Source organism: Haliotis rubra, unplaced genomic scaffold (genome assembly GCF_003918875.1).
Source record: "Haliotis rubra isolate DU_JTF1 unplaced genomic scaffold, ASM391887v1 Scf315, whole genome shotgun sequence".
Taxonomy (NCBI): domain Eukaryota; kingdom Metazoa; phylum Mollusca; class Gastropoda; order Lepetellida; family Haliotidae; genus Haliotis; species Haliotis rubra.
The window spans coordinates 301,423-445,601 of NW_025766986.1; the positions used below are offsets into that span (position 1 = coordinate 301,423).

General features: G+C 39.9%; 3 protein-coding genes across 5 annotated transcripts; 1 reads left to right on the plus strand and 2 right to left on the minus strand.

Annotated features, from left to right (window-relative positions):
* Positions 1 to 911: 911 nt before the first annotated feature.
* LOC124283413 (regulator of G-protein signaling 7-like) lies at positions 912 to 111,263 on the minus strand. Of its 3 annotated transcripts, none has more exons than XM_046719468.1 (17): positions 111,087 to 111,263; positions 50,355 to 50,451; positions 45,519 to 45,685; positions 44,515 to 44,566; positions 44,064 to 44,128; positions 43,417 to 43,493; positions 40,804 to 40,885; positions 40,142 to 40,240; positions 37,350 to 37,411; positions 36,404 to 36,517; positions 13,805 to 14,008; positions 13,134 to 13,229; positions 12,699 to 12,827; positions 10,216 to 10,233; positions 3,123 to 3,287; positions 2,053 to 2,091; positions 912 to 1,292 (listed from the first exon to the last, which is right to left on the minus strand). In XM_046719468.1, exons 1-17 carry the CDS (start codon positions 111,153 to 111,155, stop codon positions 1,091 to 1,093), a joined length of 1,737 nt encoding a protein of 578 aa, XP_046575424.1. In that variant the 5' UTR covers positions 111,156 to 111,263; the 3' UTR covers positions 912 to 1,090. The 3 variants fall into 3 exon arrangements, with proteins under 3 accessions (XP_046575424.1, XP_046575423.1, XP_046575425.1); XM_046719467.1 differs by having other exon boundaries at positions 912 to 1,304; XM_046719469.1 differs by lacking the exon at positions 10,216 to 10,233 and having other exon boundaries at positions 912 to 1,304.
* A 2,138-nt stretch (positions 111,264 to 113,401) lies between these two features.
* Positions 113,402 to 122,160, plus strand: LOC124283414 (THO complex subunit 4-like). The gene is made up of 5 exons (XM_046719470.1): positions 113,402 to 113,697; positions 115,525 to 115,698; positions 118,458 to 118,611; positions 120,880 to 120,967; positions 121,963 to 122,160. The coding sequence occupies exons 1-5, from the start codon at positions 113,482 to 113,484 to the stop codon at positions 122,105 to 122,107; spliced, it is 777 nt and encodes a 258-aa protein (XP_046575426.1). The 5' UTR covers positions 113,402 to 113,481; the 3' UTR covers positions 122,108 to 122,160.
* A 12,959-nt stretch (positions 122,161 to 135,119) lies between these two features.
* Positions 135,120 to 139,770, minus strand: LOC124283436. Its single transcript, XM_046719492.1, has 3 exons — positions 139,509 to 139,770; positions 138,214 to 138,416; positions 135,120 to 137,823 (listed from the first exon to the last, which is right to left on the minus strand). Exons 1-3 carry the CDS (start codon positions 139,732 to 139,734, stop codon positions 135,532 to 135,534), a joined length of 2,721 nt encoding a protein of 906 aa, XP_046575448.1. The 5' UTR covers positions 139,735 to 139,770; the 3' UTR covers positions 135,120 to 135,531.
* Positions 139,771 to 144,179: the final 4,409 nt, after the last annotated feature.

Genomic DNA, 144,179 nt, shown 5'->3' on the forward strand with positions numbered 1-144,179 from the left:
ATTGTTTTTTTATGATAACTGACCGGAAATCGAGGCTTCTGGATATTTGGGGTCCGGGTATCCGGGGTCTCACTGTATCTAGCTCCCGAACCACCCTGGGCCAACTCCCAGTATACGATTATGGCACAATAACGGTACTCTAACCACTCAGTGCCATAAACCTCAATGGGAGAAGACCCTTGGAAAGAACCCTTCTGCCTACGCAGCAAATCAACAGCAAATACTTCAAATTACGCAAGTGTCTTAAACTTTAGACTATATTCCAGCTATTGCCTACACTGATCAATAACAGTAAATGTCCTTCCATGATATCGTCCTGCCATGGAACAATGCTCCTATCTTGAATGTCTTGACCATTGCTTCATTTGTTATGAAACATGAATCATTGATAAACATTGTCCGAACATGTCTTCTATAAGTCTAAATAAACAAAACGAACCTGTCTAAAAGACTTCTCAATCATGTAACCATGACGACGCTGTACTGACTGGTGCTACTAGTCTTGTCAACATATTCTTTTTGAACAATGCTTTTTTATTTTGACCAATCACAGGACAAGTAGTCTTTATAAAGTCTTACAATCAACCACAATCTAGTCACATGAGATCTAGGATCCTAGCAATAATAACATATAGAAACAGCATCAGAAAACTTTCAAGAAGGACTTTGTTCTGCAATAGGTATAACACATACAGACAGTGTGCGAAATAGCCACTGGCCCGCTAGCCTGTGGCTAGTAAAAATCCAGTCGGGACAGTAAATCTCCACAGTCACTAGTCTGACTGGCTGGTGATTTTTCATGGGGTCATTTTTTAAATATATCACTCTCTCCGACTTGTTAAGTTATAATACACTTTTAAATCATGCAAGATTATGGCCTGATTAATGATGGCATTTTATCTTTTGTAATATTTTGCTTAGTATATAAATTCAAATTTCGGGCTAGTGAATTATTTTGTGGGCTAGTAACTTTCAGGCATAGTTAGGCTAGCAAAATCTGGAAAGTATTTCGCACACTGCATACATATCTGCGAATAACCTTGACCTTGACAAGCTGAATGCTTTGACTGTGAGGGCCAACACAGCAGGGCTAGATGTATCTATTGCGGACCCTCCCATGGGGCCACGATGTTTGTCTTGCTAGGGACGGCAATCGCCAGACAGGACGAGGGTTCCCCCCTCGAATGCTCGCCGCCCATGTGAAGGGAGAGGTGTTTTGGCACTTCCAACTGCTTGCTCCGCGTGGGCTGTCTAGCAGACCTAGCTCTGACTTCCTGGTAGGGGACGTCTCACTGGAAATATACCTAAAACATCACACATTATGTCAACCAATCAAGAAACCAAGGAAACAGCATGCTTGGACAAAGAAACGGGCAAGCCTACTTGTAACATATTTAATAGTGAGTAGCAAAGGGATATAACTCTATCAAAATCTGCTTGTGATCTAAGTAAATATGTATTACTAGGAAGCTGGTGTAATAATAAAAGCTTGCTTCTATGAGTGTGTTCTTTGAAATAATTAGATTGGATAAAATTGAAAATGCATGCAAACCAGTGTTAAAAATCATAGGGTCACAGCGTCCTTGGGTCTAATGTCATGACACAGTAGTCAAAGAATATAAGGATCACTTGATTCTTTCTTATATACTAAAGAAATTCTGTAATGTACTTTTCTACTCAAATAAGGTTAAGGGCCATACAATTCTTTGACATAATTTGCATGAAATATTACTATAGTTATATGGAAGAATTTGGTGGTCCCCCTTTGAGTTGCATACATCAATGACTCCTAACTATTAACATGAATGTCACAGCAAAGACCCTTGACTTTAAGCATTAATATACTAGGTATTAATTTCACTGCATACAATTAAGCAGGAGGTGTGAAGATGGATTAATCATCCACTATGCACTACTTACATGCTTTTTAAAAAATAGAATGTGAAACCAATGCATAATTAATACAATAGGAGTGCATTCCTGAAGTGTTCGGACAATGTCATGCTACTGACTATTGAATCCATTCCAGCTAAATCTACTAATAGCACTTACCACCTTGAAAGACTGGAATCTGAAGAATTCTGTTCTCTCCTGCAAACAGAATATGTCATGGATAGATCCTTACATTATGTCAGGCAGAGTTGGTTGAATACAAAGGAGAATCAATGAGCACCTTCAGACCAAGTTGATTCCACTTCTGGATTCAAAACATTTGAGTGATTTCTCCGATTAAACCATGTTATGGTTGATGTGGATAATGACATTCTGAATTTCTCTACAATTTGGCATAATTACCTGTAATTTGCATTGACCTTCACTTGCACAAATAAGTTATAAGTTTGCACGGACAATCCCAATTCACTGCACATACTGGAAACAATGTTACTTAATACAGCGGTACCCTGCTTATCTGGACCCCAGATACCTCACCACCTTGCCTATTGCACAATATTCAAATGAAACGAAATATAAATACTGCACAAGACATAATTTCACCTGAATTCCTGTCTTTGGATCCAGACAGTGGGTGAGTGAGTGAGTTCAGTTTTATGCCACTTTTAGCACTATGCCAGCAATATCACGGCAGGGGACACCAGAAATGGGCTTCACACAATTTGTGCCCATGTGGGGGATCGAACCCGGGTCTTCAGCGTGATGAGCGAACACCTGAACCACTAGACTACCCCACCGCCCCAGTTACCAAAAGTGTAAACTACACAAAAAAGACACAATACTGTCAAAGGGATGGGTATCGTATCAGTGTTGAAATGTTTCATGTGCCTCAGTAGGCTGGGAGAGAACTCGTCTTCACAAACCCATGCTTGTCGTAATAGGTGACTCACAGGATTGTGTGGTCCAGCTTGTTGACTTGTTTTATGCATGTCATCATATCTGAACTATGCTATGATGTAAATCACTGGATTGTCTGGTCAGGAATAAAATATTTGGTTTGGTTTAATTTGTTGTTTAATACTTCTTTCAGCAATATTCCACCAATATGATCATGGTCTGTAAATAATCTAGTCTGGACCAGACAATCCAGTGACTGACATCATGAGCACCACCTACCCAAAAGGGATATTTTGTGCAAAATAAAACGAACAGTATCAGCAGTATCTCACCTCATTATGACGGCCTTGTCATCCAGCTCCCGGAGGTTCCCCGTGCTGTATGAGTGCTGTGCCACCGATCCCGCGCCATCCGCGAAGTCACTACCAGCACTGCTTCGTCTCTTTGGCTGGGGGCTGGGGGTGAGAGTCTTCTTACGACTTCCAAAGTTAAAGAACCTGAATACAAGAACCCATATTTAACCAAAAGGCATGGTATTTGGTTGGTTTGTTGTTTAACGCCACACTGAGCAATATTCCATCTATATGGTCTGTAAATAATCGATTCTGGACCAGACAATCCAGTGATCAATGGCTGGATATGCACGTATCAAATTAAATACATCCCAAAAAAGACATTAGAAGATCCTGAGCCATATACATATACAGTGGAATCTGTCAATTGCGGACTGAACAGGGACCGACTAATTTGTCCGGATTTTAAAGCAGTCCATATTGGACAACTTTGTCCGTTACTGTAGATACTGCCACAATGAGTTACCTCCCTTTGTTAAGGACACCCAACAACTTGAATAGTTCTCTTTTGTGTTTTATTTATACAATATCATGTATACTGAAAATGACCTATATACTATCACTGACACATGGCACAAGTTGGGGTGATAGCATAGTGCAGTTATACTGACCATTATGTCTCTACTGAAAAATAATCCACTGAAATAGCACAAACTTCTTAAATACCACAAAAATATATAAATGTACGACAGCTAACAAACGGATCACTGAGACAAGAACAGGCCATATAAACCTGAAGGGTGCTTCTCACTATATATTAAGCATCTCTTCTTTTCCCGGAATAACCGCATTTGAGGTTTTTGTTTGCTCTCAGGTTTTACTTTTTGTAAGTAAGACCTCTTCCCAGGTTTTACTTTTTCCTAACTTTATATGAACATTAACATTCAAATGATATATGAGTGTTTGAAATCAATTGAAAAATATCATCCAAGATCAATTTCAAAGTGCAAATGTTTTCCGAAGCAGGATTAGAACCGCATCTATCAGGTTAATAAGCAGACGCTCCACCTCACAGTTACCGAGCCAATGAAGACATTGGGGTTGAATTATCTATTTATAGTTACTGTCATTAAATTGATTTTACTTGTGCTTCTGTTATTGTTATGTAACTTCATTAAATGATCATCTACATTATAATTATCCATCATTGACAGTTTATATGTCAGGGAAAACACTTCCCCTCGGTTTTGGTAGAGAATGTAAAACCTTGGGAGGAGGGAAATCCCGAGGGGGGCATGTTTTCTCCTATACATACTACACAGCTACTGTGTGGCCAGTCAATCTCTTTACAAAATGATTCTAAGGTAAAGATGCTCGTACTGGGAATATATCGCATTAAGTGAGTGACTGTGTCTATTTGGCTGGATAGCATTTCAGTAACAAACATTTTGTCAGCTTGATGTTGGAGGGAATCCTGAAGGGAGCAGATCCTTGATGTTTACCACATGTGCCGGATGTAGAAGTGATTGAGTGAGTTGGATCTTATGCCGCTTTTAGCAATATTTAAGCAGTATCACCAGAAATGGGCTTTACACACTGTACCCATGTGGGTAATGGAACACAGGTCTTCAGCCTGATGAGCAAACACATTAACAACTGGGCTATGCCAGGATCAGGAAAAATAATCAGGGCGTACCAAAACTTCCTGGCCCGCCCAAGTGACGCAACTCTGCCTAGCTAATTACTAAACCACAAGGACATCCGTGTTCTAAAATTATCTCTATGGAGGACTGTTCAATCATAATTGTAAACATGTTGGTGTGTCTCCCAGTCTTTTCTCAGTGCTGTCTAGAATGATGAATGCATGTTCAACAATGTCAGATTGTATGTCACTGCCTATGTCGGTACTGGTCTGTCTGATCAGTCAGATCAGCAGACAGGTGGTCATGATAGTGCAGCAGTAAATCTGTCTACAGCATGGAATAGTAAGTGAGAGAGTAAGTTTAGTTTTACGCTGCTTTCAGTGATATTCCATCAATATCATGGCGGGGACACCAAAAATGTGCTTCAGACATTGTACCCATGTCGAGAATTGAACCCGAGTTTTCAGCGTGACAAACACTGTAACTACTAGGCTACCCCACTTCAAAAACCCTCTAATTCTTGGTATGAAATCCTTGCCTTATATGGTATATAGAAAGGGTAGTGCCTTACTTGCTCCAGGTGTATCTTGCTTAAGCTGACATGTTTAAAAATGACTCAATTAATCCATCAACTGTTCCTGAACTGTCAAAACCTTGTTACAGGACACATCGTTTGCCTTAAAACATTCCCCACATCAACACAAAATCACATCTTCATTCAGGGTTCGAAATACCCCATATATTAGGGTGCCGAGGCACAGTAAATATTGAAATGGCACGGCTAAAAAATGTTCTCGTGCCCTTTTGACACGCCTAATATTTTAGAGACTTTACTTACATTTAGCCATTTAATCCCCAATTATATTTTCCAAATTGAATAATACCATACATATACACCATCACTTCTAAATGCCATTCAAAGACCTCAAAACTTTCCACTCTCCGAGCACTTTATCCACTACATCACAGAAGTCAGATCATGAAAATAGTTTCACCACCATTGGTCTTCAAAACATTTGTACACGGTTGGAATAACAACCATCAGGATGAGATGTAGTTGTACTTCTCAGCCAACTAATGATCTGCTACAGAGTTGCTATCTCCCTTATTGTGAAGGTCAACAAGCAAATCTTACCCGTCATTGATGAATTTGTTACTATCAGACTTCACTTGAAGCCTCTAATTCTACATATTCTAGATACAAGAGCTACGTCTAACCACTATTTCACCTGGATTCCTTCTCTGAAAAGAAGGAAATAAAGGCATTTCATCTTGTATACATAGTGACTATTCCATGGAGTGAGGTGAGGTGAAATGGGGTTTAACGTCGTGCTTGAGAATATTTCGCTCATATCATGACGTGCAAGCGTGTGTATGTGTATGTGCGGCTGCTTGTACTAGCCCAGACTTAAGCTGGTTTTATAGTGCTAGCCCACTGAGATACCATGCCGCAGTGAAGCATGGATACCCTACTCAGACACATTATACTGACTCCGAGCCGACCAGTCCTTGTTGTACCCATTAATGCCGAACGCCAGGCAGGAACCAACAAGTACCACATTTTAACGTCTTTTGGTATGACGCGGTCGGGGATCGAACCCGCGACCTTCCGCTCTCCGGGCAGACGCTCTAACCACTACACCAAGGAGGTGGTACTATTCCATGGAGTGAGTGAGTGAGAGAGTGAATGGGTTTTAAGTTAGTACAGCTTTATCATGGCACCATGCAAAGCAATCAGACTTATACAAGGAAAGCCACTAGACCAAAGCATCAGTCAGTTAGTGAATAGAGTTTAACCCTGATTTGAACACTGAAGTTATAACACAGCATGCCAATGTGGGTGGAAAACCTAAAATACTGCAGGTCTTAAGATATTTATTACTGGGACATTTACAAGAACATGGAACAGCCTAAAAACATGCTGAGGGCCAATGAGGAATTGGCATCATAGGTTCCTGCTACACCTAAGGGATACAACTCTGAATAGCACTTAGCACCTACTATGACTCTACTATGACTCCACCATCAGTGAAAAATAATTACAATGTAACACTGAGATTAATTTTCCATAACATAGAGCTGAACTCAAAGGGCATACAACATAATGGACATTATTATGCTGGATAACCCAAGCTGCATGTAAGGTGCTAGAAGTTTAATATTCATACGACGTATCCTGCCGGGTACCCATTTTCTGTTTAGTGAACAGAGGCAATTTTGAACAAACTCACTTGCCTAGGTTGGGACCAGATGTGCAACGTGTGCTTCAGTGTGGGGCAGGACAGAAGACTTAGAAACTCTCAGAAGTTAAGCTGCCAAACATGTCGCCCATCCAAGGATTCTCCGTGTTCAGTGTTGCTGAACTTCAACTGATTTGTGACCTATTCTCCTTGTACGAGACCACACACAACCACGTGGAAGTTAATCCTACAAAGCTGATTTTTTTCAAGCACATCTAAAGTATTGGTACTTGAGAACTATTTGCCATGCCTACAGCTTATCAATTCATCACAAGCCACCGAAGAAGTAAAACAAGAACAAATACACAGAGTGGACCACCACAAGAATGTACCACATGCTGTGAGTCTGTGATAGTGTATGAGAATCTTGGCTGTATAATCCCTTGGCATAGATGCTGCCTTGGAGATTTTACTGTTGATTTACTGCTCTTATGAATGGGTGAGAGTGAGTGAGTTTAGTTTTACGCAGCACTTAGCAATAATCCAGCTAAAAGGCGGCGGTCTGTAAATAATCGAGATTGGACCAGACAATCCAGTGATCAACAGCATGAGCATCGATCTACGCAATTGGGAACCAATGACTTGTGTCAACCAAGTCAGCGAGCCTGACCACCTGATCCCGTTAGTCGCCTCATACGACAAGCATGGGTTGCTGAAGATCAATTCTAACCCAGACCTTTACGGGTGAGAAATACAATGTCAGAACATATAATTAATAAGTGAGTGAGTGAGTTTAGTTTTCCATTTCACTCAGCAATTTTCCAGCTATATGGCGGCGGCCTGTAAATAATCAAGTCTGGGCCAGACAATCCACTGATCAACATTATTAGCAATTGGGATATGATGACACGTGTCAACCAAGTCAGCGAGTCTGACCACCTGATCCCGTTAGTCGCCTCTTACGACAAGCATGGGTTACTGAAGATCAATTCTCACCTGGATCTTCACAGGTTTAATTAATAAAAACTCTTTGATAATACAATAACACTTTTTACGAAGTTTACAGCATATAATTAAATAATAATGAGTTTCATAATGATATAGGACCTTCCTGAACACTGACGTACTGAATTTATAATAGGGAACTTTCAAATTAAGTCTTTGGAATGACTTAAACAACAGTCAATTAATGTCCAAGAATATTACCTGATACTGACATTGTATTATCTTAGTAATGGTCATGTAACTACATTCAAGAAAACAATTTGTAAAAACGGCAATAACGTGCAAAAAAATGAAAAGTTCTGTTGTGAGGACAATAATGTAAAGAGAGTGGACAATGACCTCAAGGGTTTAGTGGACCTTACGTGTGAGTGAGTGAGCGAGAATGGTTTACGCCACTCTTAGCAATATTCCAGCAATATCACGACCAGAAATGGGCTTCACACATTGTACCCATGTGGGGAATCAATCCAGGGCCTTTGGCGTGATGAGCGGGCGCTTTAACCACTAGGCTACCCCACCGCCCCAGGAGGGGGACCAGCATCATGTGAGTAAACATGAATGTGAATGGTGAATGATGAATAGGAATAGTGAATAGTGACTTAGTGAAGTGCAGTAGGTTTTGATGTCTTCAAGATAATAGCACTAATAAAGTGAGGTGCATGCAGATCTAGGCATGTGTTTAAGCTGTGTGTGGAATTGTGCAGGCATGTGTCTGTGTGTGTTTTTGTTGAATTGTGTGTAGGCATGTTGTGTGTGTTGAATTGTGTGTAGGCATGTGTGTGTTTAATTGTGTAGGCATGTTGTGTGTAGTGAATTTGTGTATAGGCATGTTGTGTGTTTGTGTGTTGAATTGTGTGTAGGTATGTTGTGTTTGTGTGTTGAAATGTGTGTAGGCATGTGTGTTTGTGTGTGTTGAATTGTGTGTAGGCATGTTGTGTATGTTGAAATGTGTGTAGGCATGTTGTGTATGTTGAAATGTGTGTAGGCATGTTGTGTGTTGGTGTGTTGAAATGTGTGTAGGCATGTTGTGTATGTTGAAATGTGTGTAGGCATGTTGTGTATGTTGAATTGTGTGTAGGCATGTTGTGTGTTTTTGTGTGTTGAATTGTGCGTAGGCATGTTGTGTGTTGAATTGTGTGTAGGCATGTTGTGTCTTTGTGTGTGTGTTGAATTGTGTGTAGGCATGTTGTGTTTGTGTGTGTTGAAATGGGTGTAGGAATGTTGTGTATGTTGAAATGTGTGTAGGCATGTTGTGTGTGTTGAAATGTGTGTAGGCATGTTGTGTGTTTGTGTGTGTTGAAATGTGTGTAGGCATGTTGTGTGTGTTGAAATGTTGGTAGGCATGTTGTGTGTGTTGAAATGTGTGTGGACATGTTGTGTGTGTTGAAATGTGGGTAGGCATGTTGTGTGTGTTGAAATGTGGGTAGGCATGTTGTGTGTGTTGAAATGTGTGTAGACATGTTGTGTGTTTGTTGAAATGTGTGTAGGCATGTTGTGTGTGTTGTGTGTGTTGAATTGTGTGTAGGCATGTGGTTGTATATGTTTCCTGTTTCCAAGCTCTACCTACTGGGCTACAAAATGACAGATATGAATGCAAATGGAGAAAAAACAACTTAATAGTGAAAGTACAAAATTAATGTGGATGTAAATGATGAATGTGAATGGCAAATGTAAATAATAAACATGAACATGAATGCAAATGGAGAATTTAAATATGAATAGTGACTGTGATCATCAATGTAAATGGAGAATATGAATGTGAATAGTTTCTAGGATTATCATGTAATGAAGAATATGAACGTGAATAGTTTCTAGGATTATCAATGTAAATGGAAAATATGAATGTGAATAGTTTATAGGATTATCAATGTAAATGGAGGATATGAATGTGAATAGTTTCTGGTTATCAATGTCAAAGGAGAATATTAAATTAAAAAGTGACTGTGATTATCGATGTAAATGGTGAATATGAATAGTAGGAATCAAAGTGAAGCATGACATTAAAAGACAACCATGATCCCATAACATAAATATGATAAAACCACCTCATGCAGTAAAATATTCTCCATAGCTTTTACATTCTGTGATAATACACATCCAATCTACCCTCACACCCAGCCAAAATGCACTGTCAAATCAAATCATGTCAATGTTTCTAGTCTGTAAAACCAAACATTTCCACAGAAACCAGAGAGACCCAACTGTGGTGTAAACACTGTTCTAGCAGTGAGCCATGTGAAGATAAAACACCAAAAATAACCACTACAGCCATCACCACAAGTACGAGAAACTTGCATTACTTACATGCTACTGCTTAATAGCCTGCTTGAAAAGAGTCAAACTGTAATATTTATACAGAAATAACCAATAAAACAGAACCAATATTGATTGCAAACCTGATGTGCTTCTTGGAATGATGAAAGTATACAAATGCTTATAACATGTGCAAAAATGTTACTTTTGCCACTGCAAGAAGCATAAAATAATGAGTTATGTAATATTGGTAATAGAATTGCAAAACATTCATGACATTTCACAAAAAGTTAATTTAGGACAACAATCTGAAGTGAGGATGACGACTCTCAAGGACATTTCCAGGTTTTGGTGGACCTAAAATACCCCTCCTCTTTACCCATATTCTTCCAGCCACCCCTTACTCCCCTCACCCCAACAACCTAAAATGACCTTGCCCTTACCCATATTCTTCCAGCCACCCCTTACTCCCCTCACCCCCACAACCTAAAATGACCCTCCCCTAACCCATATTCTTCCAGCCACCCCTTACGCCCCTCACCCCCACAACCTAAAATGACCCTCCCTTACCCATATTCTTCCAGCCACCCCTTGCTCCCTTCCCCCCAACCTAAAATGACCCTCCCCTAACCCATATTCTTCCAGCCACCCCTTACTCCCTTCACCCCCACAACCTAAAATGACCCTCCCCTTACCCATATTCTTCCAGCCACCCTTTACTCCCTTCACCCCACAACCTAAAATGACCCTCCCCATACCCATATTCTTCCAGCCATCCCTTACTCCCCAACCTAAAATGACCCTCCCTTACCCATATTCTTCCAGCCATCCCTTACTCCCCTCACCCCACAACCTAAAATGACCCTCCCCTTACCCATATTCTTCCAGCCACCCCTTACTCCCCTCACCCCCACAACCTAAAATGACCTTCCCCATACCCATATTCTTCCAGCCATCCCTTACTCCCCTCAACCTAAAATGACCTCCCCTTCTTCCAGCCACCCCCATCCCAACCTAAAATGACTCCCCCTCCCATATTCTTCCAGCCATCCCTTACTCCCCTCAACCTAAAATGACCTTTACTCATATTCTTCCAGCCACCCCTTACTCCCCTCACCCCACAACCTAAAATGACCTCCCCTTACCCATATTCTTCCAGCCATCCCTTACTCCCCTCACCCCACAACCTAAAATGACCCTCCCTAACCCATATTCTTCCAGCCATCCCTTACTCCCCTCACCCCCACAAACTAAAATGACCCTCCCCTAACCCATATTCTTCCAGCCATCCCTTACTCCCTTCAACCTAAAATGACCTCCCCTTACCCATATTCTTCCAGCCACCCCTTATTCCCCTCACCCCACAACCTAAAATGACCTCCCCTTACCCATATTCTTCCAGCCATCCCTTACTCCCCTCAACCTAAAATGACCCTCCCCTTACCCATATTCTTCCAGCCACCCCTTACTCCCATCACCCCTACAACCTAAAATGACCTCCCCTTACCCATATTCTTCCAGCCACCCCTTACTCCCATCACCCCCACAACCTAAAATGACATTCCCTTACCCATATTCTTCCAGCCACCCCTTCCTCCTCCCAACCTAAAGTGACCTCCCCTTACCATATTCTTCCAGCCACCCCTTCCTCCCCTCACCCCTACAACCTAAAATGACCTTCCCCTTACCCATATTCTTCCAGCCACCCTTCCTCCCCACACCCCTAACAACCTAAAATGACCCTCCCCTTACCCATATTCTTCCAGCCACCCTTACTCCCCTCACCCCACCCTCACCCCTCCACAAATCAAATGGTTCCATACATCAGATCTTAATCTCTCATATCCTATTTGTTTCTGACCAGTTTTACAGAGCACGAACTAACGATACAGTTATACCAGGTAGACTATTGATCATAACGTATCACTTATTCTGAGCAGGTGTCCTAACAAGGAACCAACTGCATTAGCACAGGTGCCCGGTATCACTATGGCTAATATTACCACATAATATAGATTTTTATACTGAAAACTTTCAGTGTGGTCATATCCCAGCCTGAACGGCTACTAGAAAACAAAGCCACTTAATGCCCAGCTCTTCTTTTATCATATATCACTATACATCACTTCCATGATGTCACTCATGCTGTATCTGCCTAATGATTTGCCCAGACATGAAAAGACGTAGAAAGAAAACATACTGAGACTTGAAAAGCAAAAATATCCAGTAAAAGCCTTGTTTCATCTAAATCTTTCTGGACAAAGATAACAGGCATCTGTATTCACATTAAACCTTGATAAATGACAGCAGTATGACTTTGGTTGAGCTTCCATAACCATCATCTGAATGTCAAGAGTGGCAGGAATCTAAACATGTCTTCAGGCAAATAACAGTTCTGTTTTGTTTAATATCATCAGAATGAACTGTAACTGTACCAAAAACTGTCATTGGTCCTTTGATAATTGGTATTTTAATACACAAGACTCTTACAATCCAAGATGGCTGGTAAAAGAATTAAAGGGCAGATAACTCACTTTTTCTTGTTCCCTGGTTGTAGTGCATTAGCCAATAGACTCTTATACTGTTCAGATCGAAGAAAGCGAGCATAGCTGTCTTTCTTCATCAACAGAAAGATATGTTCCTGAGCAGCCTCAAAAGTAAACCTGCAAAAAAATAAGAATCAGAATGATAAAAAATGCCTTACATTATCTGAAGTATTTATCTCTATCATGTGATGACTCAATACCCGAGACCTGATGGTCAGACTACCATGTCATTGTATGCTAAATACACACATTGACGCTAATGATATTAATCACGGGATTGTCTGGTCCAGTCTCAAATATTTTACACAACCAAAAAACATGCATTAACTATCAGTATTTTTCTATACTATTAAATGACTACTAGATCTGGTCATCATTTCGTGCCTTCATACTTCCAGACAATAGTTTGCGCGCATGTCTTACCTGTCTGGCTTTTCCTTCTTTAGGTTCTGCTGGACAATTTCCATTGTTTTACCATCTATATTGATCTCATGAGCTGACCCAGGATTCAAGAATTCACTGAAACATAAAACACCCTGATGAAATTTTTAAGTAAAATCTAAAATACTAATTACAGATTATAATCACAAAGCTTCAAACACAAGTGACCACTATATGATTACACAATGCCATTTAGAAAATGGTCAAATGTAACTTGTGTTATATTTGGGATGACACTTTGTTAATAAAGTTCAAATACGAGTCCTTTTTGGGGTTGAGTCCCATCCAGGATTCGAACCCACACCCTCAGAGTCAGGCACCAAATCGCCAGCACACAAAGTCAGCCGCCTAACCCACTCAATCATCGCGACTTCCACAAAAATGGAAGTCAGACAACTGGTAGTCTAGACTGCGGACTTTGTGTACCCCTCTGATAAGTGTAAATTGGCACGGCTCCCATGGCCGAAAGCTATATGATTACAGAATGCCATTTAGAAAGTGGTGAAATGTAACATAGGTTATATTTATATATTATATACTGACTGAGTGAGTTTGGTTTTACGCCGCTTTTAGCAATAAAATTACTGTGACTATAGAGCAGCAAACATCTGTCTGCTGATCAGCATTTCACTGAAACTAGCTGCAACACGTACTCATAGATCCTGTCAATCATGATGGCAACCCTGGAGAGGGGACAGAACTTGAGGTCTTCGCAAGCCTTCCAGAAGCGGATGTTCTCATGGCTGTATTCCTTCTTGAGGAACTTCTCAAACTCTTCCCGGCCCACATAGTCGGACAGCAACTCGTGAAAACTGTATGCCCACTTCTTCACTCGACGCTCAGTCGGATTTTCGATGCTAAAACAAATTGGAAAGATTCTTAGGATCCATGTAAGAGTTCAGTAACACCTTTTGCTAAAACTAACACCAACAAAGGACTGATAAAGTATGAGTGAGTATGAGTGAGTGAGTGAGGGAGTGGAGTTGGCAACATTGAAGAATTATTTCATTGCTTATGAACTATTTATCCCCTATCTCTGGCATTGAGTCAGCTAGTTATCATCTATCTCTGGCATTGAATCAACTAGTTATCATCTGTCTCTGGCATTGAATCAACTAGTTATCACCTATCTCAGGCATTTAGCCAAATAGACTGAAAATATAACATCTAAACATTATTCTCAAGCAGAAAATTAAGTTTGTAGAACCCTGCTGCCATATTCCCTCCATGTTACTACAACCAGGATACAACTGAGTCAAAACAGAGGTTGACAGCATGAGCACCAAGAGTCTCCATCAGTCACAATGACACACCTAGACACAGAGTCTGACAACCCGATACCCAATTTAGGAAACCTAGTGCCCCATTCCATAACTCTTAGAGGTTCGAAACCCCAAAAAGTTAAAAGCTTATAACAGTGAGTGAGTGAGTGAGTGAGTGAGTGAGTGAGTGAGTGAGTGAGTGAGTGAGTGAGTGAGTGAGTGAGTGAGTGAGTTGGGTTTTAGCAATATTCCAGGAATATCACAGTGGGGAACACCAGAAATGGGCTTCACACATTGTGGCCATGTGGGGAATTGAACCCAGCTCTTCGGCGTGACAAGTGAACACTTTAACCACTAGGCTCCCTATAACAGTTAAAGTGGAAAATTGCTTTGAGTAACATGGTACAACCTAATTTTCTCTGTCAGGCCACTCTGGGACTACTTCATCATTGAAGATGTTAACAGTTTGGGACTAGCAAGTCCAGCATTACTGTCTAGCCGCGACTGGAAACATCAATAGCCTTACAGAAACTGCAGCAAAATGTGCTGAATCATCAACTTATTAAAATATGGCCAATTACCAGAACTAATTGCTCATTGTTCTGTGTCCATAAAGCTTTAAAATTCAATACCGCACCAATAACCAAAACTAGGTACATACAAACTCCAGAAGATAAAAAGGACAAGATACTCTTCTCATTTCCATATTGACAAGCAGTGGAAATAATATATGTGTGTGTGTGCTGTGAACGATTGCAAGTCTGCTTAGACGGAGGACACTTCAGATGAAATTCCAGTATTTACCAGTACCAGGTACCAGTATTTATGAAAAAAGAAGGATTTTTAAATGATTTTAGACTCAGGGACATGGTTGTGACTGTTTCAACTCAGACACACCACATCCATGGTATACATTCCAGATGAAGTATGCATTTCCATTGCAAATACTGACTAGTGTTGGGAATTGGTTGAAATCTCACAATTGATGATTGCTTCATTACCAACGAACAATCATCGAAAAAAATTGGTTAGCGTCATTTTTCAGATTTTCCTATCCAGGTTGTTACAGCAGAAGAGTATAACATGATGCAACTTGTTACTTTAAAGTCATGACTAATATATCATGAACATAAACTTCCAGGAGTCTTAGAGAAATATCCAGTCATGACTTTTCAGTTAGTGAGGTGAGTTTTCTAAGAAACAAACATGTTTTCAGGACCTGACAACTTCTAAGATATGTTCCATTGTCAAGTATTTCAAAGACTAAAACAGTAGTTTCAAAATAGTTTATGTTCGATTATGTGAAAATGTGATCGATTGCTTGGTCGTTTGGTCACTGCGACCAATCTTCGATTATTTCAATTAATCGGAACACCACTAATACTGACTATATAAAAAACACCAAATACTGACTATATAAAAAACACCAAATACGACTATGCTTCATGGCGAGGGATCGGATTAGTGAATTATTTTTTTCTTCAGTTTTGGCCCTGACATACTTAAACTTCATAATTTCGTCCTTTTGTATGGAATGTAAATTCAGTTAATGAAGAATTCATAACGTCAACTTAGTCCTCGACTTACTTGCACTTCATCACCTTTATGCATGATATGTTTGTATTAACTCTTACTGTACTACAGCTACACCTTGCACATTATTTTGCTACTATGAGTCCTGTGTATTTACCTATCTACATCAACGTGCAAAATTTCTGGTTCCTTTGTGGCTTATTTAATGAAGCCATAACTGGTTTAAATCACCCACCCTTTACAACTATTTATGCTGAAATTCATCCTTCATCCTAAAGGTTAAATGAGTGAGTGAGTGAGTTTAGTTATGCGCTGCACTCAGCAATATTCCAGCCATACGGCGGCAGTCTGTAAATAATCCAGTCTGGACCAGACAATACAGTGATCAACAGCATGAGCATTGATCTGCGCAATTGGGAACCGATGACATGTGTCAACCAAGTCAGCGAGCCTGACCACCCGATCCCGTTCGTCGCCTCTTACGACAAGCATGGGTTACTGAAGATCAATATTCTTACCCGGACCTTCATGGGTACCTAAAGGCTAAAGTTCATACAAAGTGAAAGAAGTGATTGCAATTTTGTTTAAAATTTCAATTTTCTAAATACATTTACATGAAGTCAATTTCCAAGTGGTCAAATTCAAAGATTTGTGGAAAACACTTAAATATCCAAATAAAATTGCTGAAATTGGCTTCCAAAATATACCAGTTTGGTGTGTGACTTAAGTTTTAGGAGCAAATGCAACCAAAAATTGGAGTGAGCCGAGACATCGTGCACAACTAAAATAACAATTACTTTCTGTAACTAGTTTTTCAGGACTAGCTGTTTGGGGTTCCATAAACCACATGCTGTCTTTGTAGATAAAAAATTACATCACAAATTATCAGATCACTGGCCCTATTCCATACCATGAATGGATTATCTCCAGAGTAAATGACCAAAGGCATCATCTAAGGTGTTGCTAATTCTTGGCATAAGTTGTGGACATGGTGATCAAAGAGATGGGAATCAGACGGAAACACCCAATGATGTGGAGGATGCATGCAGATTGGACATGTCCAAGAATTAAAACTGTTCAGGGTGATGAAAATGGAAAAATTGTTTTAAACCCCAGAGGCTGACTTTTTCGTTTTGATAACGATTTAATCACTTTTGCTTGATAATGGTATAAGAATCATTAACTAAAAATCACTACATAATATAGTAAAGAAGTTGTCATCCATTAACTAACATATCTTTCTATATTCAGTAATGTTTTCTCATCTTCTTTATGATATATTCATCAAACATTTGCAATTAAACATGCCCTGTAGTATTAAAATCAGCCAAGTTTCTATGGTTACTAGACTATTCCTTTATGAATACATGAGTCATATACCTTGGAAGCGGAAGTAAGAACGGGTTTCAACATTGCCCATGAATAAACTGTATCTGTGTCATGAATCTAATGGTATTTAGTGCAACAACGCACACAAAGCTTGAACCACTTGCTACCATCCTTTACTTTAGAGACAGCAAGACAGATTTTGCTGTATTGTCATCAGATGGGGTATGGTGGACAGTGGCTTATCATTCAAATCAGATCTATTACCCCATTACAATACCTCTCTCCATTGGAGACTGGGGAATCAGACTCAAGCATGATATTACCCCAGGGTGATATTACTTCGGTGTTTTAACATTGCAATTAAGCCAAACATATTCCTCTTCATTGGTTCTGTTATCAAAGAAATACAAGTTACGAAAACAATGCCATAAACTTAGTCACAACTATATCAGTGAATTGGGATATCTTAATTCCAGTTTGTGAATTTTTGACTGACTGTGCTGCAGACTTTTGGCCTTTGAGCCATAGAGCCCAGAGAATTCTGATATTATAAGCATGAAGCTTCTATTTCCTCCTGAGACAAAGGAATGGCATATAATACCCTGGACTTTGGAACACTTTCCTATTCCTGTACTAATATACTCAACTCTAGAGAAACTGACAATATGTCTGGTTCACTTTGTCTAACACTTTCATTTTTCACATTTTGCTGACAATACTGGTCCACTGAAATGATTACTAGTATTTTAATGTCCTTCTGTTTTTGTGGAAATATTATTTCAAGGAGGGCCTTGTTAGGGAAGATACATTTAATTGATAGATATTTGGAAACAGTGACATCATATGGACAGTCAATGAGGTACACATATGTTTGACCTCCACTTAATGCAGTAATTTTAGAAAATACTCTTCTATCATTTCTTGAGTGAGTGAGTTAATATTTAACGTCACAGTATCATTTCTTGACTCAAAATGTGCAGCTGCAGTTTTAAAGAAATGGATTAGGTCTTACAAAGATGTTATGGGTTATTTTCATGTGGAATATATCTCAGGTATGTCAATATTTGAGGTTATCAGTCCTGAAGAGTATATCTTTATCATAAAAATGTAGTTCATCAGCATATTGACCAAATACCTTTGTCAAATGTGATATAAACTGACGAGCAAAAGAAAGTACACAGGTGTAATTGTTGTTGCAATCCCAAATATGCGTTCTAACTAATAAAATTATTGAAAAACATTGATTGTATAGAACGCAACCATCATGTTTCATTTGCCAAAATGCAACCAAAAACATTTGTAAGTGTTTTGCACAAATTTTTGCAAAATTGTGATTATTGTCCCATGCACCAGCACTTTTCTGACAGAGAGTATAAAACCTGTTTGTCGTGAAGACTGAACAATCACTTGACAGAAATCTCACGAGGAAATGCCAAGATTGACGTCGGCTCAACGAGAACAGGCCAAAGGAATGACACAAATGGGTGCTTTCAACAGCGATATTGCAAGGACACTGGGTTGCACAAGACAAACCATAATTCGGCTGTTTAACCATTTCAGTACAACAGGCCAGACATGTGATCGACCCAGAAGTGGACGTTCCAGAGTCACAACACCCCAAGAGGATCGCTATCTGCGGGTTATTCACCTACGCAACTGGATGTTGACGGTGACGTCATCAGCAGCCACATCATTGGGTCATCGCGTAAGCCGATTCACAGTGACAAGACTACCTCGTCCTGCTGGCATGTATGGGCCTACCTACCGCTGCGTGGAATGGCCTTGACCTTCCAGCATCGTAGGAACCGTCTGCAGTGGTCATCACTACATCGCTGTTTATTGTTACAATGTCATTTTGCTGATAAAACACGTGTATTGCAGTGTGCTTCAACATACATTTTCCATTTCATCAAAAGGTTTTGTTATTTTTATCTTATTGGAAGAAACACAACCTGTGTACTTTCTTTTGCGCATCAGTTTATATTTTGCAAAATAAAAAAACCCCAAGGAGTGAGTGGTTTTACACCACTTTTAGTAATATTCCAGCAATATCACGGCAGGGGACACCAGAAATGGGCTTCACACATTGTACCCATGTTGGGAATCGAACCACAGTTATCAGCGTGATTAGTGAACACTTCCCCACCGCCCCAGATATGGTCAGAACAACTTGTGCTGTGACTGCAATATCATGGGCTGGGACAGCAGAAATGGGCTTCACACATTGTAGCCATGTGGGGAATCAAACCCAGGCATTCGGCATGACGAGCAAACGCTTTAACCGCTTGGCTACCCCACCTCCCCCAAAAATATCAAGGACCTAACAGGAGCTACAGACACAGTCCTACATCATTTAAATTCTATCAGACGTGGTCAGAGTAAGTGAGTGAGTGAGTGAGTGAGTGAGTGAGTGAGTGAGTGAGTGAGTGAGAGTGAGTGAGTGAGTGAGTGGCGAGTTAGTGAGAGAGTGAGTTGGGTTTTACGCCGCTTTTAGCAATATTCCAGCAATATCACGGCAGGTGGACACCAGGAATGGTCTTCACACATTGTACCCATGTTGGGAATCGAACCTGGGTCTTCAACGTGATTAGTGAACGCTTTAACCACTAAGCTACCCCACCGCCCCAGATATGGTTAGAACAACTTGTGCTGTGACTGTAGGACCACTGTGAACTGCTGCCAGTACTGAGTACACTTGACAAACATCTCCTTACCTGAGTCGGTACACAACACCAGACATTTCACAGCAAAGTCATCATTCTCACAAACTGTAAATTAAGCTACATCCTTTGTAAGCCTGATCATAACTGCACTTTCGATGGGATTTCATGAAGACTTGGATACAGCTGTATCTCTTGTTATAGGTCCCACATTGGTGTCTACCAGCATGTCGTCCTATAATGCTGTCCTATATCATATTCAGGATATCACAGGTGAGCACTGGAACAAATCTATGGCACTCCGCACACCAGTATCATTATACCAAACTTGATAGAGGTCCCCAATTGGGATCTACCAGCCTGCTGTGTCCGTAACCAGCATGTTCTAGTCAGTACCTGCCATGTACATCCGGGGAGACTTTTCCGACGAATGTAAGGCTCTCCACACAACAACAATATGATTATAACATCACACCAAACTTGAAACAGGTGCCCTGTTGGCGTCTACCAGCATGTTGTGCTAAGGCTCTCCACACAACAACATGCACAAAACATCCAGTCAATGTAGATGGAGGTCTCCTTGGTTGGAATACAAGGTTATTTATATGAACTGCCTGGTGTGTTCTCCTGTACAGGCGTCCTATGTCCTAGATAGTGATTCCTGCCACATGACATCACAGGTGAGTATTTGGATGAAACTAAGGAACTCCACACAGAACAATGCTGTTGTTCCAAGCACACTTGACAGAAGCCCTCACCCCCCGAGGAACACCAACATATGATCCTGTTCCAATGACCAAGACAGTAACATTTAACACACTCCACACAGAACAATGGTGTTATAACTTCCCAGCACACTTGACAGAAGCCTACAACTGGGGACCCCCAACATATGGTCCTGTAACCCTTCCAATGACCAAGACAGTAACATCTAAGGCACTCCACACAAAACCAACATTACTACATCACTCCATCTAATGAAAACTGCTCTTTGAATGTTTAAGCACTGAATGTGGTGGACTTAAAGTTACATCTACATGACATCACAGGAAGGAAATTGGAGGCTCCCCACATCCTGAACTGATAACACATGTTGGTTTCAGCTGGGATCTATCTGACAGCTAACCTTCCTGGTCCATGTCTGGTTTATATACTGATGCCATGAAGTTCCTCCCCACAGGGAAGTCATCAGATCAGCATATGTAGCACTGACTGACGCTGTAAACATACTCAAATTTGTCATATTAACAACAAATATAATTAAAATGAGACCAGGAACTGTGGGAATCTAGACTTGCCACACATTCTAGACTTGCATGAGCTGTATTGGGTATTAGTTTCAGGGTCTGTATGACAGACCAGTGAGTGGGACGTGTGGGAATCTAGACTTGCCACACATTCTAGACTTGCATGAGCTGTATTGGGTCTATTAGTTTCAGGGTCTGTATGACAGACCAGTGAGTGGGACTTGTGGGGCATGTACGGTATCACGATACTGATATAGGTGAACCAGGAAGTGTCTACTTGGTGAGTAGATCTATGTACACATTGTGTATCACTTTACGACAGCTGGTGTCAGGAAACAAGCACAGATAGCAACACTCGCATTCAATAAACATGGGCTTTTCCAGCTGTCCTGTCACTTGGTAACAGCATGGTGGGGGCCTACTGAAGTGGGAGAGGGGTAAAACACCATCAGTACTGACCAGGTCTTCACTTATAGCATGAATAAACACCATCAGTACTGACCAGGTCTTCACTTATAGCATGAATAAACACCATCAGTACTGACCAGGTCTTCACTTATAGCATGAATAAACACAATCAGTACTGACCAGGTCTTCACTTATAGCATGAATAAACACAATCAGTACTGACCAGGTCTACCTTATAGCATGAATAAACACAATCAGTACTGACCACCTTATCTATGAATAAACACTTGATAGGTCATAGCATGAATAAACACAATCAGTACTGACCAGGTCTACCTTATAGCATGAATAACACATCAGTACTGACCAGGTCTATCAGTATAGCATGAATAAACTGACCAGGTCTACCTTATAGCATGAATAAACACAATCAGTACTGACCAGGTCTACACTTATAGCATGAATAAACACAATCAGTACTGACCAGGTCTACCTTATAGCATGAATAAACACAATCAGTACTGACCAGGTCTACCTTATAGCATGAATAAACACAATCAGTACTGACCAGGTCTACCTTATAGCATGAATAAACACAATCAGTACTGACCAGGTCTTCACTTATAGCATGAATAAACACAATCAGTACTGACCAGGTCTACCTTATAGCATGAATAAACACCATTTGTACTGACCAGGTCTACCTTATAGCATGAATAAACACCATTAGTACTGACCAGGTCTACCTTATAGCATGAATAAACACCATTTGTACTGACCAGGTCTACCTTATAGCATGAATAAACACAATCAGTACTGACCAGGTCTACACTTATAGCATGAATAAACACCATTTGTACTGACCAGGTCTTCACTTATAGCATGAATAAACACCATTTGTACTGACCAGGTCTACCTTATAGCATGAATAAACACACATCAGTACTGACCAGGTCTACCTTATAGCATGAATAAACACTATCAGTACTGACCAGGTCTACCTTATAGCATGAATAAACACCATCAGTACTGACCAGGTCTACCTTATAGCATGAATAAACACCATCAGTACTGACCAGGTCTTCACTTATAGCATGAATAAACACCATTTGTACTGACCAGGTCTACCTTATAGCATGAATAAACACCATCAGTACTGACCAGGTCTACCTTATAGCATGAATAAACACTATCAGTACTGACCAGGTCTACCTTATAGCATGAATAAACACCATCAGTACTGACCAGGTCTTCACTTATAGCATGAATAAACACTATCAGTACTGACCAGGTCTACCTTATAGCATGAATAAACACTATCAGTACTGACCAGGTCTACCTTATAGCATGAATAAACAATCACACCAGGTCTACCTTATACTGACACACCAGGTCTTCACTTATAGCATGAATAAACACTATCAGTACTGACCAGGTCTACCTTATAGCATGAATAAACACTATCAGTACTGACCAGGTCTACCTTATAGCATGAATAAACACCATTTGTACTGACCATGTCTACCTTATAGCATGAATAAACACTATCAGTACTGACCAGGTCTTCACTCATAGCATGAATACAATCAGTACTGACCAGGGCAAGGAGATATTGATGGCTACTGACTGTATTGTATCAAATCATTCATTCACATACAGGAGCAGGACAAGGAATAATTTACAAGATATTTTGACACACTCCATTCTTTCCAACAATGAGATACATACTTGACTGTTAGTTTGATTCAGTTGCAAGGGAAATGTACCAGTGTCAAGAAATCACTTACAATGAAACAGCAGGAAGTATTACTAAATTGCCATATTTTTCATTCAAAAATATTCAGTTGACATATAATTCAATATCTGCATGTTGACATTATAATATTAACATAATCTAAATACAGAGATAGTTAATGTATTTTCTATAATTCATGAATATGTTTTCAAATGTTGAAACTTTCAAAACAGAAATACAAGAAAAATGATCTCATCTTCCTGTGCATAATAATTTGTACCTAATAACTTGTGGCCCAGTTTCAAGTCAAACACTGGAGAAAATTGAAAAACTGTTTAAAGCAACACTTACATAGAACATCCACAGCATACTGGGTACATTTTCATATTGGCATCCACCTCAGGGTCTCAATATCCCAACATCAGTTGCCATGAAGACACAACCAGATCAGTTCTTTAATCAATCATGGGTACACTGCCATACAGGTCTTGTCCGAATTCCTGTCTTCTTTTTGAAATTCAAACTCCACAATACAACTGTCACCGAGTCTTTTCACATGGGGTTTCAAGGATTATGATCCTCATAAGGACAGTTGTACTACAGAACAGCTAAATCTTAACCGTTCTGGAGAAAGGAGGTACCAGCACATGCAGGAGAATTTTATGAGTCAAGAAACCCGCACAGACAGCATCTTCAGTGATATGAAATCAGAGTCTTCAGTAACATCATGCTGCATTATATGAAAGAGAATGAGTGGGAAGATACTACTTTCCAATTAGCAAATTAGAAATGATTGTTGTAGACATGTGTTCCAGGAAACTCATCAGCATTGATTAATTAGGTTAATATTCAATCACCTTAACTTTCTCCAGAGAAACAACAGAAAACCTTTTATGGAAGGAGAAAACAATTATAACAGAATTTTATCATCTGAACAATTTGTGACAAAAAACCTATTGAGTCTACAAGCCAAACATGGCATCATTTTCAGTTAAGTGCTATATGGTCTATTGTTACCGTTGCTTACTAAACTAGTAAAAGGAACAGAACATTACCATGCTCTGACTTTGGAACAATTGGCTCAAGTCAAGCTCATGTTCATGTTTCTTGCTTTAATAAATGAAAACCTTTCCTACATAGATTTAATAACAACCTTGAGTATTTTCAATATAAGTCAAATCATACTTTTACATTACACAACTGTGTGGAACAAGACGATGAATCAATGCCAAAAATACATACACACAACTACATCCCGAAATATTCCACTAATGTAAACTGCTTTCTTGCTTTAAATAGTGACAACCTTTCCTACAAAAATTACATAGATTTAATAACAACCTTGAGTATTTTCAATATAAGTCAAATCATACTTTTACATTACACAACTGTGTGGAACAAAGCGATATTTTGTGTGGAACAAGGCGATGAATCAATGCCAAAAATACATACACACAACTACATCCCGAAATATTCCACTAATGTAAACTGCTTTCTTGCTTTAAATAATGACAACCTTTCCTACAAAAATTACATAGATTTAATAACAACCTTGAGTATTTTCAATATAAGTCAAATCATACTTTTACATTACACAACTGTGTGGAACAAAACGATGAATCAATGCCAAATACATGTACACAACTACATCCCGAAATATTCCACTAATGGATACTGTCACAAACTTAATCATCATGAATGATTTTCAGGATAGTTTAAGTGAAGACATGGTATACAATTTCAGAAAAAAATCCTAAAAAATTCCTAATGAACTTTTTTCTGTCAAGTATAGAAACTGCACATACATTATTACATCATGTTCCATTTTGTCTCCGTACATTTTATATTGTCTTTCTACCCAAGAAATCATTTAAGTGACTAGAACCTTGCCATCAAAACATTATTAACAATGACTTATACTCCATAAGAATGTCCAAGATGGTGAACACATGTTCTCCTTTGTACAGACTCCCAACAGTTGACGGCAGATGCTCATCAATCAATAAAATCACTCAGCAGTCAACGACAGAGCTATTTGCAATAAATTTCCCCCTGAAACCTCTTCTTTCAAGTAACTGACGCTGAAAATTACCCATGCTCATGTAAGTGTTAAACAAGTCGCTTCTTGCTCTCACTGGAAGTAATGAAGAAACCTTTTCCCACACTTTTTCGTCATTCCAATCAATGATGACGTCATCAGACCCACCACAATGCGTGACTACAAACTTTCACAAAACTATGAGCTGAGTGCACAAAGACGTGCCAAGCGACAGTTTGCGCAGAAATCAATTGTAATGGTCAATCGTTGTGTATGACAAAAGCAGACAAGAGATAATTTACAAAGACTGCCGCCATCCATCAAAGACCTTATGTGTACTGTCATACCAATCTTATACTCTGAAGATTCCTCTTAAGATTAATTCGTATTGCCGATGTGACGTTAAATATTAACTCACTCACTCACTCACTCAAGATCAATTACATGTCCTCAAGGATCTTGGAACAGGCATATAACAACCCCCAAAGGTGATAGAACATTTACCTTTACAGAAATTTACTTTCAGGAATATAACAACAGTAACCTACCCTCAAGGTTCTCAGTACAGGAGTATGACAGTAACCTACCCTCAAGGTTCTCAGTACAGGAGTATGACAGTAACCTACCCTCAAGGTTCTCAGTACAGGAATATGACAGTAACCTACCCTCAAGGTTCTCAGTACAGGAATATGACAGTAACCTACCCTCAAGGTTCTCAGTACAGGAGTATGACAGTAACCTACCCTCAAGGTTCTCAGTACAGGAGTATGACAGTAACCTACCCTCAAGGTTCTCAGTACAGAAATATGACAGTAACCTACCCTCAAGGTTCTCAGTACAGGAGTATGACAGTAACCTACCCTCAAGGTTCTCAGTACAGGAGTATGACAGTAACCTACCCTCAAGGTTCTCAGTACAGGAGTATGACAGTAACCTACCCTCAAGGTTCTCAGTACAGGAGTATGACAGTAACCTACCCTCAAGGTTCTCAGTACAGGAGTATGACAGTAACCTTCAAGGTTCTCAGTACAGGAGTATGACAGTAACCTACCCTCAAGGTTCTCAGTACAGGAGTATGACAGTAACCTACCCTCAAGGTTCTCAGTACAGGAGTATGACAGTAACCTACCTTCAAGGTTCTCAGTACAGGAATATGACAGTAACCTACCCTCAAGGTTCTCAGTACAAGGTTCTCAGTACAGGAGTGACAGTAACCTACCCTCAAGGTTCTCAGTACAGGAGTATGACAGTAACCTACACTCAAGGTTCTCAGTACAGGAGTATGACAGTAACCTACCCTCAAGGTTCTCAGTACAGGAATATGACAGTTACCTACCCTCAAGGTTCTCGATACAGGAATATGACAGTAACCTACCTTCAAGGTTCTCAGTACAGGAATATGACAGTAACACTCAAGGTTCCGACACTCAAGGTTCTCAGTACAGGAATATGACAGTAACCTACCCTCAAGGTTCTCAGTACAGGAATATGACAGTAACCGACACTCAAGGTTCTCAGTACAGGAATATGACAGTTACCTACCCTCAAGGTTCTCGGTACAGGAATATGACAGTAACCTACCTTCAAGGTTCTCAGTACAGGAGTATGACAGTTACCTACCCTCAAGGTTCTCAGTACAGGAGTATGACAGTAACCTACACTCAAGGTTCTCAGTACAGAAGTATGACAGTAACCTACACTCAAGGTTCTCAGTACAGGAGTATGACAGTAACCTACCTTCAAGGTTCTCAGTACAGGAATATGACAATAACCTTCCCTCAAGGTTCTCAGTACAGGAGTATGACAGTGACAAACCATAATTTTAAGGAAAATGTTTAAAAGACCACTGAAATCACGACAGGACCACCATTTCAAGGAAAGCCTTAGTGTGACCACTATTGGAAGAAACACTTCCATAAGACCACTATTATAAGGAATAACTTTATATAGCACCTAAACTAAAGTTGAAACCAGTTTCTTGGTAGCAAATCATAGGAATCCCTTTTCACCATCTCATACGCAGAGAGAATTTATCCAAGAAATTCCGGTGATTACATCCTCACACTTCCATTGATCGTCCAGGGCTAACATGAAGACACTTGTCATATCCTTACTTCCCAGAACTGAAACACTTGTTGTAACGAACATTTTCACTCCTTTGAAGACACCATTCTCACATATCTTGCTCATCCTGTCTTCAACTGCATCCATTTTGAAGATTTCTAACAGCTATTCTTCTATTAACCGTCAATATTCCAATTAATTAGAAAACATGTGACAGGTCCAAACAGCCATAAATCAATTCTTCTACTTACACAGGTCAAACATTATTGACTTTTGAAAAGACGATTACTAAAATCCTTCCTTCCAATTTCTAATTATTTCCGAACAAAGCCACAACGGCCTGCATCTGATATCCAACTTTATCGTCTTCATCCACCATTGTCAGCTCACCGTTCGGGTACGACGCCCGAGTAGTCATGGTCATGATATATTCGTGTTTCAAGCAACTTAACAATGCATTTCTTCCTATGCAAAGTTTGATCTCACTTATATCAACAAAGGGAGACAGAAAAATGGCCATATCTCTTTATCCACATTACTTCAAGAGTAGCACACTGGGTCAATAAAACAGACAGCGACTCCAATGGCAACCAATCAAAGACAAACTCTTGTTTACCATGGCAACCTGTGTCTGGGTAGCGAATGTTTATACTTTCCTTATATTTACTTAGGTGTGAAAAAAACCTAGATTCTGTTATTTTTGACAACGTGTTCTAACAATGCCGTCACTGGCACTGTGAGACATTAACAAGCTGCATTGATTTAACACTCAATAATCATGTGTCAATACGTCCTTCGGCCCAGATATTAATAGTTCCGGTGAGGTGTTTAGCTTTACTAACTCCTAATTGTTATCTAATAGAATTTTGATAGGATAAGTATCTAACTAAGTAGAATTTTAAGTTGAAATGACTATCTGGGATCACCATGGGGCATCTGACTAGAATCAGGGATACTGAGTATCTAACACAACCTGACCTGACTGAGTTGATCAGTGTGCCTGTATGGTGCCCCACCTGACTGTCTGACTAAGTTGATCAGTGACCACATGGGGCACCACCTGACTATCTGACTTAGATGATCAGTGACTACATGGTGCCCCACCTGACTGAGTTGATCAGTGACCACATGGGGCACCACCTGACTATCTGACTTAGATGATCAGTGACTAAAAGGTGCCCCACCTGACTATCGGACTTAGATGATCAGTGACTACATGGGGCACCACATGACTATCTGACTTAGATGATCAGTGACTACATGGTGCCCCACCTGACTATCTGACTGAGTTGATCAGTGACTAAATGGTGCCCCACCTGTCAATATTTATAAATATCTAGGACTTATGATAACTCCCAAATTGATTTGGACTAGGGCATGTAAAACATTATCTGATCAAGCTAATAAGGCACTTTGGCCGATCAAGTCATTTATAAGATGATATGATATGTCACTCTCAGAAGGATTTTATATTTTTGATAAAAAGATTGTACCAATTCTAACATATGGTGTTGAGATATGGGGTTTTAAAAAGAGAGAAAGTATTGAAATTGTCCATCGAAAATTTTGCAAATTTTTACTTCAGATTAGTTACAGATCATCTAATGCTGTTGCATATGGGGAATGTGGGAGGGCACCCTGAAGCAATGTTTATTATGTCAAATGTATTAAATACTGGCTAAGATTATTAAGAATGCATCAAAGTAGATATCCATATCAATGTTATCCATTTTTATTATCTGTTGAATTCAGGAAACGTCCCACATGGGATCGCCATGTCAGTGATTTGGTATTTTATCTCGGCTTTGGTACTGCTTGGATTTCACAAGATGTCGGTGATACAAAAATGTTTCTATATATGTTTACTGAAAGAATTAACAACTGCTCTATGCAAGAGTGGCATTTGTCCCTAGATGTTCGTTCGCTGTCTTTCTATAAGTCCAATAAATCTCTGTTGACCTGTGAAAAATATTTATCATTGAACATAAGTAATAAGTGCAAGCGTCTGTTCACATTATTTAGATCAGGGTGTAATGCAGTAGGTATCAAATATATTAGAAGAGGTACTGCCTCCTGCAATGATGATATTGTATTATGTAAACACTGTAAAAGTATTGAGGATGAAATCCATATTGTCTATATTTGTAAACGCTATGAGGATATGCGTCGGCGTTATATTCCGAAAACGGTCCATGGATATTATTATTCACTCCGCAGCATATGTACATCATCAGACAATAACATCATAAATAATTTTGTCAAGTTCTTAGAACATGTTTATTCTGATTCTGTTAGTGTTGTTGTATGAAAATGGTAACCAAAATCACTATTGTACCACCTTGTACGATGGGTCGTATGGCCTTTATACAAAATAAACCCTTCTTCTTATTATTACATGCCATTCAAACATGAATATATACCACATCTGCACCATCCATGTACGAAAAATAGTCGAAAAATTATAAATATGCACCAAAACTAAAACCACTTTAGCCCCGCCCACTCGTATGCATATTTATATTTTTAGCGGTCTGCGGTCTGTGGGTGTGACGTCATACCCGAGAGTCCGCTCAGTGTGTTGACATTTCAGAAGTGTATACGCCATCGAGTTGAAAGTGACACGAAGCGCAATATTTTGAATGAAGCATGTTTTGATTATGTATTAGAAACTGACAACTGCACTTCGAGTTTTGATGATCATCCAACTGCGTAAACAACACGGATGTATCGATACACTGCCTGAGAAATTCTATTTGACAAGAGGAAGGGCATAGATTGTTTACTGTCGTTGCGTGGATTTTGTGAACCCTCCACGCATACGGTCATCTGTGTTCGCTACACTTTTCAAGAAGTGCTATGAAAGAGACCTAACCTCTGGCGAAATATGGATACGAATAGGCAAAACTTAAACTTTATAAGGATGCTATATATCGGGTATTCCTTTCGACATTCCAAACAAACACAGAGGCCGAAATGTCAACTTGGGACTGAGACCCAGAGAGTTGCATTCCGGACGCGACGTTGGTTGCAGGTGAGTTTTAAGATGTAGTTGTTTTGGAGCAACATAAACACTCCCGTAGCTAGCTATATAAAGCAATAGTTGATGAACAAGTACGTCATAATTTCCGCTCATGTCCTATTTTCGATCAGAGATATATTTTAACAGGCACTGTCACTGTTACTCAGTAGGGCCAAGTCATCTATTTCCGTGTGTTGCGGTGTGAGTGTGTGTGGAGGGATTAGGATGGGGGTGTGCATGGACAAATGAGAACTTGCAACATATGGGTGCGGTGGTGAGAGAGAGCACATAATTATTAAAATATAATTAAAAATGAGTCACATCAGATAATTATCCACCAGGGACTGGTCCCCTACCATGTTAAAATGGTATGTGAATTTTGTGTGTGTGTGTGTGTGTGTGTGTGTGTGTGTGTGTGTGTGCGTGCGTGTGTGCGTGCGTGCGTGTGTGTGTGCGTGTGTGAGTGTGTGCGTGTGTGCGTGCGTGTGTGCGTGCACATGTGCTTGTGTGTGTTAGGGCATGATTAAAATGTTGACTCTCCTCTTACTCTCTTTAAGGCAATGTACAATAAATAAAATGAAAATGACTGCTCTGCACTGGCATAAAACTTAGGTATTTATGGACCCCTTGTAAAAACATCATGGCAGCTGTATATATAGGTAACTTTTAACCCACTTTCAAAAATGGGAAAACAGGGAAATATGTTCATTCAGGTAATGTATTTCTTTGATGAGTTTTGTTTTTGGCAAATGTAAAAATGGAACTTTAATGCTATTTTTTAGAATGTACATGGCAGCATTTCTCATCAATGAAAACAGCCTAAAACCCTAGAAGTGACGAAGACTGGAGAACCCAAGTGGGCAATCAGCTACCCCATAGGCCTAAACCAAGAGGCCAAGCCAGTGAACAAGAAACCAACACGTGGTAAATATAATTCAGACAATCAATAATCTTTGTTGAACTGGTGCACTGTTCCTATTACTACATATTTTCCCCTAACTAATGAGTCAACACTAAGTCTTGTTTGCAAAGACACTGGTTTTTAATCCTCATATCTTATTTCCCTCTCAGCATTTGTTAAGACAAAAGTACTTACTTTTTAAGTGCAGATTTCAAAGAAAATTATTATTATGGTTGCCAAAACAAAATATACTGAAATTGTGTTACAAAATGTCTCTAATTCAATGTAAAATGTATTCACATGGTATGTGGAATTCCTACTCAGGGCCATTCTCGGGAGAAGAAACATGTTTCTTTCCTACAGACTTGCAGGACACAACAGCCTATTTTTCCTGGATATTCTGCCAGACACTTTCATTCAAAACTAGTAAACAGGAACTGGTGAATTCACTGACATCAAGATATAAAATGAAATCATGTACATGTGTCTAGGGTGTGAACTGAAACCAGTTGTGCCTGAGGTCTATTGTATTCGTCTGTTTGAATTCTGGGACTTGTTCAGATGGTAAATGTTTCCAAATTGCTGTCACCACTGTGTCACATGGTCTTATTGGAGAGTAGTCTTGTTTTCTTAGGCTTTTACAAGTCCATCCAGTTAATTTACACGCAAGCCTTTGCCTTCATGATGTTGGTGTACACATTGTATTCATTATTTTGTCATAAACAGTTTGTATGCAAAATATATTATTTGCTTTAATTTTTGCGTGCTGGTTTCTGGATTTGATCGATGGTCTTTCTTTGGGACTGATCACACTTTACACATTACTACTAGAACACAATGAAGAATTTTCTTTTTCACTAGCTGACAGTTAAAGAGAAAGATAAGGATTTGTCAGTTCTATTTTTGCATGTATATTTATTTATTATATCTATTATCAGCTGTTAAGGAGGTTACAGGTCTCTATCAATTTACATTTTATGTATATTTTGCAGATTTGTATGACTAAGTATCACGACATATAACCTATACTTTACACGTGTAAGGAAATTGAAAATGTAATAAAACTGATGTTTGACACACCATATCAGAGATGATACCAGGGCTGCTACAGCTTTTGAGAAGGGAGGGAGGGGGATGCACACTACTGAGAAAAGGAGGGGTGCACACTTCATTTCCACCCGAGTTTCAAAGATCATTTAACAAACCTTCAGAGCACAAAGGGTGGTGGGGTGGGGTGGGGTGGGGTGCACACACACACACACACACCCCTCCCTTTGGATCCGCCCATGGATGCACCGACTTCTCCGAAAACATACACTAACGAATTTAGGGTACTTCTCTACAATACAGTAGTGAGATGGAACTTATCGACTTCCGTAACGGTAGGCTACGTATTTCATAGAAAAGATTTTCACCATACTAAAACTTTACGGACTTAGCAGAAGACGCATTTTATGAAATAAAGCTGAAAGTTCCTTAATAACCTTCATAAAATCATGAACCTCGAACGTAACTATTTCAGTGTTTACATTCCCATACCGATACCGGAAGACAGGCTCAACATATTGATCGAACATTGCCGTTATCATGATTGCACATTTTACCGTGAAAAATTAATTCAGTATCTAATCAGTTTTCCATGAACATGTGATAGGCAAGTGACTTGCATACCAGTCTGCAGTAGGTCTATTCAAAACATAGTCGGGATCGTCCCACGGCTGTATGTTGTCAACTGGTGGAATCGTCGTCAATATTCCTGTCGGTATTGCCGCTAGAAATACTTTCAAATTGAAAATGTTGCATGTATGTGATATTATCTGTATCTAGTATGCCATCCAATTCCAGGTTTGACTTTGTGGATTGATTTATTTGCTAAACTAGAAGCAGACCTCAGTAAGCGAACAGGCTCTGTACCACTGTATTTTCCGTGTGTTCATGTAGCGACTCTCGGGTATGACGTCACGCGACCACGTGACCAACTACCTCATTATCATGCGTAAGCGTGAAATGCTTTCGAGGGAGGTGCGCTTCAGATTCCTAATACAAGCTGTATAATGAAATATTACCGTTTTTAACTGTATTTTGTGGATATTATATATACCCAGGGGTTCATTAAGAGCTAAACTAAATAATGTGAAGTGACCTTTTTAAAAATCCTTTAACTACTAGGCTACCCATCTGCCCCAAGTTATACTGGAATGTTGAATATGTACATCATAGCAGGGTTAGAAATAAAACTTAAACCCCACAATAAGAAACAAAACGACTGGTTAAAAACTGTACAATGACTTTCTGATTACGTTGTTGCATTACATGTAAGTCTAATATCAGCAAGATTATACCGAAGTGATGAAAGGAAGAGGTGGAGGAGAGGATGGAACACAAGTAGTAACATCTTCATCATTATTGTCATCATCATCATCATCATCATCATTGTCGTCATCATCATCATAATCATTGTCAACATCACCATCATCATCATTATCATAGTCATCAACATCATCATCATCATCATCATCGTCATCAACATCATCATCATCATCATCATTACCATCGTCATCAACATCATCATTATCATAGTCATCAACATCATCGTTGTCATCATCATCGTCATTGTCATCATCATCATCGTCATCAATGTGCACTTTTGCAATAATGGTTACAGGTTATGTGGCATGGGGTTGGATAGGGAGATTATTTAACTTATTTAATGAAGCAATGTTTGTGTGTGTTGCTGCTTGCAACAGTCACACACAGTATACTGACTCTGACAGCAGTGTCCTTTTAGTCCCAGGCAGGGTAACAACAAATACCATCTTTTAACTTCTATTGGTATTCGGGGTAAAGGATCAAACCATCAGCGTTCTGCTCTTTGGGCAGATGTAAGATCATGAAGGCTGCCAAATATTGGTCATGAGTATCATGAAATGTAAGACAAGGGTAGTTACAGCTGCATATGTGATCATGAGCCTGGCTTGATATATCAACATCATCAAACAATGCTCCAGGAAGAGCCCATACAGTGTCAATAAGTGTAGGTTGTGTCTGGAAAGGCATAATGATGCTGGTCAATCACCTCAATGGTGAAGGTGAAGATGAATTGGGTTTAACGTCGCGCTGGAGAATATTTCGCTCATATGACGACGTGTGCATGCGTGTGTATGTGTGGTGTGGCTGCTTGTACTAGCCCAGACTGAAGCTGGTTTTATAGTGCTAGCCCACTGAGATACTATGCCGCAGTGAAGCATGAATACCTCACTCAGACACATTATACTGACTCTGGGCCGACCAGTCCTTGATGTACCCATTAATGCCGAGCGCCAGGCAGGGACCAACAAGTACCATATTTTAACGTCTTTTGGAATATTGCGGCCGGGGATCGAACCCGCGACCTTCCGCTCTCTGGGCGGACGCTCTAACTATAACACCACGGAGGCGGTCCACCTCAATGGTGAAACCAAAAAGTTCTGAAGGCAAGACTGAGCAGGTCAAACATCACAACTGAAAACCTGTGGATCCAAGCATAGCTAAAGCACATCCCTAAATGACGTGTCATCCTCAACAACTTGGCCACTGTGCATCCTACATAACACTGATAATATTTTCTATTGCCCTTAATTACATCAGTGTGTGAGTTGGTTCAATACAGTATTTCTGTTTTATGAATGTGTCAGCTTAATATGAAAGGAGAGACTATTGGCAACCAGGTTTTGGTAAAGCCTATGAGTACTGGTATAGTTTTCACACCATGGATCATAATCATGATGAATCTGGGATTTGCAATGATCATATGATTCTGACAAGGGATGTAACTCTGGACAGGGAGTTGAGGTGCCTTCTGTGCATGTATTTGTGTTTGTACTTTGATGCTTCAATGTCATTTGATTGTGGTCAATAAATAATAAAATGTAAGCGATTGTAAGCAATGTTCAAAGAGATAAGGGTACACTGACATGCCATCAACCAGACTGAAGAGCCTGACCTCATGAAGATCCAGGTTAGAATTGGTCTTCAGCAACCCATGCTTGTCGTAAAAGGTGAGGCGAGGTGAAATTGGGTTTAACATCGTGCTTGAGAATATTTCGCTCATATGACGACGTGCATGCGTGTGTATGTGTATGTGCGGCTGCTTGTACTAGCCCAGACTGAAGCTGGTTTTATAGTGCTAGCCCACTGAGATACCATGCCGCAGTGAAGCATGAATACCCCACTCAAACACATTATACTGACTCCGAGCCGACCAGTCCTTGTTGTACCCATTAATGCCGAGCGCCAGGCAGGGACCAACAAGTACCATATTTTAACGTCTTTTGGTATGACGCGGTCGGAGATCGAACCCGCAACATTCCGGTCTCTCCGGGCGGACAGTCTAACCACTACACCACGGAGGCGGTCCTTGTCGTAAAAGGCGACTAACAATATTGGGTGATCAGACTCACTGACTTGGTTGACACATGTCAAGGAACCTCAAATGCGTAGGTTAATGCTCAAAATGTCAGTTACTGGATTGTCTGCCAGAGACTTGAATATTTACACCATTATATGGACGGAACTACATTTGTTGCCTCTGAAAGGCGTAAAAGTAGCACAGGCTGCTTAAGTGGCATTCAAGTGAAATACATGTATGCGGTCTCACAAAGGTGGGAGTGTTCAACAATATAAAAGGACCAGTGTTATAACCAAGGATCATATGTGACCGAGTTAGGCTGGTTAGAAACAGACATGCTCAATAACTCTAGCATGGCTGGAATAACTGCCAGTCATTTATCTTAACAGATAGATTTGAGAAAACCAAGTCCCTTGGAAACTCCAAAAACATGACAATGATATGTAAGAGGTATTTCAACAATGTACACAATCATGACTGTGTGAGGACTCTTATGCCAACCATCCACATAGCACATTGGCAGACAACCTCAGCAGCTCATTCTTAAAGGGAGATAACTTGGGAAGAGGCATGAGGTGAGGTGAGGTGAAATTGGGTTTAACGTCGTGCTGGAGAATATTTCGCTCTTATGACGACGGAAGAGGCGTGAAAGGAGTACAGTCAACCTACTAGTCATCACAGTGCTCCCAGAATGTGATGTCTTCAGATATCCACGGGTTGGAGGGCAACACCGCAGTCAGGAAACTGTCGTTGTCTTGGTACTGCTCATGTCTCTGGGCGTAGCTGACAACACAAAAACGGCATGAAGTTGAAAGTTTATATTTTCAATGAAATAGTCAGCTCATATCAAATACTTTATAATGATTGACGAACCTCAATAGTATGTTTGAGCCAACGTGTGCTGGAATGTATGATCATCTACAGCTAACCAAACAGATCCACTTGTCATTGTTTTGTTTTCTCAGGTGAGACCAATTTCATGGTATCATACACCAAGGTCAGCAATTCTCCAGCTACATCACAGTGACAAGTTAAGAAACAAATCTGGTTTGTCAACCTAGAGGTTGATAGCATGAGCACCAAGCACACTGATACAATAAGCCAGGTTGTTAATAATAACCATCTGATCCTCACTAGTAGGCTCTTACAACAGGCATTGTGTAATTGTGGCATTGGCCAAGAAACCACACTCGGATCACAATTTAGGAAATCTGTATGTTACAAATATCAAGTATGAGTTTAATACAATCTCATTTATCAACATTCCATGAATACCATAGCAGAGACTGCCAGAATTATATTTCAGACATTGAAACCAGGTCTTACAAAACTTAACACTAACAGTTTTAGTCCCCAAGTCCATAATGATTATATATAGCAAAACCTACAAACTCGGCAAATTTCTGTTTGTCATTATCTCACCTGAACTATTGGGAAGTTCGTCAAGGACTATAATATCTAGTGTCAATCTCTATCACGATTCCTCATTCCCCATACCTTGGAAATGACAATAACTACCAGATTCTTCAAAATGGCCTCTGTGACAACCTTATAAGAAATGCAACACAGACTTCCCTGCCAAGCAGCCATGTTTCAGAGACTTGTCTCATCTCACCTCTCAACTGCCTTCAGTGTCTTCATCCTACATCTATTCACTGCATTCCTCAGATATCGAACCTGGAAAAAAAATAATCAATACTGAGTGAAATCCATGTAATCCACCTGTGAAATTGCATTAAATATTCAAAATATATTTTATGCCAAACACAAATCTCATTGGTGAAATAAATCACATCCATGCAGAATCCTTTGGCTTATAGAGTCTTAATAAGGTCGATCACTCATTCATAAATCACAGTGATGTACATCATGAACAGATATCCAGCTCCATGCTTGATGGACGTCCTCATAAAGAATGGATGCTGCTGTTTAACCGATACTATCATTAAATATATCTGACGATATGTAAGTTGGCAAAGGTTCTTCATCAACCCAAATCCTACTAAGAATATAAACTTTCACATCAGCACTTAAAGATTATGCTCCACTGAGCTGCAACATTAGATCAGCATTCAGAGTAATTTGTGAAAATGTGACACTATTCCAATGTAAGTAGGTACTTTGTGAATCATTGAATCAAATTTTGTGGAATTACAAATTGGTCTGAATGAAGTCCCTCTTGAAATGTTTCTTCCTTAAATCAGTCCTGCATAGCTATTTCGCCTGAACAATTGCATAATCTTTGAAATTTATACTTCAGCGATGCTTTTTACAATTTTGCTCACCATTGCTCAAAAATGCAACCTTGAAATCAAAGTTTATCTCACACCGGCTAAGGAACCAACAGCTGGATATGACCTATGGTGTGTAACCATGTTTACAAGAGTTTCATGTCAGATTGTAGCTCTATCAGAGTAGTGATACAATACTATAATCAAAAACCAAATATACTAGTCAGACAAAAGCAAAGAATCTTACAGAAAATCCTAACATGATTTTCCATCCCTGTGATTCCTGTTGTTGTTGTTGTTAGGAAAGTATCATTATATCCTAATCAAACTGAGAACCACTACCATCAGCATCTGTTCCCACTACTGTTGAAAGGATATAGATTCCACATTCAATGCAAGAGGGCCCCAATCAGAAAAGTCAAATACTGCCTGCTACTCTCACCACCTGTTGACCTGATATTGATAAGTACACACATGTCTAATGTGTTTGTGTGTACTTATAAATAAATATATTGGTACATCATCTACTGAACTAAAAAAACACCTCTACCAGAACAGCAGTGAGTGAGTGAGTTTAGTTTTATCCGCCTTTAGCAATTTTCCAGCAATATCATGGCGGGGGACACCAGAAATTGGATTCACACACTGTGCCCATGTGGGGAATCAAACTCATGTCTTGGGCGTGATGAGCGAACGCTTTAACCACTAGGCTAACCCACCGCCCATCTCGGCAAAAAGACACTGGTTAATAAGAATGTACAGGATGCATGCCTGCATATTCCCATTCATCCAAACTGCCATCACATTCTAAGGCTCCAAATTGGGTAGAACGATGCTCATGCTGTTGATCACTATGATTGTCAATTATTTACAGATTGCTGACTCAGGTGGTAAACAAACTAGGTAAACCATCATCAGAAGAAGTTCCTGGTTCTTCCAGTTGGTATCTCCATATCACTTCATCTATTCATCATGATCATAAACCCACTCATGGAGTTTGCTCATCTATGTCTTGTGTGACTCAACAAACTATTCATTATTGTCACCTATCATTTCCTTCTGATACATTCTGGCTTTGACCTTGTGTGACCCAACAAACTATCATTCATTATTGTCACCTATCATTTCCTTCTGATACATTCTGGCTTTGACCTTGTGTGACTCAACAAACTATTCATTATTGTCACCTATCATTTCCTTCTGATACATTCTGGCTTTGACCTAAAGACAGAGAATTAGAAGAGAGTGAGTCAGTGAGTTAGATACATTCTGGCTTTGACCTTGTGTGACTCCAACAAACTATTCATTATTGTTTGGTTTTATGTGTGAGTGATTCATTATTGTCACCTATCATTTCCTTCTGATACATTCGCTTTTAGCAATATTCCAACAACATCACGGCAGGGGACACCAGAAATGGGCTTCACACAATGTACCCATGTGGGGATTCGAACCCGGGTCTTCGGCGACATCANTGATGAGCCAACGCTTTAACCACTAGGCTACCCCATCGCCCCGAGAATTAGAAGAACAATATCTATAATTGTGTATGATGCTAAGAATACTACCCCTATTCAGGATAAGTCTCTCCCACCTGCCCAGTTTATCATGCATCAACGATGTACTACATGTATTACTGTAATTTCCACCTTGTGCATGTGTTGAATAGGTTTTGGTGGGAATATCATATCTGCACTCTAACTGGTTGACAGCTGACAGTGAAGAAGGCAGCTGAAAATCTTAATGTCGTGTAGAGTGAGAACAGCCATTATACAGAAATACTGTAATATGATTGAGGTAGTACATTCAAAGGAGTTATCATCAAGCAAACTGTAAGACTGTAATACAAACAATTCAGAGCTAACCTGATCCTGAGCCAACCTGAACAAAATGCAAGAAATGGTCTCAAATGCTCATCATAGTTATCTCCCTTGTATGGCTCTCTGGGCTTGAACTTCACCTTCAGACACTCCCAAACATGATTTACACTTCTATTACAAAAGTATTCAACATGGATGTTGATTAATTGTAAAAACATACTACAGAGCTACACCTCTTATCACGCTGACGATACAAAGTCTGTCTCAAACTAAATTTCCTCAAGTCAGTCATTGCCTGATTTAAGCATACGCACAGACCTGAGAAACATGGCAGTGCATATGGTGAGAAATATTACCCGTTTCTGTAGAAAGTCCTTATTCTTTCTACGGTCCTCCATCTGTCTAATCATGAAGTATCTCTTTGGCCCTTCTTCAATTCCCCTCATCTGTCCAGGCTGCAGAAATGAAATCATCATCATCATCATCATCATCATCATCATGCATAACACGAGGATCATATCTTGATCTGTTGTTGGACAGTATAACAGCTATACATCTACTCTGTCCAGAGGTGTCACTGATTGGATAGGTGTGCAGCTCAAAGTTATCATGATATATGATTAAACGTAACATTATTTATTCCTTATGTGCATTGATAAAACAATTCCTATCTCCACCTACACATAATTAACTTCATGCTAAATCTGAATGAACTACTCTTATAACGAACTTGTTACAACCATAGTTAATGGTTGAAAGTGCAGTAGAATACCTTGAGATTTACGCTGAACAATCTGTAAGCTGAACCATAACATGTCAGTTATTCTGGACTGATTCCATATTTTTCAAAACAAGAATAAAGTCTGGTCACATGATATGCAAACTAGCCTGTGGCTGTGTTTGTATGCTGAGTCAGCACTGTGCTTGAGTGTGTTGTCTGGCAAATAGTTGACAAATACATATAGTATTTACAGGTTTCCAAACAAGTCATATATGTGGCAAAGTTGTCTCCCCTTACCGGTGGCCGGTGTATTCTCCAGAAAGCTCTCTCTTGACTGTCAGTGATGACTTTATCTGTCCTCTTTCTCTCTTTAGCCAATCTGGAATCATAAAATTTAATATGCATGAAAGTTTTATCATGTATGTTAGCTATTCTCCACACCATTAAAACAGAGGAGTGTTGTGTAAACAGAGTTATTTTCTCAACTGTTATTTTCTCGACAGCAATATGCAAGATTTGACAAAATATGATCACTACATACAGTATCAGATTGGATAAAATTCTAGAATCCAGACTGGGAAAGAAGCACTTAAATCTATTCCTCACCCGAATCCCAACATCAAGACAAACAGTTCATTCCTAGAACCGACACTGGACAAACAAAATGGGATCAAGTTCACTCTAAGAATCCCAACAAGGAAACAAGCTTGAGTACTTATGCTATCTTCTGCCATAAGTGTTCGAAGTATGGTTTTCTTCTGTCCTAGAATCCCAACAGGAAGACAAACCTGTGTATCATGGTCAAATTCTATTCTTGATTCTGAACAGGAATACAAATGTGGATAATGTGGTCCTTTAAGAATCCCAGTAAGGAAACAAGCATGTATCAGGATCCTATCACACCCTGGAATCCCGACAGGGAGACTGATATGGATACTTTGGTCCTATTCTACAAAGGAATCCCGACAAGGAGACTGGTATGGGTACTTTGGTCCTATTCTACAAAGGAATCCCGACAGGGAGACTGATATGGATACTTTGGTCCTATTCTACAAAGGAATCCCGACAGGGAGACTGATATGGATACTTTGGTCCTATTCTACAAAGGAATCCCGACAGGAGACTGGTATGGGTACTTTGGTCCTATTCTACAAAGGAATCCCGACAGGGAGACTGGTATGGATACTTTGGTCCTATTCTACAAAGGAATCCCGACAGGGAGACTGGTATGGATACTTTGGTCCTATTCTACAAAGGAATCCCAACAGGGAGACTGGTATGGATACTTTGGTCCCTATTCTACAAAGGAATCCCGACAGGGAGACTGGTATGGATACTTTGGTCCTATTCTACAAAGGAATCCCGACAGGAGACTGGTATGGATACTTTGGTCCTATTCTACAAAGGAATCCCGACAGGGAGACTGGTATGGATACTTTGGTCCTATTCTACAAAGGAATCCCGACAGGGAGACTGGTATGGATACTTTGGTCCTATTCTACAAAGGAATCCCGACAGGGAGACTGGTATGGGTACTTTGGTCCTATTCTACAAAGGAATCCCGACAGGAGACTGGTATGGATACTTTGGTCCTATTCTACAAAGGAATCCCGACAGGGAGACTGGTATGGATACTTTGGTCCTATTCTACAAAGGAATCCCGACAGGGAGACTGGTATGGATACTTTGGTCCTATTCTACAAAGGAATCCCGACAGGGAGACTGATATGGATACTTTGGTCCTATTCTACAAAGGAATCCCGACAGGGAGACTGGTATGGATACTTTGGTCCTATTCTACAAAGGAATCCCGACAGGGAGACTGGTATGGATACTTTGGTCCTATTCTACAAAGGAATCCCGACAGGAGACTGGTATGGATACTTTGGTCCTATTCTACAAAGGAATCCCGACAGGGAGACTGGTATGGATACTTTGGTCCTATTCTACAAAGGAATCCCGACAGGGAGACTGATATGGATACTTTGGTCCTATTCTACAAAGGAATCCCGACAGGGAGACTGGTATGGATACTTTGGTCCTATTCTACAAAGGAATCCCGACAGGGAGACTGATATGGATACTTTGGTCCTATTCTACAAAGGAATCCCGACAGGTGGTATGGATACTTTGGTCCTATTCTACAAAGGAATCCGACAGGGAGACTGGTATGGATACTTTGGTCCTATTCTACAAAGGAACAGGGAGACCGACAGGAGACTGGTATGGATACTTTGGTCCTATTCTACAAAGGAATCCCGACAGGGAGACTGGTATGGATACTTTGGTCCTATTCTACAAAGGAATCCCGACAGGGAGACTGATATGGATACTTTGGTCCTATTCTACAAAGCTACAAAGGAATCCCGACTGGGAGACTGATATGGATACTTTGGTCCTATTCTACAAAGGAATCCCGACAGGGAGACTGGTATGGATACTTTGGTCCTATTCTACAAAGGAATCCCGACAGGAGACTGGTATGGATACTTTGGTCCTATTCTACAAAGGAATCCCGACAGGAGACTGGTATGGATACTTTGGTCCTATTCTACAAAGGAATCCCGACAGGGAGACTGGTATGGATACTTTGGTCCTATTCTACAAAGGAATCCCACAGGGAGACTGGTATGGATACTTTGGTCCTATTCTACAAAGGATTCCCGACAGGGAGACTGGTATGGATACTTTGGTCCTATTCTACAAAGGAATCCCGACAGGGAGACTGGTATGGATACTTTTGTCCTAATCTACAAAGGAATCCCGACAGGGAGACTGGTATGGATACTTCAACTCGGCTCTGCAGGAATCCCAACAGTAAGACTACTAATGTGGATACTACATTACCCCAGGGGTATCAAGAGTCTGCTGACTGTCACCAGGAGTCACAAAGACTAATGTTCTCCTCACCTGACTTGGTCTTGCGCCTGTGTCTGGATTGTGTCCCACTTATCACACAACATTTTTTGCAGCTTGATGTACACATTCTGCAAACAATAACATGAGTTTAGTTTTCTCACACTCACTTAGCACTAACTTTCCAATAATTCCAGTTGTTACTCAGAACTCATCATTTTCCGAACAACATTTTTATATTTCAGCTGTACCAAGATAACGCCCCATTCAAAAACTGTGATTAATCAAGACCATCCATCGGCTCCAAATCTGCAGAAATGACTGTTAAAATTCCTCATCTGAACATGAAATTTCCCAGTATCTCAGAATGTATGAAAATAAAACATTAAGAACATCAAATTTTGAAAAAAGTCACAATGTTTTTACAATTAGTTTACAAAAGGCCCATAGTTTAGAATTCTAAATAAATCCCTGATCAAGTTGAGGACAAAAATCCCATGTGCTGTAACCCTCCTGAGTATACAAGTTTCTTTATTACTATGTACTGAAACAGAAGAACGTTCATATACAGCATATATGATGGCAATCTATCCACAATATAAGTCATATTTTCCCTATTCTTCTTGAAATGTCCTAATTATGAACACATTGTGACATAATTTTTATGTTTTACCTGGAACAGGTGATGACAAATACATTACCTGTTCGTAATCTTCCAAGCCATGTTTCTGTTTATTTCGCATAGATCGCTTGGTCAGATGGATTGCTGGAAAGGAAATGCTACCATAAAAAAAGCTCCATCACGCGGAAAAAGAACATATGCTGCTTCAAACCTACCACTACCACAAGTTATCTTCCTTCCCTTAACCATCATCATGGTCCATCTGTGAAACCAGGGGTTCCAGTAATTGTCAGCTTTTAAAATTTTATTAGAAAAATAAGACTCCTGTGACAAAAGCAATTTACCAAGAGTTATGTCCCTTTGAGAAAACAGAAATATAAAATAATTTCAGCCAGAATGAACAATCATTAAAAAATTGAACATTATTTTATTTCCTCCCAAAAACATGCTTTCGGATATTAAGGTATAAGTGATAGACAAATTAAGCAATGCATATCTTGTTATATACAGACACAATCCAGGTAACTCACCATATGTAATATTGTCAGGTTCTGCATTATGCGAAGCCCAGTAGAAGGGACACTGAAATACAAGGGCAAGGTCAAGGTCAAGGTCAACTCATGGAAGCAATGAATACACATACCAGAATTACTTCATGAATGTTGAAAAATGCTTCAGTGAAAGAAATAAAAAACCTGCTTTAAAGAACCTGCTGGGGTGACAGGGTAGCAGAGTGGTTGAAGCGTACACTTGTCATGCCAAAGACCTTGGTTCAGTTCCCTTCATGGGTACCATGGGTGAAGCTCATTTCTGATGTCGCCTCCTCGTTCCCCAAAGCTTTCACGGTGCTAGAATATTGCCAAGAGCAGCAGAAAAACATACTCACAGTCCCACATAAGAGACGCAAATGTGCATAGGGAAATAGGACCATTGGCCCTTGTTTCACAAAGCGATCTTAGCGCAAAGGTGGTCATTGTTGCACTAGGACCGCTATGTGGACTGGGGCCCAGGACATTTGCTACACAACTGTGAGATAGAAGTGAGTGAGTGAGTGAGCATGGTTTTATGCCGCTTTTAGCAATATTCCAGCAACATTACAGTGGGAGACACCAGAAATGGGCTTCACACATTGTACCTTTGTGGGGAATCGAACTCGGGTCTTCGGCGCGTGTCTAACCACTAGGCTACTTTAACCACTAGACTACCCCACCCCCCTGTGAGACAGAAGGGAAGAATTTGGGAATTTGTCTTTCAAACCAGAGCTGGATTACAATTTCTACATGACAGACAATTCATTAACCGATGTCAATTTGGCCATATGACTTCCTCCAATTCTTTATATCCTGGTTGTGTAAAAAGTATCATCACTATAAGGGATATAGCGCAGATTCCCATTCCTGAAAATAAATACACTCTGGATTTACATCTCGTATTTCATATTTTTTACCTCGATATTCATAATTCAAAAAAAAGAGCGCACGAGGTATTGAACATTAAATCCATAAAAATCCTATATTTCCCCCTTCCTGTATACCTGGAACCTGTAGAGCGAGATGTCCCCCTTGACGACGAGGGTCTTATTGTCTGTGATGGGGAAGAAGTAGCCATATTGACACAGCAGCTGGGCCAGGTGCAGTGCCTCGTTCACGTCGTCCTCACTGATGTTCAGATGGTGCCGCAGCCAGGTGATCAGGTCATAACCTGAAGCAGGGTCGTAAACCACATACTGTATATTATCGTCTATAAGACGACCCCATGGATAAGACGACCCCCAAACTTGACCCTTAAAATCAGTCTCGAAATGGTATGTTTCATGCATAAGTCGATCCCCCGCGATGGGGTCCTAATCGCGGCAAACACAGACCACAGACAACTGGCAGTTACCAATAATTATAACTTTGGTCGAAATTATTCAAAGAATTCACAATCATATATATTGCGTCTGCTCACGGATCGAAACGAAGTGTAGTTGACAGAAAATGCATAATATATGTTGTTTCTCTAAATATCATATTTATTGTAATCTTAATCCCTGCAAATAATACAATGCCCAGCAAAAACAACTTAGAACTTAAAAGGTAAATAATCTTGTCTAGTGATGTTTAATTGCAAATTTGACGTCTCTACTGACAAAGCCGTCTTCTGTTGTTTGTTCACGCGAAGTGATACAATGTTGTTTTCTTAAGTTTGAAGAAAGCGTTACCCATGGATAAGACGACTCCTTTTCTACAGACTGCTTTTTTTGGTCCTCAAAATTCGGATTATAGATGGTAATATACGGTAAGTCACAAGTTCAAGGCCATTGGGGCCATATTAAGGCCTTGTAAAGATCTTTACATGGCCATATCCTCAAGCATCCAATAATATCATGTAGTAATAAAAGCTTACACAAAGGCTGATATTCAGCCCAAAATCATCAGAAAAGCCAGAATTGAAATGACATGAAATTTCTGACTTAGGAGATAAACATCATGTGTTGGCCAATTTCCAGGTGTTTTTGAGTATTTGAAGCACGGGAATTCATTTGGAACCGACGACGTTAGCCAGAGGTTTCAAATGAAATATTCCTGTGCTTCAAATACTCAATAACACCCGGAATTTGGCCAACACATGATCTTTTTCGACATTGTAAACACAAAAGTAAACTATGGGTTTTACTGTCTGCACTCATTGACATCGAGTACGGGTACAGCAGTGAAGTGTCATCAGCTGGCCGTTTCAGCTGGTTCCCATAGTAGCATCTGGAACTGCTCATTTGTGACGTCATTCCGACTTTACGTCACAATATGATTTGAATGACGTCACCACTGCTGACAACGCAACAATACAATTGTGTGAGATATTTGTACGTGTCAATACGCAGTGAATAGTCTTGCAATTTCCGGGAATCGAATACAACGTGTTTGATAATAATAAATTCTATTATGGTTTTGTGCTTGTGCCTTGTATATCAATGACCAGGTTGAGCCAAAAACAAGATTTCGAAAGGGTACATTGAACTGAAATGGGCATTTTTTAGAGGTACTTTGCCTTCTCACATAGGCCAAAATGGCTTTGAGTGTATTTCTTACCAGAATATAATTCGCAGTCCTATGTAACATGCAATTTCATTTTTTATTATTGTAGTAACATTCATATGATTCAAACAGCATGTCCTTTTTGCATCTCTCCAAATTGGCAGAGTACAATATTACAGGTTGCAATATTTGATGTCAGGTAAAACCGTGATAACTGTATCATTTGATGTCAGGTAAAACCTTGATATCTGTAACATTTGATGTGAGTGTTCAGGTAGATGGACCACATACCGGGGAATACTGATGGAATGGTGGAGAGGAATGTTCAGGTAGATATGAGTGTTCAGATAGAGTGTTCAGGTAGATGTGAGTGTTCAGGTAGATGGACCACATACCTGTGAATACTGATGGAATGGTGGAGAGAAATGTTCAGGTAGATTGAGTGTTCAGGTAGATGTGAGTGTTCAGGTAGATGGACCACATACCTGTGAATACTGATGGAATGGTGGAGAGGAATGTTCAGGTGGATGTGAGTGTTCAGGTAGAGTGTTCAGGTAGATGGACCACATACCTGTGATTACTGATGGAATGGTGGAGAGGAATGTTCAGGTAGATGTGAGTGTTCAGGTAGATGTGTTCAGTTGAGATAGAGTGTTCAGCTAGATGGACCACATACCTGTGATTACTGATGGAATGGTGGAGAGGAATGTTCAGGTACCCAGATAGCAAAGGTGTGTTGGGCCAATGTTGGTATATGGTTGGTTGGTTGGCCAACAGTTTGACAACATTGGCCCAACGTTATCTTAATGACTTAAAAGTAACGGTGGCTTTTGACACGTTGGTCCAACAGTGGGCCAACATTTGAAAAACTCTGCCTATTTGCCCTGATCTTACATCTATTTCACAAAGTTGGGCCACCGTTGGCCCAACATTGTGAATAAAAGAGTGAGCACACGGCCATTTATAGCCATGTTTTCTTATAAAGATTTTGATGACAGTTGAAATAATTACACAGACAAAAAGAATGAATCCATTTCCCTGTCTTTCAACTATGATGCAGTGAATTTTACAGCGTTGTTTTCTCCAAACTGAATACCAAACTTGTCATCATTGATAGCTTTACCTGATATTCAAAGAGCAGACGACACTACATTTCTGGAGGCCTTCAACTGGTAAATATGCATTGTTATTTCTGTGATACTGAATTGCGAATATTTGTGAAATAATTGGTTTAAATCATCATTTAGGCTAAAGAAACTGACACATACTGTATTGAAAGGCAATTGATTGAGTAGATAAAAGATTTAATTGACTCTTTTCTTTAGGTAGCCTGTTTTAACCACTTTGATAAAATCTCATTTCATTTTAAATTATTTAAATTTATTATGTTTACTTTATTAACATTATGTGTTTGTCAGTTACACTCCTGTTTCCATATACAACTCTCTCTATTATTCATCTTTACAACCAATAATTGCTAAACATCATCATATCAGATATATGTGTCACAGTTATAGTAGTTACGCGTCATATCCAAATAAAACATTGTTTGAACAGCATTCTAGAACTTGGTGAGTCAAAAATGAAACATACAACTCCATGGATGACAACTTCTTGTTTATTGTATGGAAGCGACGTTTGATGTAGATTCTTACACACGTTATCAAGCTAAAAGTGACTACACCCAAATGATGAGAAGTATATATACATGTACATAGTATGTTTTGTCAAATAAACATATAATTGGGAGGCGGACCAGTTGGGGACTAAGAACAACAAATGGATCTAGTGATGAAACCAATTAACAAAGAAGGGAGGGTAGGGGGTGGAATGTTAGGTTGTAACAACCTGATAGGGTGATTTGATAGAGTCTATAGTTTGATTAGTTCTTCATATCCCAATGGTATGTAGTATCCTTGGTCTCTATTGATCAAAGGTTTGTGGCTGATTTTGATGGCTTCCAAAAGTTTCTTTTGTGAAGTCCTGATTCTTAGTGGATAAGATTTGAATTTGTCAAACCAGCCCCCTAAAACTAAGTTTGGCGTCATCTCAACCCTGATCAAACACGCTAAGAACATGCTCCAGCAGCCATGACCTAGAACATGGCGGAACCACCTACAACATGTCTTCACGATGAGCCTTTATAAACCAGTAATCCACCAACACATAGTCTGTTTGATTTCATTTGAGACCAATGAATTGCTCACTAACACAAAATCTAATAATTGCAACAAAACCAAATTTTGCAGTCACATGAAAACGACAGACCAATGAAGAACTAATCAAACTATAGACTCCATCAAAGCACCCTATCAGCTTGTTGTTACAACTGAATCCCCTTGTTTATTGGCTTCATCACCATTCCATTTGTTGTTCTTAGTCCCCATCTGGCCTCTCCAATAATGTACCAGTTGTTATTCAATTACATGTTGTTGTTAATGTTAATCTGCTAATTGTCAAAACATACTACATATACTTCTCATCATTTGGTTTTAGCTTGATAACAGTGTAAGAATCTACATCGAACGTCACTCTGTGCAATAAACAAGAAGTTTTCAATCATTAAGTTGTATGTTTCAATAAAACATAAGGTCAAATACTATGTCCTTTTACGATAGTTCTCATGTCTAAAAATTATGATATCTGATAGTTTCATGAAATTTTTGGGTTGTTTTTCAGGAGCAGTTCGAAAAACCTGTCAGCTGCTACAGCCAAAAGACCTAAGACAAGAATATTTTCAAGAAATACAATAATGTTCAAATAACAATGAAAAAAAAGAATTAAATAGTTCACTTGATTAACTTGTGTTGTTTATATATGTTTCTGATTGCAGAGGTCAAGAAAGAGCTAAATGTTGAAATACAGTTGTGCCAACATAAGGCCAACTAAATCACATCGTTGGGCCAAGTATGGGCCATGGTTTAGTACAAAGGTCAAGAAAGAGCTAAATGTTGAAACACGGTGGTGCCAACATAAGGCCAACAAAATCACTACGTTGGGCAAACTATGGGCCATGGTTTTGTGTGAATTTTCATTCGTTGACCCAACAATGAGCCAACATGATGGGCCACTGTGGAGCCGATGAGCATATCCAAGTGGGCCCATCGTCAGGTTGACAACCATGGGCCAACCAAACTGGTGATTATGGGCCAACTATGGGCCAACATATCATTGCTATCTGGGTAGATGTGAGTGTTCAGATAGAGTGTTCAGGTAGATGTGAGTGTTCAGGTAGATGGACCACATACCTGTGATTACTGATGGAATGGTGGAGAGGAATGTTCAGGTAGATGTGAGTGTTCAGGTAGATGTGAGTGTTGAGGTAGAGTGGTTCAGCTAGATGGACAACATACCTGTGAATACTGATGGAATGGTGGAGAGGAATGTTTTCTGACACTTGACTGGAACACCGGTTTTGGGGTTCTGCATCTGGAATATCAGTTTCTCCATCTGAAAAAACAAAATGGATACATACAGACTGTGGGGGATAACTGTGTTATACACCACTAGCTGAACCAATGACTGAAGACAGCTGGGGGATGTTGTTTTCTACTGCAGTTGACAGTGCTTCAGTGTTATCTATCAAATACACGAGCACTGTCTCATGAGGGAGTGAGTTAAGTTTTACGCCACTTTTAGCAATATTCAAACAATATTAACAAGTGTATTATACCCTCGAAGCACCTGGTCTTAGTACCACAAAGTGAAGACAGCACTAATATGATCTTAACTCAAATACTGTAACATAGCAACTGAGTTGAGTTTGGTTTTACGCCGCTTTTAGCAATATGCCAACAATATCATGGCAGGGGACACCAGAAATGGGTTTCACATTGTGCCCATGACGGGAATCAAACCCGGTCTTCAGCCTTAACCATAAGGTTACCCCACCGCCCCTACTGTAACATTGACTTAGGAATGTCTTAGTGGAATGTAGTGGTGGTCCCATTAATTGAAATAATTGAAGATTGGTCGCAGTGACTAAACGACCAAGCAATCGATCATGTTTTCTCATAATCAAACACCAACAATTCTAGAAAACTTTTTGCATTAACAATATTTTTCACAAGGTTGGTTTAGTCTGTTACATTTCATGAACACTACAAGCTTGTTCCAATTCATGATTGAATTTATCTTCAAGACCCGAAGAAATTTATGTTCCTAACATGCTAGTCATCCTTTAAAGATGTGATATTTGCAAAAGAACTACATGTTTTTTTCTTATGTTTTTGTGCAAACAAAAATAGCCAGGAAAATTTCATAAATGACGCTAACCAAGTATTTTCGATGATTGATCGGTTGTAATCAACCAATCATCAATTATGAGATTCCCAACACTAGTGGAATGAAAGCCTGCTCCTAGTCTAGTCGGGGCGTTCGCTCATCACGAGGAAGGCCTGGGTTCAATTCCCTACATAGGTACAATGTGTGAAGCCCATTTCTGGTTTTCCTTGCCGTGATATTGCTGGGATTGTGCTACAAGCAGCGTAAAACCCAACTCACTCACTCTTTCTAGTCAAATCATATGACAAGCAAAGTAACTGAGAACCTCAAATACTACTCAAGCAAAGCCTCTAGGACTCCCCTGAATTTTGGACACTCGCATCTGATCTGACACACTGCTGTCTGTAACCAAGCACATATATCAATACAAGGATTAATTGTTCAATAATTGTTTAACCCCACACTCAGCAATATCCCAGAGGTCGGTAGGTAATAGAGCCCAGAATAGACAATTTCTGTGATTGACATCATCAGCATTGATTTACACAACTGGGATAAGATGACATGCATCAACCAAGCCAGCGAGCCAGACTATTCGATCCTGACAGTCACCGCTCGTGAGATGCAGGCTTGTTGAACACCAGGGTGCCGTTGTACAAAAGTACCTTAGCGCTATGACTACCTTAAGTCTATGTTAAGGTATGGGAGTTACAGTCATCCTCAGCGCTATGACTACCTCAAGTCTATGTTAAGGTATGGGAGTTACGGTCACCCTAGCTCTAAGATCGCTTTGTACAACGGCACCCAGTTGTACCCAGATGAACACAGGTGTAGCAAACCCTGCCAAAATCAGACACACTTTTATAGATGCAAGGTATTGGTCGGTAATCTTGTCGCTTTTCAAAAAGCAACAACATTAAGGCTTGGGCTCAGCCCTAAACTAATTTACTTTGTGACATGGTGAAGATACATAGGGTATATTGGCAGTTATGATTCTGTGGGTGAATATCAGGACGATCATAAAGTATGTCAACGTTTCAGTGACAGACTCCCAGTTTACCAGATAGAAAAAACCAATACACTACTAATGGCCTATCAACTTCAAAGGTTACTTTCTAAAGAGCAGAATGGCAGCCATGATTGTTGAGTTAGTGGTCATGTTGGCAACCACTGTGCAATCTGTAATGGATGAGTATGAGCACATTTATGAAATCAATACATAAATAGAATTCTTCTTAACTCTAAGCTTTAGTGTTTAGTTAAACTTTATGAGCAGATTTTGGAATTCTGCCAAGTGAACTGTCTGAGGGATAGGGTGTTACAGGGAGTCAGTCTTCAGTTTGTATTGGGTGTTATAGGGAGTCAGTCTGTAGTTCATATAGAGTGTTATAGGGAGTCAGTCTGTAGTTCATATAGAGTGTTATAGGGAGTCAGTCTGTAGTTTGTACAGGGTGTTAAAGGGAGTCAGTCTGTAGTTTGTACAGGGTGTTATAGGGAGTCAGTCTGCAGGTCATGTAGGGTGTTATAGGGAGTCAGTCTGCAGTTCATACAGGGTGTTGTAGGGAGTCAGTCTGCAGTTCGTACAGGGTGTTATAGGGAGTCAGTCTGCAGTTTGTACAGGGTGTTATAGGGAGTCAGTCTGCAGTTCATACAGGGTGTTGTAGGGAGTCAGTCTGCAGGTCGTGTAGGGTGTTATAGGGAGTCAGTCTGCAGTTTGTACAGGGTGTTACAGGGAATCAGTCTGCAGGTCATGTAGGGTGTTATAGGGGTCAGTCTGCAGTTCATACAGGGTGTTTACAGGGAGTCAGTCTGCAGGTCGTAGGGTGTTATAGGGAGTCAGTCTGCAGTTTGTACAGGGTGTTACAGGGAATCAGTCTGCAGGTCATGTAGGGTGTTATAGGGAGTCAGTCTGCAGTTCATACAGGGTGTTATAGGCAGTCAGTCTGCAGTTCATACAGGGTGTTGTAGGGAGTCAGTCTGCAGTTCATACAGGGTGTTATAGGGAGTCAGTCTGCAGTTCATACAGGGTGTTGTAGGGAGTCAGTCTGCAGTTCATACAGGGTGTTGTAGGGAGTCAGTCTGCAGTTCGTACAGGGTGTTGTAGGGAGTCAGTCTGCAGTTCATACAGGGTGTTATAGGGAGTCAGTCTGCAGTTCATACAGGGTGTTATAGGGAGTCAGTCTGCAGTTCATACAGGGTGTTGTAGGGAGTCAGTCTGCAGGTCGTAGGGTGTTAAAGGGAGTCAGTCTGCATTCCGTACATAGGGTGTTATAGGGAGTCAGTCTGCATTCTGTACAGGGTGTTATAGGAGTCAGTCTGCAGTTCAGTACAGGGTGTTATAGGGAGTCAGTCTGCAGATCGTACAGGGTGTTATAGGGAGTCAGTCTGCAGTTCTGCATACAGGGTGTTATAGGGAGTCAGTCTGCAGGTCGTAGGGTGTGTTAGGGAGTCAGTCTGCAGTTCGTACAGGGTGTTATAGGGAGTCAGTCTGCAGTTCAGTACAGGGTGTTATAGGGAGTCAGTCTGCAGTTCATACAGGGTGTTATAGGGAGTCAGTCTGCAGTTCATACAGGGTGTTATAGGGAGTCAGTCTGCAGTTCGTACAGGGTGTTATAGGGAGTCAGTCTGCAGTTTGTACAGGGTGTTATAGGGAGTCAGTCTGCAGTTCATACAGGGTGTTATAGGGAGTCAGTCTGCAGTTCGTACAGGGTGTTATAGGGAGTCAGTCTGCAGTTCGTACAGGGTGTTATAGGGAGTCAGTCTGCAGTTCATACAGGGTGTTACAGGGAGTCAGTCTGCAGTTCATACAGGGTGTTATAGGGAGTCAGTCTGCAGTTCATACAGGGTGTTACAGGGAGTCAGTCTGCAGTTGGTACAGGGTGTTATAGGGAGTCAGTCTGCAGTTGGTACAGGGTGTTATAGGGAGTCAGTCTGCAGGCCATGTAGGGTGTTACAGGGAGTCAGTCTGCAGTCAACATAGAGTATTACAGGTATTGGGTCTGCAGTCCGTGGTGGGGTTATATGGTCTGATGCTACAAGGAGTGGGTCCTCAGTCAGTACAGGGGTTATACGGGGTGGCTCTGCAGTCAGTATAGTGGATATATGGAGTGGGTCTGCAATCAGTATAGTTATATTGAGTTGGCCTGCAGTCAATGTAGGGTGTTAAAGGGAGTGGGTCTTTAATCAGTTTTGGGTGTTATAGGGAGTGGGTCTTCAATCAGTATTGGGTGTTATAGGGAGTGGGTCTTCAATCAGTATTGGGTATTATAGGGAGTGGGTCTTCAATCAGTATAAGGGTTATAAGGGGTTGGCCTGTGGTCAATGTAGGGTGTTAAAGGGAGTGGGTCTTCAATCAGTATTGGGTGTTATAGGGAGTGGGTCTTCAATCAGTACTGGGTGTTATAGGGAGTGGGTCTTCAATCAGTATTGGGTGTTATAGGGAGTGGGTCTTCAATCAGTATGGGGTGTTATAGGGAGTGGGTCTTCAATCAGTACTGGGTGTTATAGGGAGTGGGTCTTCAATCAGTATGGGGTGTTATAGGGAGTGGGTCTTCAATCAGTATTGGGTGTTATAGGGAGTGGGTCTTCAATCAGTATTGGGTGTTATAGGGAGTGGGTCTTCAATCAGTATTGGGTGTTATAGGGAGTGGGTCTTCAATCAGTATTGGGTGTTATAGGGAGTGGGTCTTCAATCAGTATTGGGTGTTATAGGGAGTGGGTCTTCAATCAGTATTGGGTGTTATAGGGAGTGGGTCTTCAATCAGTGTAAGGGTTTTAAGGGGTTGGGCTGTGGTCATTATAGGGTGTTAAAGGGACTTACGGAGATATCAACTGATACATCCAGAAAAGATGGAACACAAAAACTCTAAATTGAACAACCAATGAATGAAGAAACCAAATGAAGGAATTGACATATCTGCACTGATCACAAAAAGCCACTGACTGAGCTGACATTCAATATGTTACTAGTTCACACCTTAATTGAATATCAAAACAATTTTTTCAGCAAACACTAATGAATTCACTTGAGAAAATCTCTAATCACAACTCCACATAGTTACATAACATTATCATCACATGGAAAATCAATCTGCTGCTCGCTGCGGAGTGGACGTCAAACAGCAGCACCAGGTGCCGTGGTGCTCTTACACTTCCATTAAAATCTCAGCTGGGAGGTACCTTATCGGCCTCTGGTAAAACCCTATAAAAAGCACACCAGCATTCTTCTTGCTCAAGGCAGATGCAATACAAGGAGTTGTTGTCAGTCTCGTGCATGGCGTTGAAGTTTAGTCCACTTCTTCGCGTCACCTTTCAGGATTCTTTAATCTCATTTGTTACCAAATTTGGTATATGCAAGCTCATGTTATGGTTATAATACAATGATAATTCACAAATAATTCTTCAGTTTTATTTGTAAAAAAGGATACATATATTTCACATACATTTCAACATTGAACCTTACACTAAAAGTATCTGTTCATATTACAAATGAATAACATATCAGCTGTTATCTAAACATGCAAACGCTCAAAATATTTGTTAAACTTTGTTGTGAAAGCATTGATAGATAATATTGTTTACAATCATAACCGCCATATTGAATCCATATCCAAAGGGAGATAACTCCCACTGTGTCTATCATGCATGTTCCTCCCCTTTAGGAAACAAAGAGTTTTCTGTTTCATTGTTTGAATCAAAGACAAAGTCTGAATCAATAGCCTGACATTTTTTAGCAATATTCAAAAGCCATAAATCAATTCATCCTTTAGACCACAGACTAAGATAAACAGGCAAAGAGATAATGTTCTTTCTTCCAAACAACAGCGATGTTGTAAACTAGCCCTTACCTTACTCTAAAGAGTCAATAAAGAATTTTATATTACCATATTCCTTAGATCATTAGATGGGGTGAAGGGTTAAAAAGATGAAAATGTACCCTGAAATGGACAGCGTCACCTGTCAAGACTGCAGGACGCTACTATCGCGATTATTGATTGGTTATAATGCAATAACTGTTAATACGTAGCCACATGACCCAACGTAAATACCATGTCTGTAGATGTGATTGGCTTTATATCAATGGGAACCCACTGTTCAATCAACTCACATTGGCACACATCTGTTAAGGAGCATTAGCTAATATTTGTGAGGATCGGTAAAGAATAGAAATCACTTTGGTTCAGTCGCAACATTAGTTGGGTCTGTTACTAAGTCAATACACGATACAGGGAGAGGCAGCAATAAAAATACACTGTAGGTTTAGTAGGACACAGGAACTGCATGGTACATAGGTAAGTGAGTGAGTTGGTTGTGTGTCTTTTTGAGTGAGTGGCAGATACAGATAACTTGACAATGATACAAGAACCTGTATCAAGACGTCGCACCACCTGAATAAAGAGTGAGTGAGTGAGTATGGTTTTATGCCACTTTTAGCAGCATTCCAGCAATATCATGGTGGGGGACACCAGAAATGGGCATTACACATTATACCCATGTGGGGAATCGAACCCGGGTCTTCAGACGCTTTAACCACTAGGCTAACCCGCCGCCCACCTGAATAAAGAAGTTGTTCATCCATAAAGTTTGTGCTTATCTGAGTTGTGTGTTGCTGTATCTCCTTGTCATGTGGGCCAAAAGGTATATCAGCATTTTAGCTTGACTTACAAAAATATTTTAGGCCTGTTTTACGGATCGTGTTTTTTTCAAGAATAAGAAAGTAAATAAAAGTTAATTTTCCCTGCTCTTAAAATAAAATCTTAATGTTTTGGGGGTTTTATTGGTCAAAAATGTAAATTTACAAGAAAAGTGTTTTTTTTAGATTGTGTTTTGCCCCATATACACTTTATAAATTGCCAAAACTAAAATACTTTTAGCATTTATTTATATTTTTTCCCTCCTGCCTTTAGTTTTTTTTAGTAAAAAAATCTGTAAAACAAGAAATAAAATTGGTCTGCCTTATGGTATAATTATTTTATCATACATTTTACAGGTCCTTGCTGGTATTATGAGGCTCATGTAAGGTACTGAAATGGTGTAGTGTAATGTACGTTCAGACAATTACTTCAGAGTCTGATATGAGTCAGTGACTATGTGGACAGTGGTCACGACTGATGAACTAACAGACACAGATTTGTAGACAAGTGAACGCTTTAACCACTAGGCTACCCCACCATTACGCATTCTATTCAGAATACCATAGATAATACTACTTCTGTAAACATAGCAGAAAGCCAAGTTCAGGCAAAAAGACACAAAGTTTTATCACTGACTGTAAACCACATACAAGAGATGGACATAGACAACTATATTCATACTTCTCCATAATGGCACACATATGAAGGTGTTGATAAATTTAACATACTAAAGCCACAAGACTATTGGTTCTGGTTCTGTATTCTGCCTATACCCATTTCGTATACCTAAAAGTCTATATACCACCTTGTATATCGCATACAGGGTATGATACTGTAAACCAACATTACTCATGTTAAGATTCAGTAGAAAAAATTATGTAGGGTTAATTTTTTAATTTTACATAAAATTAATTTTTTAATTTTACATAAAACGGACCAGTGTAAATGAGGCTGTCAAAGTATTGTTGACTTGGTTTTTAGTTTCAGAGACGAGTGAGTGTGAGAGACGAGTGATATTGAAAAGGATGTACGAGTGTTACTCCAACACCTCTGTATGGAATATATGACAATGACATACGCTTCATAATTACACCTCACACCCAGCATGTCAATATTTTATAATGTCTCGAGTGTAACCTTCAATCATGTGTTGGGATTCAAGCATCAGTCAACCTTAAACTTAATTTGCTAGGAATTTCATCATCGCATGTGCAAATAATATTTCTTGTTCATTACCATGATCCAATTATTCCTGTGGAATTGTGTTCGCTTTTTCTGGCATGTCTTTGTATTGCAGAGGGATGTGAATTTGGAGATGCATCTCCAGCTTAATCTGTTAACACTGATCACTAGCTTCCTTCTAAAGGGAGAGAGTTGTCTTGACTTTTAACCACAACTTCTTATGATGAGCAACAACTATTACATAATCCACAATAGTGAGTGAGTGAGTGAGTTTAGTTTTACGCTACACTCAGCAATATTCCAGCTATATGGCGGCGGTCTGTAAATAATCGAGTCTGGAGGTTAGTCGCCTCTTACGACAAGCATGGGTTACTGAAAATCAATATTCTAACCCGGACCTTCACGGGTGGGTATGGTTGTGAGAAACCTATGAACATGATCAGGAAATTTTCCAGGATTCGAAGCCACAATTACAGGATCCTGGTGCGCCCAAGGGACACTACTATACACAGCCTATTTCAGCACCTTAGACAACAGGACATCTGTGCCCCAAAGTGGCCATCCCAGGACAAGAACCCACAGGTGTGCCATTGAGTGCTCATGAATAAGCCATTCTATCAGGACCACCTGAAGGTGTAAAGCTCCACTGACAATCCAGTGATCAACAGCATGAGCATCGATCTGCCCAATTGGGAACCAATGACATGTGTCAACCAAGTCAGCGAGTCTGACCACCCGATCCCGTTAATCGCCTCTTACGACAAGCATGGTTAACTGAAGATCAATTCTAACCCGGATCTTCACAGGTTACACCACAACAGAGGAACTACACATAATAATAAAAATTATAATAATAATGAGTGAATTTGTAACACGCCAAACTCCACACCAGCTAGTTATTTGGGTGAGAGCCTAGACAAAGTGCTTCTTAAATAAAAATGTTTTGAGGAGAGTTTTGAAGGAGAGCAGGCTTGGGGCTGTTTTGAGATCTTCAGGCAAAGAATTCCATAGAACAGCTGATTGGTAGGCAAATGATCTGAATCCAAATCATTTTAGGCACTGTGCACAGAATTTGGGACTGAGATCTGAGAGTTCTTGTTGGATTATACTGGCTTACAAGTTCACACAAATAGGATGGCGCAATACCGTTAAGGCACTGGTATGCGAGGTACAAGAACTTTAAACTCAATTCTAGCTGAGATGGGCAGCCAGTGTAGGGATCGTAGAAGTGGCTGTATATGTGAAAACTTTGGAGCAAGACACACAATTCAGGCTGCAGTATTTTGTATTTTTGTAGCTTTGAAACAGAATATTGTGACACACCACACAGTAGGCTATTGCAATAGTCCAGGCGTGAGAATATCAGTGTTTGAACTAATGCAGCGGCAGCTTCCTGGGATATAAGATGCCTTACTTTGCCGATGTTTCTTAAACGAAAATGGCATTTTCGACATAGCTCTTGTATATGACAATCCATACTCAATGTGGACACCATCAAGACACCCAGATTCTTAACCACAGGTACAAATGGTATACTTTCGTGACACACAGACAGGTGCGTAACACCTACTTTCGTCACCATATAAGCACACCTTCTGTGTTATTTTGATTATCTTACAAACTCAACAACACATCTGTGAGCTACTAATTTTCAGACAGAAAAAAATTTGGCTGCAGACTAGGTAAATCTCCTCTGAAAGCTTTACTATATAACAAAACTTTACTTGCAAGCTTTTTAGGAACGACAATTGCAAGAAGTAAAGCACTTAAAATATTGCAATTGTCAATGGACTTTTAACAAGCTGAAATTGACTGAGTCTGAGTTTTGGTTTTACGCTGCTTTTAGCAATATTCCAGCAACATCACGGCACGGGGACACCAGAAATGGGCTTCACACATTGTACCCATGTGGGGATTTGAACCCGGGTCTTCAGCATGACGAGCCAACGCTTTAACCACTAGGCTACCCCACCGCCCCAGCTGAAATTGAGAAAATTGCATTGATATGCACTCAATTCATTTAAGTTTGAAATCTGAAAACACAACAATAACTGGAAAAAAACATGCTTTCAGCTACTGGGAAGACAAAAACTGATAAACCTGACCATCAATAAACACATGTGAAGCAAATATAATTATCATGTACAGTAAGTACATGTATGAACAATAACATCATTGATAATGACTGCACTTGACAATGGAGTCATGACCGTGACCCAGGCACTTGTGACCGGAACCAGATTAGTGCCTCTGCATGTGTCACCCTTCATGGCATTGTCTGACATAATGTCCCCAGCTTCTCACCATGAGATACCAGGAGTGTTAAACACCATAACGCCATTGTCTACACTGGAATATATTCATTTACACCATGTCTTGATCAATGGCCAGGCCTGTTTAATGTAAAAAAACCTGAATAAACGTATGGGTAGCATGAAAAGATGTATTTATAAAGAAAATCTACAAAAACATTCCTCTATCAGAAATCTCTTGTAATTACGTCAGTTGAGTGAGTGAGTAGGTGAGTGAGAGTGAGTTAGTTGGTTTTACGCCGCTTTTAGCAATATTCCAGCAATATCACAGCAGAGGACACAAAAAATAGGCTTCACACATTGTACCCATGTGGGGGATTGAACCCGGGTCTTCGGTGTGTCGAGCGAACGCTTTACCACTAGGCTACCCCAGAGGACCAGATAAGCTGCGTATCCGGGTAAAATACGCATAGAAAATTTCCAATTACGCATTGAAAAATAATTGTTGCATACCAATTACGCATTTAAAATGTTAGATACGCAAAAAGTTTGAAACAAATGCGTACGGAATATATTTATAAAAATCGCTTGCGTAATGAAAAAGACATCGATTGCTATCAAGTTATTAAATCCTTTCCATTATATTTAACTTGGTTTTGATTAGGTATGACATGAGGCAGAACATACCTGCTTAGTAAACTTACTCAATGACGTAATACTTAGGTGAGTAATACCCAGATAGCAATCGGAAGTTGGCCCAATGTTGGCAAAACCATTGCCAACGTTGGGCCTACGTCTGAATGCTATCTGGGTATGACTGAAATACAAACATATTTGAAAGCAGTGGGTAACGGAAAATGAAATACCCACTCAACATTCATAATACCCACTCCCAAAAATACAGTGGGTACAATACCCACATGAGCTAAATCTTATCTGGAGCTCTGCTACCCCACTGCCCCCAGAGTTTGTTGAATAAACCCAACTATACAATAATACTTGCCAAGGACCAGACATTTAAATAAAGATGACTATCCTAGTGCCCAGCAACGGATATTTAAGATTACTATAACCCAAATAAATGTAAGTAGCGTGTATACAAATATGCATGAAACCAAAATTTCATTTCTTAAAGAATGTTGTTTGATTGAGAAACTTTCAGCTGCATCACACAACCCAATATCCTCATGTCATGGGTTTTCGGACATGTAAGAACATCCATAGTTTTCGCGGTAATTACTTGATCAACTGTAAAACAAGTCATTAATTTATAAAAGACAACTGTATAAAAACACAAGCTATCATCCAAGTTTTCACAATGTCTGGTTGATGCAACATATAATTTGATGATACATGACTGAACCCAGATGCAGCAATACAAAGCCTTACGACATATTAATTAAAGCAGCCTAGAAGGATACATAGGTCAATATTCATTTATATTTTAAAAAGGTATGTATCCCCATGATCCCGAATAGCGAAATCATCAAGAACCAACCCATGGTTGTCCGAATTACACTGCTCTCCTACAACAAATATTGTTACTGATGACCTATAACTGACTGACTGAGTTTTGGTTTTACGCCGCTTTTAGCAATATTCCAGCAACATCACGGCGGGGGACACCAGAAATGGGCTTCACACATTGTGCCCATGTGGGGATTCGAACCCGGGTCTTCGGCGTTACGAGCCAACGCTTTAACCATTAGGCTACCCCACCGCCCCTGATGACCTATAAATAATGAGGGTACTTATGCCGCACAATACTCCACAAAGGGGCATGCTCAAAGCATGCACAAACAACACAACATTATTACTCCAGATAACCAAAGCTGTCTGTTAGACACTAAGAAGGTTCTAGTCACATGAATTATCCCACCGGGTACCCATTTTTCTGCTGGGGAACAGAGGTAATTTTGAACAAACTCACTCGCCTCAGGTGAGACCACATGTATCACATGAGTTTCGATGTGGGGCAGGACTGAAGTCCTAGAAACTCTCAGGAGTCAAGATGCCAAACACCGTCACCCATCCAAGGACTCTCCTCGCTCAATATTGTTTAACCTCAACTGATTTGTGACCTGAGCTCTATGCACAACGAATTCTGATCTAGGGGTCCAATCCACAAAGAATTCGTAGCACTACGTCATTCATAATCCCATGATAAACTACATAGTTACGATAGCTCGTAACGCTATAAACACTTTGTGGATCGGGACCTAGAATCTCTGGGGGATGTAAGAATGTGGCAGATTTTTAAAATTAAAATATACCATGTTTACTGGAGACAACATCGCGATTATCTCTCTAGGATGAGCATTTTAAGGAACAGCTTGAAACTTTGTGTAGATAATGAATAGAACTGACATGACAACAATAGACAATAAAGGGTGAGAGTGACTGGGGTATCGCTTGGCTTGACAAACCTATTACTATTTCAGGGTTAATTAATACATTCCCACATTGCCTGTGCATAATTTAACAAGTAACTAGTGGCATCTTTCTTCAGATTTGCCTAATGGTAAGATAGCATACACAGAGGTGCTATCACTGAAAGATGGCATCCACAGTTCTGTTATGACACTACAATGGCATACATAGCCATGTTATAACACTAAGATTAAAATTATTGGGCTTCCTATCGAAAGTATCGGCAGTTGTTAAGAGCAGCAAATTTCAAAAAAGGCAAACAAAATTTTAAGTGTTCCTACTAACATACTCTTTTCTGAATATTCATCATTACCTTCTGGACGCAGGCTGCATATGCCGACTTTTAGAACAAACAGGGTTCGCCACTCATTTGTTCCAGCTAGTATTAGATGCATTAACAACAAATTCTGTGTATGACTTGTCTTTTAATTGTCCAAATTCTATTCAATATCTATGTTTGTGTACTAAATTGATGTATTTATATCCTGATTATTTCATGATTACCAATTGCAATGTTATGTATGGCTGCTTTATGAATGAAAAACTGGAGAACATATGATGCAAAACAAATTTCCCTTGGGACAATAAAAAATTATCTTATCTATCTTAAGGTGGCATACATTGCTGTTATCACAGTAAATTATCATACACAGTTGTGTAATGCCCAAAATGAGTTACTACACTAAGATGGCATATGTAATTGTGTTATCACAGTAAGATGTCATACACAGCTGTAGAAAGATGTCATACAAGGTTGTGTTAATACACTAAGATGTCATCTATCAATGCTAAGTGTTATCATACTGGGATAATTCAGGGCAGCATTGCTGTGTCACTTGGTTTTTTACCAAAGCAACATTGTAGTGAATAAAATGACCTCTTGCAACAGTATCCAGTAATATCATGGTTTAAGTCAGCTTCATATTTTAGCGACCCGTGAAGATCCGGGGTAGAATAGGTCTTCAGCAACCCATGCTTGCCTCAAAAGGCGACTATGCTTGTCGTAAGAGGCGGCTAATGGGATCGGGTGGTCAGGCTCACTGACTTGGTTGACACATGTCATCGGTTCCCAATTGCGCAGATCGATGCTCATGCTGTTTAACACTGGATTGTCTGGTCCAGACTCGATTATTTACAGACCGCCGCCATATAGCTGGAATATTGCTGAGTGTGGCGTAAAACTAAACTCACTCACTCACTCATATTTTAGCAATACTCCATCAATATCACAATGGGGAATACTAGGGGGTGGGCATTGCAGAGAATTTTCATATTGCGATATATTGCGATGGGAAGGCATATATTGCGATATGTATTGCAACATATTGCAAGAAGTTTTGTTTAACAAAAAACTACTTATAATCGAGTTAATTTAACATCAACACAGTGGTTCAACCCAAAATGCTGACATACTGAAGCCTTTGCAGCAGTATTTGGCATCACAATAAATTGTTCGTTGTTGGGGGTCGCCATTTTACAACAAACCCGGTTATACTGCTCAGCCCTAGGGGATACCAGAAGTTAACTCCACACATTATACTTATGTTGAGAATCAAAACCCAGGTCTTGGACATGACAAGCGAACGCTGTAATCCGAGGGCTACCCTACAACCCCTCCAAGTGAGGCAGGTATTATACATTTACAGCTTTTGTGTAACCCACAATCATCATCCTGGGTATGGTTGTGAGTGAGTGAGTGAGTGAGTGAGTGAGTGAGTGAGTGAGTGAGTGAGTGAGTGAGTGAGTGAGTGAGTGAGTGAGTGAGTGAAGAGTGAGTGAGTGAGTGAGTGAGTGAGTGAGTGAGTGAGTGAGTGAGTGAGTGAGTGAGTGAGTGAGTGAGTGAGTTTAGTTTTACTCCGCACTCAGCAATATTCCAGCTATATGACGGCGGTCTGTAAATAATCGAGTCTGGAGGTTAGTCGCCTCTTATGACAAGCATGGGTTACTGAAGATCAATATTCTAACCCGGACCTTCACGAGTGGGTATGGTTGTGAGAAACCTAGGAACATGATCAGGAAATCCAGGATTCGAAGCCACAATTACAGGCTCCTGGTGCGCCCAAGGGACACAACTATACACAGCCTATTTCAGCACCTTAGACAACAGGACATCTGTGCCCCAAAGTGGCCATCCCAGGACAAGAACCCACAGGTGTGCCATCGAGTGCTCATGAATAAACCATTCTATCAGGACCACCTGAAGGTGTAAAGCTCCACTGATCACAGGCCATCTCACTCACTGCCTCCGAGGCAGGGTGCATTAAGGGAATTGCTTGTCTCCCTGGGACTCAAGAAAATAAAAGTCAACTGATATAGAATATATGTTGTAGAAGTGAATTAGATGAATCGTGAAGAAGAACTGGCCTGTCATGGACTAATTTGTTATGAACAAACAAGCATAGAGATGACATCGTGACTCATCGATGCTGACACTAAATATACAGAATACTTAATGAAACAAAACGGGGTCGAGACAAGAGAGTCAGATGTCTGTTAACACTTGATGTTTCAATACTCATATTACTGTCCAAGTGTCCTTCTCAGTGACATCGGGGCGGTGGGGTAGCCTAGTGGTTAAAGCATTGGCTCGTCACGCCGAAGACCTGGGTTCGAATCCCCACATGGGTACAATGTGTGAAGCCCATTTCTGGTGTCCCCCGCCGTGATGTAGCTGGAATATTGCTAAAAGCGGCGTAAAACCAACCCCAGTCAGTGAGTCTCAGTGACATCAAAGCTTGCAATGTCTTAAACTCTACTGTACGTCTCGATTTCCAAAATGAATATAACACATTCAGTCTGTGCCAGAAACTCTTTGTAAGCCAGGGTCCTGATCCACAAAGCATTCGTAACGTTACAACCTGTCGTAACTCTATAGTTTATCACAGGGTTACGAATGTCGTAGCGCTACAGACGTTTTGTGGATCGGGCCCTGGGCCCTTATTCTCGAAACATTCGTAGCCCTAAGAATTCTTAACTTTTATCGTAGCCCATGTGTTAAGAATGGGCTTAAGAGGTTCGTAGGGCTACGAACGTTTCGAGAATAGCTAGCCTGAAATTGTATTTGGTGATATTTTATGTGCATGTCTTATGTCAGCAAATGGACAAGTATCATTATTTTAGGCGATCAGAAGTTATTTTACTACACTCAGGCTACAGATGTGTGGCTAAGGTTTGTGATTATTGGACATTTTAAAATATTTCTACAAGGGGATGAAGGAAATAGATACACGGGAAATGATGGAAGCTGATGGCGCCAAATGACTTACTTCAGCAAATTGCCGGACACAAAACAATGTATCCGCTACATATTGGCTGCTAAAAATGTGAAGTTGGGACTGGAGCAACCAAATCAAACCCGCAGGTTGGTTGGTTGGTTGGTTCTTGTTGCCGCACTCAGCCATATTCCAGCTATATGACGGCGGTCTGAATAATCGAGTCTGGACCAGATAATCCAGTGATCAACAGCATTAGCATTGATCTAAACAATTGGGAACTGATGACATGTGTCAACCAAGTCAGCGAGCCTGACCACCCAATCCTGTTAATCGCCTCTTACGACAAGCATAGGTTACTGAAGACCAATTCTAACCCGGATCTTCGCAGATGCCCACAGGTATCTTAAAGACAGACTTTGCTTGGGCATTAGGTTTGGTCATTAGGTGCCTATGCCTAGTCTAGATGTTGTAATTAGTGCTGTAAAAGAAGCTGAAACCTTGTCTCCTGGTCAGTAGGTGAGGTCAGGCGAGGTGAAATCGGGTTCAACGTCATGTCCAAGAATAATTCCTGTAAATAGTGATGTGCCAACATTTGTTGTGAGGAAGCTGGTACCAGTCCGGCCAGTTTGGGCAATTTAATAGTGCTAGCCAACTAGATACAGCACAGATACGAAACTCAGGTGCTGACTCTGTGAAGGCAAGTCCATGTTGCTTACATGTGTTGTGACGTACCTGTGCAGATTTTTTGCCAGTTCAATAATGGCTTAAAAGAAAACTTAAAGTTATTAAAGTTTCACACATATATTTGAACCATGGATATTCAGCCCCAAGTCTAGAACTATAAATTTCTTATTACAGCTATTGTCATTAAGGAATTCTGTGACATAAGGGGTGATTGGAGTAGCCAAGTGGGTAAAGCATATGCTTGTCATGCCCAGGTTCGATTCTCCACATGGGTATGATGTGTAAGCCCAGTTCTGGTGTCCCCACTGTGATAATGCTAGAATAAAGCTAAAAGTGGCATGAAACTGATCTCACCCACTCACTGTGACAAAACAGTGATAACATGCATTATATAGGATTTCTGATGACAACCAATAAGGGAGAGGATGCCTTAAAGCTTTAGCATATATTTCTGTATTCATCTGAAATATGTTCAAGTACCTTGAAATTTAAGACTAAAACCTAAAACAACACCCAGAGTAAAACAAAATATTACTTGTATAATATGTCTCATAGACGGATCCAGAGGGGGGGTGCAGGGGTGCGTACCCACCCTTTTGTGCTGAAAGTTTGTTAAATGACCATTGAAACTCGGGTGAAAATGAAGTGTGCACCCCTCCTTTTCTCAATAGTGTGCACCCCCCTTTCTCAAAAAGCTGTATCCGCCCCTGTGTCTGACAAGCAGTTAGAAGTTTTGTATGAATTCAAGATTTTATGCAATTAAACTGACTAAAAGCAAGCATGTTTTCTAATTTAGGATTTGAACTCATGGCCAGCGGATCTGGGTAGCTATAGAATTCAAAATTTGACAGCAAGTTGAATTGTCTAAGGTTGCACTGCTACAAATCAATGGAAAACTGCATCAATTTATTAATGTGCAGTCCATTCGCATCAGCACCCAATTACACTGTTATTCTAGAAACTAATTGATGCTCAATAAGAGGTTTAAAATCACAAAAAATCACCTCTGATTGAAACATGATTTGATATCTGCACCAATCTGAAAGCTAATACTTTTAGACTTTGAAGTCATTTTAATCACTTGATCAGCATTAAATTCCATTTAGGAAAAATTGTGGATTAAGATGACAGACTCGAACAGAAGTCAAGGAAGAGATATGATCTTCGAAGCAGAATCTGTAAATACCTATACAACCTGTTACAGATACAGGAGTGAGTGAGTGAGTGAGTGAGTGAGTGAGAGTGAGTGAGTGAGTGAGTGAGTGAGTGAGTGAGTGAGTGAGTGAGTGAGTGAGTGAGTGAGTGAGTGAGTGAGTGAGTGAGTGAGTGAGTGAGTGAGTGAGTGAGTGAGTGAAGTTTTACACCGCTTTATAGAAGCATTCCAGCAAAATCACTGCAGGGGACACACCAGAAATGGACTTCACACATTGTACCGATGTGAGGAATTGATCCCAGGTATTCGGCGTGATGGGCGAATGCTTTAACCACTAGGCTACTCCAACCGCCCCCCCCAACACACACATGCATTTCAACTCATCATTTACGTCCAAATTGAATCCACCAGACATTCCCACCATGTGAAAATACTGTTCCACCATACATGATCGTCTGACACACAGACCCTGAAACAAGCATATCCAGTACCGCCCATACAAGTCCATAATATCTGTAAAGTCTAGATTACTGCAGTTTCTGAAAATGAAGAAAGTCTTTGGGCTCCTTTCCTTTATATAATATTAAGATAATTCAAAGTGTATTTCAGAATTGGATGTTAGTCTAGTCTATGAGAGCAGCTCTTCTCACAGAGCATCCTTGCATACCACTTTGTCACTGAACACTTATAGATCCCAAACCCCTGTATTTACCACCGATATCTCCAGCACCTACATGGCCCACGTATTAAAATCTTTAAAAGCAAAACCATGCTGACACGAGCAACCAGAATTGACGAAGAAGAACGAAGATACAAACTTATTGACAAACAGTTTGAATGACAACTTCCCTTCTAGATCATAACAAAGGAATCTGCTGTAGGGGCTGTAACAAAGAAACGCACCACACCAAGCCCAGCAGGGTGCATGTGCTTACGAGGAACACATATGATCAGCTCTGCCTGACCAGGGCTCAAAATAAAACAATCGTTCAGAGCGGTCCTTCCGGGAAATCATTAATGATTAATACTACAACCTGGTGGTGTTCCCTACAATATCTATTTCAAGACTGAGACGACTATTTCTATCGCGACTTGACAGTTCTATCAATACCGGTTGGTGATCACTTTTTAACTGGCAGGCCATCTTTTTTCTATTTATCATGCAGCCAATACTACTCCAGAATCAATACAAGGAGCAAAAGCTGCAAATTACATTTTTGCTTCAGGGCACAAAATTGATAAGTTGCAAAATATCAATGCAGTTTGTCTGTTAGTTGAGTAATGTATGGTAATACCTGGAGGTCAGAAAGACGAAAACTTGCGTAATTGTGTTAAACTTACTCCCATCCTACGCTTGGTTCCCCAATATAACACCACAAACCCTCATCCCCACTGCAGCACAAAAGCAGACACGGAGGCCCACTTCCACTTTAATGTCTTCTGCTTCAGACAAATTACGAAATCTCAAGATGGGTCAAGCCTACGATATCTGGGGGGCAGGACTGTACTGTGAGTGTGGAGGAGTGAACGTGGCCCTCATGTCACCCACTGTTTCATCATGTCATATATTTATATATGAATGTTCCACCACTGATGAATATCATCATAAATTCCTCTACAGGAAATTAAATGTTCGGAATAGGTAAGGTATTTATTAGTCTGGACCCTGATCCACGAAGTGTTTGTAGTACTTGGTCAAGTGTAAGCCTGTGATAAACTGTTGTCACAATAGCTTGTAATGCTGTGAACTCTTCGTGGATCGAGACCCTGGTCTGATAAATGTGGAGCTATTTTGGTGGCCGACTGTACCCATCATTCAGTGTTTCTTTAAATTGGGTTAGAGCTCTATCTGATGATCTCAAACGCTTGGAACTTACAAAAAAATACAACTGATTGGTGCTAATCCTAGTCCATGTCCTTGAAAACCCTAAAAGAAATAACTCAGCGTTTCACCAAAATTCTGTGTTCCCTGTAACCTAAAGAAACTAGGCTGGATCAGAGATGGTAACATTCTTCTGTAATTCTTGATAAAATCTTTTAATATGTTTAAATTTGGCTGCACTATTGTATTTTTCTTGGGATATTTCTGTTAGAATTATTCACAGATGAAATAGAGACATCACATCATTCTTAGAAATGGTCACTGTAATTAGGTTTTGTCTCTTTGTGTGTCTGTTTACACCTGGCAATCAAATTGATAAGGGTCAGGCAGGTTCACGTTCTGGATTGGGTGTCATTGTATCGCCACAGCCAGCTCACAAAATAGATCACTGGATTGTCTGGTCGAGACGTGATAATTAACAGACCAGTGACATGTGGCTGGAGTATTGCCGAGTCAGCGTTAAACAAACAACTCAATACATTGAGTGAGAAATCAGTCCACTGCAATGATCTGGGCCTAGATTTTCTAAGCTCTCTTAGCGCTAAGATAGTCATAAGTTAATGTTAATGTGACTATCTTAGCGCTAAGAGAGCTTAGAAAATCTAGGCCCTGGAGTGCTTCTGACTGACATATAGTGATGATGCTATTGTTGATGAGGATGCTATTGTTCCTGCAGTTGATTCAGAGCCTGGAATTAATTGAGAGAGAGTTTATATATTTCGCATAATGGCCTCATGGCCCAGTATACAAAAAATGCATGTTTGTTTGTTTGTTTGTTTGTTTGTGTGCATACAATACATATATATAAGAGTGTCCGCCCAGAGAGCAGAAGGTCGCGGGTTCGATCCCCGACCGCGTCATACCAAAAGACGTTAAAATATGGTACTTGGTGGTCCCTGCCTGGCGCTCGGCATTAATGGGTACAACAAGGACTGGTCGGCTCGGAGTCAGTATAATGTGTCTGAGTGGGGTATTCATGCTTCACTGCGGCATGGTCTCTCAGTGGGCTAGCACTATAAAACCAGCTTAAGTCTGGGCTAGTGCAAGCAGCCGCACATACACATACACACGCATGCACGTCGTCATATGAGCAAAATATTCTCAAGTACGACATAAAACCCAATTTCACCTCACCTCAAGCACGACGTTAAACCCAATTTCACCTCACCTCACCTCACATAAATATAATGCATCAATATATAGCAGTCAGACAGGTAGGTTTCTCTTCAGATAGATTGCTAGGCCTTTAATAACATTCATATTTTTTTAGCATAACAACTGCTTAAACTTTCATACAGACGGATTTATATGATAATACCCAGGAATAAACTGCATCCTACTTGTAAGGTAGTAAGGGCATACTGGAATTAATTGGCCATCATGAAAACAATTATCCTGTAAAACTGACACCTCAGTCATTATACAACATTATAGGGAAATTCTAACATCAACTGTAACATGGTTTAAGTCAAAGAAATCACTAAATGAGTTAATTCTATAAACAGAACAAGTTTGCCACTTTTGACCCCATTGATTCAGCTTCTGGGATCGAACAGATTTTCATGATTTCTCCATTACAATATGATCTGTGATGTCACCAGGTAATATTGCTGGAATAAAACCATCATGCACATTTAACACTGATGAGTTTAGGTTAACGATAAATAGGTGATATTGAATACCATCAAACATGAATAAATTATTTCTCCTAATCTTGAATTATTCCATTTGTTTAACCATAATATCATGTGTTTTGACTGCATACAAACACACCCTAGTGAAATAGGAACTAATTTATAATCATGCAAAAATACACTAAACATGATCAACAATTTATTCATTAATGAGTTATATATTACATATAATTATTAGCGATCAGTATAGTCAAGGTATTGTCAGATGTGTTGATCATATGATCAATTTTAGCCCGTGAGTAAGGATATATCACCAAAAGTATTATACAAGAATGTCCTGTCAAGCTTGTACTATATTCATATTTGTTACCTACTATTTGTGATTTGCATCATATTCGCCTCATAGTTGATTCGTTGCAGCCCCAGTGACTAGGCTAAGACAGGCAACATGAGTTCGTACATAGAGAATACATCACTCGGTCTCATAACATACGAATTATACGAATTGAGTGTCCTTCCTATGGTATCTGACCAAGCGAAAGCGAGGTCAGAAACCATAGGAAGGTCACGAGTTTCGTATAATTCGTATGTTATGAGACAGAGTGTGGTATTTTATTTACTACCCACGTCTTACATGCTTTAAATTGACAAAATAGGTTTTTTTTGTTTTGTTTATGGTTTCAAACCAAAACCGGTTTCATAAAGAGGTTGCGGAAGAATGTTGTTCTGTAGTACACTTTTTGCATGACGTCACACTGTAATGATGTCACTACGCCTTGCTCGTCTGCCCCCTTGGTAACCGACGTCACGATGCATGTCAGTTGTCATCGCCTCGTACAGCCTCCTACATTAAACTACTCCGTAGCACCCCGTTTCTTAGTTTGCAGTTGCTTCACTCGGCTAACATCACTGGTGGAAACTTTGCGTTTATGTTTCTCGATGCATATAATGTCTCAGTTCGACTCCCAATTATACAGCGATACGGCAACGTTCGCAATGTTTACATTCCCACAATGCATTTAAGTGAGTAGAATGAATGAATTCACGTGTTTGTTATGAATGAAAAAGTAGTTCCGTCACAACGTGATCTAATTGAGAGGACATCGGTTATCCAATCAAATCGTTAGAACCTCAGGTCAAGACGTTACGACACAGGTCAATGCGATACGACACTCGTGTGACGTACGAGATTAGTATGCAAACCCATACTTTAACCACGTGGGTAATAAATCAAATTCTGACACCAAGAGCCATATGTATCAACAGCCATGTATACTGGACACAATTTCAAGGAAGTATGAGTGAGTGAGGCAGTTTGGTTGTATGCCACTTTTAGCAATATTCCAGCAATATTACGGCAGGGGACACCAGCAATAGGCTTCACACATTGTACCCATGTGGGGAATCGAACCCAGGTGGAACCAGTCAACGCTCGAACCACCAGGCTACCCCTTACCACCCCATATGTAAAATACAACCTTTGAAGTTAAGGTTTTTGCCAAGATTATATCCACGAGAATAGTGTAAGCCTTATTACAATATCAACTGGTTCTGCTTGAACAAGACAAAAATTATGTTGGTTTTATTCAGTTAAAATTTGTAAAAGTTGTCACAGTGAGAACTCATTCAAAATTATTTTCCTCAAACACTACCAGTCAGTGAATATTACTTTGGATTCTTAAGCATCCTCGGCACAATTTCAGGGTCTTGGGCTCACAGACTAGCAGGAATTTCAAAACTTGTACCCATCGTTTTTTTCCATTTGTAGAAATATATTACAACCCAACAGAGCCGATGACATCTTCTTCCTGCCCATTCTTTTGCATGGTACAATGTTTAGTGTATGGGAATCTTTAATAAATGCAAATTCAATATGCATTAAATGTGAATAATTACTTTTAAGCAAGCATTAACCCAAGTGACATGACGTGAATATCTGGGAAGTAATCACGATGACCACGCTACACGCTGCCAATACCACAGAACACCACTTTCCTTCCATCCGGGATAGCCAATTCCAAGTCTCTGATTGGTTTGTTTGCAATTACCTTTTAGCGGCCAATCATTAGTGTTTATGGATGCCAATGTCTTCAAAGAGATGAAACTCAGCGACACTGTTTCGCTTTAATATTCCAGTGCAACTCAGCATATGAAGAGAACTGGAGTGAAATGGCCGTCTTCTTTTGGCCGAGTGGTAATGAGGTGTTTTGTATTGCAAGTTTCCACAGAATCAGCAGAACTTCGCCTATGGCGGTACAACTGAGCCTTGAATGGAATGGTATGGGATTCCTAAGTTACACTTTCTTCAACAATAATTACACCTCTTATTCCAGTTTAGTTTTTCACAAAGAAAACGTTTTAAATTTTTTTGTAATATAACTTTGTATAAACCAACTTGTAAATGACAATAGGATAACTAGCGTGGACAGTCTTAAATGTCATTCAGTAATTAATCATTTATTTTTGCATATATTTCCTCAGGGACAGGGAGACAATTTCTGTAAAGTTTACTTGAGTTTGTGTGGTTTAACTATCACATCACTTTCAGAATCATTCTAGCAAAATGGTAAATGCATAGTTTTAAAATAGTGTTGCCAAATGTAGAACTGAACCCTTTGGTATCACAAGTGAAATCAACCGCCTCCGTGGTGTAGTGGTTAGAGCGTCCGCCCGGAGAGTGGAAGGTCGCGGGTTCGATCCCCGACCGCATCATACCAAAAGATGTTAAAATTTGGTACTTGTTGGTGCCTGTCTGGCTCTCGGCATTAATGGGTACAATAAGGACTGGTCGGCTCGGAGTCAGTATAATGTGTCTGAGTGGGGTATTCATGCTTCACTGCGGCATGGTATCTCAGTGGGCTAGCACTATAAAACCAGCTTAAGTCTGGGCTAGTACAAGTAGCCGCACATACACATACACACGCTTGCACGTCGTCATATGAGCGAAATATTCTCAAGCACGACGTAAAACCCAATTTCACCTCACCTCACCTCACAAGTGAAATCTTTAGCCATTAAGCCATATTTGCATGTGTGGAATACGACATATGACGATAGAGCTGTCAGTTATAACGCAGTAATCAGTTACTAGTTACTAGGGAATTATACACTCCTTAATGCTCTTGTTTCCTGTCAATAAAATCTGTAACATACACTCTTTATCATGGGAATATGATACAGCCCATATATATAACAGGCTAGTAGACTGACTGACTGAGTTTGGTTTTACGCCGCTTTTAGCAATATTCCAGCAACATCACGGCAGGGGACACCAGAAATGGGCTTCATACATTGTACCCAAGTGGGGATTCGAACCGGGTCTTCGGCATGACGAGCCAATGCTTTAACCACTAGGCTACCCCACTGCCCCCAGGCTAGTAGAGAGGAGTGAGTGAGTGAATGTAGTTTTACGCCGCTTTTAGCAGTATTCCAGCAACATCACGGCGGGGGACACCAGAAATGGGCTTCACACTTTGCACCCATGTGGGGAATCAAACATGGGTTTTTCGGCGTGACGTAGTAGAGAGGAACATGTACTAGTCCTTGGTTAGTAGCCCTCCACAACATTGTCACAGTAATATCTTTCTGGAGACAGACAGGGTCAAGGTCATGATGCAAACAAGTGGTTAATTATTGCAGTGCAAAGAGTGAGTGAGTGAGTGCAGTGAGTGAGTGAGTGAGTGGTGAGTGGGTGGTGAGTGGGTGAGTGAGTGAGTGAGTGGGGTTTTACACCACTTTCAGAAACATTCCATCAATATTCCAGCAACATCATGGCGGGAAACAAATTCACACATTGTACCCAAGTGGAAATCTTTAACCATGATCCCTGGCCTTCGCAAACTCATTAACCATAGGCTACCCCACCATCCACCATCTGACTGTAAGTGTATGTTGACATACAATCATCCCTTCGGCAAACTCATTAACCATAGGCAAACCATCTGACTGTAAGTATGTTGACCATACAATCATCCTGCCCCCACTGCCCCACCATCCACCATCTGACTGTAAGTGTATGTTGACATACAATCATCCCTTCGGCAAACTCATTAACCATAGGCTGCCCCACCATCCACCATCTGACTGTAAGTGTATGTTGACATACAATCATCCCTTCGGCAAACTCATTAACCATAGGCTGCCCCACCATCCACCATCTGACTGTAAGTGTATGTTGACATACAATCATCCCTTCGGCAAACTCATTAACCATAGGCTGCCCCACCATCCACCATCTGACTGTAAGTGTATGTTGACATACAATCATCCCTTCGACAAACTCATTAACCATAGGCTGCCCCACCATCCACCATCTGACTGTAAGTGTATGTTGACATACAATCATCCCTTCGGCAAACTCATTAACCATAGACTGTAAGTGTATGTTGACTGCCCCACCATCCACCATCTGACTGTAAGTGTATGTTGACATACAATCATCCCTTCGGCAAACTCATTAACCATAGGCTACCCCACCATCCACCATCTGACTGTAAGTGTATGTTGACATACAATCATCCCTTCGGCAAACTCATTAACCATAGGCTGCCCCACCATCCACCATCTGACTGTAAGTGTATGTTGACATACAATCATCCCTTCGGCAAACTCATTAACCATAGGCTTAACTACCCCACCATCCACCTCATCCATGGCTGCCCCACTGTAAGTGTATGTTGACATACAATCATCCCTTCGGCAAACTCATTAACCATAGGCTGCCCCACCATCCACCATCTGACTGTAAGTGTATGTTGACATACAATCATCCATATCATCCTTGTTGCAACCATCTGACCTTCTTCCAACTCAGCTCTTGCAACAAGCTCCAGGTATTGGATTATCTGCCCTTCAACACTCAAGGAATGAGGGATCATAATGCTGGACATGATGATTTACTGGAAACCATCATGCATCTTGAATACTTCTGAGCACAGCACAAACAATAAAACCACCTCCATGGTGTAGTGGTTAGAGCGACCGCCCGGAGAGCGGAAGGTCACGTTCGACTCCCGACCACGTCATACCAAAAGACGTTAAAATATGGTACTTGTTGGTCCCTGCCTGGCGCTCAGCATTAATGGGTACAACAAGGACTGGTCGGCTCGGAGTCAGTATAATGTGTCTGAGTGGGGTATTCATGCTTCACTGCGGCATGGTATCTCAATGGGCTAGCACTATAAAACCAGCTTCAGTCTGGGCTAGTACAAGCAGCCGCACATACACACACACACACATGCACGTCGTCATATGAGCGAAATATTCTCAAGCACGACGTTAAACCCAATTTCACCTCACCTCACAAACAATAAACAAACAATATTAGACCTCTGAACATGTTATTGACTTGGGCAAGTAAACTAGTCTTAATTTCTGATGCTATTCAGGATATGCATGTAGAAAGGAATGTTATCGTGGATGAATCAGCCTGACACAGACTTCAACACTGACCCGGAAACTGGCTACAGTCTGACATGTTTGGGAGCTTTGTAAAGCAGACTTGAAACAAGATGCTTCTGATAAACAAAAGCACTGTGAGAAAGGGAAGGGAATCGAGCATGCTTTCAAACCTTTCAAAAACAAAAACTTTGGTTACAGTTTTTTCAAACTGTTTAAGCTGACTTTAACAACGATGAACTGAGGATGAAAAAGTCTGTTTCTTGTTGATGTTCAATCACAGTTTGGGAATGAAGACGAAAAAGGGAATTGGATGTCTCTTTTTTTAAGAGAGTGTATTCCTGTCTAATTAGGATTGCACCTCTGAGACGGAGCTGACGCGTCCATGCAGTCAGTTTGGAATGTATCCATCGAGAATCAGAAGGGCAGTTGTGTGGAAGATAGAAGTATCCATAGGGTGACAGAAAACTCAAACTGTTTTTTCACAACTTGGTCCCTAAGAAACCATCATCACCCAAACTTGAAATTTGAATACAAAACAAAGAAAGATTAAAAGCAGTGGTGTTTCAACCAGCTGATTTGAAAAATGTGAAAAGTGAATAAACCTAAACTCATTTAATGATGATATTAATATAATCATACTTTTTATGATTCTACAATTAAAAAATCCTGAAATTAATCTCAAAAGCTTAAAAACAAATAAAATTATGACGAACCCCTACTGCATCCACCTTTACTTCTTTTAACATTTGAGAGAAACCTCACCAAAATATCTGAATGAAATATTTGAACCAATGATCACAGGTTTTAGGTTTGCCAGGGGCACAGCAAAAAGCAGCAACTTAGATCGTTAGGGAAACTCTGCCTCCAAGAACCTTTGGAACATCAACTGTACAGAAACTATACAATACAAGCCTTGTTTACATATAATATGAACACGCCGTGATATTGCTGGAATATTGCTAAAAGCGACATAAAACCAAACTCTGTCAGTCAGTGTAATATGAACATGGATTATCGATGGATTATCATCATTTACAACAGTGAGATCACATAATATTGACAACTGCATTATAAACAATGAACCATCTGAAATATGGCAGCTATACTGAAACTGTCACCAAAATCTTATGCTTAATAAGCATAAAAACAACATATGCTGTTTGACTAGTAGTTTCAGTTTCAGACAGACAGACAGACAGACAATTTATTTCAAGTATTCAAGGCCATGGCCCATATTACAAAAGGGTTTTAACAAGTGTATTCATGCTGGTCATATTACAGGTATCTTGTCACCGGATGAGATAAAACAGCTCTCGTAAAATAACAGAGATGCTACACTAAACTATCAAACAATATTTCAGCATATATATTAAGATCTAATTACAATTTGTTGTATTTCTTATCCTAAAGACTTTATATAAAAACCTTGCCAAACTTAATATTACATTTTTATCAGTACTTGACATAATTCTAACAAAATTGTCCATAGAAGGGCTATTTCTTATGCTATGATGAAGACATTCTCTTCTTTCGGCTTCATAATGCTAACAGATCATCAAGACATGAAATTCATCTTCAACAAGAAATAATGTTTATCCAGATTTATACACATTACTGTATACCGACTTTTGTAATATACTTAAAATGGGAAATTAGCTGAAACTGTCAAATACTCTATACAACTAATGATATATTATGTACATCCACTATATTATCATCCATGTGATATGTATCTAATGCTATCTTTTCACTTGTTTGAAACTGTCAAATACCCTATACACAACTGACATTTGGTATATTTATGTTTACATCCAGCAATACTATATTATCATCCATGTGATATGTATCTATTGCTATCTTTTCACTTGTTTTGAAACTGACTACCCCACCGCCCCTACCCTATACAAACATCGATATACTATGTACATCATTGCAAGTCAAGATAATAGGTACAACATTCTATGATTTGTAAAACACTTCTAAGTGTCATCTGCTGTACATTATCATACCTGTAGAAACTTCATACATCAAACTCAAAATCTCACTAAAATATATACCACCATGCCCCCAAAATGATGTTATCCAGATTTATACACATAACTGTATACCTACTTTTGTAATATATGAAAATGGGAAATAAAAGACTTAAATTAAAAAAAAAAAAAATAAAAATAAATAATTTTTTACTATGACAATATAAGCAAAATCTTTCACTAGCAGTTAAATTTCAATGCCTTCCTGTTTCAATTGCAAGCCTGAAATTATTACACCTGAATTTACAGATAACAGTTCTTAAATGTTGTGGAATGTCAGTTGAAAGATAAGACTCAACATGTAACATAGTTTTAAATTGACAATAAGTTTGACACTTGTATAAGTTTCGGATCCCAATTTTTCCCATTCCTATTTAAACTGCTAACACAAGCCGTTTTGGACTGAGACCAGCTTACATCATCTGCTTTGCCGAGCGGCCATTTTCTCATGCAGCTCAACACTACAGTAGAACAGGAATATAGATTTTGTTGGCTTGATTCTATTACCTGAATCATTACAGATATACCCAGGCATTAACAGAGGTAGACAATTGTGCTCATTGTGGGAGTGATCTTGATTGATGTTTCTGTAAACCCTGGCTTGCGCTAACGAAACAATGAAAGGACAAATACCTGTGTATCTGTGTTAACTGCTGTAAAATATGAGATCCTGTTAGCAGAAACGGCAATGGTTTATAACAGCCACTAGTTCGTTAATATGGGGTAGTGAAAGTCTGCAGGATAAGTCGGCAGGATAAGTCGGCAGGTGATGAAGTGGAACCAGGAGTGGAACCAGGAGTGTTTAAGGGGGGAATGAATTTGAAAATCAAGTGTATGTGTGTGTGTGTACATTTTGAATTCTTAGTGAGTGAGTTAGTTTTATGCCGCACCCATGACGGGGACAAACCCAGAAATGAACTTCACACATTTTACTCATGTGGGAATCAAACCCAGGTAATGGAACAGAAATGTTCACATTGTACATTTGGAGTGAGTGAGTTTAGTTTTACCACACTCAGCAGCAATATTCCAGCAATATCAATGAATATTCCAGCAATATCACGACGGGGACACCAGAAATGGACTTCACACATTGTACTCTTGTGGGGAATCAAACCCAGGTAATGGAATTACTAGGAGTGAGTGAGTGAGTGAGTTTAGTTTTCACGATGGGGACACTCAGCAGCAATATTCCAGCAATATCAATGACGGGGACACCAGAAATGGACTTCACACATTGTACTCATGTGGGGAATCAAACCCAGGTAATGGAATTACTAGGAGTGAGTGAGTGAGTGAGTTTAGTTTTACGCCATACTCAGCAGCAATATTCCAGCAATATCACGATGGGGACACACATTTTACTCCTGAAATGAACTTCACACATTGTACTCATGTGGGGAATCAAACCCAGGTAATGGAATTACTAGGAGTGAGTGAGTGAGTGAGTGAGTTTGAGTTTCTTTTGTGGGGAATCAAACCAGGTACTGGAATTCGCAGCAATATTCCAGCAATATCACTAATATCACATGGGGACAACAGAAATGAACTTCACACATTGTACTCTTGTGGGGAATCAAACCCAGGTAATGGAATTACTACTAGGAGTGAGTGAGTGGCAGTGAGTTTAGTTTTACTCTTTGCAAACATGGACTCAGCAGCAATATTCCAGTAATATCAATGATGGGGAACAACAGAAATGAACTTCACACATTGTACTCTTGTGGGGAATCAAACCCAGGTAATGGAATTACTAGGAGTTGAGTGAGTGAGTGAGTTTAGTTTTTACGCCATACTCAGCAGCAATATTCCAGTGTATCAATGATGGGGACAACAGAAATGAACTTCACACATTGTACTCTTGTGGGGAATCAAACCCAGGTAATGGAATTACTAGGAGTGAGTGAGTGAGTTTAGTTTACTCGGCAGCAATTTATACCACACTCGGCAGCAATATTCCAGCTATATGGCGACAGTCTTTGAATTCTTAACTTCAGGTTGGGGTTGAATCATACAAGATAGGCATGCTTGTATGGATGAATTCATCCTTATTTCAGTAACACGTACCACATTCCGGTTTATTATAGGGATCCATGTATGACTAATTTTTCAGCTGGACCGGATGACCCACTGGATCTGATGTGGATCTGTTAAAACCAATTAACATAGTCTCTTCTGCTATATATGCTCTGATGTCAAATGACAGAAGTTTCATACTGACTATAACAGATATTAATTTTGTCTGGTCAGGTTTCTTGTTTGTTATTGAACACCACACTCAGTAATGTACCTGATATCAGATGGTAGCCAGGATAACGAAGTCCGGACCTGACAATCCAGTGATTGATATAATCCATACAATCCACATCATCAGGGAAAGCTGACACTATATAAGCCAAGCCTCACCAGCCTCGTTTTAACTCGGGCGGTGGGGTAGCCTCGTGGTTAAAGCTGCTCGTCAGTCACGCCGAAAACCCGGGTTCGATTCCCCACATTGGGTACAATGTGTGAAGCCCATTCCTGGTGTCCCCTGCCGTGATATTGCTGGAATATTGCTAAAAGCGGCGTTAAACCCAACTCACTCACTCACTCATTCATTTTAAGTCAGCAAGAGACTGGGAGATATGAAAATATTGCTTCTAATGAAATATTTTGTTTATTTTGTAAATCAAAAGGTGTTAATGTTGTTGAAGATGAGTGGCATATTTTGTATATGTGAATGTTTTTTCTGATGTTCGTGATAAATATATTGATATGAAATATTTTAGTCAGCCTCCTACAATAAACAACTTTATAAATACTATGCAATCTACCAATGCTAATGTGATTAAGAATGTTAGTCTATTGTTATATAATGTACAAATTAGAATTAACAGCAGAGTTTGTTTATAACTAGCTCCATGTTTACCATGTATGTGATGTGTGACCATGAATCTGTCTGTATTATGGGCCAGTGGCCTTTTACTGAATAAAACTGTCTGTCTGTCCAAGCCTCGCCACCTCATAAAAGGAATGATCTTGCACCAAATGTATAGGCTGCTTTTCTGATCTAAATTCCACAAGGAGATAAAGGCATTTCACCAAGACAATCTGTGATCTAATTAGCAGATCCTGATAGGTAAGGGATACAACTCTGGGAATCAAAACGCAAAGCCTTATATCTTTGTACAGCGGGGAAACCTCAGTGACTCAGTTATCGGATGAATTTAATTGACACATTCCAGATACAGATGATGAACACTGCCACATGTTTGCATTTAATTCCAATATCCATGTTCAAAACCGTCAGTCTCAGTAACGCATGACCTTCCAATCATTTCACACAAAATGTACTGGAGCATATACAAGTCATTAATGAGTCTGACAAAATATCATATTGCAGTTTTATTTCTTAACAAAATCATTATTCCAGTTAACATAAGATAAAAGCATTTGTATTTGTCCATGACATGTTGATATTACAGGCTGAACTGATTCCATGAAAGAATCTGAAGAATTTCAGGCTTTCACAACAACAAATGTATGGTGTTGGCAAACCAAGGGTAAGAAAGTGAGTGAGTGAAGGACAAGTAGTCAGTGAGTGAGAGTGTGAGTGAGTGAGGAGTCCAGTGAATGAGTGAGTGAGTGAGTGAGTGAGTAGGTGGAGTGAGGTGAGGTGAGTGAGTGAGTGAGTGAGTGAGTGAGTGAGTGAGTGAGTGAGCGAGCGAGCATGGTTTTACACTGCTTTTAGCAATATTCCAGCAGTATCACGGCACCAGAAATGGGCTTCACACATTGTCCCAATGTGGGAAATCGAACCCGGGTCTTCAGCGTGAAGAACAAATGCTTTTATCACTAGGCTACCCCACCGCCCCTACAGATCCTGTGAATAGACAATACCATTTAGAAAGTAATCAAGTGTAACATATGTCATATTTGACATTACAGTTTTTCAGAATGTACAGAATCTTCAAATTAACTTCTGCCTCTTGTACCGCTAATTGAAGTACATCCTCAATTACACAGGGAAGTCCATCCCATCCTACGGCGGTAAATATGCTGGATCTATTTGTCACAAAACCTTCATTTTGGACTAACTAAAATATTGTGTTCAACTTTTCAGTTAATGGCTGACCCATGAAGATCCAGGTTAGAACTGGTCCTCAGCGACTAATGGTATTTGCTGGCCAGAATCACTGAGTCAGTTCATTTACGTACTCATGTACCAATTGCATTAACAGAACAACACCGAACATGTACACCAGGTTGGCCCCCATCAGTAACAATGCCTCAGACCACTGGGCCCACTCCAGTCCACTCGTAGAGAGGAATGCTCACGTTGCAAATATAAATGAATGCTTACATTGCAAATATAAATACAGACATCAGCAGCTATTTCATACAACACAGAAACGTGACACCTTGAACTGACATATTCAGCTTCACACTACATGTTACTGTTCACTGCACAAACCTTAAAAGTACAATTACAGGTACTGTAGCTCACCTCATTATTGTTCGTTTACAACAAAGGTTCGTGGTGTATTTTGTAGATTTCCATTTTCCCCCCAAAATAATTAATGTCAGATTCTGAAATTTACTTAATCTTTTAAAAGAAAACCTATGTATTTTGTCACCAAATTTTTTAACTACCTTTTCTATAAAACATTTTTATGAATGATCTTTGGAAGAGAATTATTGGGACATTATCAGTAGAAGTGAAAACATTTGCAGTATGTTTCAATTAATTATTCCCAATGTTTGCCTGACAGGTTAAAATCACATACTGCATATTAGCGCCAGGGACATTTAAGAAAGTTTTCATATGAGGGCAAAAGTTATTACCACATAGAGATGGTCAAAGATGGTCAGAGATGGTCAGAGATGGTGCAGGTGTGCTAAAACTTTGTTCAAATGTCAGTGAAACTAAACTAGTCAGAGTAACACACCTGTCAATGTGTATAAGTATTCTCATTTTAAAGGCAGGCAGGATAGCCTTGAGGTTAAAGTGCTTGCTTGTCATGATAAAGACCTGGGTTCAATTCCCACATGGTTACAGTGTGTGAAGTTCATTTCTGGAGTCATCTCTTGTAATATTGCTGGAGTATTACTAAAAGCGGCATAAAACCAAACTCACTCACTCACTCCTTCTTCACTGTTTTCGGTAAGTTAATATGTAATGTACACAAGAAACCATGGAGTGTCAAAATTTAAGGTTTTAGTTGGAGCACTTACAAAGATAACTTGTAGACAGGCCTAGAGATAGGATGGGATAAACTTATTGGAGTAGGGTGCTTAATATGGCAAATACGATAAAAACCACAAATACTTGGCTCACTGGTACTAGTACAGTCCCTTTTGTGCTGTAAAATCACCATTTTTAACATGGACTTTTCAGGATTGTGGATATCTGGAGACAAGATTGCTTCTTGGAACATGGTTGTGATGAGCATAAAGTAGCACTTCTTTCCAAGAGTGATGAAACAACTTTCCCTGACATGGGAAAAACAGGTGGTCAATATGGAGTGTATCTACCGGTATATATGTCTGGTACAGTCAGAATATCAAAGATTCACCAAATCAAGGTAGCTCAGCTGTAGAGCAATTTCTTTATATCACGATTTATTTACAAATATTCTCCATGTAATTACACCTTCGTGATGAGCATACTGATAACTGTAACACTTGAGAACATGACACAACTAGTGAGTGAGTGAGTTTATTTTAAGCTGCTTTTAGCAATATTCCAGCAATATCATGGAGGGGACACCAGAAATGGGCTTCACACATTGTACTCATGTGGGGGATCGAACCTGGGTCTTCAGTGTGACGAGCGAACGCTTTAACCACTGGCTACCCCACTGCCCCAATAACTTGTGAGTTGAGGTGAGCTAAGATGAATTCCTAATGGAAAACACACTGGCAACATCTGGCTACTACTGATCATAAAATAATGTACAAACAAGCTGTCACAAACTCAATTACAATGCTATATTGAAAAAATATCATGACAAAAGAATGAATGTCATCTTATTGTTCATAAATAGGATCTATGAGAACATATTCTCACAAATGGCCCTCAACCCTCACTTGCCTTGCAACAAAACCACATGCTCGATAAACAGTGTTGTAATTACGCGACTTTCATAATTGTGCTGTTCGGTACCTACCACCAATCTATTGATTTCTTAATGGATTACATGAGTACTAACAATCAACACATCTAACCAAGCTTTGTTGGATCAGTGCTCAGTACAGGTTACTATGGTCCAATGAATGATTTCATGAAGGCTATCAGTCTTTTCTCTGTAGTTGTATTGGTGAAGTGATGTAAGAGGTGGACAAGCTTGTGTTTGACTGCTGATATTCCAGCAATATCATGGAGGGGGGACACCAGAAATGGGCTTCACACATTGTACTCATGTGGGGATCGAACCTGGGTCTTCAGTGTGACGAAATGACGCTTTAACCACTGGCTACCCCACTGCCCCAATAACTTGTGAGTTGAGGTGAGCTAAGATGAATTCCTAATGGTAAATGGAAAACACACTGGCAACATCTGGCTACTACTGATCATAAAATAATGTACAAACAAGCTGTCACAAACTCAATTACAATGCTATATTGAAAAAATATCATGACAAAAGAATGAATGTCATCTTATTGTTCATAAATAGGATCTATGAGAACATATTCTCACAAATGGCCCTCAACCCTCACTTGCCTTGCAACAAAACCACATGCTCGATAAACAGTGTTGTAATTACTCGACTTTCATAATTGTGCTGTTCGGTACCTACCACCAATCTATTGATTTCTTAATGGATTACATGAGTACTAACAATCAACACATCTAACCAACAACTGCCATGCTTTGTTGGATCAGTGCTCAGTACAGGTTACTATGGTCCAATGAATGATTTCATATGAAGGCTATCAGTCTTTTCTCTGTACTTAACATACTGTTGCAAGATGTGGTGAAGTGATGTGAGTGGACAAGGGGGCTTGTGTTTGACTGACTGAGTTTGGTTTTACGCCGCTTTTAGCAATATTCCAGCAACATCAAGGCAGGGGGACACCAGAAATGGGCTTCATACATTGTACCCATGTGGGGATTCTGTGTGGCAAGGCAACGCTTTAACCACTATGCTACCCCACCGAGCCCTTGTGTTTGAGATTGTTGCAGTGCATGTGTATGTGTGCAGTGTGTATGTGCAGTGTGTGTGTGTGTGTGTGTGTGTGTGTGTGTGTGTGTGTGTGTGTGTGTGTGTGTGTGTGTGTGTGAGAACCAGGCGTGGGGAAACAATAATATTATTTTTCAACGTCCAAAAGTCTGCCCACTGCAAGTACCCATCTTGTGCTTCTCAAATGTTTTTGACTCATTAAGCCCAGCCTTGCTTTAAAAAATGATACATGGGTAATGAGTGAGTAAGTTGAGTTTTACTCCGCTTTTAGCAATATTCCAGCAATATCACGGCGGGGAACACCAGAAATGGGCTTCACACATTGTATCCATGTGGGGAATTGAACCTGGGTCTTCGGCGATGAGCGAACGGTTTAACCTTTAGGCTATCCCACCCCCTAAATGGGTAATGAAATAATATCACAGGTACATGACCACATTCTGTAAACAACCCAGCCTGGACCAGACAATCCAATGACTGATATCCTGATCATCAGTCTATGATTGGCATTTGACATGCATGAACCCAATCAGCAAGCCTGACCACCCCATCCTGCTACTTGCCTCTTAAAACAAGAATTCATTGCTGTGTACCAATTCTGTCAAGGTCATCACAGGATGGTAAAATATGTATAGTCTCAAGCAAAAAGTACATTTTGTTTTGTGTTGAACAACCTTCAGTATGTTTAGGGCTCCATGTAGTTATCTGTGGTTATATATGAAAACATTCTATTGTCAGTGTTACAAATTTAAAAATTCACCCTGAAGCCTGTGTCTCAGAACGGCATGAAATTAGCAAATCATATATGAACTTGGTCAATAATGTGGTGGAATTTTGAAGCGATTGAATGAACACAGATGCACCAGCAGCTATGTAGGGCTGCGGCAGCAGCTGGCGGAGACGAGATTTCCCCTAGTGTACATCGCATGGATGATACAGTTCATACAAAAACAACGCTATCATGGTAGTACATTTCAATACAATACCTGGATGCTGCGTCATTATGCCTGCATCTGTGCTGGACTTGTCAAGAGTAACAAATGTTAACTAATATAAGCATGATGTGACATGGTAGATGATAAACGTGAAACGTCCTGTCAAGCTGTATTCAGAAACAGTTGCTGGGACAACTTGTACAATAATATTTCAATACTGTAAGTGATTCAGTATGCTACAGAAACAAAATGTTTGAGAAAATTACTTTTAAAAAAGTGATAATTTTCATTAACACCCCCCCCCATTTTTGTTTGCTTTAGTCCTGTAAGTTTGACTAATGATGTGGTTTTGCTTCTGTTTACTTTTATAGCCCCATTGCATTCTCCATTGTATTCTGTATTGGGCTTGTCATGGTTACTGTATTGGACTTGTCATTGGAATTGTTATCATATTCTGCATTAGACCTGTCATTGTATTCTGTATTGGACTTGTCATTGTATTCGGTATTGGACTTGTCATTGTATTCGGTATTGGACTTGTCATTTTATTTGGTATTGGACTTGTCATTCAATTGGACTTGTCATTGTATTTGGTATTGGACTTGTCATTGTATTTGGTATTGGACTTGTCATTCAATTGGATTTGTCATTCAATTGCATAGTACATCATTTTGCCAGTACACCCCTCAATATCACATCCAAGTTTTACCAAAATCTCTTGGACATTCAGGACGACAGTATAACCAATAAATCCAGTAAATAAGTAAACATCCATGTTTATAGACAAGGCCTTGTTTATTGCAGATAGTGACATTTGGATGTAGATTCTCAGTGTTACCAGTCTGGAGTAAACATCTACAGCGAAACATGGCAATACATAGTAAACCATAAGTTGTTATCCTTAAACTTGTATGTTTTCTTACACCAACTTCTAGAAAGCCAGTCAAACAGTAGTCACATATTTAGGTATGTACAAGGATATTGTAACCACAATGTCAAGATATATCTCTAATGGTGTGTCAGATCCTGACAAACTGTGGCTCGTTTAGACCTTGGACAAAGGAAATATGAAAACTACATGTGTCATTCATATGACTAAGCTGTGGGAAGTGAACACAACACAGCACTTCCTGATTAATAATATACGCCACACACAATGTCAACAAAATACAACAACCATTTTTGAAATAGCCAGAAACAAAAGAACCGTTTGGGGAATAGTGCATGAAAGTATGGTTAATATTCCATCTTAAGCAATATTCAAACAATATCACTCTGACACTAGAAATTGGATTTCCACATTACACCAAGCTGGGAATCAAACCTAGTCCTGTAGAGCGACAAGCAAATGCTTTAACCACCCATCTACCAAAAGCTAAATTTTGCTAGCAGCCTGCCCATTCATTCTCTTTACATCCATGGCGGTGTGGTAGACTAGTAGTTAAAGCATTTGCTTGTCACGCTGAAGACCCGGTTCAATTTCTCACATGGGTACAATGTGTGAAGCCCATTTCCAGTGTCCCCTGCTGTGATATTGTTGGAATATTGCTAAAAGTGGCGTAAAACCACTCACTCACTCTTTACATCTGTCAGAACAAACAAACAACAACACCCAAAAGAACAGAACATATAGTTTTGGGAACTGGTGAAATGTATGAAATCTGTGCAATTGAAATTAGACATCATCATCATCATCATCATCATCATCATCATCATCATCATCATCATCATCATCGTCAGCAGCAGCAGCAGCAACAGAAATATGGTGTATGATGAAAATGTATCATGGTGATGAGAAACAAATAACAATGTTCCATAGATTTAGTTCCCCATACCTCTACAGGTCAGCTCATGGGTCATATATATTACTTCCCCCTTCATATGAATACTGCCTTACGGTATTTACCACACATAATTGTCTGTTCCATGGCTCGGCTCGACCTGGACAGGTGATGGGGAGTGAGGGATGGACAATGGGAGGCTGGATGAAACCTCATTTGATCAGTCTGTGACTTTAGCCACTTGTCCACAAAACAAGTCCATAAAAATTCTGTTCGGTCTGAGCTGTGAATACTCCATATGAAGGAGCTAAAATATAATGGAAATGACGGTCAGAGCCATTTTCAGGCCATTTGACTCCCATGATGTGGCACAGATTGTGAGAACAGGGACGTTTAGGTCTGACATACATCCCAACTGTATGACAGCGACAGTTGAACTGTAATCTTCAGCATAAATTTTCCATTTATTATGAATAATATCATGGCCCCTGGGATGCAGTCAAACTAAAAGAGTGTCCCTCGAGATGCAGTTACAGACGTTATGTAAATACCAGACTGAGATTCATGACTGAGGTTTGGCTCATCACAAAGCTCAGGGCCCTTGCCCTCTTTACACGCTCTGGGATTTCTCCCAGGCTGCTGGCGCGAACCCACCAAGAACTTTTCTGAGAATGTGCGGCCTTCTTATGCTTTACAGAATAAAAGTAGTGTGCAGCAGAGAGGGTTCAGGTGATCTCACACAGTCAGACTGGTAATGCTCATTATCAGCTCAGGGCCCTTGCATCCTCAGGACTTATTATCATTATTATTATTTAACTTCAACATGACGTCAGCACTGGGCTCCAAATATTGGGAACGGAACTCAGGTCCATGATGTCATGAGCTGATACTCTTTCCACAAGGCTAATCTATGATCAGTACGATGACATATTGACATTGCAATCGAACCTCATTTTAGCTACTCTTTACAACATGGGATACAAGAGACATGTTCTGACTTGAATCCCATCAGGGACAAGCAGTGTCCCAGATAGCATTCAGACGTTGGCCCAACATTGGCAATGGTTTTGCCAACATTACCAACGTTGGGCCAACGTCCGAATGCTACCTGGGGTTACTGTTCACACATTTGCCCTGAATCCCATCAGGGACAACAAGCAGTGTTACTGTTCACATGTCTGCCCTGAACCCGTCAGGGACAACAAGCAGTGTTACTGTTCACACGTCTGCCCTGAACCCCTCAGGGACAAGCAGTGTTACTGTTCACATATCTGCCCTGAACCCCTCAGGGACAACAAGCAGAGTTACTAGTCACACATTTGCCCTGAATCCCATCAGGGACAACAAGCAGTGTTACTGTTCACACGTTTGCCCTGAATCCCATCAGGGACAACAAGCAGTGTTACTGTTCACACGTTTGCCCTGAATCCCATCAGGGACAAGCAGTGTTACTGTTCACACGTCTGCCCTGAACCCTGTTCACATGCTCAGGTACAACAAGCAGTGTTACTGTTCACATGTTTACCCTGAACCCATCAGGGACAACAAGCAGTGTTACTGTTCACATGTTTGCCCTGAACCCATCAGGGACAACAAGCAGTGTTACTGTTCACATGTTTACCCTGAATCCCATCAGGGACAACAAGCAGTGTTACTGTTCACATCGTCTTGCCCTGAATCCCAAATACAGGGACAACAAGCAGTGTTACTGTTCACACGTTTGCCCTGAATCCCAACAGGGACAACAAGCAGTGTTACTGTTCACCCACGTGTTGCCCTGAATCCCATCAGGGACAACAAGCAGTGTTACTGTTCACAATCGCGTTACTGCCCTGAATCCCATCAGGGACAACAAGCAGTGTTACTGTTCACATCACCATCAGGGACAAGTTGTGCCCTGAATCCCATCAGGGACAACAAGCAGTGTTACTGTTCACACGTCTGCCCTGAATCCCATCAGGGACAACAAGCAGTGTTACTGTTCACACGTTTCCCACATTTGCCCTGAATCCCATCAGGGACAACAAGCAGTGTTACTGTTCACACGTCTGCCCTGAATCCCATCAGGGACAACAAGCAGTGTTACTGTTCACACGTTTGCCCTGAATCCCATCAGGGACAAGCAGTGTTACTGTTCACACGTCTGCCCTGAATCCCATCAGGGACAACAAGCAGTGTTACTGTTCACACGTTTGCCCTGAATCCCATCAGGGACAACAAGCAGTGTTACTGTTCACACGTTTGCCCTGAATCCCATCAGGGACAACAAGCTGTTTACTGTTCACCAAGCACGTTTGCCCTGAATCCCATCAGGGACAACAAGCAGTGTTACTGTTCACACGTTTGCCCTGAATCCCATCAGGGACAACAAGCAGTGTTACTGTTCACATGTTTGCCCTGAACCCATCAGGGACAACAAGCAGTGTTACTGTTCACATGTTTGCCCTGAATCCCATCAGGGACAACAAGCAGTGTTACTGTTCACACGTTTGCCCTGAATCCCATCAGGGACAACAAGCAGTGTTACTGTTCACATGTTTGCCCTGAACCCATCAGGGACAACAAGCAGTGTTACTGTTCACATGTTTACCCTGAATCCCATCAGGGACAACAAGCAGTGTTACTGTTCACACGTCTGCCCTGAATCCCAACAGGGACAACAAGCAGTGTTACTGTTCACATGTTAACATGTCTGCCCTGAATCCCATCAGGAACAACAAGCAGTGTTACTGTTCACACGTCTGCCCTGAATCATAATTGAGAACATCCAACAACATCGTTACAGTTCTTACCCCTGATAACTGAAAAGGAAGCTCTGAGGATCACAGCTAAATCCTATAACACGATTAATTCAACATGTTCAAAGAAAGGGTATTGATCTTGTGTGATAAATTCTCAAATCAGTTCATATTTCAATCTTAAAATATATTTCAAATCCTCAAAATAACGCAGCAGAGTGTTAGAAATCTTAAATTTCAAGCTCTTGGCTGTTACATAAATTTTATCGGCGTGTTTGCCACCTTTTTTGTTGTGAAAAACGGGATGAAGCAACATGCCACTTAAATCATTAATTATTGACCAGAGCTTTACAAATTACGCATGCAGCACAAGACGCCATAAGAAGCAACCACAAGCCAACCCTAGGCCCCAAACATCGCAGTCCTGTGTTTAATAGATTCAACCTAGACCCACAAATCTATCACTTGCTCATAGATGTTTTAAAACTGGCTACATATTATACCCTGGGAACGAATTCATCAAAATTTCTAAATCTATCCTGCAGTAAGGCTACGCAATGCGATCAATCGGGCAAAGAGGTCCTGTGATATATTCCAACCACTGATGTCCTCTAACAAACCCAGCCACTCGATCAATGCCCACAGAAATAATTAACCACAGCTGGTCTAATTAGAATATGCATAGTCCGTCATTTTGCCAAAAAGTCATCCAGGAATGCATAAAATGAATATTTTCACCTACGTTCAACTCCATCAGCAAAGGAAGCGTTTTGACCAACATGATCCTTTCAGTACATGTTCTCTCTAGAAAAGCAGGAATAAGATAAGATGACTTGGAATATTGTATCGGTTTGCTGACCTATGTCTGTAGGCCCCTCCAGGATTTTTACTTCAAACCTGAAGATGGTAATTTGCGCCTGAAGTGGCTATTTTGGAAAGTCAAATTGTTTGAGGTGATGGCGGAAAAATGTATGAACCGTCTGTTAAGTTACTTTGTCATCACATCTAGTGTTCAGTGCGATTTAAATTTTCCTGTTTCTGCCCGGCTGAGAGACCGTTTTGAAAACCGCTGAAACTCAATATCGGACATCTTTGACAGTGTGGCGATAAATATGTGCATAAACTATTAGAAAACTCACTCGTGACTTGTTTTCATTTTCAATGGCCATTTTGAAACTTTCTGATATTCAATATCTGCCAATGCGATGAATATGTGCATTAAATTCCATCAGTGGAGACTTGTGACATATGTTTCAATCAATGACTTGGTGTACAACAGTTTGATCAGAGGATGAACTATTACTGTCAGTCAATATGTATCCTTCACCACAATACGCACAATGCACTAGAGAGATTAAAATTGTACATTTCCTACAAAACTGACTGACTGTGATAAAAAATGTCTTACAGGTTGTCAAATTTAGTAATGATGTTGTAGAATTACCTGTAAAACGGTGATAAAAATCATAAAAATGTCTTAATGCTTTGTGGTTCTTGCACAATCGCTGTTATCCACTAAAACAAAGCATGGGGTTTAGTTATATTTCATTCTATCTAAATAAGTTAGTTTTAATGCTACAGTAGTTTTCCTGTTACAATACATCACGTCAGCTTAATGTGGGAGTGAAGCCCAAAATGATGCAGGTCACAGACGTTTAACACTTCGGGAGTGAGTGAGTTAGGTTTTAAGCCACTTTTAGCAATATTCCAGCCATATCACAGCAGGGCACACCAGAAATGGGCTCCACACATTATACCCATGTGGGGAATCAAACCCGGGTCTTCGGCGTGACCAGCTAATGCTTTAACCATTAGGCTACCCCACCGGCCCCCCACTTTGAGGAAGCCACAAACAGGTATAGTGAATCGGAATTTGAACCAATTGTTTCTGGTGTGTTCAAAGGCAAAACAAACTGTACTGCTTTACACAACTGGGCTACGCGCGACCCCATTTCAATCTGAGGTCAAATAATATAATCCCATACATTAATATTAAAATCTACTTGAAATGTTGCCAAGTTCAGGCTAGAAAAATCAAAGAGTTTTGGCACAGGCTGTAAACAGGAGGGATAAAATATGAAACCTAATAAAGGGTTGTTCTTGAAAGTCCAAACAGCTCTGAAAGCAAGACTGCCTTACAACTCAGTCTGCCACAAGATTGTGTGCAAAGCAACCTCCCATCCCACAACGACAGATGTTCAATAGACTCGGAGGTGAGGATTCATAAATAAGTAACACCTACATGATTGCAGCGTGAGGGACCGTAGTGTTGTAATATGCATGGCACAATGGTGGTCAGACATCACACACAAAACGAAAATCCCAAAATATACCCTTGATTTGTCAGTATGTGTTCGATAGCGTCTGAGTGATCGAGGATCGAAACTAACATCGGTGTGTGTTGTGCAAATATTCCAAGGCAATGTACTTTTTCCTTTCAATTTATTTAATAAGTGCTGCAGTTAGGCACTGCAGATGACAGTCAGTAAATAATCATGTTTGGACCAGACAATCCAGTTATTGGCATCATCAGTATCGATCAATTCAATTGGGATTTGATGACAAACATCAACAAGTTAGAAAAGTGAAATGTTCAAACAGTTAACACAGGGAAAGAAACCTTTCATAATTTCCCACAAGGCCACAGGACCAGTGAGTGGACAATAATTAGTGGTCCTGTCTGTACTTCACTGGTCCAAAATAACATTCTTAGATTTACTTAACTACCAATACAAAATTCACAGGCCACCAGGACCACTGCAAACTTATCATTTAGTGGTCCTGATGAATTATTACTAGCCAGGACCAGCGTAAATTTCCCAAACTGTTAACATCTGATGAATATATTGGGAGCTCAGGAACGCATTTCACAAAGCAATAATAAGCCTTAAGATGAGCATAAATATTTCTTTAGGATTTCATCATGACAATCAATATACGCATTTCATACACATACACGTTTAACTTGCTTGTTCAGAAGTATTTACATACGTGCAACACATATCACATCCCATACCCAATTCCTCATGGTGACTAAAACTGTGTGAGGTATCAACAAATATCAAACGTCACTATCAATCACTGTCTTCATAAACAATCACAAAAACATATAAAGTCCATAACAGTCCCACAAAATGGTTAGCAATCTACTTGAAATAATTATATTTTTTGCCTACATTTTTTTAAAATCCATTATCCTTTTTGTGACTGCCACTGATCACAGACATTGTGAGATAAATTCATTCCTTACTCACATCCTCGTACCTATTACGCCTTAATTATTCTTAATTAAAGTTTAAAATAGTCGTGGCCAGTGATATAGTGGCAGTATTTGTGCAAGCAGTGGCCATTTACGTCTCTGTTCACCACTTCAAGCTATTGAAGCAACAGACTAAGGTAATTGAGTGATGAATTATAAACGTGATTGCTATTGTCAGTCAAGCCTATTGATTCCCTTGCAAGTTTTCAGTCTCTATCTTCCACTGGCAAATAGGAATTTGTCCCACTCCATAGATTTTTAGCAGGAAAAGAAAAAAAGATGGCAGTCCTTGCACCCGAAGGATTCATGACAGCAGGCCCTCCGCTGAGTCCTTCCTGTGACGTGGTTGCTCTACATTTAAGAAACCTTCCATCACTTTAGTTTCCATGTGAACACCTTTACAATGTCAAGATAAGATCTGTATTTGTACACAGTTAACTAACATGGAACTTGACATAGGCTCTTACATCATAGTTGTTTTATCTGAGGGTCTTTCTTACTGATCTATCTGGATAGTCCTATCCAAGGGTCCACCATTGTAGTCTTATCTATGGGTCCACCATTGTAGTCTTATCTATGGGTCCAGCCATTGTAGTCTTATCTAAGGTCCTTCCATTGTTCAGTGTCTATCTTATCTAGGGTGGATCTATTATGGTAGATCTTTAACTTAACTAAGGCCTGGCATGGACATCTTATCTATGATACTTCTTCAGTGTTTAAGTGTTCTAAGATCTATTATGGTAGTCTTAACTAAGGCCTGGCATGGACGTCTTATCTATGATACTTCTTCAGTGTTTAAGTGTTCTAAGATCTATTATGGTAGTCTTAACTAAGGCCTGGCATGGACGTCTTATCTATGATACTTCTTCAGTGTTTAAGTGTTCTAAGATCTATTATGGTAGTCTTAACTAAGGCCTGGCATGGACGTCTTATCTATGATACTTCTTCAGTGTTTAAGTGTTCTAAGATCTATCATGGTAGTCTTAACTAAGGCCTGGCATGGACGTCTTATCTATGATACTTCTTCAGTGTTTAAGTGTTCTAAGATCTATTATGGTAGTCTTAACTAAGGCCTGGCATGGACGTCTTTTCTATGATACTTCTTCAGTGTTTAAGTGTTCTAAGATCTATCATGGTAGTCTTAACTAAGGCCTGGCATGGACGTCTTGTCTATGATACTTCTTCAGTGTTTAAGTGTTCTAAGATCTATCATGGTAGTCTTAACTAAGGCCTGGCATGGACGTCTTATCTATGATACTTCTTCAGTGTTTAAGTGTTCTAAGATCTATTATGACGTAGTCTTAACTAAGGCCTGGTCATGGGCGGACGTCTTGTCTATGATACTTCTTCAGTGTTTAAGTGTTCTAAGATCTATCATGATAGTCTTAACTAAGGCCTGGCATGGACGTCTTGTCTATGATACTTCTTCAGTGTTTAAGTGTTCTAAGATCTATCATGATAGTCTTAACTAAGGCCTGGCATGGACGTCTTGTCTATGATACTTCTTCAGTGTTTAAGTGTTCTAAGATCTATCATGATAGTCTTAACTAAGGCCTGGCATGGACGTCTTGTCTATGATACTTCTTCAGTGTTTAAGTGTTCTAAGATCTATCATGATAGTCTTAACTAAGGCCTGGCATGGACGTCTTGTCTATGATACTTCTTCAGTGTTTAAGTGTTCTAAGATCTATCATGGTAGTCTTAACTAAGGCCTGGCATGGACGTCTTATCTATGATACTTCTTCAGTGTTTAAGTGTTAGTCTTAAGATGGACCTATCATGGTGTTTAATAGATCTCATGGTAGTCTTAACTAAGGCCTGGCATGGACGTCTTATCTATGATACTTCTTCAGTGTTTAAGTGTTCTAAGATCTATCATGATAGTCTTAACTAAGGCCTGGCATGGACGTCTTATCTATGATACTTCTTCAGTGTTTAAGTGTTCTAAGATCTATCATGGTAGTCTTAACTAAGGCCTGGCATGGACGTCTTGATCTATGATACTTCTTCAGTGTTTAAGTGTTCTAAGATCTATTATGAAGTAGTCTTAACTAAGGCCTGGCATGGACGTCTTGTCTATGATACTTCTTCAGTGTTTAAGTGTTCTAAGATCTATCATGATAGTCTTAACTAAGGCCTGGCATGGACGTCTTGTCTATGATACTTCTTCAGTGTTTAAGTGTTCTAAGATCTATCATGATAGTCTTAACAAAGGCCTGGCATGATAGGGTTCACCATACTAGTCATAGCCAGGTGCTGTTGTACAAAGCGATTTTAGTGCTAAAGTGACTATAACTCCCATACCTTAACATAGACTTAAGTAGTCTTTGCGCTAAGATTGTTTTGTACAAGTCCACCCTAGGGTCCATCATGGTGATCTTAACTAGGATCGATCATGATAATCTCACACTGGATTCATCTCACTTATCTAGGGTCCATCATGCTGGTCTTATCCCGTGTTCATCATGTTAGTCTTATATAGGGTCCAACACAACAATCTTATGTAGGGGACCGCCTCCGTGGTATAGTGGTTAGAGCGTCCGCCCAGAGAGCGAAAGGTTGCGGGTTTGATCCCCGACCGAGTGATACCAAAAGACGTTAAAATATGGTACTTGTTGGTCCCTGCCTGGCTCTCAGCATTAATGGGTACAACAAGGACTGGTCGGTTCGAGTCAGTATAATGTGTCTGAGTGGGCTATTCATGCTTCACTGAGGCATGGTATCTCAGTGGGCTAGCACTATAAAACCAGCTTCAGTCTGGGCTAGTACAAACAGCCGCACATACACATACACACGCATGCACGTCGTCATATGAGCGAAATATTCTCAAGTACGCCGTTAAACCCAATTTCACCTCACCTCACCATCTTATGTAGGGTTCATTGTGGTAGTTTTTAAAGAGTCATGGTAGCTTTACCTCTAGCAACATCAATAAGGGGTCTGTTTTGGAAGTTTGCCAGACAATATACATATACAGTGCCACCTCCATCATTAATGAGGTGAATATGTTTCTCAAACACACCAGATATACTATCACAGAATATACACATCTTAATGTTGATGACTCTCAGACTACTCACATTTTCTCTGAACATGTTAACTCTAAAACTAAATACCTGTGGGCACTATCAAATCAATGTTGGATTCTCCAAGCTTGTGCTGAACTGTGGCAATATGATGTAACCGTTCCCATGGTGTAAGGAATCATACAGGAACAGAGATGGGGAAAACCCATGATGTATATGGCACCACAAGTGAGTGAGTGAGTTTGGTTTTACGCCGCACTCAGCAATACTCCAGCTATATGGCAGCAGTCTGTAATCGAGCCTGGAGGACCAGACAATCCAGTGATCAACATCATGAGCATCAATCTGCGCAATTGGGAACCAATGACATGTGTCAACCAAGTCAGCGAGCCTGACCACCCGATTAGTCGCCTCTTTCATACGACAAGCATGGGCTACTGAAGGCCAATATTCTAACCTGGACCTTCATGAGTCTGTGGCACCACAAAGGTCTGATAACCTTCACGTATAAGATCACCATTTTGTAGTCATCAAGAATATAAATAAGAGTATTGACTGATATGACCGGGTTTGCCATGACTTAGCATGGCAGTGTACCGGTAGGTATTGAATGAAACATGATGTGATGTAAATACCTTGTGGAGAGGTGAGCTGAAATGGGATGTATCTTGGCATTCAATAATATTTCACACTGGACTTGTATACCAATGTGCTTGGGTGTGTGGAGTGTGTCTATATCTCCAGTGTTTTAGAGCGACTGAATGTCCTTTTCTGTCAGTTGGTATATCAGTTTATTGAGGTTCATTCTTTCCACGATATGTATCACAATATTATTTTGTAATGCTCTGTATATCAAGCAGTTTCAAACAATAATTTTTATAATGTGTTTAGTGTCATGAATTCTCTAAACACCTTCAAAATGTTTCTGCAAAATGCTCATCTATGAAGATAAGAAGTAAATTCTCCGTCATGTGAATGTGCATGCGCATTCCTACGTTTCTGCCAACAGCAGCTGTCAACTGTCACTGTGTGTCCAACTGAGTGTATGTCTGTCCATGTCAGTGTGTGTCTGTCTGTGTCTGTCCATGTCAATGTGTCTCTGTCCATGTCAATGTGTGTCTGATTGTCACTGTGTGTGTGTCTCTCTCTCTCTCTGTGTCTGTCACTCTGTGTGGGGGGATGGGGGGTGTCTGTCTCTCTGTCCAGCTGAGTGTGCATCTGTCCAGGTCAATGTGTGTCTGAGTGTCTGACTTTCACTCTGTGTGTGTGTGTGCGTGCACACACGTGTGCATCTATGTGTCTGTCCAACTGAGTGTGTGTCTGTCTGCCTTTTTGTGTGAGTGTCTCTATGTGTGTGTGTCACTATCTTACTATCTGTGTCTGTGTGTCTCACCGAGTGTCTGGCTGGCTGTTTGTCTGTCTTTGGGCTTGTCATGTCAAGGAAGAATGTTGACAAGTATGAGCCCAGATCCATCCATCATCACAGGAGATGAAGCCTACCCCCAGGCTACAGGATAATGATGTTATTAGGTACATACACCATCCCAGGCTGTACCAAAAACAACATTACCCCAGAAAATCTTAAATCTCTGCAGACTTCTGTTTAACTTTGATAAAATTAACTGCAAGATGTTCATTAAAAGTGTAACTTTCATGAAAGATAACACTTGATAGCTGGCTGAAGAAGATAGGCACAACCCTTGAAATAACATGTAATACACTCAAAAATCAGCATGCACTAGGATGGGCTGCTATCTACAGATTAGATATGTACTTCCTAGAACCATGGTAATGATGATAATATCCTGACAAAACTAAAAATACAAACAAAAAACACTGACCCTATTCACTTGACAGTACTCTGCATATTGCAGTGGCAGTGGGGTAGCCTAGTGGTTAAAGTGTTGGTTCATAACGCTGAAGACCCAGGTTCGATTCCCCACAAGGGTACAAGATGGTCACTCTTCTGACACACATGAAGTTACAGGTTCCAGTGACATTTTGGGGAATCAGAATCTAAATTTTAAAGTACTGGCAAAGGAGGTGGTACTTCAACTGCTAGTTGTTTCAACGCATCATAATTTCCTGTGACATACACAAGTACAAATTCAGGACAAACAATTTCATGTTTGAGTATTTAGATTTATGGACTTCTTTAAAATGAAAAGAATATCTGTAGTTTGGTGACTGGCTCAATTTGAGCTGAAGATGTTTTTTATAGCCCAATTAACCTGGAATTGATGATGGATTAAAGAAGAATTTTCATAGATGAATCGAGATACCATCTAGATTTCAGAGACTGCCCAAGTCTTTATGTAGACAAGAAGAAAGATTTCAAGACACCAATGTATTACCAGTAATGGCCGCTATGGACGGGGTTCGATCATGACTCATTTAACGATCAGTAGAGCATGAAGAACTATTCACCATGTCCTACAGCTGTGAGGTGAGGTGAGGTGAGGTGAGGTGAGGTGAGGTGAGGTGAGGTGAATTGGGTTATACGCTGTGCTTGAGAATATTTCGCTCATATGACGACGTACATGCGTGTATGTGTATGTGCGGCTGCTTGTACTAGCCCAGACTTAAGTTGATTTTATAGTGCTAGCCCACTGAGATACCATGCCGCAGTAAAGCATGAATACCCAACTCAGACACATTATACTGACTCCGAGCCGTCCAGTCCTTGTTGTACCCATTCATGCCGAGCGCCAGGCAGGCACCAACAAGTACCATATTTTAACGTTAACCACTTTTAGCAATATTCCAGCAATATCAAACACTGTACCCATGTGGAGAATCGAACCCGGGTCTTCTGCGTAGAGCGAACGTTTTAACCATGAGACTACCCCACCCCCTCTGTCTGTAACAACCAAACCTCAAACCTATCAAACCACTGTGGAACTGGGGAGCAGATCGCCTTCTACAATACTAGAATCCTGCAGTAAGTCAGCAAGGTCCTTACTGAAGGACCGCCTCCGTGGTGTAGTGGTTAGAGCGTCCGCCCGGAGAGCGGAAGGTCGCGGGTTCGATCCCCGCTACATCATACCAAAAGACGTTAAAGTGTGGTACTTGTTGGTGCCTGCCTGCAGCTCGGCATTAATGGGTACAACAAGGACTGGTCGTCTCGGAGTAAGTATAATGTGTCTGAGTGGGGTATTCATGCTTAACTGAGGCGTGGTATCTCATTGAGCTAGCATTATAAAACCAGCTTAAGTCTGGGCTAGTACAAGCAGCCACACATACACATACACGCGCATGCATGACGTCATATGACTGAAATATTCTGAAGTAAACCCCATTAAACCCCATTTCACCTCACCTAACCTCACCTCACAGAAGACTGGAAACTGCTTCCTTTGGCAACAATCCAGACACATATTGGGAACATTAGACTATTGCTTAGTCTCTGAATATATATAATTTTGATGGCAACAAACAAGCCCATTTATATTGAAAAGGAGCCCCAGGGAGACCAGAGATTCAGAACCTGAGGAAATCTAGACTTGCTTTATTTAGGGCTTGGCAGTAGGGGAAATAATGTGGTTCAGGGACTGTGGGACAGACTATGGGAACATGGGATGACTGAACCAGACTTTGATTGCATCTATTGGATCGCATATGTACTACTGAAAGCTGTTCTGTATGACATGAATACATGTAATCTTTTGACATTTCAGGTTTGGTGAGACACCCTCATTTTCATGGGTGATTTAAATGATTTCAGGTCTTATGCTGTTTTGGGCATCTTGTGGCCATGACTTTGGTTCAACATATCTGTTCATACAATACTGTCTTTGCTATTTCAACAGAATCATTGCACGCCATCTCACGTACTACCAGGGGCAGAGGGGTAGCCTAGTGGTTAAAGCGTTGGCTCGTCACGCCGAAGACCCGGGTTCGAATCCCCACATGGGCACATTGTGTGAAGCCCATTCCTGGTGTCCCCCGCCGTGATATTGCTGGAATATTGCTCAAAGCGGCGTAAAACCATACTCACTCACTACCATTTGAAGTGGTGATCCTTAGCAGACTTTGAATAGTATAGATTTCCTTCTTGAGCATTGAAGCAAAGATTTAATTATGTGTGACTGGTTTTCAAATAACCATGAAAATCAATAATGTTGTTTAGGCCTGACTTGTGTTTTCCTGCTTTACAGATCTTTAAGAGAAACATACCTCTTTGTTGGTAGGGAAAAAATGCAATTCATTTTTATTCATACTGGATGACTCACCTAAATCATTGGTTAACAAAGGAACACAGCCGTTGCACTAAGCAAAGTAAACATATTGAAACAAGTAGGAACATCCCACCAATGAATGAGTGAGTGAGTTTGATTTTACATCGCTTTTACCAATAATCCAGCAATATCACACTGGGTCACCAGAAATGGGCTTCACACATTGTACCCATGTTGGGAATCGAACCTGGGTGTTTGGCATGACGAGCGAACGCTTTAACCACTAGGCTACCCTACCACCCCTCCCATCTATGAGGAATCACAAGTTTTGTTAGTTCTAATCATTGACCCAGTTGACCAGAGTAACAGACGCATCTGACTCAGTACCGTAGGTAAGCCGAATTTTGAAGACCGAAAAAAGCAGCCTGTAGAAGGGGTACCGCTTATCTACGGGTAACACTTTCGTCAAACTTTTTTTCTGGTGTACTAAATATAGCCCCAATGTTTAACTTGACTCAAGCAACGGAATGGTGTCTGGAGTCGCAGATTTATTTGACTGAGAACTAAACATAGCAACAATGTTGAAAGTCCCTAGAACCAAATACTACAGAAGCACACCTCAAAGGCCCCCATTAATTTCAAACACCAATTAATATCTTTATAATATAATAATCTGGATGAAAATAGACATAAGCAATCAGAGAGTAAATGACGCCATAGAGACAGAAGAGTGATGTGCAGAGTCTGGGCCCAATTCATGACAAGTCACTCGTCTCCCTCTCACGTATATATTTTGGGGAGGGATGTACGTCACAGCGAAGACCATTATATCTAACGATCTATCAAACACAGAGTCTGATGACAAAAGGAAACATTTTACTACAAATCGTACAATCAGCAAATTAATTAGTGTTTGTTTAATGCATGAGAGGGGGATAAATTGTCACGTACGACACATGTTTCATCATGAGATCGACGTGAGTGATACTGGCCCCAGTCCTCGGATATTCTCTATGAATATTTACAGCCGCAAAAGCACTTTGTAAAACATATATGTAAATAAGTACCTACAGTGGCTTCCTAAATACATTCATAAAGATAAAACGTCTTACCAAGAATATACATCAACTATTGCGTGCCTGCAAGAATAAATTCATATGCATGCTATTGTCTTGTAGAAGACAGAACAAAGCAGGACATTTTTATGGTGAAATATAGACTTGACAAGTAGATGCTGACAACATGGAACTGTTTGTAGAGTGAGTGAGTGAGTGAGTGAGTGAGTGAGTGAGTGAGTGAGTGAGTGAGTGAGTCAAGTCATGAATTTGTGTCTATATGTTCAGATTGCTACTACCATCATTTGATTCGTATATCAAGTGAAGAAAGTGTTAGAAGTGTTTTTCAGTAACCCATGTTTATTGTAAGATGTGACAAAAGGAACTGACTGGTCCAGCTCGTCATCTTTTTTTATGTATTTATCATATACCAATCATGTAGATCCATGCTTGTGATGTCAATCACAGGATTGTCTGGTCCAGATTCAATTTTCAGACTTATATCACATAGATGGAATATTGCATGGTGTCAAACAAACAAAAAGAACAATCACAGCTGAGCTCTGACCATGTCACTTATGTTAAGAATTTTAAACTTTCAACATTAATAATTTGTATGAAAAAGCAATCAGTTAATGATTAATCATGAATGTGGGTTGAAAATTTACACTCAGAGCATTCATTCAGTGTGTATCCTATGAATAATATGTATGAACCACTTTATTGTATTTTTTGGCAAGATAACACAACTCTCAAAATACACTAAAATTGCAATAGGTATGCAAACCTTAACTATTATTACACTGATTTAAATCAACTGCATACAGAGTTTAGGATCAATGCCTTGGTTGAAAACTAAAGCCAGGTGAAACTGCAATTGATTAACATAAACAGCATCAACTCTAATCTGTCCTTGCAGTATGTCACTACCCATCAGTATAATATTCATCATCATCATCATTATCATCATCATCATCATCACTCACCACCATCATCATCATCATCATACCACCAACATCATCATCATCATCATCATCATCACTACCACCAAACATCATCATCATCATCATCATCATCACTACCACCAACATCATCATTACACCACCATCAACATCATCATCACTACCACCAACATCATCATCACTACCATCATCATCATCATCATCATCACTACCACCAACATCATCATCATCATCACTCCACCGGCATCATCATCATCATCACTACCACCAACATCATCATCAACACCATCATCATCATCATCTCACTACCACCAAACATCATCATCACTACCACCATCATCATCATCATCACTGCCACATCATCATCATCATCATCACTACTACCACCATCATCATCACCACCAACATCATCATCATCATCACTACCACCACCAACATCATCATCATCATCAACATCATCATCACTACCACAAACATCATCATCATCATTACTACCACCAACATCATCATCATCACCACTACCACCAACATCATCATCACTACCACCAACATCATCATCACTACCACCAACATCATCATCATCATCATCACTACACCAACATCATCATCATCATCATCACTACCACAAACATCATCATCATCATCATCACCATGATCATCATCACTAGCACCACCAACATCATCATCCTGCATCTACCCAAACATATCTACACAAATGCTGTCTACTGGATATCGCCATGTATAGTGCGATCTCACATACATGCCCTCAGAATCAATGCTAATTTATCCATAAAGTATCTTGATTTCCGATCAGTCGATCCAAATGCATTCCAGTTGTCATCTTCAACTCGATGGGAAGTATATAACCTAGGTTATTTAGATGTAGGTGTTTACATCCACCTCAGGTAGGCAGTACCTGCTGGTTATTACCTATCAGAGTTGTTTCATCTCAGTATTCAAGGCTACAGTTAATCTCAACCTAGTTCCAGATAACCAACAACTGTAACTTGTGTGTATTACAGTAAAAGCAAAATGCTGTCAAAAATGCTTTTTTAATGGACAACTTCCACCTTTTTGGAAAGATATGCAAGATGCTTTGAGCTGGACACAGCATTGATAGATATTTCTCTGGCACCATTACAATTCAGGTCTCTGGCAACCCCAGTTTGGCGACATGGTTTTTCATCATACCACTACCAGTTGTGTTGAACATGCTCATGCCATCGTCCACTGGGTTTTGTTTAAATGCACTTTAAGCTTGAATGTAAGAATCTACTTCGAAATGTCACTGATACAATAAACAAGAAGTTGTTATCCATTAAGTCGTAAGCTTCGTTGTACACTCATTTGTCTGGCTCAGATTTCATTATTTACAGCTGGAAAATTGCTAAATAGGGCTGGCTAGAAAAATTGATAACAAAAAATATCATTCATGGGAGGAATCATTAATACTATCAATACGAAATCTGTGTCATCAAAAATATCTTACATAAGCTATTGTGAGGAAATAAAGTCTAAACTGACACACACACAATACACAAAGTTACGTCTTTATTCTTCTTTCTAATATTATGTACTGATTGAAGTTTTTGTCAATAATCTATGTACACATCTGCAACTACTCACAGTGACATGAAATATGTTGATTTCTTCAAACCCTATTATATATTTTTGCTCAAAGTTGTGTCAATAATCAATAAATATTTAGTTAACAATTATCTACCTCTGTGATGTATACTGAAAGCTAGACTTACTGCTGAACGAAGGATGAAACAACACCAATCCAAAATACCATTGCAGGAGAGACAGATAATGCTTATTACTATAGATACAACATACTTAATATATTTCAAGTCTCAGCGTGTAAAGATTTCAAGAAAAGGCAAACTGTTTATTAACACAAAGCCATTATTGTCATATGTTGAAAAGCCTTCATTTCCGATAATAAATGAAGCATCCATGTCAGCAATATCTTAATTAGAATGAAAGTGATATACCGGTAATATATGCGCGCATATTCATTCAACAGAAGCTAAGTTAACTATGGAATGGTCCAATACCCATACCATGGCAACATATTTCCTTTTTCGCTGTTTCCATGTAAATGAATTGTCCTGTATCCAGGTTAGAATTGATCTTCAACAACCCATACTTGTTTAAAGAGGTGACTAACAGAATTGAGTGATCCGGCTCTCTGGCATGATTGATGCACGTCATCGTATCCCAATTGCGTAGATCGATGCTCATGATGTCGACCACGGGTTTGTCTGGTCCAGACTTGATTATTTACAGACCATAGTCAGATAGGGCCTAAACAAATATGTTGTGGTTCCTATTACCCGACAAATCCTTGAATTCTGGTGCCGGCCCTAGTTTTTTTAAGAGGTATGAATAAAATAAGCTTTCAGATACCATTGTTTTTGCCCGGCACCAATGGACATCGGTCATTCTGATAGAAAAAGTCGACATGATGGCTGTAAGCTTGATTGAATAAACAGTTATACATTGATAAATGTGTTATTAGTTTGAATATTTGCTACTACCACCAAGATCTGCACCCGAGGCGGCTCCACTCAGGCTCGCGCCCCAAGCGATAAATGTGTTATTGGTTATTAGCAACCATCCAATCCCTACTCTTACTAACTTTTAGTGAAAGGTGGTTTGCTGTTTGCTATGTGATGGCAGCCTGAATAAGATCAAGTCCCAACCAGACAATCCATTCATGTTGTGAACAATGATCATCCTTGCCAAATGATGCAAAACATTTCTAAGAGATCAAGTGATTGTGAAAAAAGTCAAGTTCAAAGTGAAAAGGTGAAGTAAAAAAGAGGAAATGGTAAACCTGGCTAATAAAGTAGACAGCAGTCGAAATACAGATCATCATCACCATGATCAAACAGGAAACAGTAAACTTGTAAACTTAGCTAAAGGTAGTATAGCATAAAGTAGACAGCAGTAAACTTGGCTCATACAGTAGATCAAATACATCACCATGATCAAACAGGAAAAGGTAAACTTGGCTCATAAAGTAGACAGCAGTGCAAATACAGATCACCATCACCATGATCAAACAGGAAACGGTAAACTTGGCTCATAAAGTAGACAGCAGTGCAAATACAGATCACCATCACCATGATCGAACAGGAAAAGGTAAACTTGGCTCATAAAGTAGACAGCAGTGCAAATACAGATCACCATCACCATGATCAAACAGGAAACAGTAAACTGGGTTCATAAAATATACCACCTGTCAAGGTCCGGGTTAGAATATTGATCTTCAGTAACCCATGCTTGTCGTAAGAGGCGACGAACGGGATTGGGTGGTCAGGTTCGCTGACTTGGTTGACACATGTCATCATATCCAAATTGCGCAGATCGGTGCTCATGCTGTTGATCACTGGATTGTCTGGTCCAGACTCGATTATTTACAGACTGACGCCACGTGGCTGGAATATTGTTGAGTGCGGCGTAAAACTAAACTCACTCACTCATAAAGTACACAGAAGTGCAAATACAGATCATCATCACCATGATCAAACAGGAAACAGTAAACTGGGTTTTATATAGTACACAGCAGAGCAAATATAGATCATCAATAGCATGATCAAACACGATAATGTAAAGTGAGTTCATTGTTATTGAATAACAAGAATTCTCCATCGATATTCAATTTACACTTCACACTAAGTATTGCTGATGTAAAATCCGCCAGTGTAGTTACGAAGCCAGTGTGTCAGTCATGTTTAAGGTCACTGTAGATACAGGTATATCTCTTAAGTACCTGGGTACATTGTGATACTCTGAAATGTACCTGAGTAATCAAAAAGCTAGACTGGGCATTAACTCCCAAGTGCCTGTTTATATCTGTCAGATTCATTGTTAATGATGGTCTATTGGCAACCAAATCAAGCTGCCTTGTGGGCCAATTAATCTGGGATCTTAACAAGGGCAGGCGCGACATTAGCCACAAGGCCAAAGCCAGAGTCCAGTACAACAGCCTCTGGCACAATGGAAGCATCTTTTGTCTCGTAATGTTTTCCTCACAAGTCAAGTGTATGAAAGGACTCTTGTCAAATAGTGAAACAGATACAGTGAATAGGCAAAATTCATTCTCAGCTATATTTGGCCACATCAAACAATAAAATTTAATATTTCTAAATCTTTGGTAAAGACATGTCACATAACAATGCGATGGTTCTGAAATCATATTACTATAAATATCTGTGTTACTTGTGTCTCTGTCTTTTCCACTAAATAAATACTTTGTAAAGGTGAAATATATATATGATGATTAGTATTTAGAACAGGTCCGACTATCAATATCTATATATCATACAGATCGATAATAGTTAACTAATTATTGAGTGATTATCAATAAATGTTAGAGAAGAAAATCAAAAACCCTTGAGGGTGAACTCTCCTATCCAGGGCCTAGATTTTTGAAGCTTTCTTAGCTCTAAGATACTAGTAGTAGTAAGTGCTATATATTAACTTACAACTATCTTAGCGCTAAGAGAGCTTCGAAAATCTAGGCCCTTGAGTCTTTGAACGGCATTTAGAAGTGATACACATAAAAGCGAGAGTGTATGGATGTCAACTTCTTTATTTTGAGGGACACGACGTTTAGGAGTATATTATTACTCCTTCATCAAGTGAATGAAATACTAGGAAACAGACTCACACACACACGCACACAAGCATGCATGCATGCATGCATGCACACACACGCGCACACACACACACAAAACAACAGTGATAAGAGATAAGTTATAACACAATCACAACAACTAAAATTAGTGGCCCCCTTGAGTTTGTTATAACCTTAGTTTACTGCATTAAGGTTCTGTATATTTAAAAACAAATTACTAAATTACTCATCATCATCATATTTGGAAATATCCCTTTGGAAATATCCTTCTGGTTAAAATATCATCATCATCATCATCATTTTGGAAATATCCTTCTGGTTAAACTATTATCATCCCCATCAATGAAAATGTCATCATCATCATATTTGGAAATATCCCTTCTGGTTAAAATAGCATCATCTTCATCATCATTTTGGAAATATCCTTCTGGTTAAAATATTATCATCCATCATCATCATATTTGGAAATATCCTTCTAATGAAAATGTCATCATCATCATATTTGGAAATATCCTTCTGGTTAAAATATTATCATCCCCATCTTCATCATCATCATCCCATCCCTCATCATCATCATCATCATCATATTTGGAAATATCCCTTCTAATGAAAATGTCATCATCACCATCATATTTGCAATATCCCTTCTGGTTAAAATATCATCATCATCATCATCTTCATCATCATCATCATAATATTTGGAAATATCCCTTCTGGTTAAAATGTACAAATATAACAGAAGTCATGACTGCGATCGCTATAACAAGATGTTGGCAGTGACTGGTTCACCTGTGAGTATTGGTTGCCAGCCAGTCAATGTTGTCCCAGCAACATGAAGGCAATATATCCTATAGATGTTCAGAGGCTGTAAACACTGAATGCTTCCGAAACCACTAAGGTTTGACCTGAAACCCTGATGATCACATCATTTGAGGTTCTTCATCATCATTTTTTTTGTTATATCTTGACTTTCTACATGATGCACACTGAATTTGGTGCCAAACAGATTGTAGACAGGTAAGCAACTAATGGACAGAATAAAGGTCCTACAGGGTATCCTTATCTAAAGATGCCCAGAGCATGTGCAGCAACCCCAGTGTTCATCCTTATCTGACAAAGATTTCGCCAATGGTCAGACAGAAGTTTGTGCAGTGTCTGACTGTATATTTCACAATGACTTTGACTCATGTGACACTTGTTTGCTGTTTATAAATCTTATGTTTGTTAATAATTTCAATGTCAATTATAAGAAATATTAAATCTGAAATGTGTGTTTAATTTTATTCCATGGGTCCTGACTTTTCAATGGGTCAGACATGTCTGAAACTTACAGGATCCAATGTCCTGTGACTTTGAAACACCATTATGCTAGATAAAGAAAACTGATCGAGTGGTCAGGCACTGACTTTGTAATGCATGTCACTGAATCCTAATTATGTAGATTCATGTTCATGATTTCAATCACTGGATTGTCTGGTCCAGACTCGATTACTTACAGACCATTGTCATATAGCTGGAAAATTGCTGAGTGCAGCATTAAACCAGAAACTAACAAAGACATGCTTTAAGTCATTAGAGCTGTCATGGTTATAATAAGTCTGTGACATTGTAGTCCAGTCACATTTTGTTCTGTCCTGTGAGAGTAGCTAAAAAAAAGGCCATATGGTGTAAAAATCTTCTAAAAATTATGCTAAGAGCCAAGTTCGGGCTTGTGGCTCAAAAGGTTTGGACACACACTGTAACAAACATCTCTTAATTTCATATCAACACTGGAAAATCAATGTAAAAGTCATTTACAACATGTCAAACATCAAAACTCTTTAAATATACTGAAAAACATCTTTTCTAAGCATGCTTGAACAAGAAGAGTTGGAGATGGTTCAACTTTGAGCCCGCATATCTATATTAATTTGTGCAGGTTCCAATTTTGATACAAGAACATCATTACGAGACCAATCAAACATGCTATAACATATGCAGCTTAAAATGACATGTCATATGGAATTCCCTGGTGCTTCTTATAAGAAACCGAAAATTTAAGATATTTGAATATTAATTTTTTTAACTATAAAGAAAACATTAAATCACCATCATAATTCATTGTTTCTGGACTAAGATGTCACTAACAAAATATATCCTGGAACCGTTTTCTGACTCACCATAGACTAATAAATGCATGTAGTTTTAACATCCTATGACATTGACAGTGTTATTGGGACTGCTGGTGTTAGCCAATGTCCCCCTTGCTCATCACATAATGGATAAAAACTCACACATTCACCATGAAACTAAAAATAATGTTCAGAAATAATGTTTTCTTGGGTAGAAAATATATTGCCAAGTCGGTATGCTCATTGAATGCTCTTCTGGCATCCTATGTTAATTTCTCCTTTTAATTATTTTGGCCCAAATTTAGGTGCTGCCAAACAAATCTAACGCTCTGAAATAAACAATTATGACGGAAGACCGATATCTATGCGATGAAGTATCGAACTGGCATGTGATTGTTCGAAGTGGATGGTAAGCTGTCAACAAGCAAGTGTAAATGAAAAGTGGATGACAGCAGCATGACATTTTCAGCCGTGACGGAGAAGAAAACATCTTTCAAAAACACCCACCTTTGAAAACACCATATGTCTCGGTTTGTGGTTTCGATCCATATTTATTGTTCCAGAATTGATGGTCATTCTTGCCTAATAAAATCCCGTGCATAACGGTTGTTACTTCAATGAGATACCATGAAGCACTAGTCAGATCGGCATCCTCGCTACATCACGGAAGTGGGAAACTGTCTGCTTCGGAAAGCCCCTTACGACCTCAACACGCACCAGCTCATGTGGTGTTTGGCTGACAACTATTACTATACACATATTTACGGTGGCCGTCTGCTGATGATGGTGCACATAAAATATGAACAATCTGATTATTTCAAAAATACGTCTGACTGTAACAGTTCAGAGTTTGAAATTTTAACACTCAAAAAGTAATTGCCATATTCTATTAATAAATTATAGATGTGATACTTAAAGAGTAAAATAATAAGTAAAAAGGAATATGATATTTTTTTTTTTTAATACCTGCATCTTGGATGGAAGTAGTTTTCAATGTTTATTCTTTAGGTTCAAATAACACAATTGGATATCAAATGCTATACAACTTTGTGTAAGTAAACCATTGGTTGACAATATGCATCAACTACATAAATACAATAAATCGATCACATGTTATATGAGAGTTGATCTTTGCTGATCTTTACACATTCAAAAACATTCCATACACATCAGCCACCATTTTGGCCACAAAATCCCCTTTTGGCACAGGTAAGCAATGACACATCACAAATATTGATATCACCTCATTACGGCAAAATAATTAACTTAAAGATCTGACTCATTAGTTAATACTTCAGTAAAGTGCCCAGTTATCAGGTGAATTATATCTCCACACTGTTACCACAGATGCCCTCGAGCCATTTGCTACTATCAGCCACATCCCACAGAGTTCTTCTCTCACATCAGTGGGATGGGTCATTAAAGCAAGCATACAGTAAACAAATGCTATCCATAGCATTAACACTTGAAGACAGGGTTTATAACACATTTGCTTATTGAGGAAATGGGGTATATAGAATATTGTTTTGGAATCATACCTTTATTATAAGGAAAGTCAGTATATTTTTCCATTTAGTCCTTGTTAAAGCACAACAATACAACCTAAAAGTGTGTTTTACACCTGTGAAATGTCATACATAAACCACACTTTACTTCAGTGATTAGCAAGTATAACAGTAAACAGAGCATATTGCATAACCTTACCTCCTTGTCAATAACAGTTGAACAGACTGAAGACAAAAGTTATGCATCTTTTGTTTCTCAAACAAAAGATAATATTGTTTTTGTATACTGAAAAAAAATAACATAACAGAAACATTTTTCATTTATAATTGTTAATAAATAGATTTCAAAATGCAAATGTTTATTTTTTTTAGTATGAACATAACATTACATTGAATATTGTCTTTGATGTGGTTTCTTTGTTGTAGTGTTTTAATATATATGACTACAAAGAGTAGATTAGACTTGCACATGGCAATTATTATTATTTGATAAATAAATTCAGGATCATATACAAAAATAAAAACCATTGTCCCTGCAAAACACTGGTCTCTTTGTACTGTCTGCTTACATGCACTTGTCTCAATTATAATATCAATATATAATGGTCTCTGATACATTCATGTTCATATAATTCAGCAAACACATGGAAAATGGTAACTAAGGCTTAGTCTCTGAATATATATAATTTTGATAGTAACAAACAAACCCATGGAATTCAGAACCTGAGGGAGATTTTTTAAATATGTATAGCTACAACTGCAAGACGACTAGGAAAATGGCTGAGGGAATTTTAAATTGTATAGCATCAAACATTATAAAATTGCATCATTCATTCACAATGAACAGAGTAATTCATGCTTAAAGATTATATGCATGTTTATGTTTATGAGTGTGTGTGTATTTTGGGGAAATTTGAAATATGGATAGCTACAAATGCAAACGTTATAACAAATTTTGAGAGAGAGGAGAGAGTGTGTGTGGGTGTGTGTGTGTGTGTTGAGTGAGTGAGTGTGAGTGAGTGAGTGGAGTGAGTGTGTGTGTGTGTGTGTGTGTGTGTGTGTGTGTGTGTGTGTGTGTGTGTGTGTTACAAAAGATTTTCTAACGTGACAGCAGAAGCTTACAGGGAACTAGTTTTGAATATGACTAGTTGTTAGGAATTTTATTGTTGCTCGCATTTATAGACTCTGGATAATAAAGGCACATCGACCTTTACAAACTTGTTTCATTTGACAATTAATTAATTTTGATGTTATCTTGAATTTCAGCACTCATTTATAGAATATAAATAAATTTTCAATATTTCTCCCATCATTCCTTGCTGACCGCCATTTTCTACGGCGGCACGTTTCTCTGTTCAGGACAATAACTGTAGTGGTTAGGACGCTAAATTATTATCATGGGGGACAAAATTGACATGAGTTTAGATGACATTATAAAGTTGAACAAAAAGCCATCACGCGGGGGTCGAGGCGGTCAAAGGGGAGGGGGAAGAGGCCGGTCAGTCCGTGGGGCACAGCGAGGCGGTGCACGACGCAGTCAAAGAGGTGGTGGTGCTGCCGGTGTCTTCAGAGGAGGCATACAACGGAGAAATCGTCCACAGAATTTTCAAAGGGTACAGTATATCGTGAAAAGTTAAATGTCAGATAGCGAGAGCTCTTCAGACTCTGACGCTATTTAATATTCAACGACTTGTGATGTTATACCGAGAAGCCATTGTTGTTTGGCCCCGTTATTTACTATACAACAGGGAAAACGAAGGAGTAACGTTTTGGCAACAGGTAGAACAGCGAGAGTATGTACCCTACTCTGTCCTCATATTCTGTTAATAAAATAAGACTTACGTGAGAAAATGGACCTAAGCACCGGCTTTATGGTTACAGGTTGGGAATACGGAATACTGTATATCATGAAATGAAATATGCAATTGCCCTTGGTCATATTAATTTAGTGGCAATTATTTTGGCAAGAGTGCAGTTTACCGGGAGCAGATTGCCAACTCAAAGTTCTTGTTTCACAGATGACAAGTGCCTCTTTGATACTTGGGTTAGTTGTGTAAAGTTATGGTACACAACAAACTTTATATTTATCCCAAGTATGCCCATTCTGATCAAGCAACTTTTTATGATCATGAGGTGTTGTCACAACTTACCGATAAAATTACCCAAATTACGATTGATGGGCCAAGTTAGGGCTAGTTGTGAGGTAGTGTATGTTTCAGCTACCTCTCGATGCAGAAATGTAATGCAATGTTAGGAAACTCTCTACATTTGTATGACTGTGTGTTTGTTCGGTAAGAGTTCCTCCCGTTCCCCCATCCAGTGATCCAGGGCTCGAAAATTCCACTCGTCCGCTCGTATTGACAAGTAAAATTTGTTTCGGGCAAGTGAAAAACATAATTTGCTCGTCCTACAGGACGAGTACATTTTCTGACCCAAAAGTAACATTTTTCTTTTTCCTTGAAGTTCAGCCATCTTAAATGGTGAAAGAATTCAATTTTGTCAAAGATGTACAGAAGGCAAAGTAAGTAATGTTTATTGTAGTTTTATTCCAAGCAAACATTTTGAAATAAAATAAATTAAGTTTATATTCATTGTGATGCATGATCTGTAGGGAAAGTACAACTTTAGAAGGACTAGTGGAAAGTGTATATTACTTGCCCTACAGGGCGAGTGCAGATTTAATTTTTTTTCGAGCCCTGCCCATCCCAAATAATATTTATAAATATACTAAAATTATTAACACAACAATTACTAGAGAACTCACAAAATGACTAAAGGTAAAAAAATTAAGTTAGGTTTAGAGTTAGGTTTAGGGTTGGGGGAACGGAAGGAACGCTTTCCTTTTCATTGTTGACTAGACTGCATGTCAAGCAGTTGAAGTTTGTAATAATAGTATCCAAAAATAAATAAACTGTGCAATATTTTGTACTTGGGTTCTGCTTTCCTCGAAGCGAAGCACCATACGAGCCCAGTCAAAGCGGGTGGGCATACCTTGTGAAGAAATTCTAATGCTGCACGGTTTGGGTCTTATTACTAACACATGTATTGCAGCCCTATGTATTACATGTTTTCATATCCCAAATGGACCCGTGAAGGTCCGGGTTAGAATGAGCCTTCAGTAACCCATGCATGTTGTAAGAGGCGACTAACAGGATCGGGTTGTCAGGCAGAATCGCAAAGTTGACTTGGTTGACACATGTTGTCGGTTCCCAATTGCGCAGCTTTTCCCCNATCGATGTTGATCACTGGATTCTGAGTTTATCCACTTGCACCAATCATTCTTTACTCAGCCGCAGTTGTTTTCCTGTCATTCAAATCATTGCAACAAGATATTTGGTTGAAATTCAGTTTGATAAACTTGCCTTTATGATCCTGCATTTTTTCTGGTTGATGAAAGTCACATTTTGTCATAAAGGAATATTTTGCGTTGTTTGTTTCAGACAAAAGAAGTACCGGATGTTTGGCAGCATGACATGTATGATGGTGGTATGGGTGCGAAACGAGGTCTTGTTGGAGGTCGCCTTGGAGGTGGTGGCGGTGCAGGAGCTTCAGTGCAGCAAGGGAAACTTCTAGTGTCAAATCTGGACTTTGGTGTAAACGACTCTGATATTCAGGTAATTGTCATTGTGTTGCTTTCTTGTGCTTACACATGTTTTTAGGACAGTGGCATAGCTTGTATTAACCACGCTGAATTAATGGCTGGGATTGATTGCCCACGTGTCAAATGCAGACCATTTCTTTTGTGCCATGTTATTGTAAGAAAATGACTAAAAGCTGCTTCAAACCATCCTCACTCTCTACATGATTTGGCATTTTGTTGTAAGAACCATCTCTAAATGGGACCTCTTTGACTTACTATGTCGTTTTGGCCTAATAAAATAGCTTGTTGGTCATAATTTCAGTCATTTACTTGTTTCAAATTTTACTCACACAGCAAGCAGCTGTGATGGAGCTTAAATGTCGTGGACTGTAGAGGACAACATTCACTCACTTGCATATATTTCAGTGAACGATTTGAGTGGTTTCACAGCAGAAATAGGGGTGTTCCTCTTTTGCCAGTCGGGCAAGTTGTTGATTTAGGGATTAAGAGGATCACCAGACCATGTTAATTAGCAAGACAATGGTGGGGAGGGTGGGGGATGACGGAGGAGATGACCAAGCCAAGAAAGACACAAGTGGACTATCATTTGTATTTTTATGTTCAGCATACATAAATGACCCAGTAAAACGTAAATACAGAGAACTTAACGATAGACTACAGAGAAAAAGACCATCTTCAAGCAGGAAGGAAGACCATGATAGAGTATGGAGATGCTGTTTCTCATCTTGTTGGACTTTAAAGTCAATTGTGTATGAACCATCATTGTGGACATTGATGATGTATGATTGTGATTAGTAGTTTATCGATTTCTTATATTTACGCAGTTACATAATGCTAAACATTGTGTACAGTTATGTATGCTATGTGTTGTTTGATTGTGATTAGTAATTTATCAAGTTATGTATGCTGAACATAAAAAATACAAATGATAGTCCACTTGTGTCACTTGTGTGCATGGCCTGTGGTCTGTTCTCACTGTATCCTTGAGGGTGACAAGGTCTCTGTAGCTTGTGATCATGTCGTCCCTGGTGTTAATTGTTGCTCAACAAGAAGGATAGCAACATCTCCAATGTGTATCACGCTTGCTAGTCATTATTCGAAACTTATATCCCTGATACACTAAACTTCTACCACCTCGACCATTTCAGAGGCGCAGATAAGCTGCATATCCGGGTAAAATATGCATAGAAAATTTCCAATTACGCATTGAAAAATAATTGTTGCGTACCAATTACGCATTTAAAATGTTAGATACGCAAATAGTTTAAAACAAATGCGTACGGAATATATTTATAAAAATCGCTTGCGTAATGAAAAGACATTGATTGCTATCAAGTTGTACTGTTAGTATAGGACAAGTGATGTACTGTCAGTATAGGATGAGTGATCTTTTATGAAAGCATTTCAATTATATTTAAGTTGGTTTTGATTAGGTATGACATAAGGAAGAACATACCTGCTTAGTAAACTTACTCAATGACATAATACTTAGGTGAGTAAAATGACTGAAATACGCACATATTTGAAAGCAGTGGGTAACGGAAAATGAAATACCACTCATCATTCATAATGCCCACTCCAAAAAAACAGTGGGTACAGTACCCACATGAGCTAAATCTTATCTGGAGCTCTGCATTTGGAACAAACTGAACGTTTACCAAAGCATTTGCCATCATGGGATAAAGTGAAGACTTGCCATAACATGGCACCTAATATACCTTACAGTAAAACAACATTGTTACTTATTGCTGTTCTCCATACATGGAGATGTATGGAGAACATGGAGATGTATGGAGAACATGGAGATGTATGGGGAACATGGAGATGTATGGGGAACATGGAGATGTATACATGGAGATGTATGGGGAACATGGAGATGTATGGAGAACAGCCATGTAATAACTGAACCAAAATCATTCAGTCTACTGGTGAAGGCCGTGTGGGATTAGTTAAACAAACAAACCCAGTCGACCATGCCTCATAATCCTCTTACTCTTTAAATATACAATTTGCCCGACTGGCAAAAGAGGATACCACCGAGAAATAGTTATTAGCTTTTGTTGGTTTTCATAAAGGTTGAGAAATGAAAATGTATTACAGACTTTAGAATAAGGCTTGTATAAGGGAGATTTCCATAGTTGTACATATTGATTTTGAGTTTTGTTGTGTTGGGTGAACAAATGATTTCACTGCCATTATTATTAAAACTAGCTGAATATATTCTAATGCAATGTTATCAAATATCAACCACAGCATTGTGTGGTCCAGATTCTAATATTTACACTTACTGTCATAAAGCTTAAATAATGCTTTGGGCAGTTTTAAAGAACAAATGACCCGTGAATTTCCAGGTTAGAATATTGATCTTCAGTAACCCATGCTTGTCGTAAAGGCAACTAACGGGATTGGGTGGTCAGGCTCGCTGACTTGGTTGACACATGTCATCGGTTCCCAGTTGTGCAGATTGATGCTCATGCTGTTGATCATTGGATTGTCTGGTCCAGACTCAATTATTTTCAGACCACCGCCATATAGCTGGAATATTGCTGAAATATTGCTGGAATATTGCTGATTGGAAATGGGTAATTGATGCAAACCTCAAACTCACTATTCAGTGTTCTTGTGTTTTGGAACAAACAAATATTGGAAATGGAAATGGGTGTGTCTATTAGGATTGGCCTTAACATATAAAGATCAAACTATATTCTTGTGTTGTGTAATTTCTATGTCAGTGGTTGTGAAAATCTGCAATCCATTTTATCTAAATTGCAGGAATTGTTTGCTGAGTTTGGTCCATTAAAGATTTTGAAGGCAGCAGTTCATTATGACAGATCAGGTCGATCTCTAGGTACTGCAGAGGTAATCTATGAAAGAAGAAGTGATGGAGTGAAGGCCTTAAAACAGTACAACAATGTACCTCTTGATGGTAAGTTCCAGCTGGGCCTGCAGCCGCATGGATTGAATCCAAGTTGAAATCAGCTACCAAGCAAACCTTTCTCGTCATAGCTAACAGCTTGTATAAGAATTGGCTGGGCGCTGTTGTGTATTTGTCATACCGTGACTGCAGTGAATCGCCCCTTGCCACTAGCCACTCCCATGCAGTCGGGTAGCCTTGTTACTTATCACAATCAAGATCTTTTTAGTCTGCTGCTTAAGCTTCCCCACATGGGTACAATGCGTGAAGCCCATTTCAGGTGCCTCTTGCCAATATTGCTGAATGCATCAGTGGCGGCTTGTACCATTCCTTCTGATATTAACAAGTGGCCAGATGCGATCTATAAACCCTCTGAAGACAATTGCTGGGCTATTTACAACCTTTAGAGCATTAAACATTAATTTGTCAGCGGCGTGAATTCAAGCAGGTTGCAAGTGACAACTTTATATCAATGAGAGCAGGCAAGCCTCCTTATCTGTTGTGTATTTTGCTTGACTGCAGTGAATGATTAAGCCCTTGCCACTAGCCACTCCCATGCAGTCGGGTAGCCTTGTTACTTATCTCACAGAAGATCTGTGTTCGCTTCCCAACATGGGTACAATGTGTGAAGCCCATTTCAGGTGCCTCTTGCCATGATATTGCTGAAATGCATCAGTGACGTATAACATGACTCACCCACTCACTCGCTCACCATCCATTGCCTTGCTTGGCCAAGACTCTTGTGTTAAGGACACAGCTTTGACTCTGACATAAATGATGCTCATTCCCTTCTGATATTAACATTAATTCAGTAATGTTATTACCTTATGTATAAATACCAGTCTGATTGGCCCATTACTATTTCATTGCCATGTCCCACTAACTGCTGGAATTGCCCAACTGTTGGCTTTTTATTTGCAACGTGCAGTCCAGTTTTTTATATACGTAATGTGAGATGCTATTCTTCAAATGTTTACAATATCTTTGGAATGAAATAGATCAAGGTGAAATAACTCTAAAGTTTGTTTTGTTCTCTGCTATAAATCCCTAATTGGTATTCTTATTGATTGACACTAATGCTTTCATGCACAGGATATACCTGCAAAGTAATTAGGTGTGCGATATGTGAGATAGATAAATTTGTCCACTGGTCACTTGGCGGAAATGGGTTCCACTATGAATTGTGATCAGCGTTTAGTTTACTTAAAACAAGCTGCCACTCATCTACTTTGGCTTTTTCTTTGGAACCTGCTCAGAATTACGTATTGTTCTAAAGTTTCCACATACTACTTTGACATGTGTACATCATGATACAAATAATGACCTGTGTACCATGATACATGCTGTAACCTTGCTGTATCCTTTCACTGCCTAATGGCTGCCTCTGTGGTCTAGTATATAGTGTCAATACAGCGAGAAGATGCTTGGTGGTTCAACCCAGGCTCTCATCATATGAAAAGATGTTATTTGTTGTTACCCTGCCTGGAACTTGGTATTCAGGGAACAAAACAAGGACTGGCCAGTCAGCATACTGTATCTTGTGTGCATGGCAACTCAATGGGCTAGCACTGTACAATCAATGTTACTTCAGACTGGTACACGCACAAGATTGTAGCAAAATGCTAATTCAGTGTTTCTGCTGGCATTTTTTACAGCTGGACAACGTGACTGGCTAGCATTTCAAATACTGTCATTTGTAAATTTTCCCAGTCAAGTGATCATGCTTTTCATTGTGAGCAAGACCTTGCACCCTAACAACCAATCAGAAATGTAGGGGGTAGCGCATTACGTCCATGCCACTATTTTTCCGCCTGCGGTTTTCCAAAACTGCTAATTTATTATTTGACAACACCTCGTCATTGTGAAAACGCAAACTTTTTTTAGGAGAAATAAAATTGACAGAGTTAATTAGAAAATTGATTTTAAAATTTGCTGGACAGGATGACTCAGTGACAGCCTTTGAAATTACAGGACATTCAACTTTGTACCGGTCAAAGTCTGGTATATACCGGATAACGAAAACACTGTAATTGTAATTTAGAAGTTTAACAGTATCTTGTTATCTTTTAAATGTTTAACACTTTGAATATAACTTGTTCCTCCCATCATTTGCTTTGTTTAATGTAAACCAGCAAAAGTGATTTTAGAACATGTTACATTGTGTTCTTGATTTAAGTACTAGGTACTGAAAAACACTGGTAGATAGCCAATGAATATGGGTCAGTGTAGTGCTAGTTATGAACCCATGTAACTGACTAATAACCAGCATGTTTGTTTCAGGTCGTGCTATGAACATCCAACTGGTTGGTCAGGCAGCAGGGGAGACAGCAAGGCCAGCATTCACTGGGGGGAACAGACAAGGGGGGAAGTAAGTGACGCCTTCAATGTTGACACTGAACAAATTAGGAATTACTTCCCCTTACATGTGACTATTATCCTTGTAACACAGGTTTTGTTGTGGACGTTTACATTCATATGTATACTCATGGAAACAAATAAGGGAACACATGAAAGTACATTCCTATCTTTATTTCCAGAGTTTCACCCACAGTGCAATACATACCTTGTGAAGAAACGTGGAAAAGAATAAAGGACTGCTTGTACTAATACTATCATGTGTTCCCTTATTGGTTTCCATGAGTATATTTATTGGATTAGTCTTATACTGCCTTAATACAACTAAACAAAAATAGGATTACTTTCCTTTGGAACTATCCACATTGGGTAGTAAGACTTTGGAAATGTATTTGTTTGAAAAAATGTTCTGCTAAATATTGTAAAGATATTAACGGTGTGATTGGTAAGCTGATATCGGGTGTTCAAAATAGCGTTGAAGATGGATATAATACCAGATATATATGTAACAACAATCTGTATGTTAAAGCAGATGTTTATGCAAATGTGGTACACATGCCCTTAATGTACAGATATACCAATATTTTGAATATATTTTAATATTGATGTCCTTGCTGCTAAAATCACCAAGAAGGTGAATATACTATGTGTTATTAATGTTATTAATGTTCTGAATATGAATATAAGAATCAAATAGCCACCTGACTATGATCATGCATATCCCACAACTGGAATATTTGTACTTTGATGGACAGCAAATCTAGCTACATTCTTTTCAGATTTGCTTTTTTTGTCAAATTGATAATGTGTTATTCAGATCCGTGTACAACATACTCTGCAGGTGACTAAAAACCATTGCACTAGCAGCCTCATTGCAGCATATTTGAAAGAAATCTCTAAGCTGTTGCTGTCAGTTTGATGAAACTTTGGGTTTGATAGCCTTTGGAAACTCTGAGCAGTCGGTTTCCACCTCTTTGGAATGTTTTCACATACTTGGGAACTTTGCAGTTATGGCGGGAGGTGGCGGTGGCGGTGGCCGAGGAAGCAACAGAAGTCGAGGTCGCAGCCGAGGAAGAGGAGGTTTCGGAGGAAGAGGCCGGGGTCGGGGACAGCAGAAAACACCCACAGCCGAAGAGCTGGATGCTCAACTTGACGCATACAATGCTAAGGTGGGTTTAATGGGAAAAGTTAACAGAACGCGTCTGTGGAATAATGTGGTGTTCAGTGTTTCTTGTCGATCATATGAGCCATTGACTGAAATGTTTGGTGTACTAATTGACATTTCTTGTGGACCAAATAGTCATCTTTAGTTAGCTGTGTGATCCTACGCAATTATTGAGTAGTATAGTATCTGGTATATTAACAAAGCTGTCAACAAGTGTCTGGATATTTTGGGTATTGATTGCTCATGCATACCATTCATAGGTGGATCCAGAGGGGGTGGGGGGATGTGCAACCCCCCACCCCACCCCCCTTTGTGCTGAAAGTTTGTTAAGTGACCATTGAAACTCGGGTGAAAATGAAGTGTGCACCCCTACTTTACTCAATAGTGTGCATCCCCCTTTCTCAAAAAGCTTTATCCGCCCCTGCCATTTGTCTTGTCCCATAACGTAAGGGTCTTCATGACTATATAAGGGGCGTGGTTGGCTTGGTTAGAATTGGGTTTCAGCAACCTGTGCTTGTACAAGGTGACTAATGGGATCAGGTGGTCAGACTGGCTAACTTGGTTGACACAGTTCATCATATGGCACTTGTGAAGAGATTATTTACAGACTACCACTATAGCAGGAATATTGCTGAGTGTGGTGTTAAGCAACAAACTGAAATGTTGCCTATTCACTCATAACTAGGGATGCCACAATACATTGATACATCAATATTTTTCTAAGACAATACAATTATTGATACATTCAAAACTGTATTGATATTTAGTTTTGAAAGTATCGGTTTAAATATGTTTATGTATCGTTTACATTTTGCAATTGTATCATGGTTTTTGATGTTATGAGAGTTAGTAAAGATTATTTTTCATGCACAAAGATGGGAAATTAGAACTTTTTAATCTCTGAGAATAATAAATGTTATTTTTCCTTATCCTGACTCATGCTCTTTTGCTTGTCTCCTTCCTCTTGCGAACATAGTGGAACACTTGTATCTCCCTAATTGAAGTTCCCTTCAATGTAAAATCACTAATTAGTACACCACGAGTTACCTCCCTTCCACAAGCGCGGGAACGAGGGCGCCACCTCTACCCATGTGCCTCACTCTCTCCTTCTTAGCCCAGTGGGCTGGGCGTGAGAGCCTGTGTCTCCGACACACTATATCCTTTGATTATATTTAGTTAGTTACCTGGTATAGAGATCTATAGAGGTTTAGCTAGTATCTTTCAACAATTATATATTGATATTTAGTAGTGTTTCTACTGTTTATGCGGGGCCGCCGTGCTGTTTCAGTGGATTACGTTGATAAAATTCTGTACTGTTGCACATTACGTTTTTATTCTGCTGCTGATCCGCATTTAATATGCCCTAGCTGTACTGCGCCATGTTTCATGTGATTCCGTTGCAGTTGCGATACTAATTTATCAATTCTACCTTTAATAAATAATTGCTTTGCGTTTGAGGCCAGCGCAGCAGATAGAGTCGGCGTATGCAGAGTCTAGCCATGACTGATACACCTGAACCCCTCGCCAGTCTACTGCTGTTGGTCGACCCCCTCCCGTCTGGTGTTCGCTAGAGTGGTGGAAGTGGGGCGTAGTCCGCCCGCCTCTAAGAAGCGTCCTGCTTCCCCAGACATCCCATCGTCGCGGCCGAAGACTAGAGGGTTTCTACTGCATCTCAGCGCGACCTCTGAGGGAAATCAGCGAAGTCTACTTGAACTTTCTCAGCGAGATTGTTCCGTCGCAGATTTGGGCCTGTATGATGATCAGCCGATCATCATACCTGATAATACATCAAAGAATGACCGATGTCGACAACAGGCAGCGCCAGACCGCACCCCAGGGCAGCGTCGACCTCTGAGGGGAAATCAGCGAAGTCTATTAGGACTTTCTCAGCGAGATTGTTCCAGCCGCTGAACTGGGCCTCTCACGATGATCAGCCGATCATCATCCCGGCGTCGCATACAAGAAGCGACCGGAGACAGCTACAGTGACATCAGCAGAGATGCGCCATGCAGCCTGAGGTCTCTACACTGGCGTCAGGCGACTTCCCTGAGGGCCCCGCCCGCTAACATCGCAGAGAGGGCACCGACTAATTAAATCGCAGACCATCCCAGATGAACTTTTGCGGCAAATCATGATCATGATGGAGGCCACTACAGACTGGGAAGCAGCCAGCCCAAGGCCTGAGCCTTAGAAAGGTTCCAGCATGAGCGACACCCCAGAGGCACCCCATCATCAGCGTAAACAGCCACGGCGAAGCCACCTTGGCGAAGGAAGTCGCCAGACCACCTCCGCGAAGGACCCAGATGTACAGCCTTAGCGAAGGCCTTGCGGCGGGATAGATCATCACCTTCCTCGGCTTCATCCTTAGATCGCGGACTCAGACCATCAGACCTCCGCGGAAGCCTTGGCGAAGGTCAAATCGCCCGTTCCCAGGACCCGGACGCCAGAGGAAGCTTCGCGAAGGCCTTGGCGAAGGCCTTCAGCGAAGGACACCTGACTACACAAGAGCCGGTGAAGCTATCAACATTCTCCTCACAGGTCTCGAGAAGGTCAACCCATAGGCGCCAGATCACCAACCACGATCTCCGCGCCGTTAACGGCGCCGATCTTCTCATACATCACCCGTCGATCGTCTCACAGGTCACCACACAAGTCTGCACACAAGTCTACAGTCAGCTCTCCCGGCGTCACCCGACATAGAGATAGAAATACACAGTCCACCATCAGAAGAGCATCAACATCTCATAGCGATGCTGGGATAGAAAATGATGGAGACATCATTTTCTCAGGCAGCTGAGATCACGATATTGGATGGTAAACAACCTAGATCTCTCTTCACCTTCCAAGAGTGGCAACTTCGGCAGAACATACCTGATAAAGGAAGGCGAGGCAGGCGCCATCACCTTACCTCCGATCGACTTCGATTGCTGCGGTGCCACAGTATGTGGACACAGCCTACCATAAAGCCATAACAGTTCAAATGCCAAAGTATGTTCTTGGCATTAATAGATCTAGAGCGATCAATGAGATTCTTATCACCAGATTTAAGTGACCGACTTCTGAAGATGATAGGATGATCTACTCGGCTCTACTTATGCAGAACCAGCAAGAACCACACCCTGTATGAAGCTAGCGGCTCATATATTGATCAGTTCTAGACGCCGGCTAAGGAAGTCCCAGGCCACCTCAGCGAAGGAGCTAGAGCCTCACCAGTTACAAAGGGGCGTCCGCGGAGGATGGCGCTTCACCGACCCACATATTGCTGAGTCGCGGTAAAACAAAACACTCACTCACTCCTGTTGAACACAGAGGTGGATTCGCGAAGCAAAGCTCATATATTATATATATACTGATGGGGCTCTGACTCGATACAGCCGAAGGTCGCGAAGGCTAAGTGGCTCAAGTCTACCTCACACAGGAAATCTAGAATGGATGCTTGAGCTTAGCGAAGTCTCCGGCGTCCACCGAGGAATTCTCCTCCAAGGTCTCCATATATTAGCCACTTGTCATATATAGCTACTTTCGTCAGTCCGTTCAAGACATCGCATAAGTTGTCTATCAACTGTATGCCATATGCGATCTATAAGCCTCTGGCGAAGACAATTGCACAGGCTATTTACAACACAGAGCGTCGCTATATTAATTAATCAGCGGCGTTGCAGAGATCTTCACAGAAATCAACTTTTCATTATAGATTGCTAGAATATGCAATCCCGGACTCTGATCACGATTATCTACATGCGTGACCATTCGCAGATCTGCAGACAATTCAATGCTCGAAATTGAACAGCAGCCTTGTTACAGCGAGTATAACTCATAATCGTCAAAGTTTCTGAGAAGAAATATGTACAGGTTCAGCTTTAATTCTACAATTATGGCGATACATTCATGTATACAGTCTACAAGCTGACAACTTGCAAGTTTATTGTACCTTTATATAAGGAAGTCGAGATTATATTCAAAACTGAAATTACATTCCGACAGCCAGGAAAATAACCTACCCAGCATTAATATTACAGGCGAGGTATTTGGCGGGAGGTTTCAGCGTTTACCTTAACCCTCGAAACAAGTGGTCACTTTCGGGTAACCGGGGAAAGCTCACGGTGAAGACCGGCGATTATGCTAATATCAGCGGCGGCAAGATTTTATACAAGGTTTTCCTGCTACACGGTGACATCACAAGCGGGTATTCTACAGAATCAAAATGCCTTGTTCTGATTGGACGCGTTGGACAGCGACCCTGAGAGGTCGATCTTAGTTCACAGTTCAAGACTTACGTTACAAGTGACAACTATATATCAGTGAGCGAGCAAGCCTCCTTACAGTCCAGTTAATCTGAACCTTCATGATTGGGCTGCTTTCTTCAGGTTAGAGGCCTCCCCTGTCAAGTTAGGGCGAGGGCCGCGGCAGTCAGGCAATTTTACATAAAGTTCAGCGAGGACAGACACACCTGGTTATGCACCTACATCGTCAAAGGACCTGCTTGGCGAATAACCTAGGCGGCCGGGATACAAGTGGATCTAAATCCACAGCGTCTCAGACTACAGCTGAATTTCATAATCAAGCTACTAACACAACTAGATGGTTAGTAAACCTACTTAAACTTTCTGATTGGAGAATTAAAGCGGAAGTTTCACCCTCCAACTTGGGGATCTGAATATAGTGCTCCAACACCTCACAAGTGAGGTTTATGAACAACGCCTGGATGACATACTTGGACTCCATGATACGATGATTCTATCGCGATGGCCAGCAAGAACACTGTAAATTTATCTCCACCGAACCAAACAGAAGGGAATAATACAACAGATTATTTCCTCTATCATCAACTTCATAAAATGAAATCTCGCGTACTATATCTCCGTTTGGATCAGAACTGTCATACTACGTGCATACAAGGCGGATGGACCCAATCCGACCCTCCATGAGCTTTTAATACTCATGATATTAGAAGCTAACTTCTACAATTGATCTACACAATATTATTTGAAATAATGGAGCTTTATTTTCTGGAGATCCGATATGGTGGTTGCCAACCATTATCTGAGAGATATCATCACCGAGGGCGTCTCAGGTATCCACCAATTCGATCCCATGGTCCTCGCACAACAGTTGACAGTTCCTCGGAGAAGATAAGTCAATCTTACAGATTTTTACTTATCTTATAACAGTACTAAATAGCTACATGCTATATATAATTTGCTTAAGTTCTTTTTATCATCACAGTACTATGATTATTACATCATACAATATATAAGTTAACAACTCTACAGAGTTGGTTATTATATATTTACCTTAACTTAATTATATCTTCAGCATAGTACTATACTCAGATTGTAAAATATATAAGCTAACAAACTCTACAGAGTTTGGGGTTTATATCATATCAGTATATTAGCTAACAAACTCTAAAGAGTTTTTGCTAATTGGCTTAAGTCTCATCATATCTTAAGCAATATGGTTACATTATAACATGTATTAGCTAACAAACTCTCACGGAGTTTTGCTATTATATATGTAACTTAAGCTTATTCATATCTTAAGCGCAATACTATGTTTATATCATATAGGTATATTAGCTATCAAAACTCTAAAAGAGTTTTTTGCTATTATATATTTGGCTTAAGTTTCATCATAATTTAAGCTTTATGGTTACATTATAACTTGTATTAGCTAACAAACTCTACGGAGTTTTTGCTATTATATATGTAGCTTAAGGTTTCCTTCAAAGCTCAATAATATGTTTATATCATATAAGTATATTAGCTAACAAACTCTGGTGTTTGCTATTATATATATATGTAGCTTTAGGTTTCCTTCATAAACTCAATACTAGGTTTATATCATATAAGTATTTTAGCTAACAAACTCTAAAGGGTTTTGCTATTATACAATTAGCTTAAGTTTCATCATATCTTAAGCAGTATGGTTACATTATGAAATGTATTAGCTAACAAAACTCTACGGAGTTTTGCTATTATATATATAGCTTAAGTTTAATTATATCTTAAGCTCAGTACTATGGTTATAACATAAAAGTATATTAGTTAATAAACTCTAAGGAGTTTTTTTTGCTATATACATTTAGCTTAAGTCTAATCTTATCTTAAGCTTAGTACTATGGTTACATTATAAATCTATAAGCTAATAAACTCTACAGAGTTTTGGCTATTATATATGTAGCTTAAGTTAATTATATCTTAAGCACAGTACTATACTCATATTGTAAAAATATATTAGCTAACAAACTCTACAGAGTTTTGCTATTATATAGGTAGCTAAAGCTTATTCATATCTTAAGCTCAGCACTATGTCTATATCATATAAGTACATTAACTAACAAACTCTAAAAGAGTTTTGCTATTATATAATTAGCTTAAGTTTAATCATATCTTAAGCTTAGTACTATGTTTATAATTTAAAGTAATTTAGCTAACAAACTCTAAGGAGTTTATACTAGCATATTAACAAGCTTAAGTCTATTAGTCTTAAGCATTGTATTAATGTTATATATACTTTATCATAATAAGTACATTGTAATAACCTTTATATGGCAGCTGATAAGTTAGCAGCAGGAATTCATCAGTTCAGTGCCTTTATGAAGTTCCCATAGGGTTATTACAATCATCACAGTTCAAATCACTAATTATTAAAATCCAAAGTATTATATATTTCCCACCTCCAATCCGTTTGGATTCTACAAACAAAAGAGCATGAGTCAGGATAAGGAAAATATGTAATTTTTTGAGTAAAATTGATATTTTATACTTATCCTGACTCATAATCAACTCCCTCCCATCCTCCCAAATAACACTTTGGATTTCCCTGTAAATTCAAATGTTGGGCTCAGTATATGAGGAGAGAGTGAGGCACATGGGTAGAGGTGAAGCCCTCGTTCAGCTTGTGGAAGGGAGGTAACTTCGTGGTGTACTAATTAGTGATTTTACATTGAAGGGAACTTCAATTAGGGAGATACAAGTGTTCCACTATGTTAGCAGAGGAAGGAGACAAGCAAAAGAGCATGAGTCAGGATAAGTATAAAATATCAATTTTACCAAAATGTCAAATGTTCCTTGAAATTTTGGTTATGCCAGTTACTGTCCTACTGTACAAACTGTCTCCCATGGTTTTGTATTTTATCACTGAACAAAGACCTTCACTATCAGGCTAAACAAAGATTTTATGGTAAATAGCACATCTAGACACACAGGTGCTGACAGTTTTAGAATTGTACAGTTGAAGTATTTAATGTTTTATCCTCATCAAACGTACTCATTGTTTGATACAGTCAAACAAAATAGTTTGTGTGGTATCCAAATAAATAGTTCCATTTGACATAATTACGGTACTTAAGTTTATTTTTCACTCTGGGAGACCATGCATATTATTTTGTTTGTAACCCATGTAGTTCTGTTCATTTGCATCTTATGTGACTGTATGCTTGTGAAGTGAATCTGTGGTACGCATGTTTTCTGTGTGAATGGTGGCTCTCTCATGTCACTGCAGCTTAGATTGAAATCGGTTAAAATTGAGAGAATCTCATCAAATTCATTGGTTTTTAATTGACCCAGTTATTTTATAGGGAGAAAATAAACATTGTAAGGGCTGAATCATTTCCATCCATCCATTTTAGCATGTCCACCAGCCCATTGTATATGAAAAATTGTCTTCTTAGGTACTTGTTTTGTTTCACTTGTCAGCCCAATGTATGAATTGATGCAGGATAAATACTATATTTCTTCCTAGATATGGCTCTTGTTTTCCTTGTGCAGAACATCCAACTTTGTTTACCCCTAACTCACTGGACAGCTGTGGGGTTCAATGTGTCTGATACAGATTTCGACCACAAGGACCTACCTGACCTGTAAGGTTAAAGGCTTCCACTTACAATGTGAGGACTGCCTCCGTGGTGTAGTGGTTAGAGTGTCCGGCCGCGTCATACCAAAAGACGTTAAAATATGGTACTTGTTGGTCCCTGCCTGGCGCTCGGCATTAATGAGTACAAGGACTGGTCGGCTCGGAGTCAGTATAATGTGTCTGAGTGGGGTATTCATGCTTCCCTGCAGCATGGTATCTCAGTGGGCTAGCACTATAAAACCAGCTTAAGTCTGGGCTAGTACAAGCAGCCGCACATACACATACACACGCATGCACGTCGTCATATGAGCGAAATATTCTCAAGCACGATGTTAAACCCAATCTCACCTCACCTCACCTCACCTTACAATGTGGAGCTTTGTGACTTGAGCCTTGGATTGATAGTTCTAACCAACGGCCTCAAATGGTTGCTTGCTGTATGATACCGAGAGGACAGTGGAAACTGTTACCACTACAGAGTACATAAAAGAATGTAAACAGGTTTGGGGGCAGCCTAATTAAAGTGTTGGCTCATCACTTCCAGGTTCACAATGTGTGAAGCCCATGATTTGCTGGAATATTGCTAAAAGCGGCGTAAAACCAAACTCAGTCAGTCAGTCAGTAAACAGGTTTGCTTTATTCAAAATAAGGTTTGGGTGTGTTGGCAGTACTTGACAGGACACCAATAGGCACTTTGTTAAGTGCTGAGCATATGTTTGGCTTCATATGTCCAGGGAATCTTTCACAAAGCACTAAGGTAATCAATCATAAGACACAAGGTAACCTTAGTGCAATGTTAAAGAATGGGAGTTAAGGTTAACGGTAGTAAAGGTTGCTTCATGAAAGGAGCCCCTGAACTACTGATTGGAAACGTCTATGTAACTTTGAGGGGCCGTGGGGTAGCCTAGTGTTTAAAACGTTGACTTGTCACGCGGAAGACCTGGATTCGATTCCTCACGTGGGTACAATGTGTGAAGCCCATTTCTGGTGTCCCCTGCGTGATATTGCTGGAATATTGCAAAAAAGCAGCGTAAAACCATACTCACTATGTAACTTTATAATTCCAGTTTCTCAAATGTAAAACAAACATGCACAGAAACGGCCTAAACAGAGGCCAAATACATTACATGGGTCATAGTAAAAGGTATCGGACCACAACAAAATATCAAAAGAACATAAACAACATCCGTAATGATGACGTCATAAGTTCAAAATCGAGTAGGGGGTCACACGACGAAGTCACAAAGTCAATAACGGGTATGACCACCCTGTGCGCAAAGCACAGCAGTGCATCAACGACGCATAGAGGCTACCAAATGAGCATTGAAGGCCTGGGGAATGGTCTGGTACGTGGTCACTGCCGTCTGGAACCTGTGTCTGAGAGGAGTCACCCGAATCCATCTGTCCTGTCTTGGCGTCGTTACGTCGGGGACGCCCAGAACGTGGGTGGTCGGCGACGTCATTACTGTTTCCATAACGCCTGACCCACTGGTAGGGAACTTGGTTACAATGAGAGTGGAGTCTTTGTGATTTTTGGGACAGAAACTTTGTGTCTTGTGACAGAGTCTTTGTGATTTGTGACAGAGTCTTTGCAATGATATGTGTTATAATAAGACAAAATGGTAATTATAGCTTTAGTTTGTGGTATTAAACACTATAATTTTCCTAATCAACACATAATATCACCTTGCAACTGTATAATTTACTTGAATAAATCTAGCAATAGCATGGATATAATTTTTATCATAATTTGCAATGAAAGTCATTTTGATAATAAAACTGAGTAAAACATTAAGATTAACAACCCTCGAAGACCAAAATATTCACAACGAATTATGTCAAGTCTTCCACATGAAATTGTGTCATATATATCAATATTTTAACATCAATTTCACTAAAATAATATTTTAGAAATGTCACAGAGTCTTTAACACTGATATTTGAGATTGAAAGATGCTGGTAACAGAAAATTCCTATCATTTTGTGTTCATTCAGGATAAGGCAGTAAGTTGTTCTGTTGTGTATAACCATTTACTTGGCCAATAAATGGTGTGCATCAGGTAATTTCAAGACACCCACATGAACAAGTCACAAGAAATTATTTTCAGAAGACAATTTCGTCAATGTTCATGATGGTTTTCATGATGATTGTGAGTCTACACATTTTTTTAAGATTTTTGTTCAATGAGTACCTAAAGTGTCAATCATAAATCATTACTTCAGAATGTAAAGTGAATAAATACTACAGGCTTGAGGAATAACTCTGTATGAAATACATCCAAAACCCCGGCCAACATGTGGCTGATTCATGGCTATGTTAATCCCAAAAGTGGACTCATTAGATTGCTTTTTACTGAACTATATATTTCCGGAATATTTAAGTAAATCTAACGATAGAGAAAACTATGCGAAAAAGGAAGATATGACAGGTCCGCCTTACAGTAATGTGTATGCCAGGAGATTTTCAACCAAAGTGAACTTATTCTGCACAATTTTATTATAAGTAATTCACGCAAAAGTTATACACTTCATGGTGGAATTAAAAGCATGGGACAAATATCACCACATTATACTTGACCACTTATGATGTTCTAGTCAACATTGCCCTCACATGGAACAGTTAAGACGAAATGGGAACATTTTATATTCAGTTTAAATCACCTCGAATTATAGCTTCAAACATTCATATGATCTTTAGACACCACTGATACATTAACAGAAACGTCCAATTCCGATTCATGAACAAACTTTTAGAAATTGTGTCCCGTCAATTCCATTTTTGTGATTGCGAATTATCTGTGACCATGAATGAATTTTCCGTTACATCAATTTCATAATCACAAATTTTCTGTCACATTTGATCAATTCAGTATTTTAGATATGTGTCTTCTTTTAGCTGATAAAACACCACAAGCTTCTTTATAGTGGGAGATAAACCCAATCAGAATGCTGACTTTGCATGCTACAATAATTTATTCAATCATTTTTTTAAATATATCAATTCATTATAAAAAAGTATGAAAATATGAACAATTTTATAACTTTACAAGATTATCAAAGGTTTTCAGAGTAATATAACTATATTCCTTCCTGAACAAACAAAGCATTCAGGTAAACGTGAAAATAATTCCCTTATAAAGTTGATTTTGGACGTCTACAGGGCATTTATTGCACCTTACCCTCGCCTTGCAGTTGCTAAAATCACAGAGACTCTGTCACAAATCCTAAAGTTTCTGTCGCAAAAATCACAAAGACTCCACTCTCACTGTAACCAAGTTCCCTACCAGTGTGTCCTATGCAGACATCGTGTCACGATGACATTGGAAATGTGCTGCCACCTGTTGTTGGCTCATGCCATTCCGATGACTTCTTGACGTTGAGCAGATGTTAATCTTGGCATGGTGTGCATGTGACTTCTCATGTGAATTTGTGAACGTTTCAATGACCAAAGATCAAGCTTTCGACAGTGACAGCAATTTCTGAGTTTCACATGTTGTGTGCAGCTGCACAGACTGCACATGCAATAACACAATGCAAGTCCATAGGCCACCATCAATGACGTCACGTCGCCTGGCACGTGCATGAGCGTTTGATAGTCTCCAATACTTGCTATGTTGACACCTGTATTTATGTATAAAGACGTTGTGGGCCTATATTTATATTTTCTGTGTGCAAAGTTTCTTTATGTGGCCAGTATATATTGTTGACAACATCTCCAACTTTACCTGAGCAAAGACATTCCTTCCCAAACTCAGAATGGAACCCAGGAAATGGTCTCAAAAACGCAACCTGATCTTGGAGATGGTACGGTGTTCTCCATGTTTTTCATGCAACTCATGCTGCACGTGCTGTTCAAAAGGATCGCTGACTTCTTTATCCATCTAATTAAGGATAAGTTTTGTGACATTTCACATCTGAAGGCTTCCAACCAATCAGCACTGGCTGCTATACTCGCCTAGCTCTATACCGCCTCGAGGAGTTATTTTTGTCTGAAAGGCGTTGAAATTCCACGTACGTTCCCAAAATGTCAAAATTTGTCTCCCCTGTCAATGTTTTCTCAATCATGCTCTGACAAGACTGGTTCATGTCCTTACCGGAAGTTATTTGCCCAAACTCACTCATCGGCATTTCCTCCACTCTGAGACAAACACATTAAATCCCCAGCTTTGAGCGAAACTGCAGATCCTCCAACAGGCTACTGAGTTCCATCAGGACTTTGAAATACTTCATCATACAAATATTTACATGGTAAAGCAGCCTTTGTTCCATTCATCAAGACCGCCTCCGTGGTGTAGTGGTTTAAGCGATCGCCCGGAGAACGGAAGGTGGCGGGTTCGATCCCGGGTCGCGTCATAACAAAAGACGTTAAAATGTGGTACTTGTTGGTCCCTGCCTGGAGCTCGGTATTAATGGGTACAACAAGGACTGGTCGGCTCGGAGTCACTATAATGTGTCGGAGTGGGTTACTCATGCTTAAGCGAAATATTGCACAAGACCAACGTCACATGGGACCGGAAAAGCGATGATGACATCAGAGCATGTTAAATGTTATCGAAACGAAAGTGAGGCCATCAGCAGGAGGTGCACATTTTTGTCTTTTCTGGAGCAGAACTTTAAAAAACCGTTCAATATATTTTCACCAAACTTGGCACATAGATAGGTCTGGTGGTGAACTGGTGCCTTTTGGTAGTTTTGATTTCTGATTCTAATATTTTTTTCGCGTTTCCATGGCAACATGTTTGACTTTGTCTGAAATTGGTGGTAGTGCTCTTTTCCGGAACAGAACTTTAAAACCTTTCAATACTCTCCTTCCATTTCGCAATATAGTCACTGACTTGGTTGACACATAATCATTGCATCCCAATTGTGTAGATCGATGCTCATGCTGTTGATCACTGGATTATCTGGTCCAGATTCTATCATTTACAGACCGCTACCCTTTTGCTGGAATATTGCTAAGTGTGTCATAAAACGTAACTTACTCACTCACCCATTGCTACATACACGCCAAACCATTTGCCATAATCATAACTAACTGACATATTCATGAATTGTATTTTGCCATTGCGGGGGATATTGATGACTTTGCCTTCTACTATTTTTAATTAGTCCGCAGAGGCACCGGAAAAACAACAAGCAATTATTCTGTTTAAACAGTAGATTTATTACCTACTTTGGGTAGTGATGGGGGTTAAATTGATGCCTATATATGCACACATAAGTGGTACGGCCATATTCATAACGACATTAAATACAGTTTTTGACCAATCAAATTTCCAGAACAGCTGACCAAAGAAGATTACATTGCAAAACACTCGAAACACCATTTGAAATCATAATGAACCATGTCGTCATTAACTGCATGAGGTCATTGAGAGCGTTAGTGACTGACGTAGTCAGATATAGACCACAAATATATTACAAAAAGAAGCAAATCAGACTATAAACATCACAATTAAATCAGAAATGAGCCAACCTGTTGGATAATATTGAAGGGAAAGCGACATCATCAGACTGATGTGTTCAACATAGAGACGTTAAGGTCTTGGAACAGTTTATCCAATATGCAGCATTTTCGTGAAGACTTGAGGTCGAGTAAATGTGACTGTGGTGATTGTCTCCATGCCGTAGCTGGAAATAACATTCTCTTTGCGGACCACAAAGTCATCCAGGGCCTTGACAAGGTTAGCGACGAAGTCATTCATAGGATACTCGGAAAAATCTGGAACTTCTACATCTGGTATCTTGAGTTGATGGTTATTGAATTGCTGGAATTTAAATGTTTTTATTTTCCCCAAGACAATGTCCCTCTTTGGCTTGACTGGTCTCGTGAGTCGACGAAGGAGTCCTGCAACGGGTTTGTTTCTGCTAGGCTTGGCTTTAGCTGTCGTAGTCTTACTAGCGTTGCTAATTACAGAAGACATCTTGGATGGCCCCCTGAGCATATTCATGGCTTTCTGGACACGGTAGTACTTCTTCAAGATGTCGAAAAATGCAGGTTTCTTCTTGTGGTAGTTTTTGCCTCTCAGTTTCTCAAAGCTGTACCGCTTATTGAGTTTGTTCGTATCGAACAACGAGTCTTCCAGTTCCGATTCCTCATCTGATTCTGTATCCGCAGATTCTGTCTCCAGGTCTGTGTCTCTCCCAGGTGACCTTAGATCATTCTTCTTGAAGAGAGATCCTCCTGATTTTGATCCCGAACTAGCTCTGGAAAGTTTCTGTGAGGAGGTAGATGATTTTATCCGAGAAGACGACTCCTTACTAGAAAGGGAGTTAGATTTCTGGCCAGGGCTTGCTAGTGATGAACGAGACGAGCTTCTAGGGCCATCTTTGACATCTAATGACTTTCGTCTCTTATCTGACTGCCTCGCATGGAAGTCACTGTTTCCTTCGGATGGGCCGTTATTTGGTTCTGCACTGAACGACATTCTCTTTTGTCGAGGTGGTCGTGATATATGTCCCCCTAAAGGGAACACCTCCTCCTCTGCTTCATGTGTGTCAATACACTCTCTAGCCAGGAGAGTGTTTTTGACAGCTGGACTGTCCGTCACACCTCCTGCTTCCTCAGCAAAGCGAATGAAATCTGCCCCATTTCTACGATTCACAACCGGCTTCGTAATGCCATGGATATCATCCATAGTTGGTGATCCAGTACCGCCTATTGATCGGGAAACACTTGATCGAGAAACACTTGATCGAGACGATTTAGTGCTGGCGTCCAGCTGAATTTCACTCGATTTTAACTTGTATTTCTTCATCAGTTTCTTTTTCCTCTGTTTCCCCTTCTTGAATCTCGGATCAAACTTATTGTCGCCTTCCAACCACTGGAGAAATGTACAAAACGATGGCGCATGACTGAAACATCGTAGAAGAGGCTTTTCTGGTTTGACTTCCTCCTCATACTTCAGTGGTTTTGGAGACTTCTTCTCGAAGAACTTCATCCTCGCCTGCTCCTCCTTACGTTCTTCCTCCCTTCTCGCATTCATCCTGTTCCTGTTCTTAAGAAGCTTCTCCCTGGCTGAGATGTTTTCATTAGCTGTATCATTGTCTTGGAGAAAGTATTCATTCCCTGGGGGACTTCTGATATAAGCATACTTATCCAACTTCCAGTTTTCAAGGCCTGCCTTTGTCCTTTCTGAGCATGGAAGCTTAGCCAGGTTGAATTCCAAGAGGCGGAGTCCGGTTTCGGAACTTTCTGTGTTATCCGTTGTGGATTCTGAGCGTTGAGATCCAGGTGCTGCTGTTGGCGACTCGACTGTTGGTGTTTGTTGACGCCGGTTCCTTGTTTCAAACACAGTGGGCATCTTTGACTGTCTCCTGGCACGCTGATTACCAAGTATGGGAGAGTTACGGTCTTGATCAGATGTTCCACCTTTCGCTTGATGATGACTTGTCTTTTTCTTTGCTAACAGAAGCGAACTTTCTTTTATGAATGACTTTATCATGGTAGATCCGCTGCTATCAAAGGGTGACGTATTGACCAAAGCAGTAACAGGAATAGCTCTTACTGGTCCTTTGATTCCAAGAAGACCACTATCAACGAGCTTAATATTCACTGTATCGACTTTCACAGACTTAGGCTGACGTACAGAAAACAGAAGAGGGCTGGTTTCAGAACTTTCCAAAGTGTTTTGAACAGGAATCGGAGGTCGTTCGGGAGACTTATATGGCGTTCCTTCTGAGCTCTCTAAGCTTGTGGAGGTGTAGTCTGAAGAGGATAGTCCCCGAGAAGATGTCAGACTGAATGGGTAGACGGTACTGCCAGAAAAGTCCATCTCCATTGGGCGTGTGCGTCTACCGTAGTAGGTGAAATCTATCAGTAGGGTCTCATTTATGAAATGCTCTTTCTGAAAAATCAAAACATACCCATTTGTGGTTCACCCTGTCGTGATATTGATAAAATAATGCAAAGCGAAGTCAGACAATATTCACTCATTTTGCACAGAAGGGTATGACACACTTTGAAATACGCATAAAATTATGCTGGTTGCAGCGTTAAGAACGCTATGTGCGAGTGGTCGAATTGTTTCGGGGAGTGGTTCACTGAACGATCCAAATTGTATTTTGAGTGGGTAAGCATAAAACTTTTGTTCCAGTAGAGACCACACGCTGTCCAAACTGTATGGATTAGACAATCTGCGTTTCACCTTCTTTAAGTGATATTTTAGAACCTGGTATGATGAAGACGTTGTCTATCCTTGAAAAGTGTTTCTCTTAATTTGCGTTCGCAATCTCACCTTCTTTGCTTCTGCAGACTTGAAGTAGGCATGGTTGACACGTGTGTTGGTGGTATAGGCGAAGGTGTTGTGGCTGGCCACCTCCTGGTCCCGATCCATGGCGAACAGCGTGGTCAGCAACAGTTCCAGCAGCTCACCATCCATCACCCTCAGCGAACACTCCTCACCCCACGAGTTGGAGTACAGGTAGTCCCAGAACGAGGCTGGAAGAGGTGTTATGCGTCATATAATGTGGAATATTCACAAAATGTAGTTAGTGCCATATAAGGCCATCCTCAATGTCAAGTGGTCGGCCATATGTGGTATTTGAGAAGCCTATTATGAATGAAGCCGCATATTGTATCTAGGCAGATTTATATAAATTGATTGAAAGAGTATGCAATGAGTGATGGCATGTCGTACATAAAGTATTATTCACTTAAATAATCGTCATCATACATGTGTTGATACAAAAGTGATTGTGTGTCGTATTGGATAAATACCCATAGAGACAACTCTGAATATAGAATCAATGTGTTCTTCACTGGCATGTTCTACATGAGCATACAGGGGCAAAAGCCTAGTGATTTCAAATGTAGCTGATGCTGAGGTGTACATTTACGATACCGTGGATTTACATCTGAACGTAGTCTGTCATACAGACCCTGAAGCAAATATATCCAAGAAAGCCCACGCAAGTCTAGAAAATGTGGCAAGTCTAGATTTCCTCAGCTTCTGAAAATGAAGAAAGTCTCAGGGCTTCTGTTCATTATATATATATATATTTTTTTAATATGAATTTTTTTCCAGTAAAATATGTTCATTTCAGAAACTAGTTGTTAGTCTAATCTGAACGCATCTGCTCACAATGAAATTTCAAATCCTGCATGTACACAACGTGTGCACCTTGGCATGAAGGTGTGCGCGCCCATAGTGGAACTCACAATCATAGATACAGATAGAGAAATACCCAAAAGGCCTTTGATACAGTATCCCATGAAGATGGGTAATTGTGGGTACGATAGAGATGGGTCAGGGGTGGAGGTGTAAGGTGTTGTGGATGTCAATAGCCCTAGTTGCCTGAAATATTTGGCAACTGTAAAGTGTAATTTCCTCAACTCGTCAACTGTTGGACAAGTACTGTCAAATAGGTACAGTTGCAATGCAGTGTTTGACCTAAACTTTAAACTGCTAGATGGCAATGCTAGACCACAACGTGAGCAAGTTGTCGCCGCTTACGTTCGACGAGAAGGCCTGCGTACACCGTTCTATAATTGTGTATACTTCATTCTATACTTTCATTTATTGACTCCTACCTGCGGAGATTTCCTGCCATCCTGGATCAGCATCTGAGTTCATGTCCTCACAGAGGACAATGGACTGCAGGGGGAGGACAAACTTGCTACTTGGTTGATAGACGCCATGTTCGTCGTCCTTGACTTTGGTTCGTTCGAGGAACGGATTGAGCTGGAACCACACCCGCTTCACCCGGCACCCGAACACGGTCCGGGCCCTGCCGTAGAAAAGTTTGTGGTTATTCATGGTTCGCGTCACGTCATGGTGTAATCCTACCGGAATCTTTACTGATTGTGACTGTCTATGACGTCAGGCCCTTGTTAAACTTATGACGCCTTTCTATTGTGACGTCAAGATATGATATCTGCTTGTGACGTCACAGTATTGGATTTGTGCACATGGCGAAAAAAGAATCGACGTTTCAAGATTCATGCCACAGAAATATGTTACCTAGAATAATATTTTAATAATAAACACTCGTTACAATTTAATGAGGACCTGCCCCACAGTCGGTTATGAATGTCATATGGCCAGAAACTTGGGTTATGAAGTGCTCGAATACTGATCTTGCAAATAAAATACATCGAGTGGAGGGGTTCAGATTGCAGTTGTAAGGGGAGGTCGTAAAACGGTTTGACCTTGACCTTTGACGTAATTGTCAACCATATACACCAGTCAAAGTAAACTTAGTCTCAGTATTATTCGTTACACTGCGACTCAGTATAGCAGTGTAACGAATAGTACTGAGGCTAATTTATAGTTCACTCACTCCAGAAACACATTGTCGTTCATGGATCGGACTCCATTATGAATTACTGAAAAAAATATCAAAGATATGTTTGAATGTTTTAGTTTACAAGAAAGCTTAACAACACAGCTTTATTCAAAAAACGAAACAAAATTCTCAAATGCATTCATATTTAGGTGAAATGCATCTTTTTCAGAAGACATAAATTGTCCTATATTCGTCCATGCCGAAATAACCCAATAATAGTGATTTTGATGTCGAACAGAAAGGTTCAAATAAAATTCTGCTTTGGGACAATGATAAGCCATTAAAAGTCACCATTTTTCAAACATTAAAACAAAAACAACTGTTGTAGATTGTGTAAAATTGTAAAATAATCATTCCTATGATTTCAGCCTTTAAAACATTTTCTGCTGATTTGCATTAGTGAAAACAAGTAAAACGTGTCTTTGATATTGTGAAAAAATGTTTAGGAACATCTAATATTATCTTTGTTAACATTTTTGTTTGCAAAGTAACACTTTTCCATTTTCTGTTTACACATCGCAATATCAATCGCCAAAACGCAGCAATATTCAAGCAGTATTTACATCCATTTCCCATGTGGAATGATTCTATAGGGTATACAGATAGCCTAGAATACATGATCTGATACACAAGTACGAGAAATATGCCACGATTAACAGCTGAAGGGAGAGAAAGAACCATTGGGATGGTGCAGATGGGGTCGACATACAATGCTGTTGCCAACGCCCTCGGATGCCACCGTATCACGGTTATAAGACTTATTTAGGGCTTCAGACAGACTGGGGTCACCGTAGACAGACCAAGAAGGGGACGTCCACGCATCACAACGCCAGCTGAAGATAGGTACCTCCGTCATAAGGAAGGACGGTAACGTTTCTTTTGGCGTTTAGTGTAGTTTTTTTGTTGGCTTACGAATATAGTAGTGCCTGGGACGCTTTGCCCAAGGCTCGTATCCATTTCTGCTTGATGGTACGAAGATAATGCTTTCGGAGAAGAACGATGTGAGATCGTTCACGTCACACCGCCCAAGTTTTACCACCTATCTTGTTGTTTCTATTTCTCTGTTCAAGTGTATCAAAACGTTGCCGTGGCTTGCATTTGTAACAATAATACATCATGTTCGGTTTCAATGTATTTCTTCAAGAATCTTACTGTCAAGTACTCATTTTCTGAATACAGTTTAGCAATTGCACGTCTGACTTTTACAAAACTTGGCCCAAATTTACCAAGCCTTGATGGTTTTGATATACTCCCCACTGTATGTCCTCATTGTTAGGAGACACAGCAAGAGCTTTAAAAGTATGCAAGTATTTATTAATGGCATGAAATATCTTTCCTCTATCTGCTTCACGCTGAAAGAAATCATACACCTTCAAAATCAACTATTTCACATAAGTGACTCTGTAACACGTGCAGTACGTATACTCTCCATCAAAAGTTTAGACTCACTAGTGTAAATGTAGCCATTTACTTAAGTCAACTGTTCTAAAATAACTTTTGCAAAACTTTCCATACTGTTTAAAGGTATTTTTTACACTTGAACTGATGTATTGTAAAACACATTTGTAACGTTGAAAAGATTATTGTCATGAGTTCAATAAATGATGAAACTCAGTGAAAATTGACGAATTCGTAACAAAACTTTACATGCATGATATTTGCACATGCTTTACAGCAATTTGATGCATGATCCTCGTGCAATTCATCTGCATAAGGTTTGCAGTTGGTTCCCCCAAGTTAGTGGAGAAATTCACCTTCGATGTAACCATACATTACATATATATAACATATAGTGAGTGCTTTAACATTCTAAGTAAACTTAGGCTCAGTATTATTCGTTACTGAGTATAGCAGTGTAACGAATAATACTGAGCCTAAGTTTACTTAGACTGGTGCTTTAAGTGAGTCTAAACTTTTGATGGTAATATATTTTGCTGTTCCTCCAAGAGTTGTGCCCCCATCGATAAAGATTGTCAACTTGTTCACACCTTTTTCCAGTGATGGGTATGAAAATAACAAACAGCAGATACTGTTTAGTACAGTTGCCTTGTACAGAATTGGCATATTATTTAGACATTCCCGATTTTGAATTATTTTGCAATTCATCGTTCTCATTTAGAGACAAACGGATGTAGCCAGTGACTTTCGTCTCACAGCACATGCGCAGCGTGTTGTATCAGGTACAATTTTGTTTATCCATTTACTTTTTGTTTGTTGTTTTATTGTTTAATTGTTTGACGCGGCACCCTGTGCTTTGAGTGTAATAGTCTTGACTAGACAATCCAGTGATTGATATTGTGACCACGGTAGATGACACACCTTTAAACCAAGCCACCAATCTTTTTTTCATATCATATCATGGGTTAGATAACAAGCAGATGTTTGACCCTATTCTTTGCACTGAGATGGGTAAAACTCTTACAAGTTCTTTCCTCAGGGGATACATTGCCATGTATTTCTTGTGCAAAAGTACATTTAATACAGGTTCCATTATTGATGTGATAACGAGTTCCATGTGTGCCCTTTAGTATATCCCAGGCATGATGATCCGTTACCTACCGGGTACCCTTGTACTGCTGTAAATAACTGCTCATTATATCATAGCTAGCTCCTCATGAGACACCACACGTCTTGCTTGTGTATTATCCTTTAGTCACACCAGAGGTCATACCTATGTTTGCATGCATATAATGTCCATGACATTGTAATCCATCACCTACCAGGTACCCTTGTACTGCTAGCTCATCATGTGACACCACACGTCTTGCTTGTGTATTATCCTTTAGTCACACCAGAGGTCATACCTATGTTTGCATGCATATAATGCCCATGACATTGTAATCCATCACCTACCAGAAAACAAATGCACATAAGATTATTTCCCCCCAAACCCTCAAGGGTCAAAGTCACACACACCAATGCTAGTGGTTGAGTTGACAATCACTTTAATTCCAGTTGGAGGATGTACAGATATACATTTTTGTCAACAAACAAAATCAATATTACCTTGACATGACTAAAATCGAATGTCACCTTTGATTGCTGCTCAGATCTAATACAACAAGTGTTTGCCACTGATATGGCAATGTCCCCCGCTGCTAAAGAATGCCTGAAATGACTGGTGTCTGCGTAATCCCCCAATTTAGGCTGTCACCAAATTTGAAGACATTGGGTACAACATTTCATGAGATATCGCATTAACAAGGGTTTGAAAAGTGGTCAACGTGTCGTGGTGACCTTGAAAATAAGGTTAAGGTCACCCAAATCGACTGGTGTGTGCGTAATCCCCTAATGTATACACTTAGGCTGTCACCAAATTTGAAGACATTGGGTACAACATTTCATGAGATATCGCGTTAACAAGCGTTTGAAAAGTGGTCAAAGTGTCGTGGTGACCTTGAAAATAAGGTCAAGGTCACCCAAATCGACTGGTGTCTGCGTAATCCCTCAATGTAGGCTGTCACCAAATTTGAAGACATTGGGTACAACAGTTCATGAGATATCACGTTAACAAGAATCGGGATGTACGGACGCAGCTGAATAACATATTCCCCCGTTCCGCGTTCCGCGTTGCGGCGGGGGACAATAATCAAACAGACAAGGGGAAGTCCTTATGAAATTTATTTCACTTAAATACATTTTACTTACAAATATATATACAATTAAAGTAAATAAATATTTATATTGCATTATCATGTGATAGTTTTCTTTCAAGCAACAAGCTTACAGATATTACATAAATATTTGCATAATTTGCATAAAGAGCATCACTGATAACTGACAACTGATAGGAATATCATTTTTAGTCTAGTCGATACTACTACAACACAACATATCACTGGCTGTAGGTGAGAGTAGCAAGCAGGGTGGTATATCAATCATTACAACACTTCATTGAATATCATTTAAAGACAAT

What these genes read in the sequence shown, in the direction of transcription:
- LOC124283413 (XM_046719467.1), bottom strand. Translation starts at nt 111,155, where the DNA reads ATGACCATCAATTCTGGAACAATAAATATGGATCGAAACCACAAACCG. An exon ending in ATGATTGACAGGATCTATGA is followed by an intron (nt 13,230 to 13,804) that starts GTACGTGTTGCA and finishes TTTATGTTTCAG; the next exon opens with TGAATTCTTGAATCCTGGGT. An exon ending in AAGAAGGAAAAGCCAGACAG is followed by an intron (nt 12,828 to 13,133) that starts GTAAGACATGCG and finishes ATTTTTTTGCAG; the next exon opens with GTTTACTTTTGAGGCTGCTC.
- LOC124283414 (XM_046719470.1), top strand. Translation starts at nt 113,482, where the DNA reads ATGGGGGACAAAATTGACATGAGTTTAGATGACATTATAAAGTTGAAC. An exon ending in CAACAATGTACCTCTTGATG is followed by an intron (nt 118,612 to 120,879) that starts GTAAGTTCCAGC and finishes TGTTTGTTTCAG; the next exon opens with GTCGTGCTATGAACATCCAA. An exon ending in GGGAACAGACAAGGGGGGAA is followed by an intron (nt 120,968 to 121,962) that starts GTAAGTGACGCC and finishes GGAACTTTGCAG; the next exon opens with TTATGGCGGGAGGTGGCGGT.
- LOC124283436 (XM_046719492.1), bottom strand. Translation starts at nt 139,734, where the DNA reads ATGAATAACCACAAACTTTTCTACGGCAGGGCCCGGACCGTGTTCGGG. An exon ending in ATGGCAGGAAATCTCCGCAG is followed by an intron (nt 138,417 to 139,508) that starts GTAGGAGTCAAT and finishes CACCTCTTCCAG; the next exon opens with CCTCGTTCTGGGACTACCTG. An exon ending in AGTCTGCAGAAGCAAAGAAG is followed by an intron (nt 137,824 to 138,213) that starts GTGAGATTGCGA and finishes TTGATTTTTCAG; the next exon opens with AAAGAGCATTTCATAAATGA.